The 144,179-nt window shown below is 41.1% G+C and overlaps 1 non-coding gene across 1 annotated transcript; it reads right to left on the minus strand.

The window, feature by feature from the left end:
* Nucleotides 1-79,256: 79,256 nt before the first annotated feature.
* On the minus strand, nt 79,257-79,363 carry LOC130038494 (U6 spliceosomal RNA). Its single transcript, XR_008794719.1, has one exon. It is a non-coding gene; the product is annotated as a U6 spliceosomal RNA (small nuclear RNA).
* Between the last annotated feature and the right edge of the window lie 64,816 nt (nt 79,364-144,179).

The following is a 144,179-nucleotide window of genomic DNA, read 5'->3' on the forward strand; positions in this document are numbered from 1 at the left end:
ATTATGTATCTGTCCCCTTCCTTCTGACTAACTACACTCAGAATGATCTCTCCAGATATATCCAAGTTGCAACAAATCGCATGATTTCATCCTTTCTTATAGCCAAGTAGTGTTCCATTGTGCTTATGCACCATAGTTTCTTTATCCAGTCATTTTTTGTTGAACGCTTAGGTTGTTTCTAGATATAGGCCATTGTGAACGTGCTTCAATGAACATAGTAGACCAAATGTCTTTTCTGAATAGAGTTCTTGTGCCTGTGGGATAGATAGATATAAAGAAGTGGAATTTCTGGGTCATATGTAGACAGCTAGTCTTTGACAAAGGAGCAAAGTGTATGAAGTATATCAAGGAAAGCCTCTTAAATGGTGTTGGGAAACTGGTCAGTCATGAGGCCAGAGAGATAACATCATATCTAATGTGCCTTACACTTGGCTAACTTGGGTTACATCCTCAGTACCCCATCTAGTTCCCTGAGCACTTTCATGACTAAGCCCTGAGCACTGTGAAGTATAGTCCCAAATGAAAATTAAACAAAACACCAGTCAGTCGCATGTAAAAGAAGACCATTACCTCTTAGCATGCACAAAAGTTAATTCAAAATGGATTAAAGACCTCTATATCAGACACGAATCCAGGAAAACAGAGGCAGAATCCTTCAGACCATAAAAGACATCTTCAGTGATTCAGTGCCATTGTCCAACCTTATTCATCATTCATGGATCTAAAAATCTACTACAATTCTGGACCTAACTTCATTAACAAATGCATCCACACATTTTTTTTTGTTATGGGATACCCCAGAAGTCCTCAAGCATTCTCCTGGCTCAGCACTTGGGCTGTTTCTAGTGGTACTCCAGGAACCATTTGGTGCTATGTATTGAGTCTGGCCTCCCACACTCAAAGTAGACACTTCACGCTTTGACCTACCTCCCCATCTTTAGACACACATTAAGTACACAATTGACAGTGCTCTGGGTTCATATGAATTTCAAGACTCTGGATTAAAAAGTGTTGATCTAAAGGAAGAGAATGTTATTCATGCCAGTGCACATGCTTGCAATGTGAAAGTGATTTCTCAGTGGACTTCTCATTCTGGCAGGATACTCAAGTCTTAATGAAATCAGTTTCTATGAACTTGGTTACCTAGGAAAGCATAACAGAAAAAGTAGCTCTGAGAACTAAATCCATTGTCAGTGGCCTACTGATGTTCCAAGATTAGCAGGTGGTACTTGGATCAGACCAAACCCCATGAGAACTCCAATGTGCCTTAAGCACAGTTATTTTTCTTCTCCTCTGAACTTTTAATGAATAAACCATCTTGTTCATATGGCAAGGCAACCTCTATAAAGTATGTATATGTCAAAGACTGCACTGAAGAAAAGAACAGGTATGACCCTCAGGAATTTGAATCCTAATGTGGTAGGAAACAATAAAATACATATCATGGACAAGAGAGCTTGGCAAACTATAGCCCACACACAATGTGCAGTCCAACACTGCTTATTTTTTAAATTAGTTTCACTGTAGCACTGCCGTGTTCATTCTTCTGTGTGCTGCCTGGGATTGCTTTTGTGTTACAATGGTAGATCTGAGTAGTTGCAAAAGAGACTATACTGTCCACAAACTTAATATATTTTTGCAGTGCTGGCTATTAAACCAGGCTATATGTGCCAAATGTAAGCTGTGTCTCTGAGCACATTGCTAGCCATCGAAACTTCAAATATTAACTATCTAGTCCTTTACAGAAAAAGATTACTAACCCCAGCTTTAGAGCATCCTCCTTCTGCGTGCTGTTGAATCACCTCCTGATCTAGTTGAAATATAATTTCTGATTATGTGAGGCTGGGATAGAACCAATATTTTACCGTTCTGACAAGTTCTCTGAATGTGTTGCTGATATATAAGTAATAAGGGTCTAGAATCCCAAACTGTAGGATATATACAGTGTTCCTATGAGTCTAAGGAAGGTCCTTAATGTCGATTTAAATTTAGATTTCAGTATCACGTTAAGCGAAATGAGTCAGAAAGAGCGGGATAGACACAGAAAGATTGCATTCATCTGGGGAACATAAAGCAACAAAATGGGAGACTAACACCCAGGAAGGGCTCAGATTAGTACCAGGAATTTTGCTCCATGACTTGAAGGCCAGCCACATGTGCTAGGTGAGAAGGAAGCTCAGATAGAGAAGAGAGCACCAAATAAAGGGTGTTGTGAAGACCCTCCCAGGGTGGGAGAGACATGCTAAAAGTGGTCTATAGACCAAACATGACTGCCACTCAATGCCTCTCTGGCAAAACACAGTACCCAAAAGAAGAGAGAGAGAACAGGGAGGAATGCCCTGCCACAGCGGCAGGGTGGGACGGGGGGGGGGGGGGATGGGGGGTGGGAGGGATGCTAGGACCCGTGGTGGGGGAGGATGGGCACTGGTGGAGGGATGGGTACTTGATCATTGTATAACTGAAACCCAAGCACAAAAATTTATAAGTCTATAAGTGTACTTCATGGTGTTTCACTAATAAAAAAATGATAAAAAAAATTCCTAGCCATTTTTCTAATTATTGATACTGAATCTTTTTTGTTGTGTCAATCATTTTGCTGTAGAAATATTAACTTCTGTAATTTGCAATAAAATTAACAATATAAAAAAATAAATAAATAAATTTAGATTTCAGATTATTTATCATTTTGTATTAGGGCATTGTATTTATTTTATTCATTTATTATATAGAGATCCATTTATTACTGGATCTCTTTAATAGCCACATCCACTTGCCCACATACCACATACCACATGATGGATATGTCGTTCCCAATGTTCTCCCTTCCGAAATCCAACATGCCATCTCGTCGGTAAAGAAACAAAAAGCACCTGGCCCAGACAAGATCAGACCTGAACACCTGAAGAACTTACCATCAGTACTCGTCAATACATTAGCTCGACTCTTCACACGCTACCTGGCTGAATGCAAGGTTCCATCCCAATGGAAAACCAGCAAGACTGTACTACTATACAAGAAAGGAGACGTCCACGACATTGGCAACTATCGCCCAATCTGCCTATTGTCTGTCATCTACAAACTATTCACTCGAGTCATCCTGAATAGGATTAGCAGAACACTAGATGAAGGACAACCATGTGAACAAGCTGGATTCCGAAAAGGATTCAGTACCATTGACCATATCCACACAATAACCAAGCTCATTGAGGTATCTCGGAAGTTCAAGATGCCGCTCTGTCTAACGTTCATTGATTTAAAGAAGGCCTTTGATTCTGTTGAGACGGAAGCGGTCATGGAAGCCCTAGCCAATCAGGGCGTACAAACTCAATACATCAGGATCCTTCGTGAGCTCTATTGCGGATTCACTACCAAGATCTCACCATTCTACAAAGAAGTAATCATCCATATCAAGAGAGGGGTTCGGCAGGGTGATACCATTTCACCAAAACTCTTCAGTGCCACCCTCGAGAACATCATGCGACGACTAGAATGGGAAAACATGGGAGTGAAGATAGATGGTCGGCAACTACACCACCTCCGCTTTGCTGATGACATCGTTCTAATAACACCAAACATCAGCCAAGCGGCACAAATGCTTGCGGACTTTGACCGTGAGTGTGGAAAGGTCGGACTACAGCTGAATCTTACGAAGACAATGTTTATGAGAAACAGCCTTGTTCCTGATGCTCCATTCGCTCTCAACGGAACCACCATCTCCGAATGCAACAGTTATATATACTTAGGTCGAGAAATCAACATGATGAATGACCTGGCACCTGAGTTACGCAGGAGGAAGAGAGCGGCTTGGAATGCCTTCAAGAGCATTGAAGAAATAACTAAAAGGACAAAGAACCTCCAGCTACGAGCACATCTCTTTGATTCCACTATTCTTCCTGAATTAACATATGCCTCAGAGACCTGGACCCTACGAAAACAGGATGAGAACACTATTCGGGTCTCTCAAAGAGGAATTGAAAGAACTATGCTTGGAATATCACGATTCACTCAAATGAGAGATAGAATCCGGAGTTCTGATCTTCGTCAACGCTCAAGAATCAGGGACGCTGTCTCATTTGCCAAGACATCAAAAATCAGATGGGCTGGACATGTAATGAGGTTTACAGACAACCGCTGGACTAGAGCCATTACTGATTGGATTCCACGAGACATCAAAAGATCACGTGGACGCCCACCTATAAGATGGTCAGACTTCTTCGTCAAGACCCTAAATGATCGGTTTGAGGCTCTACATGTTCCTAAAACGAACAGATACCATTGGGCTACGCTAGCACGCAACCGGGATGAATGGAGACGTTACTGGCACCCGCTCGAATAAATCGATGAATAACGGGGATTAAGTGATTAAGTGATTATTATATAGAGAATATATATGTATATAAGTATACACACATATATGCACTGATATTTGGGGTGCGGGGAATACCTGACTGTGCTTAGGACTTACTCCTGGTTCTATACTCAGGGATCACTCATGGAAGTGATCACTCATGGAAGCAATACTGGGACTATATAGGGTGCCAGGGATTAAACCTGGGTTTGCTCGAGTGGGAGTCAATAATGTCTCCATTCCTTCCTGTCACATGCTAGTGTAGCCCAATGGCATCTGCTCACTCCAGGAACACGAAGAGCATCAAACCATTCATTCAGGGTCTTAACAAAGAAGTCCAACCATCTCGTAGGTGGGTGACCAGATGTTCTTTTGACATCCTGTGGAATCCAGTCAGTAACGGCTTTAATCCAGCAATTGTGTCCAAATAGAATTTTGTGTCCAGCCCATCTGGTTTTTGACACCTTGGCAAACGAGGCAGTGTCCCTGATCTTCGATCATCAATGGAGGTCGAAACTCCGGATTCCTTCTCTCACTTGAGTAAAGCGTGATACTCCAAACATAGCTTTTTCGATACCTCTTTGGGTGACCCGGATAATATAAACTATGTTGTCTCTTCTCCCCACCTTTCCATTCTTTTTTTTAATTAGTAAAACACCATGAGGTACAGTTGTAGACTTACAAACATTTGTGCTTGGGTTTCAGTTATACAGTGATCAAGTACCCATCCTTCCACCAGTGCCCATTCTTCACCACCAATGATCCCAGTAGCCATCCCACTCCCCACCCCATCCCCCACCCCACCCCGCCTCTGTGGCAGAACATTCCCTTTTTCTCACTGTTTGCTTTAGGGTGTTGTAGTTTGCAATAGAGGTATTGAGTGCCATTGTGTTTGGTTTATAGTCTACTTTCAGCACGCATCCCGCATCCCGAGCGAGTCCTCCAAACATCCTTTACTTGGTGTTCCCTTCTCTATCTGAGCTAACTTTCCCCCCAGCATGTGCTGTCAGCTTCCAAGCCATGGAGCAGACCTCCTGGTACTTATCTCATCTACTCTTGGGTGTTCGACTCCCATTCTGTTACTTTATATTCCCCAGATGAGTGCAGTCTTTCTATGTCTGTCCCTCTCTTTCTGGCTCATTTCACTTAGCATGATACTTTCCATGTAGAAACACTTGTATGTAAATTTCATGACTTCATCTTTTCTAACAGCTGCATAGTATTCCATTGTGTAGATGTACCAAAATTTCTTTAACCAGTCATCTGTTCTCAGGCACTCGGGTTTTTCCCAAATTTTGGCTATTGTGAACAGTGCAGCAGTGAACATAGAAGTGCAGATGTCATTTTGATAAAGCACTGGTTGAACTCCACAAGAAGAAAACATCCAACCCCATCAAAAATGGGCAACAAAATGAACAGAAACTTTCTCAAAGAAGAAATCCAAATGGCAAAAAGGCATATGAGAAAATGCTCTACATAACTAATCATCAGGGAGATGCAGATCAAAACAATAATGAGATATCATCTCACACCACAGACACTTGTCCACATCCAAAAGAACAAAAGCAACTGGTGTTGGCACGAATGTGACGAGAAAGGGACCCTCCTTCACTGCTGGTGGGAATGCCGACTAGTTCGGCCCTTTTGGAAAACAGTATGGACAATTCTCAAAAAATTAGAAATTGAGCTCCCATTTGACCCAGCAATACACTCCTGGGAATATATCCTGGAGATACAAAAAAGCACCTTTCCATCCTTAAATAACACATTAAAGAGTCTCTAAAATATTTTTTGGAAACTGATTATCACAGCATTTCTATGTTCTTTGAATGGGGACAAAATCACCTTGAATTGTTAGGTTATTTGCAAGGCATGACCCTTTGAATGGACCTTAAAGGAGAACACCTCCTGAAGATACTGCCCTATCCAGGGAAGATGGGTCTGAAGCTGTCTCAATAAGTATCACTTCCAAAGAAGTCAATAAAAATGTTGGACATACAGAGTCTGAGCACACAGCTAGTGATAGACTTCAAAATAATACTGATTTTATTCCACAGGCTATAGAGAACTGAACTCTCCTGAATTTGATGGATTCTAAAGATAACTATGAACAATTAACCCAGATTTGCAAGCTGTTTCGTGACTATATGTTTATTTCTTGATTTTCTCCCAAATCCAAGCTCACCTTTCTCCACTATGTTCCATGATTCTTGGAATGAGAATCTGCTCAGCACATTTTCCAGACTCCATGCCAGCTGGCTCCCTACTGGTTTTGCTCAAGTGAAGGATTAACAGGGGACAGGAAATTGAGAGGACTTCCTTAATACCGGTTGTTACTATTAGCACGGCTCCAGTAATGGAGATCATTTGGGCTCTAGCATCCTGCTTTTTAAGAACTCCAACACCTGTGTAATCAATTCCCAGTACGAAGTATCTGCTTGCTTTTTTTCTTTAAGACTTAAATAATGTAAGTTAATAACTATAGACACACATGTCAGAGAAGCAAGAGTAGGCAATGTGTAGCTTCTGTTAAATGAGTCATTTCTTTTTACCCCGACTTCATCCATCAGTATACTTTTGTTCAATAAGCACAGTTTATTAATTTTCCATGTATAATTTTGATATTGCATAATAACTTAGGAACTTGGAAAGCTGTTGTAAAAATGAACCCCCCTGTTTTTTTAAGGCCCACCTTCCTTGTACAGGTTTTCCTGAGTAACATTAATCAAAGATTTTATAACAATGGGGGCTGGAGCGATAGCACAGCTGTAGGGCGTTTGCCTTGCACGCAGCCAACTTGGCCGACCCAAGTTCGATTCCTCTGCCCCTCTCGGAGAGCCCGGCAAGCTACCGAGAGGATCTCGCCCGCACGGCAGAGCACGGCAGAGCCTGGCAAGCTCCCCATGACGTATTTGATATGCCAGACAGAGTAAAAACAAAGTCTCCAATGGAGACGTTACTGGGCCCGCTCGAGCAAATCGATGAACAACGGGAGGGCCTTTACCTTTACCTTCATAACAATATCAATAAACCAATAAAGGAAGAATTACTCAGAATAAGATGCCCAGCTTTCTTGATCTCATGCCAACTGTTTAAGAGTGGAAGTCTGTAATTTGATGTTAAGACAGTGGTATAATATTGTGTCTGGATGTATGTTCTAGCATTTTATGCCTCTTGTAAGTCCTACCTGATGCACATAGCTACAAAACTTGAAAGCTTAGGTGTGTTGTTCAGATGTTGATGAGAAGTGAAATGCACTGGGAGTTATTCACTGTGAAAAATTCATTATTTTTCACAGTGCTAGGTCGAGAAACCAAGGTCACTATTTACCATATACATTTAATACCCAAGCACAAAGTTTCTCATAAAAATAATTTCAAGTTGAGGCACATATGCTTCCCAGGCCCATTTGCTTACTGTGTCCATGTGTGACTGGTGACCACATGTGGTGCCCAAGGACATGTGTCGCCCACATCTCCCCTCTTGAGACGTGTAACTTTCATACTTTTGTATCTAATGTTAAGATGTGTACTGGGTCCCCTCTCCACTCTGGAGAAACCCATATTCTTCCTTGAGCACATTTTCTTTCTGGCTTTCTTACTCTCTCTTTCTCTTCATCCCCCCTTCCTAAGAACTTCCAAATAAAACCTGGTTATTCACTTTGGGAAATCCTTCAAGTTGGGGACCAGAGAAATAGCTCAAAGAGGCAGTGTACTTTGCATGCATGAGTCCCAGTTTTATCCCTGAACACTACTGGAGTGATGATTATTGCCGAATGTAGCCTTTAAACAGCAACAACAACAAAATACCTAAAATTTAAATTCCAAATTAAGCAAGGAGAAACCAGTATAATATTCTGAGTATATGACTATGATACTGCTAGGAATGACAACAATATTTACCTCTTATTTCTTGACATATCTGAGCAATCTGTAGGAGCTTATAAGTTTTTTAAAATAAGACAGATACTTTCCACGTAGTACCACTTGTATGTAAATTTCATGACTTTGTCTTTTTTAACAGCTACATAGTACTCCATTGTGTAGATGTACCAAAGTTTCTTTAACCAGTCATCTGTTCTCGGGCACTCAGGTTTTTTCCAGATTCTGGCTATTGTAAAGAGTGTTGCAATGAACAAACAACAAGTGGTACTACATGGAAAGTATCATGTTAAGCGAAATGACTCAGAAAGAAAGGGATAGATATAGAAAGATTGCATTCATCTGGGGAACATAAAATAACAAAATAGGAGACTGGCACTCAAGAATGGCTGAGATTAGTACCAGGAATTTTACTCCATGGCTTGGAGGCCAACCATACATGCTAGGGGAAAAGGGAGCTCAGATAAGAGGGGAACACCAAATAAAGGTGTTGGGAGGATCCTCCCAGGATGGGAGAAGCATGCTGAAAGTAGACTATAGACCAAACATTATTGTCACCCATTGCCTCTTTGGCAAACCACAACACCCAATAAGAGAGAACAAAAGGGAATGCCCTGCCACAGAGGCAGGGTGAGATGGGGGGGATGGGGGGGTGAGAGGGATACTGGGATCCGTGGTGGTGGGAAATGGGCACTGGTGGAGGGAAGAGTATTTGATCATTGTATAATTGAAACCCAAGCACAAAAATGTGTAAGTCTACAACTGTACCTCATATGTCTCACTAATAGAAAAATAAAAATAAAATAAATAAAATAAAAATAAATAAATAAAATAAGATGGAGAAGATTCTGCAAAACTACTAGGTATGCAGAGAAACTTAGAGAGCAAATATAGGAATTCTTTAAGAAACTCCAAGAATGACTTCATGGTGCCTTTCCAGACTAGGGATGTGGGAAAGGAGAGTGAAACTGAGTCCGAGTAGAAATTAGGGCAGGAAGAATGCCTGCAGATTACACGAAAGAACTAGACTTAAGTTAAGAACCAAATAAATTAAACTTCTGGCCCTGATTGACAAAGAGAAGGAAGAAAATCATCTATCATCTAGGCTTAGCTACACTTGGAAAGCCTGGAGAAAATACTGCCTACGCACCAAAGCACTGCTTTGTGTGTGGGAATATTCATTCTGAGGCTTGGATGGAAAACAGAGCTAGGAAGAACTTGGGAAAAATTCTTTTCTTTCCCTTAAGAGAACCTAAAAAGGGAGGTGAATATTTAAACATTCTAAACCTTTGCTTTAGTGATCGGGGTACCAGAAACTCACATTTTTGTATTTCAAAAGAAAGTCTTTCAGAAAATGAAGGCGGAATGGGAAAAACTAGCAAACATGCCCTGCCTTCTTCTGCCCAAACGGGTTAAAAAGCGAATCCCATGAAATTCTTTGGCGATGGTGTAATAGGCTTCTGAAGGAGGAATGCAAGGTGTCACTCAGCTCAAGGAAGGATGGACACTCGAGTGCAGGCGATCCTGAACTATAGACCAAGAATCAAGTGAGGATGTGGTCTGGGGGTAGGAGAAAGAAATATGCTAAGCCTTGAGGAAAAGTTAGTAAGAAAAATCAATCCAATGTCCCAGCCTGGATTACTGTGCACATCCAGCCGTCTGATGATTCTCTACTTCGGGAGTTTTCTGAGAGAAAGCTAAGTTAGTTTACCCAATGCCCAAGATGCATATTATCTCTCGCTTTCTGTGCTTAAGTGATGTTTCCCATTATTTCCCTTAGCTGCTCTGTGTTCTGGGAGTTGCAGCTTACATTTGACTCTCTAGGGAAGAACTGGAGGATTCTAGGCAGCGGGAACAAATTTGTGGACATGTATGTTCGTGCCACCATTTTCACAGTGACCAGTATGACATAGGAGAAAGCCTCTGTGGCTCTTGGAGCTGAGTGCCCAGTATGTTAACCACCAGCCATCTGGAACTCTGCCAATTTTATATAAGGCCTGAGAGATAGAACAGGAGGTAAGTTGCTTGTCTTCCATGCAGCCAACCCCGGATTGCTCATTGGCACTGCATATGGTCCCCTAAGACACCACTGGCTATGGCCCGAACCCCAAGCAAATGAATGTAACTTAAAATATAAAATGCACTTCCTCAGTTGTCCTAGTAACATTTCTACTCTCCAGTAGTAGGGCCACATGTGGCTTGTGACTACTATATAGGACACTGCAGTATGGAGCATTTCTATCACTGCAGGAAGGTCTTCGTTTTTGCTCCTCTAGAAACAGAAATTTTGTCCCTCACACTTTATAACTCTGTCTTTAGGAAAATAAGTTTAGCTTGCTCTTTCTTTCTTTCTTTCTTTCTTTCTTTCTTTCTTTCTTTCTTTCTTTCTCTTTCTTTCTTTCTTTCCTTCCTTCCTTCCTTTCTTCCTTTCCGTCCTCCTCCTTCCTTCCTTCCTTCCTTCCTTCCATTCCTCCCTCCCTCCTTCCCTCCATTCCTCCCTCTCTCTCTCCCTCCCTCCCTTACTCCGTCCCTCCCTTCCTTCCTGTCTGCCTGCCTTTCTTTTTCTTTTTGTTTTGGGGACACACTGGGCTTGGTTCTTGCTCTACATTCAGATATCACTCCTACTGAACTTGGGAGGACCATATGGGATACTAGGGATTGAATCTGGGTCAGCCACGTGCAAGGCAAGCACCCTACCCTCTGTGCTATCTCTCTGGCCCCAAGTTCAGCTTTTTTGAGCCTCTGTTGACCCGTCTACTTAAAGAGTCTACTTCCAGGTAAGGACATAGCAAGATTGTGTGGGAGAAGCACACTGCAGAATGCCTAAAACCACTGTGGTGATTATTTATAGTCAGCCCTCCAAGTGAAAGTCAAGATCTTTGCAAAAAGCTTGAAAGCCACCCGATTATCTTGCAAACTCTCGGGGTCTTGCACAGGGCACACGCTCAGCAAATATTCCCAGCATGCCCTGCTAGACAAAACATTTAGATAAGAGATGTAACTTTGCTTCCTAAACTGTACCCAAGCAGACCAGACTTCCTTGGACACTTCCTGTCTCCCAGACAAATAACTATGGAGACTTCTCGAGAGCAACCATTTGAGAAGTGCAAGATTAGTTCTATTTTGTAAACGTGAGATTCAAAGCAATAAGCCAGTTTGAAATTAACCTCAGGAATTTCTAAGCCACAAATAAATTAACTCAGATACCAACCGATTGAGGGAAGAGGTAACCTCCCAGGAGTATTGAGCTGGAAAGTTTGGGATTCTGGCATTGATATTTCCTCAACTGCTTTTAATTATCATTATTCCCAGTGCATTTGCATGAGATAACCTAAGGCAGTCTGACCTACCTGGCAAGAATTATTATTAACCAACCCCGCAATGGTAGTCAGGATTGAAGCCTGGAGTTGGTCACATTTGATGATCTTGTGATCAGGTTATATATACCTCCACACTGTCTTCATTCTAGGCACCAAGAATTTGTTTTGGTCCTAAAACTAGGGTCTGTATTCAAATTATGTACCCAGAATTCCAACACCACATCCGTCCCTTCAAACACATCCCTGTTTGTCCTTTTCCCTTAACAGGAGAATCTTAATTTCTCAAGCCACTCCATCTGGATTTTTCCCCATCATCCCACCAATATCATTTTGATGGTAAAAGTTTCTTCCACATAGCAGATCAACACCAGTTTGTAATTCTCCTTTTTTGAAAAAAAAAACAGTTCCCACATAGAATCGTTTATGTCAAGTCTCACAGAAGAAAAAACTTAATATCTAATCTAATTGCACTGTCAGTCTCTTCAAAAATGAAAATTTCAGACCAATACAGGTAGAGTTTCTTGGTCAGCACCAGTGAAGTGATCTCATGATCAGATCCCACGTCTTTCTCTAGGGCAAAGCTTTCCTCGAATAACCAGTCTTTTTATTGGCTAGAAATCATGTCCACATCCTCTTTGTAACTATGAGGGCATTACATTTCATCCAAATACTTGCAGCGCCCATTAACTTCCTAGATGGGATTCTGCCAGACTCATAAATCATTTAATGAAACCAATTAGAGTTCTACATTTATTCAGAAGAAGTTTGTTTTTTAACAAACTTTACTTGACCCCTCATTATCTAGCCACATTCTTCTTTAAACAACTATATTTTGGACCAACAGCAACAGAAATTGAAAACTTGCCTTCAGTAGAAAGGACACCACAGGGAGAGGGAGGCGGAGTAACACGAGGACAGTGGTGGAGGGAAGCTGACAGTCTGGTGGAGGGTGTGGTACTGGAATATTCCAGATATGAAATCCTACTATTAACAGGTTTGTAAAACATTGTGTACAAAATGAAGCTAAATTAAAATTTTAAAAGAACTAGGCAAAAATTAAAAATAATAAAAAACTTTGTGGTTTCAGCATATGCCTGGTGCCAATTACATTCCATGGCAAATCCTTTGCATACTGCATGTCATTTTATCCTTACAAACACTCCAAGGTTCCATTTTTTCTTATTAGAATAAGTAATATATTTGCAATGAAATCAGTGAATACAAGGAATTTGAATTTTTTAATTTGGAAGGACTACATAGTGGGCTAAAGAGAACAGTGTAGGACACTTACCTTTGTAAGCAACTGATCTGAGTTCAATCCCTGGCATCCCATCTAGTCCCCAAATCCTTGCCAAGAGTGATCTGAGTGGAGAATCAGGATTTTGCCCTGAACACTCCCTGGCATGAAAAAAATTTAAATAGGGGCTAGGTAAGTGAAAATCAGGAAGTGTATTTTCCTGATATCCAAAAGTACAGAGGTCATGATGCTAAAGTGCTGATATAGTGAGTAAGAATCTTGCTTTGTATGTAGCCATCCGGGCTGGAGCGATAGCACAGCGGTAGGGCGTTTGCCTTGCACGCAGCCAACATGGCCGACCTGAGTTCAATTCCTCCACCCATCTTGGAGAGCCCAGCAAGCTACCGAGAGTATCTCCCCTGCACGGCAGAGCCTGGCAAGCTACCCGTGATGTATTTGATATGCCAAACACAGTAACAACAAAAGTCTCCAATGGAGACGTTACTGGGCCCACTCGAGCAAATCGATGAACAACGGGAGGACAGTGACAGTGACAGTGATGTAGCCATCCCAGATTTGATGCCTAGCCATCCATGTGGTCCCTCAAGTACCACCAAGAGTGATTCCTAAGTGCAGACCCAGGAGTAACTCCTGAGCATCACCAACTATGGCCTCCAAACAAACAAAATCCAGAGATTTCAAGGAGACTACCATGATAGCCTCAGCTACAGTAGCATTTCAAGGGGAATTTAAGGAGTGTGAGTAGAGTTGAGGGAAGCTGCTATCTCAGGCATCTTTTCCTTCCCTTTCCCTTTCGAAGCACACTAGTCATTGGAAAATTATCACCCAGTTGAAAGTGAATTCTGTTCAATGTTGTCATAGGCCTCTCCCCAATGAGCCAGAGAAATTTTAAGATCCATAGAGATGAGGGCTATATGGGTAACCTACCACTCAACCCACTTAAAAGATCTAGATGGTATAGTCTGAACAAGATTGCCACTCAATGTCTCTTTTGTAAACCACAGTACTCAAAAGGAGAGAGATAACAAAAGGGAATGCCCTGCCACAGAGGTAGGGTGGGATGGGGGGGAAGGGAGGTGGGAGAGATACTGGGACTGGTGGTGGTGGAGAATGGGCACTGGTGGAGGGATGGGTACTCGATCATTGTATAACTGAAACCCAAGCACAAAAATTTATAAGTCTACAACTGTACCTCATGGTGTTTCACTAATAAAAATTTAAGAAAAAATAAATAAATAAAAGATCTAGATGCCTATTTCCAGATGAAACTAAGGGAAATTTCTAAGGTCACATAGCTAGAAAGTAGTAGAGATAAGACTAGATTCGTCATACTTTGTCAATCTACTGTTAGCAAAGGAGAGACTACTCAATGATTTGTGTTTACAAAAAAAGAACTGTATATGAAAGGCTATAGGGACCTAAACAAAAACAAATATATTCCTGCTCACAAGAATCTTAGAGTCTTTTGAAGGAAAAAGATTGAAATAGAAACATGGCAAAGTAAAAAGCAAATTTAAAGAATGACAGACTATCTGTTGAGTGTGTGGGCTTTCCTAAATTGAGCCAAACATATGGTAATCATATGTTCCAGTTACCTAGAACAGTCCTGGGATATGCCTGATATATGCCAGAATCGCATTTAGTTGAACATTTGTCCTGTTGATTTCTTAATGAGGCATTATTAATGGCTGTGTTACATAAGCCAGGATATGTTTGGTTTCCTCTCTTTTGTGGATCCAGTTTCTGCTGTGGTTTCTACCAGAAATGTATACTAAGCATGTTCAGTGTACAAAGTGTTCCCTTTAACACATTTTAATATAAAAGAAAGCCAAATAAAAGGATGGTCATCTCTGCTGATCCATAATGCACAATTCATTTTCAAGGACCAAGTGCAGAATAATCACTGGTGAAATAAAGTACACGTTGACACGAGGGACGAATGATAGCTATGTCTCTATGATTTAATAGGATAGAGGAGTTGTTTGTTTCTGATGCCTTAAGCAGACACTTCAAAAGTGCCAGCCATCTGTGCTCTGGTCCAGACTTTAACTTTCAAGAAGTTCAAAATGGGATATATTAGGGCTGGGGATTTGGCTCAGCAGTTAAGTGCAAACTTGCATCCATGAGATTAGCACTGAAAAAAATAAGAATAGGTTCTTAAAGATAGTACAACAGCTAAGGCTCTTTCCTGGCATGCAATCAACCCGGGTTCTATCCCAGGCAGCCCATATGAACCCCTGGGCCTCTTCAGAAGTGAGCTCTGAGTGCAGAGCCAGGAATAAGCCCTGAGCACTATGTGGTGTGGCCCCCAAAATCAAATAAGTAAATTTAAAAAAGCAGGGTATATTAAATTTTAATAAATAGAAAACAGAGATAGCAGCCTTGCCATAAAGAATACTGGAAATAATTCTGATGGCTCTTGCTATGGTGGAGATGTTCTTGACCGTATGCCATAAACATACAACTATTATTGCTTGCCAGCGCTTTTTAAAGAACCCTTTTGGGTAACAATACACTCAAATATTTAAGATTACATAACAAAAATTATGCACCCACATTTTATTTCTCAAGAAATCTGATGACAACTGAGAAATTTACACAAGATATTTCCAGTGTTTACTCTCTACTATGGGAACCAATAAAACAAGACCTCCTTAAAAAGTTAGTAATCATTTGGGCCCCAGAATAATAGCACTGCAGATAAAGTGTTTGCCTTGCACATGGCTGACCAGGGATTGATCCCCAGCATCCCATGTGGTCTCCCGAGGTAGGTAGGTAGGAGTGATTTATGAACACAGAGGCAGGAGTAAACCCTCAGCACCACCAGGTGTGGCCCCCAAACAAACAAAAAAGTAGTTATTTTAAGAAGAATCTTCCTAAAGGAAAGTGCATCTGCAGAAGTCAAACTTCAAGATCACCCTGTGAAATATGATTTTTATTTAGAGCAAATAACTGTTCTTAAATATTTTTTATTAAATTAAAAAATATTTAGGGGGCTAGAGCAATAGCACAGCGGGTAGAGTGTTTGCCTTGCATGTGGCCGACCCAGGTTCAATTCCCAGCATCCCATATGGTCCCCTGAGCACCGCCAGGAGTAACTCCTGAATGCAGAGCCAGGAGTAACCCCTGTGCATCGCCGGGTGTGACCCAAAAAGCAAAAAAAAATTATTTAGTTTCCATAAAATTACAAAGTTATTCAATCAATTTTGTTTCGGGCATACAATGTTTCCACACAGATCCCTTTACTGGGGTCTTCTTCCCTACACCAATACACTCCTCCCCTTTTGCTTCCTATCTGCTCTCACGAGAGGTGCTTTTCTAAAAGCGTGATTTACAGTATTGTTGCTCATAGTGTATTATACACAACACTTCACCACCTTTCAACATTACCTCCTCCTAACTGAACACTTCCCTCCACCATACATATTACCCCCTCACTGTCCTATCCTTAATTAAGTTTTACCTCATTTTCCATTTCAAAACGTTCTTATACTTTGAGGAAAAGTAAAACTGTAGTTATTGATGTATTGTTTCATTATCATAGGAATTTCCAAAAGAGTTAAACGTGCTAGTTTTTTTTTCTTTTGGGGTCATACTAGGCGTTGCATAAGGGTTACTCCTGACTCATACACTCAAGAATTACTCCTGGTGGAACATATGGGATACTGGGAATTGAACCCGGGTCAGCCGCATGCAAGGCTAACGTCCTACCCACTGTGCTATCGCTCCAGTCCAAAGATGCTAGTTATATCTGAGTCAAAACTAATATAGAAAATCCAGTAATTACTTTATTTTCATCTAGTCCTTGGGCTCAAAAGATCGTTTTGAAAATTAATTACGGTAATGTAATTTTGTTGCGCCTTTGATTATGAACTTATAAAAAATTAACAGATGTGTAAAAAATTAAAATATTGAAAAAGATGTGGATCCACAGCTTATTCCTCACACCAAAGATAAATGGAAGTGTGTCAAACACCTTGAGATATTACCGGAAAATATAAAGTATGTTTATAAAAGTATAAGAAGAATGCTCCAAACTTTGAACCACAAAAGCATCTTCAATGATATGATACCACTGGCAAAAGCAACGGAATAAAACACTAAGTTATAGGACTACATCAAATTAAAAGAGCTTGTGCATGGCAAACAAAACACAGGTTGAAAAGACAGCTAATGGAATGGAAAAAATTATTCACATTCAATACATCAGATGAAGGATTGATATCCAAGATATAGAAAGTCTATCACAAAGGTGGACGGAAAAAAATCCAAAAATCCTATCCAAAAACCCTGTCAAAAATGGGGAGAGGAAATGTACAGACTCTTCTCAAAGGGAAACAGGTGGAAAGAGAACAGGCATGTGAAAAAATGCTCAGAACCGTTATCATTAGAGAAACCAAGTTCAAGATGCCAATGAGCTATCATCTCACACCAGTGAGAAAGGCACTGGAAAAAATACTTGGAACAATCTGTGTGGGTGGGGTGTGGTAAAAAAAACAATTCTCATTCAATGCTGGTGAGAATGCTGTCTGGTTCAATCCATGCAGAAAACATTATGGAGAGACCTCAGTAAATTTAGAATTGAGCTGCCATAAGATCCAAAAATTCTGCTTTGTGGCATCTATTTTTGATCCACTTTTGGCATCTACTCCTAGGACAGAAAAACATTCATTCAAAGGACATATGCACACCATTATTCATTTCTACACTCAGTACAATAGCTACAATATGGAATCAACCTAGATGTTCAAGGACAGATGAATAGATTATGAAGATGTGATACACACACACATAAACACACAATGTAATCCTCTGCAGCTGGAAGGAAAAATTAAATCATGCAATTTTCTGCAACCTAGGTAGGTGGAACTTGAAAATATTATGCTGCATGAAGTCAGCCTGAAGAAAGATAAATATAGGATGATTTCTTATCTGTGGTATATAAAATAACTGGAAGAGGAAATTCAGTGTAGCAAAGGGGCAGGCCTCGATCACCCTTGACCCCAGAGTATAAGAAGAAGGACAAAGAAGAGAAATCAAAATGGGGAAAGGGGGCTGGAGCAATAGCACAGCAGGTAGGGCGTTTGCCTTGCACACAGCCAACATGGCCGACACAGGTTCGATTCCCAGCATCCCATATGGTCCCCCGAGCACTGCAAGGAGCAATTCCTGAATGCATGAGCCAGGAGTAACCCCTGGGCATCGCCGGGTGTGACCCAAAAAGCAAAAAAAAAAATGGGGGAAAGGAAGAAGATGAGAAAGGGAGGTAATGGGAAAATAGGGGTTGGGGCTTTTGTTTTCTTGTAATGTGGGAGCATGGTATAGCTACATATTCAAAGAACAGGCACAACCGACAATGCTGAACACATTTGTTCTAAGCTGCAACCACCGGACTTTAAACTATGCCTGTCAAGGTGATAGGTAGTGGAAAAGGGGGGTGTAGTGGGGCAGGAGGAAGGATGGAGACACTGATGAAGAGAAGTTGACACTGGTGGTGGGATTGGTGTTGAAATATTATGTGTCTAAAACTCAACTACTACTAGCTTTGTAAATAAAAGTTCTTTAATTAAATAAACAATTTTTTGGCTTTTTGGGTCACACTCGGCAATGCACAGGGGTTACTCCTGGTTCTGTACTCAGGAATTACTCCTGGCAGTGCTCATGGGACCATATGGGATACTGGAAAACAAACCTGGGTCGGCCGCGTGCAAGGCAAACGCCCTACCTGCTGCTCCAGCCCCCTAAATAAACAACTTTTAAAAGTAAAAATGTTCTGCTTAAAGATCAGAAAAAAGTTTAAACGCTAAAGACAAAAACATTTATTTTTTTGTCATAATACAATAAAGGTCAGACATCATATCACTATATAAAAACATAATTTTCCTTATTTTAAGAAGAAACAAGGCAGAATTGTACTTTAACTTATTTGTGTTGTACACCCAATCAACATCACACCCAAAAGTTGGATTCCTCTCAGACTAAATAGAAATTACTTGTCAAAATGGGCCAATATTTTTATATATAATTTTGCGAATCAACTACAATTTTACATTAAGAATCTAATTCAAATACCAGAACTTACTCTAGTATATATTGGTATGTATTTTCTCACTCTTATGACCACCATCTATAAATTTTATAAATTGTATAGCCCTTAAACATATCCTCTAAAGATGAATGCAAAAAATATTTTATAGGCCAGAGTGATAGTACAGTGAGTAGGGCTCTTCCTTTGCATATGGCTGACCGGGTTTGATTCCTCTTCGTCCCATATGGTCCTCCAAGCACTGCCAGGAGTGATTACTAAGTGTACAACCAGAAGTAAGTCCTCAGCACGGTCAGGTGTGGCCCAGAAAGCAGAAAAATATATATTTTAAAGATTTGATTCTGGCAGGGGTATAGCTCAGCATCAAAACGTTATTCTTCAATCCTCTGAGACATTCTCCAAGATAGACCACGTGTTGTGAGATAAAATACGTCTCCATAAAATCGAGAAGATATAAATCATATCAACTCTCTTCCCAGACCGTGATGGTTAGAAAGTAGAAATTAATCACAGCAGGAAGTGTGGCGGTAGGATGGAAAAGAGAATCATGTACTTGGAAACTAAAAAGAGTTACTACTAAACAACCAGGGTGTCAAAAAAGAAATAAAAAGATTCCTAAAAACAAATAAAGATGAATATTCAAGCTACCAGAACATATAAAACACAGCTAAAGCTATTTTAAGAGGGAACTCTATAGCAATCAGGAAACAAGAACTAAATATTTGATCTTATGTGACCAACAAACGGAGTCCAAGTAAACAAAAGAAGGATAAGTAAAAGTAAGTAAAAGTAAAGGCCCTCCCGTTGATCATCGATTTGCTCAAATCGAGCGGGCCCAGTAACGTCTCCATTGGAGACTTTGTTGTTACTGTGTCTGGCATATCGAATACTCTCGGTAGCTTGCCGGGCTCTCCGAGAGGGGCGGAGGAATCGAACTCAGGTCGGCCATGTTGGCCGCGTGCAAGGCAGACGCCCTACCCGCTGTGCTATCGCTCCAGCAAGGGAGAAGGGAAATAATAAAATTATTAAATAATAAAATTATTATAAAATAATAAAATTAGTGTTGATATCAGTGAAATAGAAACCAAAAAAGAAAAGTAAAAGATCAACAAACCAGGATCTGATTTTATAAAAAAAAAAATCAAGAAAGCATCAGCTAAAAAAAAAGGGAGAAAACTCTAATAAAAAATAAGTGAAAAAAACCAAAAAAACAAAAAAGTGAAAATATATGTTACAATAGATACTTCATAAATTCATATACTTCGATAAATTCAGATACTACAATAGATACTTCATAAATTCAGAACATAAATTCAGAACAATAGATACTTCATAAATTTAGAACATATTATTATTCAATATTACTATGAAAAGCTTTCTGCCACAAAATTGGATAGCCTATAAAATGATAATTTCTTGGATTTCTCTAGCTTCCCAACTGAGAAAGTAGAACTCCTCAAGAGTTTTCTTCAATTAGAACTCTTCAACTCCTCAAATTACAAATTTGGAAATCAAAACAGTAATTAAAAACATTCTCACAAAAATCCTGGGCCCAGATAGGTTCAAAAATTAGTTCTTTGTTTCTTACCAACATCTACTTCCTACCTATCAAAGTTCTTTTGGAAAAGTAAACAGGAATCTTCCTGAACAGTTTCTGTGGAGTCAGTATTACCCTGGTACGAAAAGCAGAGAAATTACTGGAAAAGAAAAGTATGTATCAACACTCCCTATGAGCATAGACATACAAATTTCAGCACTGCAAAAGAAATAATGACAAAAGTAATTTCTTTATTTTTGGAGCTAAAATATTTGCTCACCACACATCTGATAAAGGGCTAATATCCAATATTTGTAAAATATTCACAGAACTAAGCAATAAAAAACCTCATCAAACATAGGGAGAGGAGCTAAATAGACACTTTCTCAAAGAAAACATACAGATGGCCAAAAGGTATATGAAAGTGTTATTTATAATCATAAGAAAAATGCAAATAGATATACCATGAAATACCAACCCACACCAAAAATACTGGCACAGATCAAGAGTATAAACAAGCAGTGTTGGCAGGTTTGTGGAGAAAAAAGAATCTTCATCCACTGTTACTGGTCCAGCCACTAAGGAAAATAGGATGGAGCCTGCTCAAAATATTAAGAACTGAATTTCCATATACCACAGTAATTCTACTTCTTGACATCTACCCTGAGTCCCAAACACTATTTTAAAAGAAATTTTCACTCTTATATTTATGGCAGCTCTATTTATAATGACCAAGATTTAGAAATAACCCAAGTGCCCAAGGACAGATGACCAGATAAAGAAACTGTGGTATATACACACAATGGAATACTACTCAGCTATGAAAGTATGAAAACCTGCAATTATGGATGGAATACAGTACATGGATGGAACTATAAAATACATGGGTGAAACTATTGGACATCATGCTGTGTGTAGTTAGAAGGAGAGAGATAAATAGAGAATGTTGTATATAAAGAAACATAGTAAGGGAATAGCAAATGCCCAATTCTAACAGACTCTGAAGTTAGTCTATAGAACCAAGTTCACCAAGGGGGGTGGGGGAGTTGGAAGGAACCTTGAGAAATGCCTGTGTGGATGCTAACACTGGTGGTGGGTATGGTGTTGGAACACTGCATGTGCCTGAAAATCTATTACTAATATTGTATGGCAAATCACAGAGCCTAAACCTAAAGCAATTAAATAAATGAAGCTTATTTTAAATTAAGTTGCACGGTCTCAATTCACCATTTAAGAGACACAGAGTGGCAAAATGGATACAGAGACAGAACCCAACATTCTGCTGCCTACAAGAAACTCATCTCAACACTCAGAGCAAACACAGACTCAAAGTCAAAGGATGGAAAACAATCCTGCAAGCAAACAGCTCCTGCAAAAAAAGCTGGGGTGGCCATACTAGTATTCGACAACATTAATTTCACCTTGAAAAAGACTAGAAGGGACAGTGAAGGCTATTTTCTCTTCATCAAGGGATACGTACAACAGGAAGAAATCACACTCTTAAATGTATACGCACCTAATGAGGGAACAGCTAAATATTTTTTAAAAAACTGCTAACAGATTTTAAGGAGGACATTACAAGCAACACAATAGTACTTGGAGACTTCAATATTGTCCTATCACCTCTGGACAGATCAAAAAGAACAAAACCCAGCAAGGAATCATTGGCTTTGAAAGAGAGGGCTTATAGACCTAATCAGGGCTTTACACCCCCAAAAGAAAGAATACACATTCTTCTCCAGTGCGTATGGAACATTTTCCAAAATAGACCATGTGCTAGGACACAAAACATACCTCAACAGAATCAGGAAGATAGAGATAGTATCGGCCATCTTTTCAGACCATAAAGCACTGAGGATAGAAATGAGTCACACACAGACACAGAGAATCAAAGCAAACACCTGGAAATTAAACAACTCGATGCTGAACAACGAGTGGGTCAGGAATGAAGTCAAGGACGAAATCAAAAGATACCTGGAAACAAATGAGAATGAAGACACAAACTACCAGAACTTATGGGATGAAGCAAAAGCTGTATTAAGGGGAAAATTTATAGCTCTGCAAGCATATCTTAGGTCTGTAGGAACGATGCACATAAACAACTTGACCTCACAGCTCAAGACCTTAGGAAAGGATCAACAGAAAGAGCCTAAATCAGGCAGAAGGAAAGAGATCATAAAACTTAGAGCAGAAATCAACGGCATGGAAAACAAAGAAACAATCCAAATGACCAATGGGGCGAGGAAATGAACAGAAAGAGATCAATGAAACCAAGAGCTGGTTCTTCGAGAAAATAAATAAGATAGATAAACCACTAGAAACACTCACAAAGAAACAGAGAGAGAGAACCCTAATAAACTGAATCAGAAATGAGAAGGGGGATATCACAACAGAAACCAAAGAAACCCAAAAGATCATCAGAGACTACTTTGAAAGTCTGTATGCCACGAAACAAGAGAACCTAGAAGAAATGGACAAATTCCTGGACTCCTATAATCTCCCGAAGCTGAATCAAGAAGATCTGGAGTATCTGAATAGACCTATTAACATCAACGAAATAGAAACTGCAATCAAAAGTCTTCCCAAAAACAAAAGCCCGGGCCCAGATGGATTCACTAGCGAATTTTTCCAAACATTTAAAAAGGACCTGCTGCCAGTCTTTCTCAAGCTTTTCCAGGAAATTGTAAAAACGGAAACTCTCCCAAACAGTTTCTATGAAGCCCATATCTCTCTAATACCAAAAGGAAACAAAGACACCACGAGAAAAGAAAACTACAGGCCGATATCCCTGATGAACACGGATGCAAAGATTCTCAACAAAATACTAGCAAATAGAATTCAACTACTCATCAAAAAGATCATACACCATGACCAAGCAGGATTCATCCCGGGGATGCAAGGCTGGTTTAACACTCGGAAATCAATCAACATAATCCACCATATCAACAAAAGAAAAGATAAAAATTATATGATCATATCAATAGATGCAGAGAAAGAATTTGACAAGATCCAGCACCCATTTATGATGAAAATCCTAGCCAAAATGGGGATAGAGGGGACTTTCCTCAACATAGTTAAAGCCATCTACCACAAGCCTACAGCAAGCATCATCCTCAATGGAGAAAAACTGAGAGCCTTCCCTCGAAGATCAGGGACAAGACAAGGATGTCCACTCTCTCCACTGCTGTTCAATATAGTACTGGAAGTACTTGCAATAGCGATTAGGCAAGAAAAAGATATTACGGGCATCCAGGTAGGAAAGGAAGAAATCAAGCTCTCACTATTCGCAAATTATATGATACTATACTTAGAAAATCCTAAAACCTCTACCAAGAAACTTCTAGAAACAATAGGCTTGTATAGTAAAGTGGCAGGCTATAAAATCAATACCCAAAAGTCCATGGCTTTCCTATATGCAAATAGTGAAAGAGAAGAAAGTGACATGAAGAAAACAATCCCATTCACAAATGTGCCCCAGAAAATAAAGTACCTAGGAATCAGCTTAATTAAGGAAGTAAAGGACCTGTACAAAGAAAACTACAAAACGCTACTTCAGGAAATAAAAGAGGATACGAGGAAATGGAAAAATATCCCCTGTTCATGGATCGGGAGAACTAACATTGTCAAAATGGCAATACTTCCCAAAGCACTGTACAAATTCAATGCAATCCCTATTAGGATACCCATGACATTCTTCAAAGAAGTGGAGCAAACACTCCTGAAATTTATATGGAACAATAAGCCCCCACGAATAGCTAAAGCAATTCTTAGGAAAAGGAAAATGGGAGGAATCAACCTCCCTAACTTCAAACTCTACTACAAGGCAATAATAATTAAAACAGCATGGTACTGGAACAAAGCAGAGCTGTAGACCAATGGAACAGGGTTGAATATACTGACATCTCCCCCCAAGCATACGAGCATCTAATCTTCGATAAGGGGGCAAGAAAAGTGAAGTGGAGCAGGGAAAGCCTCTTTAACAAATTATGCTGGCAAAACTGGATGGCTACATGCAAAAAATGGGCTCAGATCTCTGCCTTACTCCATGTACAAAAGTAAGATCTAAGTGGGTTAAAGACCTCAACATCAGACCGGAATCTATAAGATACATTGAGGAAAAAGTTGGCAAAAACCTTCATGACATAGAAGTTAATGGTGTCTTCAAAGATGTCACACCACTGGCCAAACACATGAAAACAGAGATAGACAAATGGGACTATCTTAAACTAAGAAGCATCTGCAACTCAAAAGAAACAGTGGCCAAAATACAAAGACAGTCTACAGAATGGGAAAGGATATTCGCCAACTATACATCTGATTAGGGGTTAATTTCAAGGATATACAAAGTACTGGTTCAACTCCACAAAAAGAAAACAGTCAACCCCATCAAAAAATGGGGAGATGAAATGAATAGAAACTTTCACAAAGAAGAAATCTGAATGGCTAAAAGGCACATGAGAAAATGTTCCACATCATTAATCATCAGGGAGATGCAGATCAAAACCACAATGAGATATCACTTCACACCACAGAGACTGGCCCATATCCACAAGAACAAATGCAAGCAGTGCTGGCGCGGATGTGGTGAGAAAGGGACACTCCTTCACTGCTGGTGGGAATGCCAACTGGTTCAGCCCTTTTGGAAAACAGTATGGATGATTCTCAAAAAATTAGAAATTGAGTTCCCATTTGACCCAGCAATACCACTCCTCAGAATATATCCCAGAGAGGCAAAAAAGTATAGTCGAAGTGACATCTGCAATTGTCTGTTCATTGCAGCACTCTTTACAATAGCCAGAATCTGGAAAAAACCTGAGTGCCCGAGAACAGATGACTGGTTAAAGAAACGTTGGTACATTTACACAATGGAGTGCTATGTAGCTGTTAGAAAAGACGAAGTCATGAAATTTACATACAAGTGGTACTACATGGAAAGTATTATGCTAAGCGAAATGACACAGAAAGAAAGGGATAGACATAGAAAGATTGCATTCGTCTGGGGAACATAAAGTAACAGAATAGGAAACTAACACCCAAGAATGGCCGAGATTAGTACCAGGAATTTTACTCCTTGACTTGGAGGCCAACCACACATACTAGGGGAAAAGGGAGCTCAGATAAGAGGGGAACACCAAATAAAGATGTTGGGAGGATCCTCCCAGGATGGGAGAAGCATGCTGAAAATAGACTATAGACCAAACATGATTGCCACTTAGTGTTTCTTTTGCAAACCACAACACCCAAAAGGAGAGAGAGAACCAAAGCGAATGCCCTGCCACAGAGACAGGGTGGGATGGGAGTGACAGGGGGTGGGAGGGATACTGGGATCCATGGTGGTGGGAAATGGGCACTGGTGGAGGGATGAGTGTTTGATCATTGTATAAGTGAAACCCAAGCACAAAAATGTATAAGTCTGCAACTGTACCTCATGATGTCGCACTATTAAAAAATTTTATAATAAAAAAATAAAAAATAAATTAAGTCGCAGATATCATGACCATTTACTTCTCAAGAATTTAGCCTGTATTCCTAAGAAATAAGGAATAAACTTGAGTATTTACAAATCCATACTGTTAGCATGCCTAAAAATAACAATGGTCTGCTAATAGCATGTTTACAGCATATTCAAGTTCACATAATGTTGCAAATAATATCTTTGGCAGGGAGTGTCTTAAACAAGGTCTAATCAAGCATAAATTTATTTTTAGATATGCATTTAAACTGAGCGTTTCTGAATTTGAACTGGAGCAGAACGAAGAGTATGTGTCTGTGTAGGAGTAGAGGGAAGAATTATAGGGACTCTTGTGGAGGGCCATTGGCACAATGGTGGTGGATATGGTGTGGCGACACTGTACCTAAAACATGTAAACATTTACACTCATAATTTAGTGTTGCCTCAATAAATCAACAGACCTTTAGTTCAAAAGGCATTTCCTGATTATAAAGGACATCAGGGGCCAAAGAGATGGCACAGTGACTGGGGAGCACACTCCGCATGTAGGACAGATTGGAACCCTAGCACCACGTAGCTCCCCCAGCACTGCAGAGAGTGACCCTGAAGCACTGTGCTGAAAATAGTCCCTGGATACTGCTGGGTGTTGCTCAAAAGTCAAAAAAGAAGACAGATCGGACATTAGCAAATGACACGTTTCCATAAGAACAGTCTTGAGAAACTGTCAGATGGAATATCATTGAATCAATGGAAGGAAAAGAAGCCGTGAACAGCATCAATCATTGAAAATCAAATGAGAACGATGAAATCTGAGGAAAAACCCTGTGACCTTAAAAGTCAAGTCCCGTGGAAAGCAGTTTTGGTTAACAGAACAAGTGAGAGTACTAGAGGTTAAGTACAAGTGAATTGTGAAGAATGAAAACTACAACTAGAGATCTCGCTCCAAAAGTTGGGAGAAAGGAGATGAGATAGTTCAACCAGAAGTTCCCATTTATTTTCATCTTGAATCAGTTTCAATAGAATTTATACACAGTCACACATATGCAGATACTTAAAAATCACTTACACAGTCTTTCTAACCACTTTTTAATGCAACAAGGAGAAAAGGGTAGAGAGAGGGGCTAGAGCAATAGTACAACAGGTAGAGCATTTGCCTTGCATGCGGCCGACCCGGGTTCGACTCCCAGCATCCCATATGGTACCCCAAACAACGCCAGGAGTAATTTCATAGTGCAAAACCAGGAGTAACCCCTGTGCATCGCTTGGTATGACTCAAAAAGACAAAAAATAGGATGGAGAGAAACTGGAAGAGTCTGACTGGTAGTTTGGGACGTTTTTATCAGGCAGAGTGAATGTGTGTGATTTTTCCAAGGATAGGGCCTCACACAGGTCAGGTATTCACTCTCCCCCTGGGCTGCAGCCCTGGCCCCCTCTCTCTGACTCCTGAAAGGTTTGTGTTGCTTCTGTGTTTGCTTTATTAAAGTTGAATTTAGGCGCTGTGCTTTACAAAATAAGTAATGGCAGGGTTTCGTGCCTAAAATATTCCATCCCCCCACCAGAATGTCCACTTCCCTCCACCAGTTTCTCAGTGTCCTCTCCAGGACTGATCGGTTCTCAGTTTCTGTTGCTTTTGTAAGTTTTTTTTTGTCACCGTACTATGTCTCTTATGAGCAACAGCACAGTAATAACACAGCGGGTAGGGCATTTGCCTTGCATGCAGCCGACCTGGCCGACCCAAGTTCAATTCCTCCACCCCTCTTGGAGATCCCAACAAGCTACTGAGAGTATCTTGCCCGCACGGCAAAGCCTGGCAAGCTACCCATGTTGTATTCAATATGCCAAACACAGTAACAAGTCAAAGGAGATGTTACTGGGCCCGCTCGAACAACAGGAGGACAGTGCGACTGTACTACAGTGCTACTATATCTCTTTATTGTCCACATATGAGAGAGGTCACTCAGTCTGTCCCTCTCCTTCTGACTAAATTCACTCCGCAGGATACTCTCTGGATCCATTCATGTAACAGCACATTACATGATTTCATATTTTCTTATAGCAGAGTCGTGTATATGTGCTATACCTTCTTTTTCCAGTCCCCCGTTCTGGGACACCTAGGGAAGAGATGAGATGCACTGACTAGAAGCTCCTGTTTATTTTAATTCCATTAACCTTTTTCATTGTCGCCACCACTTCCCCAGAGGGAAGGTTTTGAGAGCTACTGTTTGTCAACTGGTGTTCATGTTATTTTGCAGCTTAAGCTCGTTGCCCGTTACCGTACCTCATAATCACAGAGCAGATTTGTGATTGCTTTCCCCGTTAGAGGAAAGATTTGGTAGATAGTGCAGTCATTATCACAAGAAAATAAGGGACATTTCCTCCTAAGAGCAGAAAAAGAAGAGATAAATACATGAGAGACAACAGATGCTCAGAGAGACCCGAGCCGTAAGTATGAGGGACTGGGTTATGAGAACACTTGTCAGAGAACCTCAAGCTAAACTGTGGAATAAGCTTGAGAAAAGGATGGAGCACACTGGACTCAAGATACACGCCAAGGATGGGGACCCTGTGGGACTGAATAACTGGTCCTCTACCTTTCCCCAGCCTCGGCTCCTTTCCAACCTTGTCTCCTCCTGTGGCTCCTGAACTACTGGTTGGCCTCTTAGTCTTGTGCTGTGTCCATCCTTCATTTAAGCAATATTTGCTTTTGCCCCGTTGGACTTTCCTGGAGACCCACAGGAGCATATGTGCCTCGCTTGAGAAATGTTGGACTCTCAGAGCATAGAAGTCAGGTAGAAGCTAGGTTACAAAAACATATAATTGGGTAGTGTGTTTGACTTGCACACGGCCAACCCCAGTTCTATTCCCAGCATCCCATATGGTCCTCTGAACACTGCCAGGAGTGATTCCTGAGTGCAGAGCCAGGAGTAACCCCTGTGCCAGGTGTGACCCAAAGAGAAAAAAACAAAAACACCCAATTCAGATTTTTGTCTCTTGCGTGATAAGTACCAGTACCCTCCTACCTTGGTTTTCCTAATAATTCTCTTTGTTTTATTCCTTTTGCTGCTCTACCTACCTAAATCCTGTTTAAATCTCTCCTTCACTTTTTAAACCGAGTTTCTGCCTGATCACCTCGCTCTTCACTTTATATATTTTTGGGGGTTATCACTTGTATACATATTCCCCAGGCTGTCTCTTGAAGAGTTCTGCTCTAAGTATCAAGCCTTTACCTTCAGTTCCCTCTCAAGGACCATATTCATATAATGGGGCAAACCAATGAATATTTAAAATCAAAATGAACTGTTGTCCATTTCCCTTGTAAAACAATCATTCATTCCAGTGTTAAAATAACTCTCTCTCTCTCTCTCTCTCTCTCTCTCTCTCTCTCTCTCTCTCTCTCTGTGTGTGTGTCTCACATGCACATAAATATGAAAATTATCGGTGGTGGTGGAAAATGGGCACTGGAGGAGGGATGGGTACTTAATCATTTTATAATTGAAACCCAAGCACAAAAATTTGTAAGTCTAATGGACCAAACATGATTGCCACTCGGTGCTTCTTTTGCAAACCATAGCACCCAAAAGGAGAAAGAGAAGGGGAATGCCCTGCCACAGAGGCAGGGTGGGATGGGGGGTATGGGGGTGGGGAGGGATACTGGGATCCATGGTGGTAGAAAATGGGCACTGGTGGAGGGATGGGTATTTGATCATTGTATAATCGAAACCCAAGCACAAAAATTTGTAAGTCTACAACTATACCTCACGGTGTTTCAGCACAGCGGTAGGGCGTTTGCCTTGCACGCAGCCAACATGGCCGACCCGAGTTCGATTCCTCCGCCCCTCTCTGAGAGCCCGATAAGCTACCGAGAGTATCTCGCCCACACGGCAGAGCCTGGCAAGCCACCCGTGATGTATTCGATATGCCAAACACAGTAACAACAAAGTCTCCAATGGAGATGTTACTGGGCCTGCTCGAGCAAAATCACTAGTGAAAATTTTTTTTAAATTGTATGTTTAAGAAAAAATTTTAAGTCTACTACTATACCTCTTGGTTTGTCACTAATAAAACTTTTAAAAATATATGAAAATAAAAGGAGAACAGGTAGAATAAGAGGAAACCCAAAAGATACAGATATAAGTATAGATACAGATACAGGTATTGATTACTGTGGCATAGCACATTTGAGTATTCAAAGATAGCTTAAATAAATGAACTATAAGGAAATGTTGCATAATAAATTGGGATTTTTTTTGTTTTGCTTTGCTTTGCTTTTGTTCTGTTGCTAGGAGACACTAGAAGAGAGAATAAAGAAAGCAATTCAGGAGGAGGTTGAATCCCATCCCAAAACACAACCAGATTATGACTCTCCTGTGCAAAGCCTTTCAATGATCACACTTTGTCCTTGGAACAAAATCGAGTCCAACTTAGGTCTCTTGCAACTGAGTCCCAACAGGTCTCTCTTCAGTCATCATGTTCCCTTCTTTTATTTGATCTGTCAACAGCTTGAAATTCTTTTCTTCCAGGACTCTTTCTCCCTTTTACCTCTTGGTCTTTGCAGATACTGATTTTCTTTATGAAGGACTCTACCCACTTGATTCACTCCTCCACCAGGTGGACTAAATAAACTTCCATGGTTCATCCTAGAAACCACTTCTTCCAGAAAGGCTCTCCTGATTACCTTCTCCAACTAGTCTGGATTCCATGGCTTTCCTAGGTTTTCTTAGCAACTTCTCCTGGTGTGTCCCTTAGAAACTCTTATTGCCTAGCTCATCTGTCTTTATATCTAGCACACAATTATAATCCTACAATCTATCCCAAGCTTTGGCTCAAAAAGAACAGTAAAGGTGGACTGGAAAGATAGTGCACGCTTTGAGGCTTTTGCCTTGCATGCTTTGCTTTTGCCTTCCACCTTAACGAATATCCGGAACCACATGATCCCCTGAGCACTGCTAGGAACAACCTCTGAGCACAGTAACAAGAAGAGCCCCTGAGCACCAGAGGATGTTTCCAAAATCCACCCCCCCACCAAATCCAGTGAAGAAATAATTACCAGAATGGAAGTGTGGCTCAGTATTAGAGAATGTGTTTATTTTTTAAATTTTTTACTGAATCACCATGAGATACAGTTATAAAGCGTTCATGTTTGAGTTTCACTCATACAATGATCGAACATCCATCCCTCCACCAGTACACATTTTCCACCACCAATGTCCCCAGTATTCTCCCCGTCCCAACCCTCTCCCTGCCTCTATGGCAGACAATTTCCTTCTTCCTCGCTCTCTGCTTTTGGGAATTATGGTTTGCAATACAGATACTGAGAGGCTATCAGGTTTGGTCCTTAATCTACTTATGGCACACATCTCCCATCCTGAGCTATCCTTCTAACCACCTTTGACTTAGTGATCCCTTCTCTTTCCCAGCTGCCTTCTTCGCCAGATCATAAGGCAGACTTTCAACCATGGAGTAATATCCCCAGCCCTGTCTCTACTGTCCTTGGGTGTCAGTCTCATATTATGTTATTCCTGGCAAGCTACCCGTGACGTATTCGATATGCCAAACACAGTAACAACAAGTCTCATGATGGAGACATTACTGGGCCCGCTCGAGCAAATCGATGAACAATGGGAGGACCGTGACTGTGACCGTGATTATATTCCACAAATGAGTGCAGTTCTTCTGTGTCTCTCCCTCTCTTTCTGACTCATTTCACTTAACATGATACTCTCCGTGACCATCCACTTACCAGCAAATTTCATGACTTAGAGAATGTGTCTTACATGCACATATGTGAAGTCCCAAGTAAGATCCCTAGCACCAAAACAATAGAAAGGAAATGAAGACAAAAAGAGGATGCCAAAGAGATAGCACAGTAGACAGAATAGACTTGTCTTGTGTGTGGCCTACCCAGATTTGACCTTCAACATCCCATAAGGTCCCGGGAGCCCTGCCATGAGTGATCCCTGAGCACAAAACCAGAGTAAACCTGAGAACCACCTGGTGTGACTCCACAGAAACCAATTTTTAAAAAGAAAAAATAATAACAACTAGCATACCTGAAGCATTTTGTAGCTCATGAAGTACTCTATTTCATTTTAACATCACCGCTCAGTGAGAAAAAATAATATTGTCACCTTGAATCAAGGCCAGGTTATTTTTATTTCAGTTTGACAGACTATATTTGTGAAGTTTTGTTTAATTTGCTGAAGAACTACTTGAAATATTAACCAATGTTATTTTTAGGTAATTTTAGAGGAAACTTAATTTCTATAAATCTTTCAAATATAACACAATCATAACTAAATGCTAACAGTGTCCCAAAGGATGGGTCACCCTGTTTGACACCCTTTAATGAATATAGGACACTCTGCTGCACATAGCATAATATTTTTGCATTCATCAATGCTGTGCTCAAGCCCCACAAAATGCCTGTACAGTTAAGTGGATTAAACATGCCTTCTATGATCTGATTTATATGGTGAATGTGCCAAGCAAAACCTTTCTCCACAGAGAGATCAGACCGTAAACTTCAGTTGAACTCTGATAAAATTATCATAAATTATAAACTAGTGGAGCCCAAATTAATAAGATTTGGCTTTAAGTTCTTCTCGGGTAAGGGCCAGCCAATATTTGTCGAACATTTTAAATGTATCCAAAATGTTCTAAAACCATCATGATTAATATAGTACTCACTAGACACAAGTAGCAGAACACTTTCAATGTAAATGACAAATTGAAATTTTAATATTACGTCACCTTGAGTCATTTAAATGTGAAAAATAAAACTGTTAAACTTTGGGATTTTAGATTTGAACTACATCCAGCAGAGAATAGCTTCTGGTGGTAGAATCTGGGTATCGTAGGGCTGGAACAATGATGCAGTAGATAGAGTACTTGCCTTGCACCTTACGAACCTGGGTTCAATTTCTGGAATCCCATCCAGTTCCTTGGGCCTACCAGGAGTTATTCCTGAGTGCAGATCTAGGAGTGAGCCTTGAGCTCTGCCGGGTGTGGCCCCAAAACATTCTACAAGCAAACTCAGCCCTTTAAACGATCCCTCTTGAACCTGAGACAGTTGAATTTTTATATGTATTATCTGTTAAAATAGAAATGCTTTAGATATGCTGGACAAATAAAATAAATTATTAAGGCTGAAATGATAGTAAAATGGTTAAGTCCTTGCAAGCAGTTAACCCAGTTTAGCCCCCTTTCCTGCATACAGTTCCTCAAAGAGTAGCATGTCTCACCCCAAACTTCCCCAAGGTTAAGGTTATTTAAATTATTTTATCTACGTATTCTATTTTAACTATTACGGTGAGTTTTTTGGGGGGAAGCTTGGGGGGTTTTTTTGCTTTTGGGGTCACACCCAGTGATGGTAAGGGGTTACTCCTGGCTCTGCACTCAGGAATTACTCCTGGCGGTGCTTAGGGGACTATATAGGATGCTGGAGATCAAACCCGGGTCAGCAGCGTGCCAGGCAAAAGCCCTACCCACTGTGCTATCACTCCAGCCCCTATGGTGGGTTTTTTAATGAATCACTGTGAGATACAGTTACAGACTTACAAAATTTTGTGATTACATTTCAGTCATACAATGAACGAGTACCCATCCCTCCATCAGAGCCCATTCTCCACCACCGATGTTCCCAGTATCCTTCCCTCAACCCCCACTCTATTCCCCCCTCCCACCTCTGTTGGCAGGCACATTCTCTTGTAGTCTATCTCTCCTTTCGGGGTTTATGGTTTGCAATACAGGAACCAAGTGCCCATCGTATTTGGTTATCTATGTATTCTTACTTTCTAATATGGGTACTAGAAAATGCTTAATTCTATTAGTGACACATTATATTATGACTGGAATTCAATTCTCTAAAACATGCTCTGCTGTTCAAATCAAGTAGGAAAAACATATATATAATATGTATGATGTCACCTATAATTTTTAAATAACACAGGTAAAATTACAATAGTGAGGAAATCTCAGTGGTTCCCTAACATCTAGAAACTGTTAAGTGCCTTCACAACACATGATAACAGCAGTTTAGAAAGCATGTTCTTGGAGTGAACATTTACTAATTATATTCTCACATTGCTTATTCAGATTTGTCTTTTTTAAATGGAACAGAAGTGCTTTATTTTTGTACTTGTTGCTTTTACTTTGTTTTTACTTTTTTGTTTGTGCATCTGTTAAGAAATCATACCTTCAGTGCATGTAAAAATATAAAGGGGCACTGCTATATTAAGAATAGAGAATAGGATTTCTATCCCCCCTCTGCCATAACCAGGACCCTAACATTGCAATCATCCTCTTCACACCACACACACACACACACACACACACACAGTTGCTGAGGTTGCCTCTGGCATCTCTGCAGAATTGTAAGGCTCTGTAATAACAACCTGATCAACATAAGAACTCAGCTAGCATTAGAAAGTGAAAAAAAGCAACCTAAGCATTCAAATGAGATAAATCAACATTCAGATGTTTCTATAACTCTGGCTTCCTCTTCCTGAGCTCTTTGTGACCCTGTGAAATCTGTTCATTCCCTCTTCTTGCATACACAATTATGTGCTCGTTTGTAGTTTCCTGTGCCCAATATGTCAACAATAGGTAAGGAAAAGGCAGACTTTGTAGAGTTGGGGTCAGTGCAAAACTGTTAGGTTGTGCAGGCAAAGACAAGAGGAAAGAGAGAATAGAGACTACAATTGGTAGCTCTAAGGAATGAAAGGAAGACTGACAAATAATTTTTCCGATCACAAGCAAGAATTCATTTTTGTGAGACAGACTGGGACCAGTGATATTAAAGATGAGTTTCCCCCTTAATAGATGTGGGAAGCAAAGAACGCCATGTTGAGACACTATAAAATCATGAATAGTAATATTCACCCTTAAACTTCAAAGGAAGGATCAGAATAGTCTATCCAAGTCAAAGGAGAAGGCTGAGAAGTACACAACTCTTTTCAGCAATCTAACCATAAAAACAGACTAAATAAACTTAGCTTTGGTACATCTATGTTCCTGAATTGTTCACATATGTGAAATAACCCATTTCCTACACAATTTTGACAAATGAGGTATTACAAGGAAGAAAGGAAGCATCCATGAATTACAACATATAACATCTCCAAACAGTCAACACATGCCTAAGAGTATTCTATGACTATGGACTGTGAACTTGGCAAATGAACAGAAGGTTTGCTCCTGTAATTCATGCATCCCATACGGCTATAAGCAAAGTCTGTTTTCTGACAAGTATTTCCTGAATCAAACCAGCTGTCTGGGAACTGGGTCCAGACTTCTGCATCACTGTATATTTTTATAATATAACAGATACCTTTTAAAATTAGTGGGGAACATGGGCAGAAGGAAACGAGGGAAACCATGGGAAGCCCAAGACGGAGACTATTTGGGGATGGAAAAGAGCATGCTGGGGGGCTGGAGTGATAGCACAGCGGGTGGGGCGTTTGCCTTGCATGCGGCCGACCCGGGTTCGATTCCCAGCATCCCATATGGTCCCCCAAGCATGGCCAGGAGTAATTCCTGAGTGCATGAACCAGGAGTAACCCCTGTGCATCGCTGGGTGTGACCCAAAAAAGCAAAAAAAAAAAAAAAGAGCATGCTGGGAAAGTACTCACAGCTTCTTTTCCAGGAGGAAGCCTTCTGGGTTCTCACCTGGAGTCCTGGAGTTCATCAGACCATTACAAATGGTGGCATACAAAGGTGTTCAAGAAACAATATCAAAGGGTTGGAGAGTGAAAACAGCAGGTAAGGTTCTGGTCTTGAGTAGCGCATCCTGGCTCAATCCTTGGCACCCCATATGGCCCACTGAACCCCACCAGGACTAATCCCTGAGTACAGAGGCAGGAGTAAGCCCTGAGCACTGCAGGGTATGGCCTAAAGAACAAACAAAATAGAGAAACGTGGCAGGCAGATAGTTCTTTTTATTCCTTCTGAGTAGTCCTGTGTTAAGTATGTAGACATTATCTGGCCACATTTGATATGACCTGGATGAGAAGCGTAAGAGTGACCTCTGAGATTACTCCATGGCTTTGAGGACAGCCGCACATGCTAGGGGAAAAGGCAGCTCAGATAGAGAAGGGAGCACCAAGTAAAGGGTGTTGGGAGGATCTTCCCAGAATGGGAGATGCATGCTAAAAGTAGACTATAGACAGAACACGATTGCCACTCAATGCCTCTTTTGAAAACCACAGCACCCAAAAGGAGAGAGAGAACAAAAGGGAATGCCTTGCCACAGAGGCAGGGTGGGATGGGGGGATGGGGGGTGGGAGGGATACTGGGACTGGTGGTGGCGGAAAATGGGCACTGGTGGAGGGATGGGTATTCGATCATTGTATAACTGAAACCCAAGCACAAAAATGTGTAAGTCTACAACTGTACCACATGGTGTTTCACTAATAAAAATTTAAGGAAAAAAAATTAGACCAAAAAAAAAGAGTGACCTCTGAGCACAGAGTCAGAAGGTAGTCTTGAGAAATTCCTGGTATACCTATTCTTAAAACAAATCCAAAACTGCTAAAGTATGAGATATAATACAGGGATTAAGGTCCTTGCTTTGCATGAAACCAACCCTGGTTGAATCCATGGCACCTCCAACGGTGAATCCTGAGCATCACCTCATGTGGTCCAACCCCTTCCTCCATAAAAAAAGAAACAAATAAATGCTGTTGTTTTAATTTTACTAGAGTTGTAATTAAAATTATCTCAGGTGTCATGACACTAAAAGGAAAGAATTCAGGGGCCAGATCAGTAGTACCATGGGTAGGATGTTTACTTGCACAGAGCAGACCCTGAATACCACCAGAAGTGATACCTGAGCAAAGATCCAGCAGTAGTTCCTGTGTACAGACAGGTGTGACTCAGAAACCAAAAAAAGGGAAGAATGCATTTTGTTGAAGGGCATTGGCACCTGAAACCTCACACCAATCTGTTTCCTTAATAAACCGTTGTTGTTGTTGCTATAACCACCACAGCAGCTTAAGAAAAATACTATTTGTGATCACAGTGCTTACAATGTTTTTCCTTATATATATCAATTTTTATTTTGGTTCATTTAGTTAATTTATTTTAATTGACAAAACATTTAGTTCACAATATCATTTTTTCCAGGAATGCAAGATTTAATGTAGAGCCTCTCAGAACAGTTTAAGTGTTAGAATTTCCTCGTTGATGGGATAGGGGAGGTAAATTGGAAGACACTTATCTAGTCTGAAGTCACTTAGCCCAAAAGGACAAGATCAGTGAGCATGTTCGGGAAGGGGATTCTCTAAATTAGATATGCTCATTATCAAGATACAAATGCACTGAAAAGGACAAGCAGAAAGATGATATCAAAGAAACACTTCCAAATGTTGCCTGACAGAAACTGAGAATTGGTCCTTAGTAGGAAGCACCTACTGTCACCACTGTCAGTGGATGGGGTTGAGGGGAGATTGGAGGATGGCAACTGGGACAGTGGTGAACAGAAGCTGACACTCTGATAGAGAGTGGGGTGTTGGAGCGAAACACTGCCATTATCAGTATTGTAAATCACAGAGCCTAAAATGACCTTTTATAATGTTGCCCGAGTTTGACTTCATTAGCTAGAGATTTCTATCACAGTCTCTAGTATTATAAAAATCTCATTTCTTCCAGACACCGGGGGCATTTTTTTTTTGGTACTGACACTACTACTGCACCACGCTTTCCACCAGAGTTGCAGTATCCTTCCACCACCATCCTAGTGTCCCTTCTTTCCAGACCCCTTGGCAGTCTCACTTCTCAGTTCTGTTAATTTTCCCTGGACATAGCACAGCAGTAGGGTGTTTGCCTTACAAGCAGCCAACATGGCTGACCCGAGTTCAATTCCTCCACCCTTTTCGGAGAGCCCGGCAAGCTACCGAGAGTATCTCGCCTGCTCGGCAGAGCCTGGCAAGCTGCCCGTGATGTATTCGATATGCCAAACACAGTAACAACAAGTCTCATGATGGAGACATTACTGGGCCCGCTCGAGCAAATCGATGAACTACGGGAGAACTGTGACTGTGATACTGCACATGCAGTTCAGTTGTTATGTGGCATGTTAAAAGAATACAAGCAAGAGTAAATGTAAACTATTTCTGATTGTAGAGTGATTTTGAGACTAAGAAAGAGGAGAGTTGCTATGCTCTTTAGGTTAGTCACCTCGCCAGTATCCTCTTCCAGGAACAAGGTCCCAGAAGACAGCATAGCAGCTATGGTGTAAGTCTAGCATGCACTCCACCTGGCTTTGCTCCTCAGCAGTTCCTGGTCTCCAGATCATTGCTGACTTTGACGCTTGATGCCTCCAGTAATCTCCAGATATGACTCTGGAGGCTCTCAAGCACTGCATGATGTCCCTGGTGGGTCCCCAAGAACTCACACAGCATAGTCTTCTCAGGCTCTTTCTCTGAACCATTACTCTGGATGGCGACGTATCACCGGGAGTGTTCTATGAGCCCCATAGAAACTTCTTGGAAGATTCAAAATCAAAACTCCACACATAAGGAGATTGGAAACAATGGCCTCTAGTGTTTTCTATTTTGGCTCTTATAAATCGCAGCACATGGCATGCAGAAATTCCCAGATAAATGTATACCCTCAGGAGACTGAAATTCCCTCAGTCACTACTTGTACCACTGGTACATGGTATTGGCTTAGGGTGTTTAGGACAGTATGTCCTTTGTGACTGATAACAGGTACAGTTTTCCTGGATGTCTATATGTGGTTGGTAGCAAGCCAACTTTTAATGGAATCTCCAATTGTTCTAATGGCTTTCATGAAAAGATTAAGTAGACCTTGTTTCATAAATATGTCCATATTCTCTTCCTGAGAGCCCCTTGAGTTTCATCATTTCGGGGACCATCTTAGTTCCTTTGGGACTCGTGTGCATCGCCAATTCATACAAAGAAAGTGCAAGCCACTGCACATGTGTTTTGTCTCCATCCTTAGTTCATACACAAATGTTCACCAAGCACCACTCACATATGGGTAGATCTTATTATGCCATTTATACATTTCAATTCTGTACCCACTCCCAGTAGAGCAATTTCATTGCATATTAGAAAACTACAAGTATTAATAATATGCTATTTCCTAGGCTTTTGCATCATGTAAGTTTATATAAACACTTATTTCTAATTGAAAGTTTATTCTAATGACAGGAAATTGGGTAAATCCTTCCTGGTCTCCCCCTAAGTTGATTAGCACCAGCAATTTCCCAGGTGCTTGGTGATGCTCAAGAGAAATTCAATTTATATAGCCAAAATCCTTCTGAGAGCTTTTTGCTGTCTATGGACTGTTCTTATGATTGTTCTTCAATTCTAAATATAAACCTGTGTATGTGATTTTTTAATATTCAAATATTCTACACATATAGGTATATATATAAAATAGTTGATACTAATCAAATAATCAGTGAGAGTGCTGAATAAATGAAAACCCAGGAGGGAATTAATTATTTAAACAACTGCTTTAACTCCTTTCATCCCACTGTTTCCACTGCATAATTATTAACACTAAATCCATTAATTACCATTAATGTGTTTCTTTTAAATCATCACAATTTATAAAACTTATTGCAATTTTACAGGTGAAGAAATCAAATAACAGGAAAGTGAAGAAGCAATTTCTTCCATTTATTAGTGTTTTTAATATCTTTTCTCCCTGGAACAGTGCTCTCCACTAATGTCAATAACTCACAGCATGAGTGGCATCAGCTCATTTTAGATTAATTTTGTATCCCAAAATAACACTCTGATAGAAGGAGAAAGGAAGAGGTTTTCAATTCCTCATCCCAACTGTCAATTAGGAGGCTGAACTGAAATAAAGCTCTCTTTGTGATATTCTAAATATTAATACATTTTCTACAAAGAAAAGTGATATATTTTCTACAAAGAAAAAAAGCAAGATCATACATTGGTATGGACTGTGCAATTCACTGACAATGTTTCTCCCCTACTGCATTGTCTCGTGTCCTCACACAGTGAAACCTAATCTTCCTACAACTTCTATCCATACTCTGAGGATGTCAAGTCTCTCCAGGATCTCTGAATGATGATACTCCTTCTTTTTAGGTACCCTTTTCCCAGTATTCCTTCCCTCAAGAAGAACATTACCTAATATTTGTCAGTTAGATAAGAAGGTATGGAGAGTCGGGAGATTCTGGAAAGGCCCATCTATCCATTGCCTTATGAGGAAACACTTCCCCAATCCCAGTTAAAACTAGAATGCCAGGGCTACAGGTCAGTTCCAGATATCCAAGAATGTCCCCAGTATCGATATTTCTGTGTAAAGATCTACAGAAAGGGCAAGTAAAAAAATAGCATATCATTGATTTTTTCCTCTTCTCTCTCAGGATTGTACATATTTGGATTCCTCACTGACCCAAATTTTACTTGTCAGTCAATGCTATGCTTCTTTCGGGGCAAAATATAGCCACAAGAATTTTCATAGTAAGAGGTTCGAAGCAAAGATAGAAATCTATAGCTAGAAATTATCTTAAAAATATTCTAGTCCAACCCCTTCATTTTAGAGATGAGAAAATGTGAAACTTCAAGATAAGGAGTAGCTCAACCAGTTGGCTCCCAGTGACTGGCAGAAAGTCAATACAGCATAGAGATAGCATTCAAGGGCCCAAGGTCCTCTAGTTGATGTGCTCTGACTTAGGTAGGACACAAGCCATACTTTCTCTAGGGCTTAACCAGTGGAGGCTCTGCAATTTGGTGTAGATCCATTCAAATACATAATTAGGAAGATACTTAACCAACTGCAGTTTCAACAGTCATTTTGAAATGAATGTGTGTTATTTCTCCGGACCCAGTGACCAAGGATATGAGGGTGAAGGTTGCAGAGCATATAGATTTAGAAGCACATTGTCAATCTCTTTCTTATGAGAGATTCATAGTTCGGTCCAGTTTATGATAATGTCATTTATTTCCTTAAAACTTAATTTTCCGACAACTTGTTTCCGCCACTTCCACCTCCTACTCGCTCACTCTCTGATCTGGGGAGCACACCCATGCCTTAACGCACCTAACACAGAAACTCCACCCATGAGCTGCCTCTCAGGTTCTCAGCTGCTCTCCTGCATCTTTCCTTCCCCAATTTCCCCAAGTAATATTTATGTTCTCCAAAAGCAACCAATGCTGGCATGGATGTGGAGGAAAAGGGACACTCTTTCACTGTTGGTGGAAATACCCAGTAGTCCAGCCTTTCTGGAAAACAATATGGACAGTCATTCAAAAACTAGAAATTCAGCTTCGATATGACCCTGCAATGCTAATTCTGGGAACATATCCATAGGATGCAAAAAATCACAGTAGAAATGACATCTGTACCTATATGTTCATTGCAGCATGTTCACAATAGCCTAAATCTGGAAACAACCCAAGTGCCTTAGAACAGATGACTGGTTAAAGAAACTTTGGTACATCTACACAATGGAATACTATGCAGCTGTCAGGAGAGATGAAGTCATGAACTTTGCTTATAAATGGATAGACATGGAGAGTATCATGCTAAGTGAAATGAGTCAGAAAGAGAGGGACAGACATAGAAGGACTGCACTCATTTGTGGAGTATAAAACAACATAACATGAGGCTGACACCTAAGGATAGTAGATACATGGGACAGATAGATTGCTCCATAGCTGGAAGCCTGCCTCATAGCAAAGGGGAGAAGGCAGCTGGAATAGAGAAGGGATCACTAAGAAAAAGATGGCTGGAAGAATCGGTTGGGATTGGAAATGTGTGCAGAAAGTAGATAAAGGACCAAACATGATAACCTCTCAGGGTCTGTATTGCAAACCATAATGCCCAAAAGTAGAGAGATATTATGGGGAATCATGTCTTCCATGGAGGCAGGTGGAGGGTGGGAAAGGGGGGTATACCGCGGATATTGGTGGTGGTGAATGTGCACTGGTGGAGGGATGGGTGTTTGATCATTGTGTGATTGTAACCCAAACATGAAAGTTTGTAACTATCTCATGGTGATTCAATAAAATTTTTTTTAAAAAGTATGTTTTCAGTACACAGAATTTACCTATGCAATGAATTTTTGGTATAAGTCATCCCCCAAATATACTTTGTCTAATTCCCTTTACTTGTTTTTTTTTTGTATTTTGAAACAAGACTTTTGCTGATTATTAAGCAGGAAAGCAGAAAATACAGAGAAACAAAAATCAAAAATAAGCCCAAACCTCATACCTCTGGAATTTCCACCGTGAACAGTTGCAAAGTCGCTATAGATTCTTTAGATTGTTATAAGACCTTCTTTCAATTATCAGTCACAGGTCCAAAAAGCAATGTGCCTTTAAAAAAAAATATTAAAGAGGTATGCATATGCTGCCCAAGCCCATGTGTTGCTTGTGCCCACATGGCCCAGCACATGTGATGCCTGAGCACATGTGTTGCCTGCATCTCCCCTCTTGAGGTGTGTACTTTCCATGCTTTCGTGACTAATGCTGGGATATGTGTAGGGGCTCTCCACCCTTGGAGAAGCCTGCATTCTCTCGAGTGCATTTCTCATCTCTCTCTCTCTCTCTCTCTCTCTCTCTCTCTCTCTCTCTCTCTCTCTATCTCTATCTCTCTCTCTATCTCTCCATCTCCAAAACCCTCCAAATAAAATCCAAATAAAAAGGCCATGATTTATAAAGTTCCTGAGAATTGAGTTTTAGGCATAAAATAATTCAACACCAATCAATCCCTCTGATTGTCAACTTCCTCCTCCAGTGTCCCCAAATTCCTCCCCACTCCAACCACCACTCCACCCCTACCTGTGAACTTCACTTGCACATTACAATGATTCAGGGGTTACCACTTAGATCTCTTGATTTCAGTTCTATTGAATCTGTGTTTTGGATATATGGCTATACCCCCACTCATATCTCTGATATAACTGAAGCCCATATGCCTATTCACCCATTACTTCTCATTCGCTACTACCTATCAAAATGTGCCACTTATCCAACCATCTGTCTGACTCTTGACATAACCAACTTTATTTCTGCCTCAGGACCTCAAGAAGAGCACTACCTGTTTCTTCTATAGAGATTGACAGAAGAAACTTCCTGACCTTCTCAGACTGTTTACTTCTTGTCATTGCAACTTTGTACTCCTTCAGACACTTCTCTTACCTACTTCTTCACATCTGAATTTGGTACCTAATCAAACATATTTTTCTATTTTATTTTTTGTTTATTGACATATTAATAATTAATATTTTGGGCTTACCATGCTACTGCACCACATCCACTATCAGAGTGTCATTATCTATTCATAAAATTCCCTAGGTCCTTCTCATTTCTATTTTAATTTTTTAAAAACTTGGGAGTGGGTCATACTCAGAGATGCTTAGAGTTACTGCTGGCTCTACACTCAGAAATTACTCCTGGTGGTGCTTGGGGTACCATATGGGGTGTCAGGAATCAGGCCCAGGTAGGTATGTAAAAGGCAAACACCTTATACACGGTACTATCTCTTTGGCCCTGATTTTATTCTGAGCACAATGCTAATCACTACCTATTTACTCCTTTATTTCATTCTTTTCTGTGTCTTTAACTCGACCCTGTGAAACAGAGACTGTGAATGACATCCTGTTCACCACTAGATTGCCTAGCACTTAATACAGTAATGGACAGTGGTTTGAAAGAATAAATGAGCTATAAGAAGACATATTCTTTTTTTAAATTTTTATTAGTGAAACACCATGAGGTACAGTTGTAGACTTACAAATTTTTGTGCTTGGGTTTCAGTTATAAAATGATCGAATACCCATCCCTCAGTGCCCATTCTCCACCACCACCAGTGCCAGTATCCCTCCCACCCCCCTTCCCCCCATCCCACCCTACCACTGTGGCAGGGTAGAGTGGGATGGGGGGAATCCCTTTTGTTATCTCTCTCCTTTTGAATGCTGTGGTTTGCAAAAGAGACATTGAGTGGCAATCTTGTTCGGTCTATAGTCTACTCTCATCACGCATTTCCCATCCTGAGAGGAACGTCCAAACACCCTTTATTTGGTGCTCCCTTCTCTATCTGAGCTGCCTTTTCCCCTAGTGTGTGCGGCTGTCCTCAAAGCCATGTAATAATCCTCCTGGTACTTATCTTGGCTATTCTTGGGTGTTAGTCTCCTATTTTGTTACTTTATGTTCCCCAAATGAATGCGATCTTTCTATGTCTATCCCTCTCTTTCTGACTCATTTCACTTAGCATGATACTTTCCAAGAAGACATATTCTTACAATGAAAGCATTGGTATGTTTATTAGTAGGTTAAGTGGTTAACTCAAGATGTCTAACTTCAAGTAAAAATACCCTACACAGTTCTAATTTTCATTTACTAAGACAGAAAAGGAGCAACACAATGTTTTAAAGAAAATAATTATGTCCAGATCATTTATTTGCTATGATCTTTGAGACTGTATATTTGGAAAACTGAAACCCACTATGTTAAGATAAGCCACTTCCAAGTGGGAAAATTGCAATTTTCTTAAATTATTCTTTATTTCTTAATCATTGTATTATTTTGTGCTGTTGAGAAATCATAGTTTACAACATTATTGAAATCATTATTTTATAGTTGGAAAGTTATCAACCCACTCCACCATGGTCTCAAGATCCCTCCACTGTTGTCTCAAGGTCCCAAATTACTTGTTTTTCTATAATTTCTGCTCTTTTGTAATAGAACTTATTTCTATAAAAATATTTTAAGACATTAAAAAAGAAGACATATTCTTTGGATGGCACTGAATGACACGTTTGCCTAGTTTAGCTCTGCTCTCATAACCAGTGGTACAAAAGTGTCAGTGAAGTCTATGGTGTTGAAAAGTCAATTTGTCTACACAGACTAACTAGTCTGCACAGAGTTTAAGCCTGAAACTTATTAGCACTTCCAATCAAAACTTCATCAGATCCCCTTGTACTTTAAATTACTCATAGCTGAGGACTGAAGAGGACAGAGGGTTAGGGTGTTTGCCTTGCACGGGCTTGACCCAGTTTCAGTAATCAGTACTCCACTTGGTCTAGCAAGCCCCACTATGAGTGGTCCCTAACCTAATCTCAGGGCCATCAGTAAGCCCTGAACACTGCAAGGTGTGGTCTAGAAAAAAAATAATAAAATTAATTACTCATAGCATTAAGTAGCACAGCGGTAGGGCATTTGCCTTGCACGCAGTCAACATGGCCAACCCAAGTTCGATTCCTCCGCCCCTCTCAGAGAGCCCGGCAAGCTACCGAGAGTATCTCGCCCACATGGCAAAGCCTGGCAAGCTACCCATGGCGTATTCGATATGCCAAACACAGTAACAACAAGTCTCACAATGGAGATGTTAATGGGCTCGCTCGAGCAAATCGATGAACAACAGGAGGACAGTGACAGTGACAGCATTAAACACATCGAGGGCCGGAAAAATTCTTCAAGGTACTGGAGTGTGTGCTTTGTATGGGGAAGCTCTGGCTTCAATCCTTGGCATCATAGGCTCCTTCAGCAGTGTCAAGAGTGACTCTTGAGCACTGCTATAGGTATATCTTGAGTTTTGGCCCAAAACAGAAATAAATAGTGAAAAATGAAAGAAGAAACAAAGAAAGAAAAAGAAAGAAAGAGAGAAAGAAAGAAAGAAAGAAAGAAAGAAAGAAAGAAAGAAAGAAAGGGATAGAAAAATAAAGAAAGAAAAATAAAGAAAGCTGTTGAATTAACTTAATGAAACTTGTATAAATGCAAATAGTGAACATTTTGTAGCATTTTCATGTTCAAGTAATATTCAGCTATGGTACTTTGGACAAGGATGTTTCTCATATGCACTTATTTCTGTATCATATAATCAAGAATTACTATCGTGGTATGAGGAAATCATGACACTATACTGCTAAAAATTGACTTCAGCCAAAATATTAGTGATCAAATAACTCCTGATTGCTAGCACATTAGCTACTCAAACAGTTCCTCTTCCTTTAGAAAAAATAATGATTTTATATATAAAGTCCACTATTCTAAATTCAATTTAATTTGAGGTAAAAGAGAGTCTTTTTTACCTTTAAGGTCTATAACCAATCCAGATATAATCATGCAAAGAGTAATGAAAGTTAAACATCAGAATTATGAAGAAAATAAAATTCCCCCATTATGGATGTGTATTGTGGAATTGTTTATAATCTAACTTTTAGTGGGTACAGGGTCAATATTGCTAAGCAAGAGTCCTGGTTTACATCTAAGATTCACCCACTTACTAGGTGACCATAAGCAAACACCTTTAATCTCTTTAAAATTCAGTTCACTGTAATATTGAAAATAATTCTCAAATCGTTGTAAATATTAAATCACATCTTTTGCAATAGAAGGTACCTATTATATATCAAACATTTAACTAAAAGTAGCTAGTATAAACCTACAGATAGAAAGATATTTGCTTAATTTCTTTATCAACTAGGAAGGTTTATTGATATCTACTAAATACAAAACAATTAAGAATCATCTTAGGTGCATCATCTAAGATACAGAACAAATTATCCCTGGGGCTTTTTTCTTTTTGAGTTCTTCTCTAGGGATAAATAATGAGAAGGTTATGGACACTGTGATTAGAAGTTCCAATATGTGAGAAGCAGAATGATAATAAAGCAGATAGGGCACTTACCTGCACATGGTTAAACTGGCTATAATCAATCCCCTGCACCCCTTATGGTTCCCCGACCCCTCCATGAGTGATTTCTGGGTGCAGATCAAAGAGTAAGCACAGAGCACAGCCAAGTGTGACTCAAAAAGCTGAGAAAATCCTCAGGAAAAAAGACTAAAGGACCCTGTGGTGAAATATATAATAATTTTCACAAATTTTCTTCACAGAAGTATTTATGGTAATTCCTTTAGTCACTGGATTATAAGAAGAAATACAAATTACTGTGTCCCTGCTAAAGGGGGCAGACTTGGGGTAGTTGGGAAAATGGGGATAATGGTAAAGGGAAGATCATTCAGGTGGTGTGATTGGTGTTGGAATATTAAAAGCCAATAAAAGCTGTATACTGAACCACTTTGTAAGCATGCTGTTTCAATAAAGTCTAAAAAAGTCAAATTAGGGGGTGGATCTATAGTACAATGGCTAAGGGACTTTTCTCGAGGTGAACAAACTCAGATTGGATAGATTGCATCCCATCTGGTGCTCTGAGCGCAACCAGCAGTAATTCGTGAGTTCAGAAGCAGGAGTAACTCCTGAGCAAAACTAGGTGTGGCCCGAAAACAAAAGACAAAAAAGGAAGGAGAAATAAAATTAAGGTACTGAAAAGACAGTACAGAAATTAAGGTGCTCACTTGCACATGGAAACCCCAGTTTCAAACCCCAGCACTGCATAAAATCTGCCAATATCCATCAGGAGTGATATGAGAGCAACGCTAGATGTGGCCAAGATTCAAAAAAAAATGAAAGATCAAATTCAAAAAATATGAGATAAAATGTAGTTGTGAGGCATGGTAGAGGGCGACTAGAAGTGAGTAAACAAGACTAATAAAGTTCAGTAAAAATGATGAATAAGGAGCTGACTGACAGCACAGAAGGTAGTGCATTTGCTTTGCCCATGACAAAATTGGGTTCAATTCCCAGAACCCCATATGGTACAAAGAGAACAGTCAGGAGTAATTCCTGAAACTAGGAGCCAGGTGAAAACTGTGACACCAAGAGATATGACAAAAAAGCAAATAATAATAATAATAATAAACAAATTTAAAGACCAAAGGAGGGGAAGGGAGGATGAGAAGGAAGAGCAAAAGAAAGGAGAGAAAGGGAGAGGAGAGGAGAGGAGAGGAGAGGAGAGGAGAGGAGAGGAGAGGAGAGGAGAGGAGAGGAGAGGAGAGGAGAGGAGAGGAGAGGAGAGGAGAGGAGAGGAGAGGAGAGGAGAGGAGAGGAGAGGAGAGGAGAGGAGAGGAGAGGAGAGGAGAGGAGAGGAGAGGAGAGGAGAGGAGAGGAGAGGAGAGGAGAGGAGAGGAGAGGAGAGGAGAGGAGAGGAGAGGAGAGGAGAGGAGAGGAGAGGAGAGGAGAGGAGAGGAGATTAGGAGAGATGAGGCTAGAGGAGAGGATGGGGGAGATTTGAGAAGCGAGAATAGGAGTAGAATCATAAGTAACTTTTTTATGTCTTAGTGACTAAAATATAATATATACAACCAATAGCACCCAGGAATGGAGTTATATCAGAGCGAGTCTTGTGTTTACCTTGCACGATGTCAACCCGGGTTCGATTCCTAGCATTCCATATGGCCCCTCGAGCACTGGTAGGAGTAATTTCTGAGTTAATCTTTCAGGAGTAATCCTTGAGCATCGCCCGGTTTGTCCGAAAAAGAAAAATTAAAATAACAAATATCGTACGCTGATTTTTATCTTAAATACAACACTGGAACATATCTAAGAAATATTATATTTTCAAGGCTTTTTTTCGGATTTTAATGCCCATGTTCAAGAGAAGTGGAAATCAGGCATGGTACTCTCAAGAAAAATAATTCAGACACTCTGCTTGTTTGGTCGCTCTTTGCATTTTCATCTGCAATTAATGTGGATTAAACACATGACTGAAGTCATCTTGGTCTTGGAGGGCACATTGTTGGTCTAAACGAAGCCAGGCTAAGCAACAAAATAAGAGAAGTATAACGGAAGTTTGAGATAGAGTCACCCCACAGTTCCTATCCTATCCAGTCCTGAACTGCCCCTTTCCATATTGAAATAAATCTGCATAATGTTTAAGTTGCTAAATTTTATTGTCTTTCTCTTGAGGGCTTTTTTTTTTTGCTTTTTGGGTCACACCCAGTGATGCACAGAGGTTAGTTCTGGATCATGCACTCAGCAATTACACCTGTCGGTGCTTGGGGGACCATATGGGATGCTGGGAATCAATCAAACCTGGTTCAGCTGTGTACAAGTCAAACGCCCTTCCCACTATGCCATAGCTCCAACCCATCTTTTTTTTTTGGATGGGGGACATGCTCAGCTGGGTTCAGGGGATACTACCCCTTCAATACTTGGGTTTTACTTCTGCCAGTGCTTGGGGGACCACGAGGTGCCAATTATCTAACCTGGGCCTCCTGCATGCAAAGTATATACTCCAGGCTATTGAGCTATTTGTAGTCCCCTTATTTACTGATTTTCTCATTTATACTTACAACCAAAACTAATCGTAACTGAGTCAAAAAATGTCCTTAATCAGTGCTTCTTATTTCAATTGTGTTATGAATGCTAAGTGATTTTCTTGGGCTACACAGCCAGATACCATCCTGGAACCAGTAGACAAATTGTTAATAATCTTTGAGATATTACACAACTTTTGTCAGTTTAATGCTGCTGTTACATGAATGACAAAACTAAATTAATATAAATGTTTTTATGAATAATGTTTTCATTTTTCTTTATAGTATTAAAATGCGAAGGTAAGTATAAAAATGAATCTAATCTCGTGTGTCAGCTCTTTATAGATTCATAGCATAGCAGTAGGTTAACACCATTTTAGATGAGTCAGCTCCCAACAAGCTAGCTCAAAGAGGTGAATTAATTGAATTGTTCTGTCAATGCTTATACACTTTATGCTACCATTGGAAGGCTCTTCATGGAAGCATTATAATATGCTGGCAGCCATGCCAAGAAAGTAATAGAGTTTGCTCCAATGATAATGAATGAACAGAAAAGCTGGAGTTTGGGCTTTTTAAGGTATTTTTGAAAAAGTAAACTTAGTCCCATACTAAGTTCCTCCCTCTTGGAGAGTTCCTTTTCCTCTCTCTTTTACTTTCCAGTAAAATTTCTACTTTTTTGACTCTGAAAGAAAAGAGTAAAACTGTTGAGAGCATAACCACATTAAATCTAGAATGTTGTCATTTTTCTCTTTTTAGAAAGTGAACATGTGTAGGACCATTTCCATGAAAGTCACTGTCCACTGTCCTCCCGTTGGTCATTGATTTGCTCGAGTGGGCCCAATAATGTCTCCATTTTGAGACTTGTTGTTACTGTGTTTGGCATATCGAATACGTCACGGGTAGCTTGCCAGGCTTTGCCATTATATATATATATATATATATATATATAGTCAGTTGAAACTGACAAAGCAATGATTAGACTGAATTGAATGTGCATTTCTAGCACACACTAGTAATTAATTTACTCATTCACCACCTATTCAATATACTGTGTATACTTACTATGTGCTAAGGGTATAAGGGTAAATGATAAATGACAGATGAAGAAAAACAAACCAGTGCAGCTGAATGAGTGGATGAGAAGACATTTGGGAATATAAATTAGGAGTGTTTTTCTATTTATTCATTCAGCCCACTACTCAGTAAATCAACAATTAATCACTACTTCTATGAATTGGTCTAGGAGTTAAAGGTACAGAATTAACCAAAAATATAAATTTGTCCTATGACATATATATTAAGGGCTAGGATGATAGCCCACAGGACTGAAGCATATGCAGGAACTATGTTCAAACTCAAGTACTAAATAATCCATTGAACACAACCAGGTATGGAACAATAACAAATTTAGTCTACTAGAATATTACCAGTGTGGTAGCTAAATTACTATCTATATATGAAGAGAATTTCTGTTATCTGGATCTTTAAAAATTATACTAAATCCTTATCACCAATCACCAAAGAAAAAATCTTGCCTAGCTGAAACCAGACAGTCCTTGCTATCAAGTTTCTGGCAACATATCCTATGTATAATAACTTAATGAATCACTATTAATATTATCAATCTATAAATTCATTTCATTTCATTTCATCATCCTGTTATTCGTCGATTGCCTCGAGCAGGCCCCAGTAACGTCTCTTTCATCCTAGCCCTGAGATTATATTCAAGGCTATTTAGGAGAATGAGACCCATCATTGTTACTGGTATTTGGCATATTTGGTACGCCACGGGGAGTTTGCCAGACTCTGCCCTGTGGGCAGGCTACATTCGATAGCCTGCAAGTTTGTCCAAAGTAGGAATAAGACAATAAGATGTCATAAAAAAAAGTTCTGTTAATCTATAAATAAAGCCAAAATATTGCACAATTACTCCTCAGAGCTTTGTTATCAATAATACAGACCATCAGTTCATTCGTTCAATAAATACCGAGTGAGCACCCACTATGCAAGGGAGCACTATACATGGGGTACAATGATGAACGAAATAGACAATTATCTCTTCCCACACAAACTGACGGTCTAGTTCTGAGAAGCAAACGGTAAATAACAAATAAAAAGGATGGCCAGAGAGATGGAGATAGTCATAGAACTGGAGTACCAACATTGCATGTGGGAGGCCCCTAAGCACTGCTAGGTGTGCCCATACACCAATTACCACAAAGAAAGAAACCCAAGTCAGAGAAAGTCTCGCTGAGAAGTCGATGATTAAGCAAGGATTTGACAGCTAAAAGAGAGAAAGTCAGAACAATCAATGGAATGAGCAGGATTTCTAACCAGTGTGTCAGTGTGGCTAAGGCGAGAAAGAGCAATGAAGTATTGAAGGGATGGAGCAATGAAGGAAGGGATAGGGATGGGGCTCAGTGGTAGAGCAGTTGCCTTGCATGCGAGGCTTTGAAACTGCTTCTCAGAGAAGGAAGGAAGGAAGGAAGGAAGGAAGGAAGGAAGGAAGGAAGGAAGGAAGGAAGGAAGGAAGGAAGGAAGGAAGGGAGGGAGGGAGGGAGGGAGGGAGGGAGGGAGGAAGGAAGGGAGGGAGGGAGGGGAGAGGGGAGGGGAGAGGGGAGGGGAGGGGTGAAGGGAAGGAGGGAGGGAAGAAGGAAGAAAAGAAGGGAGGGAGGGAAGGAGGGAAGAAAGGAGGGAAGAAAAGAAGGGAATGAGGGAGGAACGGAGGGGAGGGAGGGAAGAAAAGAGGGGAGGGAGGGAGGAAAGAAGGAGAGGGAGGGAGAAGGAAGGGAGGGACAATGGGAGGGGAGGAGGAGATGAGAGGGAAGGAGAGGGAAAGAGAGGGGAGAAGAGGGGAGGGGAGGGAGGAGAGGAGTGGAGGGGAGAGGAGGAGAGGAGAGGAGGGGAGGGGAGGGGAGGAGAGGAGGGAAGGAGGAGAGGGGAGGGGATGGAAGGGGAGGAGAGGAGAGGGGAAGGGAGGGGAGGGGAGGGGAGGGGAGGGGAGGGGAGGGGAGGGGAGGGGAGGGGAGGGGAGGAGAGGAGAGGGGAGGGGAGGGGAGGAGAGGAGAGGAGAGGAGAGGAGAGGAGAGGAGAGGAGAGGAGAGGAGAGGAGAGGAGAGGAGAGGAGAGGAGAGGAGAGGAGAGGAGAGGAGAGGAGAGGAGAGGAGATAGAGATTACTTGAAGTATTCCAAGTCACTACTTGGATTCTGGGTTTTGCTCTGAGTGAATGAGTGAGCCATCCCATGGTCCTGCATAGAAGAGTGATCTGATAAGATTAGGTTTTCTTGTTTGCTCATTTATTTTTAGACTCACGCCTGGATCTTTTTGGGGGTTGCTTCCAGCAGTGCTCAGAGACAATGTGGTACAGGGAATGAAGCCGAGGCCTTTTACTTACAAATCATATGCTCCATAACTTTTAGTTATCTCTCAGGACCCCAGGCTTGAACTTTAAAAGGATCACACCAGTAATAACATTCAGTATTTAAAAATTGGGAGCAGAGAGATAGTACAGCAGGTAGGGAACTAGCTTTGCACATATCCAATCCCCAGCATATGGTCCCCTGAGTCCCACAGAATTATTGCAGAACACAGAGCCAGGAGTAATCCCTGAGAACTGCCAGATGTTGCCTAAAACACACAGAGGGAGAGAGAGAAGGGGGTGAAGGGCAACCTGGCGACCAGTTGGTAAGCAAAAATAGATCTAGAACACCTTCAATCTTTAAGTTTACAAAGTATTCCACTTAATTAGATTGATCACAGTCCTAGCTTGCCTTTATGGGATGTGGTTCCAATAAAGTTAATTTTTAGAGCCTTTTTAAGTATTCATTTGTTTTTTTTTTTTGGTCCCTGATAGTACTGGAGCAAAGGAAAGAATTATTTTTAGGGCAACAACTTTTTGTAGGGGAGATATTTTTAAATGTGTTTGCTTGTTTTGTTGGATGATTTCAGGGCCCCACCCAGAGGTGCTCAGAGTATTATTTATGGATCTGTCAGAGAGCACTTTGGTGGTACTCAGAGTTCCATATACAGTGCTGAGGGAAAAAATGGGGTCATCTGCATGCAAGGCCAGCTCCTTATCCCTACACTATCTCTCTGGTCCCAAAACTCTCTCTGTATTCAGGTCTAGTGAGGCTCAGATAAATGCCATTGAGAGACAGTCTGGTTTCTGATCTATCCTACTCCTCAGCATTTACACCAAAGGTCCCCAAACCTGACTTGGTTGAAAGGGCATTTTTGCCCCTATGTTAATTTCAGCACAGTTCACAATAGTCAAGATCTTAAAACAAGCCAAGTGTCTGTGAATAGAAGACCGGATAAAGAAACTGTGGTCTAAATACACAATAGAATACTACTCAGCTCTAAAAGAGAAAATCGTACAATTTGCTTTACATGGATGGAACTAGAGGATATGCTGTGTTGAGTTAGAAGGAGGGAGGCAAATACCAGAATGATGTCTCATATGGGGGATATAAAGAAACTTATTAAAAAGCAACAAACAGCTGAAAGCAAGAATACTAGAGATTTGGCCTACAGAATTGAGCTGAAGTGGTGGGAGGGAGAAGGAAGAGAGAGGTTCTTGGGACCATAAGTGGAGGGGAGCAGAACTGGGTTGTGGTGTGGGAAGGGTGTATGCATGAAACTAGCATTAATCGGACAGTAAACCATGGCACATTAAATAAATTTGGGGTGAATTTTTTTTCATTATTTTTATTAGTGAAACACCATGAGGTACTGTCTACAGACTTACAATTCTTTGTGACTGGGTTTCAGTTATACAATGATTGAGTACCCATCCCTCCACCAGTGCCCATTCTCTACCTCCAGTGCTCCCAGTATCCCTCTCATCACCCCATCCCACACCACCCCTGTGACAGGGCATTCCCTTTTGTTCTCTCTCTCCTTTTGGGCACTGTTGTTTGCAAAAGAGGCATTGAGTGGCAATCATGTTCAGTCTATAGTCTACTTTCAGCATGCTTCTCTCATCCTGGGAGGATCCTCCCAACACCCTTTATTTGGTGCTCCCTTCTCTATCTGAGCTGCATTTTCCCCTAGCATGTGTGGCTGGCCTCTGATCTATGAAGTGAACCTCCTGGTACTTAATTGGGCTATTCTTGGGTGTTAGTCTCCTATTCTGTTACTTTATATTCAGTGGGGTAAAATTTTCTTATTTTTCCTTGTCTTCCTTTTTATTGAATCACTGTGAGATACAATTACAAAGCTTTCATGTCTGAGTTTCGGTCACACAATGATGGAACACCCATCCCTTCACCAGTGCACATTTTCTACCACCAATGTCCCCAGAATTCTCCTCCAGCCTCCCCAACCCTCCCACTGACTCTCACGGTCACGGTCCTCCCGTTATTCATCAATTTGTTCGAGCAGACCCAGTAATGTCTCCATTCTGAGACTTATTGTTACTGTGTTTGGCATATTGAATACCTCACAGCTTTTGCCGTGCAGGCGAGATACTCTCGGTAGCTTGCTGGGCTCTCCAAGTGGGGCAGAGGAATCAAACCCGGCTCAGCTGGGCTGGCTGTACGCAAGGCAAACGCCCTACCACTGTGCTATCGCTCCAACCCACTGACTTTATGGCGGCAATTTCCCAATAGGATGAAATTTTCAAATAGAAAACACAGTTTGTTTCTCCTCATTCCTAACAAATTGGGCATATTATAGCACATATAACCATATAGTCATACTAGCAGGTAGCAGGGGTGGACAGAAGCATAAGGAGTAACAGGTGCCTTGGTGCCTTTCATGAGAAAGGATCAACAAGCGAGAGGAGTATCAACTGAGTAGGTTTGGGATTGACTCAGCTGAGTAAATTTACTGAGTTATTCTCTATAGGACCTGTCCCTCATTGACTGGTAATGTCCTTAGGGTAATTTGGTACAGTAGTATCATATCTGTGACTTCGGAAATCTGAAACAAGGAGAGAGGGCTATGGATTCACAGCTGGTTGGTTTGCATACGGGCAGCGTAGTTCTTACTCTAAGAATTCGATAACCCTAGGATGGACTGTCCCTCTCCTGTGTGCAAGTTCCCAATGACATCATCACAAAATACCCCCAACACCCAAAAGAAGAGAGAGAACAAAAGAGAATGCCCTGCCACAGAGGCAGGGTGAGATGGGGGGATGGGGGATGGGAGGGATACTGGGATCAGTGGTGGTGGAAAATGGGCACTGGTGGAGGGATGGGTATAACTCGATCATTGTATAACTGAAACCCAAGCACAAAAATTTGTAAGTCTACAACTGTATCTCATGGTATTTTGCTAATAAAAATTTTAAAAAATAAAATAAATAAAAGTCAAATATCCCCACCAACATGGTCTTTGGGGGTCAAATAATGGAAAAAATACCCCCAAATTTAAAAAACAAAAATCTGTTTGATACAAAGATAAGGTTGGTTCACGTTTTCCATAACAAAGGAACTTTGCTGGATCTCCACGATGGCCACAGATGGAGAAAGTTTCTGGCCTGTGACCTAGAAAGGGCGGGGTGGATCTGGATGAGATGGCTCTCAGTGGAAGAGGGACAAAAAACTTCTGTGGGAAAGGAGCCCATCATTATTAGTATTCAGGGAGGTGCTGAATTCTTGAGTTATGGACTGAATTCATTCCCACCCTCTGTCCCAAATTCATGTGCTGCAGTCTGAATTCCCAGTAGCTTACATTGAAACTATTATTTGGGAAGAGTCCTTGTAAAAGATGATGAGACTGCTGTCTTTATGAGAAGAGATTCCAGATATGTGTAGCACAGATGAAATGCCAGGTGAGAACACAAAGAGAAGGTGACAATCCGCATGCCAAGAACATCAGGCTCGGAGAAATCAACCCTGCCAACACCTTGATCTTAGACTTCCAGTTTACTGGGGGGAAATGTCTTCTGTTTAAAGCCACCCAAGTCTAGGGATCATCAGTGGTGGAGAATTGGCACTGGTGGAGGGATGAGTACTCGATCACTGTATGACTGAAATGTAAGCACGAAAGTTTGTAAGTCTACAACTGTACCTCACGGTGATTCAGTAAATATAAAAAAATTGAAAAATAAAGATACCCAGTCTATTGGTGGAGGAAGACTGACACAGGTGATGGGTTCAGAGTTGGAACATTGTATGTCTGAAATTCTGTTATTAACAGTATTGGAAGCCACTATGCTTAAATAAAAAATTAAAATATCGAATTCCAGGTCAGAACAGCTGCCGGCTCGCGACCCTGGGACCTCCATCTTTCCCTGCAGGACCCCAGGTGTCCCCCGTGATGCCTGAAGAGAAGCAGTTTTGAGCGTCTGCCCTGCCCTCTTCACTCCTGACCTGACGGCGGCGCCCATCTCATCTTAATTCCAGGTCAGAACAGCTGCCGGCTCGCGACCCTGGGACCTCCATCTTTCCCTGCAGGACCCCAGGTGTCCCCCGTGATGCCTGAAGAGAAGCAGTTTTGAGCGTCTGCCCTGCCCTCTTCACTCCTGACCTGACGGCGGCGCCCATCTCATCCCAAACCCAGGGTTCTGTAGAGGCGTGGCCTCCTCAAAGTGGGTGTGGCCTCAAAAGTGGGCGTGGCTTAATTTCCAGCGGCCGCAGGTTGTTTTCCCACACTAAGGAACCTAATCCTCAAGGAATCTAGTAATCCAACCTACTCAGCAATATGAAGAAACAAAGAAAATCTCCAACACAAGGGGAGAACAACGAAAACAATCTAGACCATTCTGTCAATACAGCTCACCTAAGGGACCTCTCTGACATAGAATTCAGGTACGAAGTCATCAAGATGTTCAATCAACTCAATGAAACAGTCAGACAGACAGCCAGTAACACCACAGAAAAAATAGACAAATTACGAGAAGAAATGAGGGCAGAAATGTCACGATTAAAAGATTCCATAGGTGAAATGAGAAACTCAGTTTCTTCTCTTAAAAATAGAATGACCACAGCTGAAGAGAGAATCAGTGACCTGGAAGATCAGCTGCAACAAGCCAACACGCAACAACAAACAGTGGCAAGGGACCTCAAAATGGCTCTACAGAGAATCAGAATCCTAGCAGATGATTCCAAGAGGAACAATATTAGAATCATGGGACTACCTGAACCTCAGGGAAACAATACCAACGAAAAAAACACCGTCAAACAAATCATTGCTGAAAACTTCCCAGAGCTGCACAATGCAGCCATTCAGGTTCAAGGAGCCCGAAGGGTGCCAGCTAAAAGAGACCCCAACAAAAACACTCCAAGACATATCATACTTAGAATGATAGATACTGCCGATAGAGACACAATACTGCAAGCAGCAAGAGCAAAGAAGGAAATCACATACAAAGGAGCATCCCTTAGATTCACAGCAGACCTATCAGAGGAAACCCTACAAGCCCGAAGGCAGTGGCAAGATATAGTCAAAAAACTCACGGAAATGAATGCCTCCCCAAGAATACTCTACCCGGCTAAACTCTCCCTCAAAATCAAAGGAACAGTACATTATTTTATAGATAAACAGCAGCTCAGGAACTTCATAGACTCAAAACCAAACCTAAAGCAAGGCCTAAAGGGGCTACTATAAGAAAAGACAAACCCTACAACCACAACACACCCGCACAGAAACATGACACAAAACCCCATAACCATTCTCTCTCTCAATGTCAATGGTCTAAATTCACCAGTTAAGAGACACAGAGTGGCAAAATGGATACAGAGACAGAACCCAACATTCTGCTGCCTACAAGAAACTCACCTCAACAGCCAGAGCAAACACAGACTCAAAGTCAAAGGATGGAAAACAATCCTGCAAGCAAACAACTCCCTCAAAAAAGCTGGGGTGGCCATACTAGTATCTGACAACATTAATTTTACCTTGAAAAAGATTAGAAGGGACAGTGAAGGCTATTTTCTCTTCATCAAGGGATACGTACAACAGGAAGAAATCACACTCTTAAATGTATATGCACCTAATGAGGGAACAGCTAAATATTTAAAACAACTGCTAACAGATTTTAAGGAGGACATCACTACCAACACAATAGTACTTGGAGACTTCAACATCGCCTTATCACCTCTGGATAGATCAACACGAACAAAACCCAGCAAGGAATTATTGGCTTTGAAAGAAGTAATAGAAGAGAAAGGGCTTATGGACTTATACAGGGCTTTACACCCCAAAAAGAAAGAATACACATTCTTCTCCAGTGCGCACGGAACATTTTCCAAAATAGACCATGTGCTAGGACACAAAACATACCTCAACAGAATCAAGAAGATAGAAATAGTATCAGCCATCTTTTCAGACCATGATGCACTGAGGATAGAAGTGAATCACACACAGACACGGAGAACCAAATCAAACACCTGGAAATTAAACAACTCGATGCTGAACAATGAGTGGGTCAGGAACGAAGTCAAGGATGAAATCAAAAGATACCTGGAAACAAATGAGAATGAAGACACAAACTACCAGAACTTATGGGATGCAGCGAAAGCTGTATTAAGGGGAAAATTTATAGCTCTGCAAGCCTATCTTAAGTCGATAGAAACGATGCACATAAACAATTTGACCTCACAGCTCAAGACCTTAGAAAAGGATCAACAGAAAGAGCCTAAATCAGGCAGAAGGAAAGAGATCATAAAACTTAGAGCAGAAATCAACGACATGGAAAACAAAGAAACAATCCGAAAGATCAATGAAACCAAGAGCTGGTTCTTCGAGAAAATAAATAAGATAGATAAACCACTAGCAACACTCACAAAGAAACAGAGAGAGAGAACCCTAATAAATCGAATCAGAAATAAGAATGGGGATATCACAACAGAAACTAAAGAAATTCAAGAGATCATCAGAGACTACTTTGAAAGTCTCTATGCCACGAAACACGAGAACCTAGAAGAAATGGATAAATTCCTGGATCTCTACCATATCCCAAAGCTGAATCAAGAAGATATAGAGTACCTGAATAGACCCATTCACATCAAGGAAATTGAAACTGTAATCAAAAGTCTTCCCAAAAACAAAAGCCCAGGCCCAGACGGATTTACTAGCGAATTTTTCCAAACATTTAAAGAGGACCTATTGCCAATTCTTCTCAAGCTTTTCCAGGAAATTGAAAAAACAGAAACTCTCCCAAACAGCTTCTATGAAGCCCATATCTCTCTAATACCAAAAGGAAACAAAGACACCACAAGAAAAGAAAACTACAGGCCAATATCCCTGATGAACACGGATGCGAAGATTCTCAACAAAATACTAGCCAATAGAATACAACAACTCATCAAAAAGATCATACATCATGACCAAGTGGGATTCATCCCAGGGATGCAAGGATGGTTCAACATTCGGAAATCAATCAACATAATCCATCATATCAACAAAAGAAAAGATAAAAATCATATGATCATATCAATAGACGCAGAGAAAGCTTTTGACAAGATCCAGCACCCATTCATGATGAAAACCCTTGCCAAAATGGGGATAGAGGGGACTTTCCTCAATATAGTTAAAGCCATCTACCACAAGCCTACAGCAAACATCATCCTCAATGGGGAAAAACTGAGACCCTTCCCCCTAAGGTCAGGGACGAGACAAGGATGCCCACTCTCTCCACTACTGTTCAATATAGTACTGGAAGTACTTGCAATAGCGATTAGGCAAGAAAAAGATATTAAGGGCATCCAGATAGGGAAAGAAGAAATTAAGCTCTCACTATTCGCAGATGACATGATACTATACTTAGAGAACCCTAAAACCTCTACCAAGAAACTCCTAGAAACAATAGGCTTGTATAGTAAAGTGGCAGGCTATAAAATCAATACCCAAAAATCCATGGCATTCCTATACGCAAATAGTGAAAGAGAAGCAAGTGACATCAAGAAAACAATCCCATTCACAACTGTGCCCCAGAAAATCAAGTATCTAGGAATCAGCTTAACTAAGGAAATAAAGGACCTGTACAAGGAAAACTATAAAACGCTACTTCAGGAAATAAAAGAGGACACGAGGAAATGGAAAAATATCCCCTGTTCATGGATGGGGAGAATCAACATCATCAAAATGGCAATACTTCCCAAAGCACTGTACAAATTCAATGCAATCCCTATAAGGATACCCATGACATTCTTCAAAGAAATGGAGCAAACACTCCTGAAATTTATATGGAACAATAAGCCCCCACGAATAGCTAAAGCAATTATTGTGAAAAAGAAAATGGGAGGAATCAACCTCCCTAACTTCAAACTCTACCACAAGGCAGTAATAATTAAAACAGCATGGTACTGGAACAAAAGCAGAGCTGCAGACCAATGGAACAGAGTTGAATATACTGACATTTCCTCCCAAACATATAATCATCTAATTTTTGATAAGGGGGCAAGAAAAGTGAAATGGAGCAGGGAAAGCCTCTTCAACAAACTGTGCTGGCAAAATTGGACGGCTACATGCAAAAAAGTGGGCTCAGATCTCTGCCTAACACCATGCACAAAAGTAAGATCAAAATGGATTTATGACCTCAACATCAGACCAGAATCCATAATGTTTATTGAAGACAAAGTCGGCAAAACTCTCCATGATATTGAAGCTAATGGTATCTTCAAAGATGTCACGCCACTGGCCGAGCAAGTGAAAACAGAGATAGACAAATGGGACTATCTTAAACTAAGAAGCTTCTGCACCTCAAAAGAAACATTGACCAAAATACAAAGACAGCCTACAGAATGGGAAAGGATATTCACCAAGTACACATCCGACAAGGGGTTGATATCAAGGATATACAAGGTACTGGTTAAACTCCACAAGAAGAAATCACCCAACCCCATCAAAAAATGGGGTGAGGAAATGAACAGAAACTTTCGCAAAGAAGAAATTTGAATGGCAAAAAGGCATATGAGAAAATGCTCTACATCACTAATCATCAGAGAGATGCAGATCAAAACCACAATGAGATATCATTTCACACCACAGAGACTGGCCCACATCCACAAGAACAAAAGCAACCGGTGCTGGCGCGGATGTGGCGAGAAAGGGACCCTCCTTCACTGCTGGTGGGAATGCCGGCTGGTCCAACCCTTTTGGAAAACAGTATGGACGACTCTCAAAAAATTAGAATTTGATCTACCATTTGACCCAGCTATAGCACTCCTGGGAATATATCCCAGAGAGGCAAAAAGGTATAGTCGAAGTGACATCTGCAATTGTTTGTTCATTGCAGCACTCTTTACAATAGCCAGAATCTGGAAAAAACCTGAGTGCCCAAGAACAGATGACTGGTTAAAGAAACTTTGGTACATTTACACAATGGAGTACTATGTAGCTGTTAGAAAAGATGAAGTTATGAAATTTACATACAAGTGGTACTACATGGAAAGTATCATGTTAAGCGAAATGAGTCAAAAAGAGCGGGATAGACACAGAAAGATTGCATTCATCTGGGGAACATAAAGCAACAAAAAGGGAGAGTGACACACAGGAATGGCTGAGATTAGTACCAGGAATTTTGCTCCATGAATGCAAGGCCAGCCACAGACTCTAGGTGAAAAGGAAGCTCAGATAGAGAAGAGAGTACCAAATGAAGGGTGTTGTGAGGGCCCTCCCAGGGTGGGAGAAGCATGCTGAAGGTAGTCGATAGACCAAACATGATTGCCACTCAAAGCCTCTCTTGCAAAACACAGTACCCAAAAGAAGAGAGAGAGAACAGGGGGGAATACCCTGCCACAGAGGCAGGATGGGACGGGGGGGGATGAGGGTGGGGGGGATGCTGGGACCCATGGGGATGGATGACGGGCACTGGTGGAGGGATGGGGACTTGATCATTGTATAACTGAAACCCAAGCACAAAATTTGTAAGCCTATAACTGTACCTCATGGTTTTTCACTAATAAAAAAAGAAAAATAAATAAATAAAACAAAAAAAACAAAAAAAAAGAAAAAGAAAAAAAAGAAAAAGACATCCATCTCTGTTTAACATGTAAATTCAGCATATTATATATTAAATTAAAAATGAATTTAAAAAAATTAAAATATCAATAAAGCCACCCAGATGATATTTAGTTACAATCACTCTACCAAACTAATATGGATGGGGGCTACTTCTTTTATCACATTATGTAAGGTACCAGCTTATCATATGTTGTATATGCTACTTCCTTCAGTTGCGACATTAGTGACAGAATGAATTCCCACCATGAAATACCCTCTCTATAGGGCAGCTAAGGAGATCGAAATCCCAGGTTGTTATTCTTCCCAATCCCCCCCCCCAATACTGGAGTTCTAATCGAACATCTAGTGCATTATAGTTGTATTTCATAGGGAATAGTAGATATAATCTGTCCTATCCTGTCCACACTGACCCCCAAGTAAAACAGTTCACTTAGCAAAGGGATGTATTTACAGAAAATTAAAGATGGGGCATATCTCTGATTGTCTACAGTACCTGGCTTACTGTTGGACATCAAACTGGGGTGTGGTAAGTACCGCTTTCTTTAAAATTCATTTGAATGTCAGTAATCCATTCTGATTAGGAAATGGAGTAATTTGCCAATATCTGAATATGAAAACTTCGCTTCTGCTCTAACTTTGATCTTATACTCTGATTGTAGTAGTTAAGATCTCAACATACATTCCCTTTTTTAGCAAAGGGTTCTGTTCATTGGCTTCCTCTGTTCATTCGCAGCATCATTAGGGCTGGATAATGATCCAGGATGTCTACCTACCTGAATGCCTATCTATTGTTTACTGACATACTGTTTACCTGCCATATTATATGTAATGTCAAAATCTCTATCTGAACTGGAACGAGCTTAAAATAAATTTCTTCTAACTGCCTCTTTGTTATTAAGCCTTATATTAAGCACTTGGGCTTTAGTGATAGCACACCAGATGGGGCATTTTCCTTGCACGTGGCCAACCCAGGTTCAATTCCTCCGTCCCTATTGGAGAGCCCAGCAAGCTACCGAGAGTATCCCGCCTGCACGGCAGAACCTGACAAGCTCCCTGTGGCGTATTCACTATGCCAAAAACAGTAACAAGTCTCACAATGGAGATGTTACTGGTGCCCACTCGAGCAAATCGATGAACAATGGGCAGACAGTGCTACAGTGCTATATTAAGCACTTAATCCAAAAGACTAGCACAACTACAGAAGATATATCTGATAATTATGAGATGTCCATTTGAGTTTTAAGAAATATAGTTTTTAGTATGTATTAAAATATTGTATGGAACATACTTACAGTAACAAAAACCTATTCTCATTTGTCACTGACATTCACATTTAACTAGGAATCTTGTACTTTTACTTATTAAAGAGAGCAATGCAAGATGAGGCTATGAAAGTCAGAACTTTCAAGTACTAATCAGTATTTTACTCAAAGAATTCGTTTCTTCAGATTTTAAGGTTATATTTTTATTCTAATCTGTAATGAGAAACTATATCATTATTTTAGCAGATTTAAAATAATTTTTTAAGCGGGAGAGATAATTCAACAGACTGAGCATGTGCGTCATATGTGGGAAGCTCATGGTTAATCCACATCATTCCATCATGGTCACTCAGGGGTGATCTCTAAGCATGCTTATAGTTATTGAGTACCAACTTGTGTGCCTCAAAACAAAAATATAATAATGTATTTCCACTATTTTAGAAAAAAATGAAAAATAGGAAAGTTTCTGTACCCTTTTAGGTAACTGTGAATGAGTTCATTGGTAATAAGCAGGATTGTACATGGTTCCAGACTGAAAATTTATGAAAGACAAGGAATAGAAATTGATACAGCCTTTAGATAAATTAATCATGTTAATTCCATTTCATATAGAAATTTTACTGATTGGAGGATAAGTTGGTTGTGTCAGTGTCACCTCATCGCTGTCATAATAAAAAGCTATTTGGCACAAACTATACTGAGAGCTCAGATTCCAGTTCTGCAATGAGTTCAAATGCTACAGACTTTTCACAAAGACAATGACCCATGAACCCTAACATAATGACCTTCATCAAAAATACTCCATTTAACAATTACTAGAGAGCACTTGGTAGTGGAAACATATTATTTTTATAGTATAGACAACTACCATTGAAAATTTCTCAACTGGTAGGTCTGGAGAGGTAATACAGTGTGTAAGGTGCTTGACTCACATACTGTCAACTGGGTTCAACCACTGTTCCCTGAGCATTTTCAGGAGTAATCCCTGAGCACAGAGTCAGCAGTAAGCGTAGAAAATAGTTGTGGCCCAACACTCCAGTCACCCCCCAAATTCCAAAGAGTAGTAAGCAAGTCACTTGCCTTCCATGCAGCCAGCCATATTTGATTTTCAGCATGGTATATGGACCCTTGAGCACTACCAAGAATTATTCCTGGACATAGATCCAGGAGCAAGTCCTGATCACAGCCATGTGTGGTCCAGTGTGTTAAAAAATGCCAAGCGAACCCAAGAGATGGTACATGGGTTCAAGACCCTGGTTCAATCACCAGCACATTATATGGTTTCCCCCACAACTACCAGGAGTGATATCTGAGCACAGAGCTAGTAGGAAGGACTAAACACTGCTGGGGTTTTTTCCTTAAATTTTTATTAGTGAAACACCATGAGGTACAGTTGTATACTTACAAATTTTTGTGCTTGGGTTTCAGTTATACAATGATCAAATACTCATTCCTCCTCCAACACTGCTGGGTTTGACAAAAAGAAATTGAAAATATCCCCAAAGTTTTTATTTCTAGGAGAACTATTTACTTTTAAAACAAATTTCCTTTTTCTGAAGAAAATGTCTTGTTATATCCCCAATAAAAGTATAAATTTATAGTGAGCTCTCCACCATGGTTCTTAGATAAAGATGTAATTGAATACTGCCTCAGAATGTGGGGACTGGACTTAACAATAAGTTAGGATTTCAACACTCTTATAGAGTGATAGTAGGTCCAGTACCTATTGTCAGGTGTTGCTTGGGCTACATCCTGGCGAAGGCATTCTATGGTAGACTTAGCCACAGAGAAGGATCACTCATGTGAAAGAATGTATACTTGGAGGTATCTTATACCTTATGTGAAGAAATTACAGAATCAGTTAAATTAACACCGGTCTTTTTTTTATTGAATAATCATATTAGAAAGTTATAGTTATTCATGATTGAGTTTCAGGCTTGTTATGGAAGGATGAAACTTGAAAAAATATATATAGCTTTATAATCCAAAAACCATATAGACCGTCCTTCACGCCCGACCGAGGTCACCAGCTGCCCCCCACGAGTGGCTCTCCGGCACGGCCACGGCCCGGAGGCACAAGGACTTAGCACAGAGAGCCACCCGCTTGGAGCAGAAAAGCAAATGGACTATGTGTTAAACCGCGCCACCATGCCTGCCCGGAGGGGAAAGGGTGTTGTCCCACTCGCCCGCTCCTCTCTGGAAAGAAAGATGGCGGCCGCACGGGAGCCTTGTGGACAGCAGGTTTGAGCGGGGGGTGGGGGGCAGCAGGGGCCTCATGGGAAGGGGGGCGTTCTGGGCCGTCCTTCATGCCCGACCGAGGTCACCAGCTGCCCCCCACGAGCGGCTCTCCAGCACGGTCACGACTCCAGAGCACAGAAACCAATCCCTTAACTATCTAACTTTTAATAGAAATACTTCCAGGGTTAATAAGTAAAACAGCAGAAATCCAAAACTGCGTGGCCGCTATTGCGGCCGCGCGACATCATTTTATTCTTAAACCAAGCTCTAGAAAGCAAATCATTTCACAACGCTGTTTCAGCATATCTAATTGGGGGGGGGGGTCATAAACTCTAAACAATAATTGTGCATCTTCTATCGAAACAATGTATCTAGTCAAAGTAGATAGAGTATTAACTCGAACTCATCTGCCACACAGGAATTGGGAGGGGTGGGAGGTGGGGTTCTATTGGGGTTCACAGTTAAAAATAAGTATTGGTAAAGGGAAATGTGTTTGATACTTACATGACTGAGACCTAAACCCAAAAGCTCTGTAACTTTTCCCACAGTGATTCAATAAAGAAATAAATTATTTAAAAAAAACAGATAGAGATCTATGCACTGCCTTGTTATCCCCCGAAAAAATAAAACACTGTAATACGAATAGAATAAATCTAAACTGATTAATAGGTGCCAGAGCGATAGGACAGCAGAGAGGGCATTTGCCTTGCATGCAGTGGACCTGGGTTCAATCCCCAGTATCCCATATGGTCCACTGAGCAGTGCCAGGATTAATACCTCAGAGCCAGGAGTAATCCCTGAGCACTACCCCAAGTGTGACTCAAAAAGCCTAAATCAATAAGTAAATAAATAAATCTAAAAAAAATGAACTGGTGAACAATAATCACAGAATTTCAGAATTATAGGACATTATTGTCTCCCTTTTTCTCCCTCTCCTCCCCACCCACAAAACTTTAAACTTGTCATTTTCAGAAGCAGACTAGCAGGTATCCAGAAGAAAATGAAGACTCTGAGCTGCAGTTGACTTTATCATTTTGTATTTAGGGGATTGAGCTAAACGTATAGTACTCGGGGACTACTCTAAGTTTGGTGTTTGAGGATCATCTGGTGTCAGGAATCATTCCAAGAATGAATTCAGGGGCTGAATCAATAGCACAACAGGTAGGGCATTTGCCTTGCATGCGGCCAACCCTGGCTCAATTCCCAGCATCTCATATGGTCCCCTGAGCACCGCCAGGAGTAATTCCTGATTTCAGAGCCAGGACTAGCCCCTGTGCATCTCCGGGTATGACCCAAAAAAGCAAAAAAAAAGAAGAATGAATGAATTCAGCCTATTGAGCCATCTCTCTGGCCTCGAGTTGTATGTTTTTATTTTTAAAATCACAAATAATGGTAAAACTCTTTTCCAAATCATTCTCTTGGACCAGAGAGACAGTACAGGGGTTAAAGCACTTGCTTTGCTTGTGGCCAATCCTAGGTCAAGCCCAGAACAACATACGATTCCCTGAGAACCAGCAGGAGGATATCCTGAGCACAGAGACAGAAATAAACCTGAGCACCACTGAGTGTGACTCCCGCCCACACTCACACAATAGATTTTCTTAATTGGTAGATTCTTAACCAGCTTACTAATAAAAAATGTGAAAATTAACTAACAATGTCTTCTAGTAGCAGTAATGATATCACTGTTCACCATCCTTGATCAAAACTTTAGGTCAGATTCAGCATAGAATTTTTCAAGTTCTTAGGGAGATGAATAATTTCATGCATATTTGTTTCATACATTGTAACTTTTATATGCACTAAGATTACGTTGACAAAAACTACTGAGAAAAATCAAGATGTTTAATCAAACTGTTTAGCAAAATTTGTCAATTTAGAACAACCTTACAAGGGATTTTCTAAAATGCTCCCAAAAAGACTATTTAAAAAAAAAACTTGGTTTTGATCGATTAAGTTTCTGTGATTTACAATTTTGTTAATGATGGTTTCTCATTTACATAATTCTAATACACAGTCATCACCAGTGTACCCATCTCCCTCTCCCAAGAGCCCCAGTTCTTCTCCTCTTGAAACTACCCAACCCACACAACCTCAGTTCTGAGAATCAATTCTGTTATTACCTTTTGTTGCTACCTTGCTGTGTATCTTTAAGGACTACATCTGAGAGAAATCATTTTTCTTCTGATTGAAATCACTCAACATGATCCATGTCTGTGCAAATTGCATTATTTTGTTCTTTCTTAGAGCTTCACAGTATTTTATTGTTCATATATGTCACAGTGTCTTGATCCCTTCATCCATAGTTCGGTATTTGGGTTGTTTCCATATCTTGACTTAAGTACTGTGCTAAACATATGTGTGTATATATCCTTTCAAATTAATGTCTTTTTTGTTTGGGAAACAGATGCCAAGAAGTGCTATTGCTGGGTCATATGTGAGATTTATTCCTATTTTTGGAGAGATCTCCGTATTGTTTTCCACGAAGTCTGAACCAGATGACATTCACAATAGTGGATCAGGGTAAGGAGAAATTTTTTCAAAAGGAAAAAATAAGATAAGATTTTATGTTTTACACAACAGTGAAAAAAATTCCTGAGGAGTATTCTCATGATCAGGATCATCCTGTTGTTCGTCGATTGCCTCGAGCAGGCACCAGTGACATCTCCTTCACCCTAGCCCTGAGATTTTAAAAAGTGCCATATTCAAGGCTCTTTCAGGGTTAGGAGAATGAGACCCATCATTGTTACTGGTATTTGGCATAATAGGTACACCACGGGGAGTTTGCCAGACTCTACCATGTGGGCAGGTTATATTCGGTAGCCTGCCAGTTTGTCCAAAGTAGGAATGAGATAATAAGATGTCACGCGGCCACAAATGCAGCCGCGCACTTCTGGGAGCTGGGTTTTATAGTCTCTGGGTCTTGGCCATTGATGGGATTACATAGCGCTGGGGGGAAGTTGGTGGGTGTTTTACACAACAGTGAAAAAATTTCCTGAGGAGTATTCTAATGTCCAAAAATAGTAGACATCAGACACTCATGCTGGTCATTCATGTCAATATAGGAGGGAACAGTTGGTCTCTGATAACTTTATATGGTCAGAAATTGACTTTTACACAGAGATTCAGTACAGGATTTGACAAACACAAATCTCTCCAGATCCATGGTCTTTAATCAGCCAGCCTTTATTTTCTAATTAGAACATGTGATAGAAAAAGCTAGAATTAGGTTTGCATCATGTTCAGGAAAATACTGTAGGAATAGATGTTCTTGTGACTTTCCCAAGTGCCCATTTGGTGAGATAACCCTGTCTCTTCTCCATCAATTATAAACAAGGCTGCTTGTGATGAGTATTTTTAGCACAAAATGCTTTCCAGTGAAAAGCGAGAATCATAGCTTTCTCTTTGAAGGCACTGAATTTCAATGTCAGCCTCTCTGTGAATTGATCTGGATGAAGCCTACCTGCATCCAGAACAAGACAAATTAGTGTCTGAATAGCCTGGATTCTAGACACCCATGAGGATATTCTCCATCAACTTCACCACCCCCACCAAAAATGTTGGAGGAACTGACTCAGAGAGATGGGGCTAGAGTACAGAGAGTGTATGCCTGGCATGTGGAGACCCCAATCTCAATCCTTGAAACCACATGGCCCTCCAAACACCCACTAGGTGTGGCTCCCAAGCCATTCACTCCCCCTCAACCCCTAACCTACACACAGCACTGCTGGGTGACCTTGATGGCTGCCAGGACAGCTAGGGAGCACTGAGCTATCCTGCCCACCCCACACAATCAGGTCCAGTGTGAATCATAGTCCCCTTAGAAGTGCTCAGGAGCCTTCCTGCTACAACTAAGTAGATGTCATTTTTACGTTTGGTTCCTAAGAAGTTCCTATACTTTTGAAACAATTTGCATTCCTTTCTGTGTGCCGTTAAGAATAGAGCATGGGGGGCTGGAGTGATAGCACAGTGGGTAGGGCGTTTGCCTTGCATGAGGCCGACCCAAATTCGATTCCCAGTGTCCCAAACGGTCCCCTGAGCACCGCCAGGAGTAATTCCTGAGTGCAGAGCCAGGAGTAACCTCTGAGCATTGCCAGGTATGACCCGAAAAGAAAAAAAAAAAAGAATAGAGCATGGCAGGAGTGATAGCACAGCAGGTAAGGTGTTTGCATTGCACAAGGCCAACCCAGGTCAGGTCGATCCCCGGCATTCCATATGCCCCCCCCCCAGCACATCCAGGAGTAATTCCTGAGTGAAGAGCCAGGAGTAACCCCTGAGCATCACTGGGTGTAAACCAAAAAAATGCAAAAAAAAAGGAAGAAGAAAAATAGAGCATACCCTATCTAGGGAGAGAAACTCTAAAATATAAGGACAAGGTCACATCTCCTGCAGTCAAAACAGGAATCCTAGAATAAGAGAAAAATTGTCTGCCATAGATGCAGGGGAGGGGTGACATGGGGACTGGGAGGGATACTGGGTACATTGGTGGTGGAAAATGTACACTGGTGGAGGGATGGGTGTTCAATTATTGTATTACTGAAACTGAAACATGAAAGTTTTGTAACTGTAGATCACGGTGATTCGATTAAAAATAAATACACAAATAAAAATATAAAAATAAAACAGGAAGTCTAGGAACTATACACAAAGAACAGTTACGATGAGTAGAAAAGAACAAGGAAGAAACCTTGATGCAAGAGGACTGGGGACAAGGTATGACTGATACATGACACCCAAGGATTTGCCCTTTTGTCCCATTTAAAACGATTACACACCTGCGCTCAGCATGCTATGTGATATTTAGTGCTTCATATGGGTCTTACCCACCGCTTTCATATTGTACTTATATAATGGGTTCTGGGTGGACATGTCACACCTGAAGCTTAATTGCATGGCTCAGCTAGGATTTTATGCGTTTCCCCTGCCCATAGATGCATCATATCCTAAATAATGACTGCTTCTTTTCTTTCTTTTGCTTTTTGGGTCAAATCCAGCGATTCACAGGAATTCTTCCTGGTTCTGCACTCAGGAATTACTCTTGGAGGTACTCAGGGGACCATATGGGATGCTGGGAACCGAATCTGGGTTGGCTGCATGCAAGGCAAATGCCCTACCCGCTCTACTATCGCTCCAGCCCCTGACTGTTTCTTTAGGGTGAGAAATGAGAAAAATGAATGAAGTCAACTCATAGTCAAGATCAGACCCAGACCCACCAGTAGGTAACATGAGCAAGAAATGGATCTTTAATATAAGCCATCAAGAGTGGACAGTTGCTCATTGCAGCACTCTTTACAATAGCCAGAATCTGGAAAAAACCTGAGTGCCCGAGAACAGATGACTGGTTAAAGAAACTTTGGTACATTTACACAATGGAGTACTATGTAGCTGTTAGAAAAGATGAAGTTATGAAATTTACATACAAGTGGTACTACATGGAAAGTATCATGTTAAGCGAAATGAGTCAGAAAGAGCGGGATAGACACAGAAAGATTGCATTCATCTGGGGAACATAAAGCAACAAAAAGGGAGAGTAACACCCAGGAATGGCTGAGATTAGTACCAGGAATTTTGCTCCATGAATGGAAGGCCAGCCACAGGCTCTAGGTGAAAAGGAAGCTCAGATAGAGAAGAGAGTACCAAATGAAGGGTGTTGTGAGGGTCCTCCCAGGGTGGGAGAAGCATGCTAAAAGTAGTCGATAGACCAAACATGATTGCCACTCAAAGCCTCTCTTGCAAAACACAGTACCCAAAAGAAGAGAGAGAGAACAAGGGGGAATACCCTGCCACAGAGGCAGGATGGGACGGGGGGTGGGATGAGGGGGGGGATGCTGGGACCCATGGGGATGGATGATGGGCACTGGTGGAGGGATGGGCACTTGATCATTGTATAACTGAAACCCAAGCACAAAATTTGTAAGCCTATAACTGTACCTCATGGTTTTTCACTAATAACAAAAGAAAAAAAAAGAATTAAAAAAAAAGAGTGGACAGTTGCGTATTATGGCAAGAGAAAGGACTAAGGGTTGGCCGAACTCCATCTGTAGACGCAGGGAAGCTGGGAAGAAAGAGAAGGGCTACCATGCATTGCAATAGCTTTCTAATTTCCATGATCCACTGAGAAAAACTCTATATCCTTGTATCGTTGTATCATAAAGAGGCCTAAGATCTTTCACTGCTGCTCTTGTGACTGATCTTTACTAAATCTTCAGGGGATCTAGTATTTGTTCCTAGTAACTGTTTCATATTTTTCAGTCTACTAGATGGAGAAATTCAAGTCAGTAAAGTTCTCCAGGAATGGATTTTTTCTGCTAAAACTACTAACTTCACTAGAGAAAAACAAAATAACAGAACAAAAATTAAAACAGAGCTGTTTTAACTAGTCATGGGGAACGGCTATAGTTACCCAGCATATTTACAGCGTTGTATTTGTTAATTTAAATACTGTTTTGGCTTTTTGGGTCACACCGGGCGATGCACAGGGGTTTGCACTCAGGAATCATTCCAGGTGGTGCTCAGGGGACCATATGGGATGCTGGGAATTGAACCTGGGTTGGCTGGGTGCAAGGAAAATGCCGTACCCGCTCTACTATTGCTCCAGCCCCATTAATTTAAATATTGACTGCCATTCAACACTTCCATTCATCATTTCTCTCTGGGGAAAAAGATGTTTTTTTTAAATTTGTCTGTGGGTTGAAGCAATCAGTCTGATGGCCTTGAGCTGCTACCAACAACCAGTAGTGACTCAGTGTAATACAAGTTAGCTATATTTCACCTCGTGCAAAAAACACAACTTCACAGACGAAGAAAAGCCTTTCTTTCTGTTAACATCTCTCTCTCTTTCCACTTTTCATTCTGGTATTTCCACATATTCCACATCATTATTCATTAAGTACCTAGTATATGCCAGGCAATTTACGTGTGTGATTTCTAATCTTTACAACAATTCTTCAGTCCTATTAAGAAATTGGTTGTCAAATAAAGGGTGTTGGGAGGATCCTCCCAGGATGGGAGATGCATTCTGAAAGTAGACTATAGACCAAACATGATGGCCATTCAATGCCTCTTTTGCAAACCACAGCACCCAAAAGAAGAGAGAGAACAAAAGGGAGTGCCCTGCCACAGAGGCGGAGTGGGGTGGGGGGATGGAGGGTGGGAGGGATACTGAGATTAGTGGTGGTGGAGAATGGGCACTGGTGGAGGGATGGGTACTTTGATCATTGTATAATTGAAACCCAAGCACAAAAATTTGTAAGTCTACAACTGTACCTCATGATGTTTCACTAATAAAAATTTTTATAAAAAATGAAAACATGTAGTTACTATTAGACAGGGGGTTAATTTTCCTAATAGATGAAAATCTCCGATAGCGCAGCAGGTAGGGCGTTCGCCTTACAAGCGGCCAACATGGACGACCCGAGTTCGATTCCTCCGCCCCTCTCAGAGAGCCCGGCAAGCTACCGAGAGTATTCGATATGCCAGACACAGTAACAACAAAGTCTCCAATGGAGACGTTACTGGGCCCGCTCGAGCAAATCGACGATCAACGGGAGGGCAAAAAAAAAAAAAAAAAGATCAAAGAAGCAATAAATTTGACAAAATGTAAGGACAGTATTTATAGAAAATAAAAACAAGTAGCTTTCAAAAAGAGAAGAAACTGATTGAAACAGTCTTGGAAAGACTTTATTATATTTACTTTATTATTTACTTTATTATATATAATATAATAAAGTCTTGGAAAGACTTTATTATATTTACATTATAATAAAACGTTTAAAGACAGTGCTATTTCCAATTTATTTTTTTATGTAGGAGTACTGCTATTTATTCAGTCACTGATTAGCTGACTGAATTGTGCATGAACTCCACCTTACTTTTTTTTCACTTTTTATAATTTTATTTATTGAATCACCATGAGAGCAGTTACAAAGCTTTCGGGTCTAAGCCGCGGTCACACAATGAAACATCCGTGCCTTCACCAGTGCCCATTCTCCACCACCAAAAACCCCAGTATACCCCTATCCCACACCCTCCCCCTACCTGTGGGGTAGATTATTTCCACATTACTCTCTCTCTCTACTTTGATCACATTCAATATTTTGACACCAGACCCACCATTATTATTTGAGATTTTACTCCAACACTCAGATCTGCTGAAAAGACAACAGTAGACAATTTGTGTTCTATTGTTGATTATGAATAACATATGATGTCGCATGGCTGCAGTAGGGCCATGTAATTTTATTTTTTTTCCTTTTTGGGTCACACCTGGTGATGCACAGGGGTTACTCCTGGCTCTGCACTCAGGAGTTACTCCTGGCGTTGCTCAGGGGACCATATGGGATGCTGGGAATCAAACCCGGGTCAGCTGCGTGCAAGGCAAACGCCCTACCCGCTGTGCTATCTCTCCAGCCACGGGTCATGTGATTTTGAAATTCTGAAATTTTAACGCAAATCTGGAGGGATTTCTGCCAAAAGACACTGGGTTTCAAGATTTGCTACTGAGTCTCTGGGATCATGGCCGTTAAGCAGCTTGATCAGGAGTCAGAGAGGCCGTTCGTGGGTGATGACTTGGGGTCTCGTTGGGGTGGGGAGGACAGGACCGGCTCCACCCCCATCCTTTGAGGCCCTGCGTGTCTCATCACTGGGGGCCCAAACCTGACTGTCCAGTGGCTTCTGAAGGATGGTGGCCACTGGGCACCGGGGGGAACAGGCCAAGGCATGAAATCTATTCCCACCTGGGTTGGCCCAGCACCAGTAACCTACTGCAGGGACCGGACACATTCCTGCCAAAAGCCATTGGGTTTCGAGATTTGTTTCTGAGTCTCTGGGATCATGGCCATTAAGCAGTCCAATCAGGAACCAGAGAGACCATGCCTCCAATTATATAGCTGAGCCGGAGGTGGTTTGTGGGTGTGTTTCCCACATACCTAACTTTTGGCCATTAACTTTCTTGGTAAACTTTTCCCCAAGTTTTTGGGGTCTGACCAAAGGCACAGCAGAAATTTTGGGGTATCTGGAAGTCTGAAGGCACCATGAGGCTGCTGATGCACTTGCCTCATAGGTACAGATTGACCTGCTGGCGGCACCATACCCCCAGCTATTTCCAATTTAAGTAAAGTAAGTAAAGTAAAGGCCCTCCCATTGATCATTGATTTGCTCGAGCGGGCCCAGTAACGTCTCCACTGGAGACTTTGTTGTTACTGTGTTTGGCATATCGAATACGTCACGGGGAGCTTGCCAGGCTCTGCCGTGTGGGCGAGATACTCTCGGTAGCTTGCTGGGCTCTCCGAGAGGGGCGGAAGAATCGAACCCGTGTTGGCCGGGTTGGCTGCGTGCAAGGCAAACGCCCTACCCCTGTGCTATCGAAAGGCAGAGAGGACAGAGGGTGGGGCTCATTGGTAAAGCATTTGCTTTGTATGCGTGAGGTCCTGGGTTCAATCCCCAGCACCGCAACACCCCAAGCATTTCCAATTTAAAGTCAGTAATTTCCTGAAACAAAATTCTACGACTCCTAACTACTACCACAAATTTAACAGCTTAACTCTGCATCAATTTACTATCCCAGAGTGTTAGAGACCAAAATCTGGGTATGGCAAGGTTGAATTGGCTCCTGTTCTCACAGACTGAAACCAGCATATTATTAGAGCTTTGCTCCTTGTGGGAAGCACGGGGGGGGGGGGAGGGAGGGGGGAGGGTAGTTGGCTCCCGAATGTCTAAAAGGGGTTGGCAGGATTTGGTTCTTTTTTAATTCTTTTTGGGTTTCGGGCCAGACCGGACTATCAAGTGCCGCACTTGGGATCACTCCTGGCAGACATGGCGGGGGGAGCATATGGGATAACAGGAATCGAACACGGGTCTGCTGCATGCAAGGCAAGCACCCACATCACTGTACTACTGCACTGGCTCCAGATTTGGTTCCTTTAGGTGGGATTTGAGAGTCCCCTTTTCTTGTTGTATGAGAGGGATTCAGGCATCCCTCTCAAATCCTTAAAGCTGCCCCCATTCCTTATTGCATTGTCCTTCCCCCTTCAAACCAACAAAGGGAAGACCACTCCCTCTCACAGTCTTCCTCTTCTGGTCTCTTCTGGCCTCTCACTTCCCTGTGATACTCTGACCTCAGCAGGAGAAGTTTTCTGTTTCCAAGGATGCAAGCGATTAGGTGGCTCCCGTTGCAGAACCCAGGCGACTCTCAAGGTCAGGAACCTTAATCCTATCTTGCCAAGCCATTCGGAAAGAAAATACACAGGAAATGGCAGGATATACACAGGTCCTGGAGACTGATGTGGAGGCATGTGGAAGGGACATTGCTCAGCCTACCACATTGCCCAAGAACACTCATTTAGCAAGTGACAAAGGTTGATGGGACTCAGATCTATTGGATGTTAAGGTTCAAGCTCTCTTTTCTTGAGTCCCTCTGCCTTTCTGATATGTTTTAATTTCTTATCAGTATCACTATCATCCCGTTGTTTATCGATTTACTCAAGCGGGCACCAGTAACGTCTCCATTATGAGACTTGTTGTTACTGTGTTTGGCATATCAAATACGCCACGGGGAGCTTGCCAGGCTCTGCTTTGTGGGCAGGTTACTCTCGGTAGCCTGCCGGGTTCTCCAAGAGCGAGAACTAGACAATAAGAGGTCGCATGGCCGCAAATTTCTTATAGCATATGATAAATGGCCAACCAGGTGACAAAAAAGAGTTAAGCAAAAGTATATTTAGTAAATAACGCCTGATTCCGATTTTTTAATGCGATTTATACCTTTGGAAAAAAGTGCTCAAAATAATCAAAGTTGGAAATAAATCAGTGTTGTTTTGTTGCACATTCTGAGGAACAGTGAGATTCTACATAAAATATGCATATGCTTTTCACTATATACGCAGACTTTTTTGAATTCCAGGATCATTTTAATAATTCACATAAGACTGAGCATACTTACTCCCCGCAGAACTGAAAGCCCTTAAAATACAAAACACAATTTTAGACCCATTATCTCTAGATGGCAATGCTAAGATGCTCCCCAGGCATGCAGTGCACTCAGCCATCATGATGAGTGCCAGTGTCTTTGGTAGGAGGTGGCATTTCACTGCTGTTTTTAATCGTATTCCTTGAAGATTGGTGATACAGAGCTTTCTTTCAATGTGTCTTTTGGCCATTTGAATTTCTTCTTGAGGAAGATACTGTTCACCTCTTTTCCCCATTTTTGATGGGGCTGAATATTTTTTTCTTGTAAGGTTCTACCAGTGCTTCACTTATCTTGGATATTAACCCTTTATCATATCAGTTGTAGGCAAATGATTTCTCCCTGTCCATGGACTGTCTTTGTATTCTGATCTTTGTTTCCGTTCAGGTGCAAAGGCTTCTTAATTTGGGACTGGAGCAATAGTACAGCGGGTAGGGCATTTGCCTTGCACACAGCCAACCCGGGTTTGATTCCCAGCATCCCATATGGTCCCCTAGCACCGCCAGAAGTGATTCCTGAGTGCAATGCCAGGAATAACTCCTGTGCATTTCCGGGTGTAACTCAAAAAGCAAAAAAAAAGAATAAAAATAAAAATAAAGCTTCTTAATTTAATGTAGGTCCATTTGTTTATGTTTACACTTCTTGGGTCAGTGACACTTCATCTTTAAAGATGCCTCTAATTTCTACCTAACTTTAATCTATACTATAAAGTCATAGTAATTAAAACAACATGGTACTGGAATTAAAAAAGACTCTGACAAGTAGGTCAAAACAGAATAAGGATAAACTCATATATATATATATATGTATATATATAGTCAGCTAATTTTGACAAGGGTGATGAGAACATGAAATGTAATAAAGATAGCCATTTGAACAAATGGTATTGGGAGAATTGAATAACTACATGCAAGAAAATTAAAGCTGGATCCACATCTCAACCTTACACAAAAGTCAAATAAAAGTGGATCAAAGATTTTTAGATTATACCTAAATCTATAAAGTACATTGATGAAAATATATGCAGGATGCTCAAAGATCTGAAACCCAAAGTCGTCTTCAATGATACGATGCCATTGGCAAAGACTACATGATCAAAACTAAACAAATGGGACCACATCAAACTTAAAAGTTTCTATATGGCAAAAGACACATGGGCTAAAACTAAGTGACAGATAACTGGAGGAAATATAGTGGAGTGGGAGAAATATTTGCAATCAACTGAATATGAAAGATAGAACGTTGATATCCAGCATCTACAAAGTACTCACAGAAATCAACAAAAAAATCTAAAAGCACCAAAGAAGATGGGAAGAGGAAATTAACAGACACTTCATTCATCAATGGATGAACAGCCAATAGGAACATAAAAATACTAATCATCAGTTATTATTAGGTAAATGCAAATCAAGACGGTAATGAGGTATCATCTTATGCCATGAGAATGGCACATATCAAAAATACTGGCAACAATCTCTGTTAGCAAGGTTATGATGAAAGAAGTACCCTCATCTACTGCTGGTTGGAATATTGTCTGATCCAACTCCTACTGAAAACAGTATGTAGGGTAATCAGTAAACTCAGACTTCAGCTCCCATATGGCTCAGAGATTCCACATTTTGCTAACTACCCCCAGGATGGAAAACCATTCATTCAAAAAAACATACACACTCCATTAGTCATTGTAGCACTCAGTACAAATAGCTAAGTTTTGTAATCAACATCAATGTCCAATGATAGGTCAGTGTATCATGATGATGTAGTATATATACACAATGGTATATACACTACACAACTGTAAAGAATGAGGGAATAATGAAATTAGTGGCAACATGAATGGAACTGGAAGACATCATGTTAATGAAGTAAACCAGAAGAAAGATATCACTCACATGTGTTATTTAGAATAACTCTATGATGAAATGTAATGGATTAAATGGGGAATGCCCAGAACAATCTTGGCCCCAGAGTATAGGGAGTAAAAGGAAAGACAGAGTGAAGGGGAAAGGGACAGATGAGACAGAGGAGAAGCAACGGGATCCAGGTCAGGGAAGTCAGTTATAAAGGCAGTGTTAAGGAATGATAGAGTCAAATATCCAAACCACAAAGTCAACAACACTTAAATCAAGAGATCCAACATTAACAACCAAACTTAGAAAGGTGCCTGTCAAGACGGCAGGCTTGGAGGGGTGGAGGGATATAGGAGTGAACCTGCGAACACTGGCTGAGGGAAGCTGACACTGGTGGTGGGATCAGAGCAGCAATATTGTGTGTCTAAAACACAACTAGGAATAACTTTGTAAATCATAGTGCTTTAGTAAAAAAATGTAAATACAAATACAATTTTTAAAATGCCTCTAGTTTCAATGTCAGGGATGTATCTGTCTATGGTTTCCTCTTTGTATGTTATGGATTCGGGTCTGATACTGACGTCTTTAATCCATTTTGATAAGACTTTTGTATTTGGTGTCATAAGGAAGTCTGGGTTCATTTTTTCACATGTGGTCAACCAGTTTTCCTAGCATTACTTGTTCATTGCTCTACTTTATATATTTTTGTTCCTTTATTGAATATTAATTGTTATTTCACATATTGAGAGTCTATCTCTATAGCTTCAGTTCTATTCCATTGAGTAGAGGGCTTCTTCCTTTTTTCCAGTAGTACCATGCTGTTTTAATTACTACTGCTTTGCTGTACAGTTTGAAGTTGGGAAAATGGATTCCGTCCATCTTTCTGTTTCTTAAGGATTGTTCTGGCTATTAGGGGATGGGGTGTTATTGTTTCATGTGAATTTCAGAAGCGTTTGATCAATTTCTCTGTAAAAATGTCATGGATAACCTTAATGGGACTGCATTGAATTTGTATAATGCTTTGGGAACTGTTAAGATTTTGATGATGTTAATCCTTCCAATCCATAAGCAGATGACACGTTTCTATTTAAAAGTATGGGATGTTTCAAGATTTTGCACAACAGCCAAGCACAGGGGCCATGATAATCTTCTTTGTGTTATTTTAATTTTAATATATGTGCTGCTGAATTAAGCACAAGACTTGTCAAAGTTTTCCAAAACATTTTAATGTAGCACAGAAAATATTATTCAACAAATATCATCTGGAGTTAAATATGCCTGTCACTAAAACCTGGCCACAAACAGCTTATAATAAAACATAGAATTGTTCTTACACCTAGATACACCTAATCTAAAACTTCACCAACGAATTCCTAACCCAAGAATTAATTGCACATTTGTTCAATATTTACACTGGAAATTTGGGTGTGGACATTGTTGAGTAAAGCAATGGAGGTATAACAATGCATGCCATGGTCTTCGCTCCCAAAGAGTCCATCTATTGGGAATTCTAAGCCATATAGGACAAAGTTAAAGGATGAGTATTTTACGGGTAAAATCCTGATGATTATAAGGATGACTTACCCAAAGAAAAAATGGGAAATTAACTGCTGAATAAGTAATAGGAGTTTCAACCTTATTGAAAACACATGAAAAAAAGTTCAACATCGTTTGGCTACTATGATAATGCACTTTAAAAATCACAAAATGAGATATGGATGTAGTTTTTAGCAGTAAATTACTTAACTTTGGATGCATGGAACCTGGGTTTTATCCCTGGTACTACCAAAAAAAGACAAAAGACAACAAAATGCACAATAATGCTCACCATGAGATGGATATGCCTAAAGGGATAAAGTACATTCGTATTATTTGCAATTCTCTGGATTCAACCTCATAACTCACACTAACTCCACTAGATGCAACTCTGGTGATCTCTGAACACTGCTTGGTGTGGCCACAACAATCTTTTATTTGCTTTTTGGACTACACCTGGCAATGTTCAAGGGTTACTACTGGCTCTGCACTCAGACACCACTCCTGGTATTGCTCAAGGGACCATATGGGATCCCAGGGATTGAACCCAGGTTGGTCACGTGCAAGGCAAGTACTCTGCCCACTGTATCACTCTAGCCTCAATAAGAATTTTTGATGCATGCTGAAAGTAGACTATGGATAAAAAAATGATGGCTGCTTTGTGCCTATATTGCAAACCATAACATCCAAAAGGAGAGAAAGATTAATAGGGAATGTGCCTGCCACAGAGGCAGGGGGTGGGAAAAGGTGGGGGTGGCAGGAGGGACACTGGGACATTGGTGGTGGACAGTGGGCACCGGTGAAGGGATGGGTACTTGAACATTGTTTGATTGCAATGTAATCAAGAAAATTTGTAAGTCTGTCAGAGAAAGATTGCATTCATCTGGGGAACATAAAGTAACAAAATAGGAGACCAACACCCAAGAATAGCCGAGATAAGTACCAGGAGGTTTACTCCATGACTTGGAGGCCAGCTGCACATGCTAGGGGAAAAGGCAGCTCAGATAGACAAGGGAGCACCAAATAAAGGGTGTTGGGTGGATCCTCCCAGGATGGGAGAAGTATGCTGAAAGTAGACTATAGACCGAACATGATTGCCTCTCAATGCCTCTTTTGTGAACCACAGCACCCAGAAGGAGAAAGAGAATGGAAGGGAATGCCCTGCCACAGAAGCAGGGTGGGGCGGGAGGGATGGGGGGTGGGAGGGATACTGGGATCCATGGTGGTGGAGGATGGGCAGTGGTGGAGGGATGGGTACATGCTCCTTGTATAATTGAAACCCAAGCACAAAAATTTGTAAGTCTAAAACTGTACCTCATGGTGTTTCACTAAAAAAATTTTTTAAAAAAAGAAAATTTGTAAGTCTGTAACTGTATCTCACAGTGATTCATTAAAATTAAAAAATAGTAATGAAAAATAAAGCACAGTAGAATTCAATTTTGCACCCAACATAATGACTATATATTTTAAAGGAAAATAACAAGTTTTAGCAAGCAAGAATATAATAGAAATCAAGGTTTCAGTCATTGCTAATGGAATTTTAAAATGATAGAGCCCTCATGGGATATAGTTTTCCAATTCCTCAAAAGACAATAGAAAATTTTAAAAATTCTATCAAAAATGGGGAAAGGAAATGAATAGACACTTTTCAGAGGAAGACAGGTGGATTGCCAGTAGGGACATGAAATAAATGCTCAGCATCACTTATCACTAAAGAAATCCAAATCAAGATAACAATAAGATACCATCTCACACCAGTGAGAATGACACATATCAACTGTACCTCATGGTGTTTCACTAATAAAACTTTTTTAAAAATAGTTGGAATAATCTATGTTGACAGGGATGTGGTGAAAAAAGAATTCTCATCCACTGCTAGTGGGAATGTTGTCTGGTACAACTCCCATGGCAAACAGTATGGGACGTTCTCAGTAAACTTAGAACTGAACTTCTATATGACCTCACAATCCACTTTTGGGCATCTAAAACACTTTCTCAAAAGGATATATGCACACCATTATCCATTGTTGCACTCAGTACAATAGCTAAGATATGGAATCAACCTAGGTGTCTAACAGCATAAGCACGGATTATGAAGATGTGGTATATTGGAAGATGTGGTATAATGGAAGGACCAATTCATCTGCAAGGACCAATGAAATCATGCAATTTGCTTCAATGTGGTTGGAACTGGAAGATATCGTGTTGAGTGAAGTAAGCCAGAAGAAGAAATACAAGCACAGGATGATCTCCTATATCTGTGCTATACAGAACCTGTATGAAAAAAATGTAGTAAAGAGGGGTTGCCTAGAATACACTTGGCCCCACTGATTAGAGAGAAGGACAGAGAAGGGAAGGAATCAAGAAGTGAAAAAAAGGACTGGAAGCAACGGGTGAACAGCCTTCAGTCATACCGGTGATATGGGGATAAGTGGTGTAGTTATATGTCAAAAACACAGACCCAACAACACTGAAAAAATGCCATCTTAGCCGAGATCAGTACCAGGAGGATTACTCCATGGCTTAGAGGCCAGCCGGGCATTCTAGGGGAAAGGGCAGCTCAGATAGAGAAGGGAGCACCAAATAAAGGGTGTTTGGAGGATCCTCCCAGGAGGGGAGATGCATGTTGAAAGTAGACTATGGACTGAACATGATTGCCACTCAATGCCTCTTTTGAAAACCACAGCACCCAAAAGGAGAGAGAGAACAGAAGGGAATGCCCTGCCACAGAGGCAGGGTGGGATGGGAGGGATGGGGGTGGGAGGGATACTGGGATCCATGGTGTTGGAAAATGGGCACTGGTGGAGGGATGGGTATTTGATCATTGTATAATTGAAACCCAAGCACAAAAATGTGTAAGTCTACAACTGTACCTCATGGTGTTTCACTAATAAAAATTAATTTAAAAAATGCCATCTAAGCTGCAACCACTGGAACTTTGTGATGTGCCTGTCAAGTTGACAGGTGGGATGGGGTGGGGATAGAGATGGGAAGGCAATCTGGGAACACAGGTGAAGGAAAGTTGACCCTGCGATTGGATTGGTGTTGAAATATTATATGCCTATAACTCAGCTATCAATAACTTTATAAATCTAAAAAAGATGGAAGAAAACAAGATTAGATGCTGAATTTTCACTTAACCTAACAGCAAGAATCTGGGTGGAAATGAATCGAGTTCATCTTTGTTTATTATTGTTAACTCCTTTGGGGGCCACATCTGCTAGAGCTTGGGAACTACTTCCAGCTGTGTGCTCTGGAGACATTACTGGCACCTCTGAGGGGACCACATGGTTCTGGGTATTGAACTTAGGTCTCTAGTATGTGCCCAACCCATTGGGCTATCTCTCTGGCCTTAATGAAATTCATTTAATAGACTATACAAATAAATCACGGATATATGCAGCAATAGAGCATATGTAACACTGTAGCACTGTTCTCCCATTGTTCGTTGATTTGCTCGAGTGGGCACCAGTAATGTTCCCATTGTGAGACTTGTTAATGTTTTTGGCATTTCGAACACACCACGAGTAGCTTGTCAGGCTCTGCCATATGGGTGGGATACTCTCAGTAGCTTGCCAGGCTCTACAAGAGGGACAGAGGAATCGAACCCGGGTTGGCTGTGTGCAAATGCCCTACCTGCTGTGCTATCGCTCCAGCCTAGAGCATATGTACATACATATAATATATATAGTCAAAAGAATTAAAAATGGAAATTCAAATCAAGACTCGTGAGTCAAAACTTGGAACCAGACCAAACCAAATGTCCATCAGTTGAAGAATGGAATTACAAAGCGTGGTACAGTCTATAATGGAATAATATTCTTCAATAAAAGGAATACTGATACATGCCACAATATGGATTAACCTTGAAAATATGCTAAGTGATAGAAGCCAGAAACAAAATGACAAGCACTTTGTAATTCTACATATATGACATTTCCAGAAACAAAAAAATATAGAGAGAGAAACTAAAATAGATTAGATTCTGGGATTTGTGGAGGAGTTGGAGAGTTCTATTTGGGGTTATGAAAATATTCTAAAATTATATTATGGTGATGATTTCACAGCTCTGTAAATACACTAGAAGCTACAAAATTGAATGCTTAAAAAGGATAATGTTTGGGGCCAGAGAGATAGTACAGTGGGTAAAGCACTTGCCTTCCATTCATGCAATTCAGTTTTGATACCTAGGACCACATATGGTCCCCTGAGCACCACTGGGAGGGATTCCTGAGCACAGAGTCAGGAGTAAGCCCTAAACATAGCAAACTGAGTCCCTCCTTCAGTTAAAGGATAAAATCTGTGGTATGTGAACCATATCTCAACAAAGCTATTATCTTTTTTATCTTAAAGATAAAACTTTATTCGTTTTTTTTAATTTTTATTAGTGAAACACCATGAGGTACAGTTAAAGAATTACAAATTTTTGTGCTTGAGTTTCAATTATAAAATGATCAAGTACCCATCCCTCCACCAGTGCCCACTCTCCAAAACCACGGATCCCAGTATCCCTCCCACTCCCCATTCCCCCCCCATCCCACTCTGCCTCTGTGGCAGGGCATTCCCTTCCGTTCTCTCTCTCCTTTTGGGTGCTGTGGTTTTCAAAAGAGGTATTGAGTGGCAATCATGTTCAGTCTATAGTCTACTTTCAGCATGCTTCTCCCATCCTTGGAGGATCCTCCCAACACCCTTTACTTGGTGCAAAGCTAGTATCTAAAGTATCTTTTTGAACCCTTCCTATGAGCAAAAAATTTCAATATATTCTTTGCATCCTTTATCTGACTGTCTAATCTTGTGGTGCTATATTTCATTTTCTGTTTTACAGTTAAGAAAAACAGCTTAGGGGCTGGAGAGATAGCAGAGTTGGTAGGGCGTTTGCCTTGCATGCGGCTGACCCGGGTTCAATTCCCAGCATCCCATATGGTCCCCTGAGCACCGCCAGGAGTAACTCCTGAGTACAGAGCCAGGAGTAAGTCCTGTGCATCGCCAGGTGTGACCCAAAAAGAACAAAAACAGCTTAGAACTTGTCCCATATTATGCCATGAATAGTCAGTGAAATTTATACCTGCTCTTTCTTATCCTCTGTGACACACTGAATAAAGCCTCCTGGTCAGAGAGGTGGGCTGCAAACATAGTGTGAAAGCTGCACCCAGGCTACTGAGAGCTCTACGAGAGATGGTGGAAGGAGTCTTAGAACCTGGGCTGTCTATCTGTGCTTGGCAACTGCTCCTGCTTCTACCCAAGGCCACATAATTTATAAGTGTCAAATACAGACAACCTCGCTGACTTCAGAGTCTGTCTGCCTCCATGAAGATTCTATAAAGAACTGGAACCCCTCCTGCCTTTCTTTCAAAGTCCTTGATAGAAGCAAAAAAGATAAGTCTGGCCACTCTTTAAGCCTGGAAAATACTAAACATATGGATCAAAACCTGCATTTGCGGGGCTGGAGCGATAGCACAGCGGGTAGGGCGTTTGCCTTGCACGCAGCCGACCCGGGTTCGATTCTCAGCATCCCATATGGTCCCCTGAGCACCACCAGGAGTAAATCCTGAGTGCAGAGCCAGGAGTAACCCCTGTGCATTGCCGGGTGTGACCAAAAAAAGCAAAAAAAAACCCCTGCATTTGCTTCTATGGAAGAGTCTGGAACCATGTGCACAAAAATATATATCTGTCACTGAAGCAGCAATCACAAAATAAGTGAAAACACCTAAATGTCTATCAGCAGGTGAATAATTATAGCATATAATTATATAAATATAGTACATAAATATAACTATTTAATTATAGTATAATAATAATAGATTATGATACATCTCTACTATGGAATGCCGCATGCACTGCGCTGACTTTGTATATATTGATATTATAAAATAATCTATAAATTAAAATTTCAAAGCTACATTTAGCTACTATACTATTATAGTTTCCTCAAAACTATAAAAATAATTTCTCTCTTGATCTATATAAGTATACCAAATAGGTAACCACAATAGTAAAAATAAGTATGTTGGGGCTGGAGAAATAGTGCAGTAAGTAGGATAATGGCTTTGCACACAAATAACCCAGGTTCCATCCCTGCATTGCACATGGACCCCTGAGCTGACTAGGAGTGATTCCTGAGCTCAGAGTCAGAAGTAAGCCCGGAGCACCACTGGATGTGGGTCCCTCCCCCACAAAAAATAATATTTGTATCATTTTATTTAGGTATATGCACGATACCTCAATCAGAAATTAATGTAGATTGTATTAATACTTAGTCTGTACACTGACAAATGGCTTTAAATATATATGTACATATGTAAATATGTACATATATATAAACTGTCAATAGATGCTACTCTTAGGAAGTTGGAGTAGAAAGGAGCTGGAGAGAGAAAAGGGATTTTCTTGTAAGCTTATATACTTTTACATAGTTTTAAGTTCCTAAAATTGACAATTTTCTTATACTACTTTAAGAAATGAAGATTTGCAACCATAGAGATAATGCAAAGGGCAAGGTATTGGCCTAGCACACAACCATAGTACAGTCCCTGATGCCACATATGGTTCCCAAGCACCACAAGGAGTGAGCCCTGAGCGCAGAACCAGAAGAAAGACCTGAATGCTCCAGGGAATGGCCCAAAAATAATAAATGAAATGACTAGAATAAATAAAATTGCCAGCGTTCTAAATCCTGAATTTTATTTTGACTTCATTCAGAAAGCACCTTTTGCTCTAATACTTCTGCCAAAGAAAACACCCATTAACTGGAGAAAGCAGATGCACGTGCTTGAAGGAGATAGAGAATCTCCCACCCTGATGGCTATGAGACTATAGACAAATGTGGTGGTCTCTGATTTTTAAGTGTTTTTAATTTTATTAATATTTTTATCATTATGTTGGTTTCTGAGACATACTCAGCTGTGATTACTCCTGGTTCTTCATTTGGGGTTCCTTGAAATGTCATTCAAGGGACCATGAGGCTCTGGGATCAACTCCAGGCCTACCACACGAAAAGTACATACTCAACGCATTGAGCTCTCCAGCCCTATACAGTGCTAGTCTCCAAAAGCCTTGTTGAGATGAGTACCTTGCAGTTCTAAACATTCAAAAGAGAGCATTTGTGTACAGCAAGAGGAAACCACAGTTTATATTCTGAGTTGCCCACTATGTTTATAAAACCTCCTACGAAGCCAGGTGTCTTCCATATTGATACCAACCTGAGGAACAGCATATAGGGCTATAGAACAAACAAGGCAACGGACACATCTATGTTTTGGAAACCACAAAACCGGAACCTTTCCAGGGACCTCTAGGATCCATTTGAGTGCTTGGCAAATAAGACATGGATCTTATTTCACCAAACATTAACATCTCTTGGGATGATGAAGATAAATGACTCCTGAAAAGAGTCATTTGCCCTTAGTGAAAATGTCCTATATGGTCAAATCAACACTGGACTAGCATCAACCATTGGGGTGAGTCTAGGTTCAACCACGCTCCAGCTATACATGTTGGGTAAGTTCTTTATCTGAGTTTTAGCTTCCTCTGGTATTTCACAGAGATGAAGCTATATGGGGCTCACATGCAAATCTGTTTTCTACTCAAAGAACATTAAGCAGAGGCTATTTTGTCACAATGTCATAATTTTTAATTTTATTGTTATGTTTATAGGTCCCATATTTCTATAGGAAGCTGTGAAAATTGTATCATGTTACCATAAAGCACAATGTAAACAATATGAACTGTTTTCTATTCAATAAATGATTTAGGAAAATTAAGTGAAGTCATTTGACGAGGGATGATTTGAGTTTAGTACCTTGGAACAGTAGACAGTGATAGGAAAGGTACACTAGTCATATAGCCTTGACTAAATCACTTGAGTTATGTTCAGCTTTATAATCTATTAAGAAGTGATAATAAATCCTATCTAAAATATCTTGTTATGGTCAAACACATATCAAATCATCTACTGTAAAGTATGACCTACAGTAGGTGTTCTTCATGTATATTTTCTATATGAGAAAGGAAGGTAGGAGGGAAGAATGAAAAGAGGGAGTTCAGCTTTATAAATTTACCCAATCTAACTTAGTATAAGTGCTTTTTAATTAAAAGAGAGTATTCTAATTAAGAAAGAGCAAAGCATTCTAAATCTCTCAAATAAAAATGTGTCATCTATTTCACGTCTCTAACAAAAAGAAAATCAATATTTGGATTAATGGAAAAAATTAAATGGCTGAATAAATAGTTTTTAAATTTAGCAAGTTTCAACAAGAAACTAGTTGGTAAATTATAATATAGAGAGCAGCAGAACATTTGTCTTTAAGATATTCTTCACAATAGCAGTACTCCTACCTTTTTAAAAAAAATAAAAATATAACATTCTTCACAAAAAGTTCACAAAGAAAAACCAATCAATTCATTACCTGGTAGGTACACTGGCAGAATGACAAAGCTAATAAACTCAGAGTAAACCCAAGTGCTAGCACTCACCTAAAAGTCAAGTCATTTAAGAAAACACGATTTGATAATAAAAAGAGTAGCAGCTTAAATCCAGATTTAATAGTGTGGTTGGTTAGCACAATAAAACTCTAGCCTGACATTGAAAAAGACCATGGAGATAGAATCCAGGACCATTTCACTATATTTTGAAGATGTTGAAAGAGACCCAGAGTAGACAAATTGATATATTCAAGACCCTTGAAGTAGTTACAAGAGTTAGGACTGAAGTCCAACACTTTACACTCATCATTTTCTTTTTTCAATTGATACTATGTTTAACCTGTTTGGCATTTAAAGTCCAACCAGTGCAAAGAATGAGCAGAACACATACCTGTAACTACTCTTAAGGTCAGTGGAAAGATGACTTCACTATGGATCGCCTCAACACATCTCTCAAGTTTACTTCCTAGAAGTCCCTCTGTGAGTCTCTCTCATCTGGGCGGTGGTGCCCCAGAACTGATCACTGCCTCCTGATAATGCTCCCTGTATATTCATTCAACATACACTGCCTGAACTACTTATTTCCATTAAGTGCCTACTTGGCAGAGCGTTTCAAGGGCAAAATAAAGGCAGAAATGGGGAAGCAAATTACATGTCAACAATCCAGGAAGATCGGAAGCAGGATAAAATCCAGGGGATTGAGAAAGTGGTTCAGAGCTAATCCTGAGAAAGTGATTGTGGTATAAAACTTCCCTCATCCACCGTGGTTACTTCGTGTCCTAGAACAGATGGTATAGCTTAAAGGTGGCAGGTGGGTCAGAACTAATAACTCCCTTATGAGACACTGTGAAACTGTATATTTCATAGCCATGTGGAGGAGGACGAGTAACCTTGGAAAATAAGAAATTGACACTGGCTTGTTTATACCTTTGTTCTCATTTCAGTAACATTATCCAAGGCACTGCTAAAAATTGTATTCATATTTACTTCTCTCTGATGAGACAAATAAGTTATATGACCCACATCTTGGTTTAACATGGCCTGGTGATTGAAATCAGTATAAATACGTTTCTATCTCTTGCTTAACTATATCAGGTAAAATGGACCAATGAAAAGAAAGAGTGTAGGCCCTGCCAGAAATCTGACCAGTACATTAGGACAGTGATGATGATGATGATGATGATGATGATACTAATAGAGACTGACATCTACTCAGCACTTTGTGTTGCTGAGCACTAAGCTAATGCACTATAGCACCGTCCTCCCATTTTTCATCGATTTGCTCGAGTGGGCCCAGTAACTTCTCCATCGTGAGACTTGTTGCCACTGTGTTTGGTATATTGAATACGTCACGGGAAGCTTGCCAGGCTTTGCCGTGGGGGCGAGATACTCTTGGTAGCTTGCCGGGCTCTCCAAGAGGGGCGGAGGAATCGAACCCGGCTTGGCCGGCCGGCTGTGCACAAGGCAAATGCCCTACCACTGTGCTATTGCTCCAGCCCACTAAGCTAATACCTTTGTCAATATTTCTTGTGGTGCAATGGGCTTTCCTAAACACCAGAATCTAGCTAAAGATAAGGTCAGAAAACTGCTCAGAAAGCCCTGTAAAGAAACCTGTGGGTATGTTTTCTTTATTTCCTTGTTTTTCTTTAATGATTTTGGACCACATTTGTCGGTGCTCCAAGGATAATTCCTCCCAGAGGTATTCGGGGAATACGTAACACCAGGAATCAAACCCAGGCCTCTTGCAAAAATGAGCAAAAAATGTTCTCAGCCCATTGTCTACCTCTCTGCTTCCATTTCTGTTTAAAACTGGTTTTAAGTCTTAAACTTAAAGCCCCAGTCCAGTGAAACTGAGACATCACAATGGTATGTCAAGTTACTGCTTGCTACTCAGGATTACCATTTTACTTCCCAGGTTAGTGCCCTGTCCCCGGCCTGCAAAGCACATGACTTGCATAGCAGACACACATTTCCTTACCTCTTCATATTTCACCATGAATATACAATGACATCCTAACCCTAGTCACCTAGCCAGACAAGAACACACAAGATACACCTCCAGATTGCAAAAGTCACAATGGGAAAGCAACAAAACCCTATCAGGGTTAGTGAGTGAAGATAGTAGTCCAGATGACTCAGCCAGTAGTAATGAGCATATAACTATCTCTTAAGGACTTTAGAAAGGAAATGTCAAGGGTGTTTAAGGAGTTAAAAGAAAAAGTAGAAGGGACCATCAATAAAACCAAGAAGGATCTGAGAGCAGAAATGAGGAAACTACAAGCAGAAATGACAGAACAGAAATACTTGGTGGGCAAAATGAGAAACTCACTGAAAACCCTGAGAAGCAGAGTATCAGATCTTGAGGACAGGATCACTAAACTCCAAAAAAACGGTGCATAAAACTTCTAGACAATAGAATAAGTTGAATTTTAAAAACTCAAAATAAATTAACAGCAGATAAGAGAACTTTGGAATGAATTCAAGAGGAACCACATAAGGATCACTAGGGTCTCAGAGGGTAAGGAAGCCAACCCTGATGAAGAATCAATAGTCAAAGAAATCATTGCTGAAAAAGTCCCAGAGCTAGAGAATGCATACACCCAGATTCAGGAAGCCTGAATGATACCAGCTAAAAGAGATCCAAATAAAAATACTCCAATACATACCATAAGCATAATGACAAAAACCATAGAGTTAGAAAACTGAAAACAGCAAGATCAAAGGATGAAATTACATACACAATATACAAAGAAGAATGAATATACAATATTCATCCCTAAGATGAATACAGATGCAAAGATACACAAAAAATTTTAGCAAATAAAATCCAAAAACTCATCAGAAAGTTCATACCTCATGACCAAGTAGAATTCACTCAAGATGCAAAGATAGTTTAACATAAGCAAGTCAATCAATGTAATAAACATTATGAATAAAATAAAAATTAAAATTATGCCATCATCAATTGATGAGAAAAAGCAAATTACAAGATCCAACATCCATTCATGATTACAAAACCTCAACAAAATTGGAATTGATAATCTTTTCTCAACATAGTCAAAGTCATTTACCACAAATTTACAGCAAACATTATACTCGGTTATAAAAATCTAAAAACCTTCCACCTAAAATCAGCACAAGACAAGATTGCCCCCTCTCGCCGCTTCTGTTCAATATATTACTGAAAGTACTTGCCATAGCAATTAGGCAAGATAAAGATACCAAGGGCATCCAGACAGAAAATGACAAAGTCAAGCTCTCACTCTTTGCAGATGATGTGGTATTATAATTAGAAAATCCTAAAGACTCTAAAATGTTCTAGAAATAATAGGTTTGTATAATAAAGTAGCAGGCTAAAAAGGAAATACACAAAGCTCCATGGCTTTCCCATATGCAAATAATGAAACAGAAGAGAGATTTTTTTATTTTTATTAGTGAAACACCATGAGGTGCAGTTGTAGATTTACAATTTTTTGTGCTTGGGTTTCGATTAGAAGAGAGATATTTTTAAAAAATCCTATTCCCAACTGTGCCTCAGAAAATCAAGGTACCTCATAATTCACTTAATTAAGCAGTGGAAGACCTATACAAAAAAAACTATTAAAGACTACTTCAAAAAATAAAAGAAGACATTAAGAAATGGAAACCCATCCCCCTGCTCATGGATTGGGAAGATTAATATCATCAAAATGGAAGCAATCTCCAAAGCACTGTAAAAGTTCAGTGCAGTCCCCATGATAGCACAGCGGTAGAGCATTTGCCATGCGTGCAGCCAGCCTGGCCGAGCCAGGTTCGATTCCTCAGCCCCTCCTATCCTGGCAAGCTATCGAGAGTATTCAATATGCCAAACACAGTAACAAGAAGTCTCACAATGGAGATGTTACTGGGCCTGCTCGAGCAAATCGATGAACAATGGGAGGACAGTGTTTGTTTTTTGTTTTGATATTTTTCAAAGAATTAGATCAAAGTTTTCTGAAATTTGTATGGATCAATAAACCCCCATAAGTAAGTTATGCAATCCTTGGGAAAAAGAAAATGTGAAGTATCACATTCTCCAACTTCAAACTGTACTACAAAACTGTAGTAATTAAAACAGCATGATATTGGGGGGAAAAGACCAACCTTCAGGTGAATGGAATAGAATTTAATATCCTGAGACAGCCTCTTGGTATATGATCAGTTATTATTTAATAAAGAAGTAAAAAAAAACATATGGTGGAGCAAGGAAATTTTCTTCAACAAGTGGAGCTGGGAAAAACAGTCAGCTACATACAGAAAGAAGAAAGAAAGCAAGAAAGCAGGAAAGCAAGAAAACAAGCAAGAAAAAAAGAAAGAATGAAAGAAAGGAGAAGAAAGGAAAAGAAAGAAAGAAAGAAAGAAAGAAAGAAAGAAAGAAAGAAAGAAGAAATTCAAATCTCCTAACACCAAGAAGAAAAGTCAAATCAAAATGCATTAAATATCTTGATATTAGATCTCAATACATAAGTGCTCAGAGGAAAACATAGGTAGAACTCTCCATGGCATTAGATCTACAGAAATCATCTCAAAGATGAAACACCACTGACCAAGCAGTGGAAGGAAAGATAAACAAATGGGACTACATTAAATTAAGAAGCTTCTGTACCCCAAAGGAAATGATGACCAGGATACAAAGAAAGCCCACAGAATGGGAGAAATTATTTACCCGATCCTCATCTGATTGCACAGTAGCACTGTATGTAGTCCTGTTGTTCATCAATTTGCTTGAGTGGGCACCAGTAATATCTCCATTGTGAGACATGTTGTTACTTTTTTTGGCATATTGAATATGCCACAGGGAGCTTCCCAGGCTCTGCCATGTGGGCGGGATGCTCTCAGTAGATTCCCAGGCTCTCCAAGAGGGATGGAGAAATTGAACCCGGGTTGCCCGCGTGCAAGGCAAATGCCCTACCCACTGTGCTATCATTCCAGTCCACTCATCTGATAAAGGTTTAATATCCAAGATATGGGCTGGAGCAATAGCACAGTGGGTAGGGCATTTGGCTTGCAAGCGGCCAACATGGCTGACCCAAGTTCGATTCCTCTGCCCCTCTCGGAGAGCCCGGCAAGCTACTGAGAGTATCTCGCCTACAGGGCAAAGCCTGGCAAGCTACCCGTGACGTATTTGATATGCCAAACACAGTAACAATTGTCACAATGGAGAGGTTATTGGACCCGCTCAAGCAAATTGATGAACAACGGGAGGACAGTGTTTTTGGTTTTGTAGATGTTTACACGAAAAAAATTCAAGCCCATCAAAAAATGAGAACATATGAACAGAATCTTCCTCAAAGAAGAAATTCAAATAGCCAAGAGGCACATGAAAAAAATATATCACTAATCATCAGGGAGATGCAAATCAAAACAATGAGTTACCATCTCATGCCATAGAGACTGGCATGCATCAAAAAGAACAAGAAGAGCTAGAGATGGTGTGTACATTGGGAGAATGAGACCCTCATTCACTGCTGGTGGTAATGTTGACTGGTCCAGATTTTATGAAAACAATATGGATTTTTTTTAAAATGTATAGGAATTGATTGATCCATCAACCCCATTTCTTGGAATATACTACAAGAGCCCAAAATCAAAAATGAGAAAAAGACATTGGCACCCCTATGTTCTTTACAGCACTATCCACAATAGCCAAAATCTGGAAACAACCCAAATGTTCAAGAATAGATGACTGGATAAAGGTATAATATGTATACACAATGGAATATTATTCGGCCATAAGAAAAGATAAAGTAATAGAATTTGCTGCTATATGTAGGGACCTGAAAAGTATCAAGTTGAGTGAAATTAGTCAGAGGGAAAAAGAGTGACACAAAATGGCATCTCATATGCGGGATATAGAGACATAATGGTGGAATAACAAATAACCAAAGACAATAGAAACAACGAACATGAGAACTGTATTCACTAGGAAACATGACACGAGGGGGATGGGGGATAGGACAGAGAGGGGCAGTGACGCTCGTGGAGAAAAGTGTTCAACCTGGAGAGGAGATGGTGCTGAAGTGTGATAAAATTCACTGTATGAAACCCTATCCGCAATAGGAGGGTAAATCACATTACAAAAACATGTTTTTAAAAAGTGCCGCTCCTCTGACACCTAAGGATAGTAGATACATGGGACAGGTAGATTGCTCCATAACTGGAAGCCTGCCCCATGAGCAAAAGGGAGAAGGCATATGGAATGGAGAAGGGATCACTAAGAAAATGATGGCTTGAGGAACTGGTTGGGATGGGAGATGTGTGCAGAAAGTAGATAAAGGACCAAATATGATGACCTCTCAGTGTCTGCCTTTCAAACCATAATGCCCATAAGTAGAGAGAGAGTCTGGGGAATATTGTCTGCCATGGAGGCAGGGAGAGGGTGGGAAAGGGGGAGTATACCGGGGATATTGGTGGTGGGGAATGCACACTGGTGGAGGGATGGGTGTTTGATCATTGTGTGATTGTAACCCAAACATGAAAGCTTGTAACTATCTCACAGTTATTCAAAAAATGTTTTTAAAAATTTCCTCTCTTAAGAGAACAGAGGGGAATGCCCTGCCACAGAGGCAGGGTGGGATAGGGGGTATGGGGGGTGGGAGGGATACTGAGATCCGTGGTGGTGGAAAATAGGCACTGGTGGAGGGATGGATATTCGAAATAAATAAATAAATAATAAGGATAGAAGACTGAAAAAATTGCCTCTCTTAGAAGCAGACTGGTGGGTGGGAAGCAGATTGGGGATGGGGAGGCATTGGTGGTGGTAACTGAACACTGGTGAAAAGTTCAGAGTTGAAACATTATATGCCTGAAACCCAATCATGAATCACTTGGCAATTTCACCTTGATGAAATAAAAATAAATAACTTTTTTTTAAAAAAAAAGGTATTACCTGGTCCAGACCTGAGGTTACTAGACCTATCTTAAAATTGGCAGATGTGAAAAATTATTTACCCAACACTCATCCGATAAAGGGTAAATATGGAAGATATATAATGCACTGGTCGAACTTTACAATAAAAAAACCAACCCAATCAAAAAATGGGGAGTATAGAGGAACAGAACATTCCTCAAAGAAGAAATACAAATAGCCAAAAGACACATGAAACTACATCACTAATCATCAGAGAGATGCAAATCAAAACAGAAGTGAGATATCATCTTAGCCACAGAACAGCACACATTAAAAAAAAAAAAGAAGAAGAAGAACGAGTTCTAGTGCTAATGCAGGGAGAATGGGACTTTCTTTTACTGCTGGTGGGAATGTCAACTGGTCCAGTCTTTTTAGAAAACAATATGGACCTTCTTCAAAAAACTAGAAATTGAGCTTCTATACAACCCAGCAATACTGATCCTGGGAATGTACCTTAGAGACCCCAAACGACAGTTTAGAAAAGCCATCTGCACTTCTATGTTCATTGCAGCACTATTCGTAAAGTAAAAAGTAAAGTAAAGGCCCTCCCGTTGATCATCGAGTTGCTCGAGCGGGCCCAGTAATGTCTCCATTGGAGACTTTGTTGTTACTGTGTTTGGCATATCGAATACGTCACGGGGAGCTTGCCAGACTCTGCCGTGCGGGCGAGATACTCTTGGTAGCTTGCGGGACTCTCCGAGAGGGGCGGAGGAATCGAACTCGGGTTGGCCATGTTGGCTGCGTGCAAGGCAAACGCCCTACCGCTGTGCTATCTAAGATCAAGTGTGTAGTGCAGCACTATTCGTAGTAGAGAGAATCTAGAAACAACCCAAGTGCCTGAGAACAGACAATGGGATAAAGAAACATGGTACATCTATCGCAACTGAATACCACACAACCATTAGGAAAAAATGAAGTCATAAAATTTGGTTACACATGGATGGACATGAAGAGTATTATGCTGAGTGAGATGAGTAAGAGAGAGAAGACTTAGATAAAATGATTGCAATCATTTGCAGGATACAAAAAATATTATGAGACTAACACCCAAAGACAATAGCACTGTAGCACTGTCCCCCCATTGTTCATGGATTTGCTTGAGCAGGTACCAGTAACGTCTCCATTGTGAGACTTGTTGCTGCTGTTTTTGGCATATCGAATATGTCACAGGGAGCTTGCCAGACTCTGCCATGTGGGTGGGATACTCTTGGTAGCTTGCTGGGCTCTCTGAGAGGGATGGAGGAATCCAACCCAAGTCAGTGGCATGCAAGGCAAACGTCCTACCCGTTGTGCTATAGCTCCAGCCCAAAGACAACAGTACCCAAAAACAATACCCAAAGATGAGGGCAAGGAGGACTGGTCCATGAAAGGCAACTTGCCACAAGTTGTGGGGGAATGAAGGGACCACTATGACAATGATAGTTGGAAATGATCCCACAGGAAAAGAACTGGGGAGCTGAAAGGAGGTAAAGTGATTGCATGATACCCTTTCAGTGTTGCAAACCACAGTGCCTAAAAGGAAAAACCAAAAAGAAGAGAAAAGAGAGAGGGGTGGTGTGTCTTCCATAGAGGCAGGCTAGTGGGGGAAGGGAACTTGGGGACATTGGCAGTGGGAAATATCCACTGGTGAAGGAATGGGTCTCAGGACATTGTATGAACGAAACCCAATCATGAACAACTATAACTATGCAAGTCATATTGATACAATAAAACTAATTTTTTAAGTTTTTTTGTTATCTAAACAATTTTGTTTTATTTTTTTCTTAAATTTTTATTAGTGAAACACCATGAGGTACAGTTGTAGACTTACAAATTTTTGTGCTTGGGTTTCAGTTATACAATGATCGAATACCCATCCCTCCACCAGTACCCATTCTCCACCACCACCAGTCCCAGTATCCCTCCCATCCCCCATCCCCCCATCCCACCCTACCTCTGTGGCATGGCATTCACTTTTGTTATCTTTCTCATTTTGAGTGCTGTGGTCTGCAAAAGAGACATTGAGTGGTAATCTTGTTCGGTCTATAGTCTACTCTCATCACGTATTTCCCAACCTGAGAGGAACCTCCCAACACCCTTTATTTGGTGCTCCCTTCTCTATCTGAGCTGCCTTTTCCCCTAGCGTGTGTGGCTATCCTCAAAGCAATGGAGTAATTTTCCTGGTACTTATCTCAGCTATTCTAGGGTGTTAGTCTCCTATTTTGTTACTTTATGTTCCCCAGATGAATGCAATCTTTCTATGTCTGTCCCTTTCTTTCTGACTCATTTCGCTTAGCATGATACTTTCCATATAGTACCACTTCGATATGAATTTCATGACTTCATCTTTTCTAACAGCTGCATAGTACTCCATTGTGTAGATGTACCAAAGTTTCTTTAACCAGTCATCTGTTCTTGGGCATTCAGGTTTTTTCCAGATTCTAATAAAACTAATTTTTAAAATGGGCAGATGTGATGTGTAGACTATTTGTGACAGTTCTTTGCTAATGATAGCATGAACTTAATATAAAAGAATTAAAACTCACCTTCATGCTGAAGTTGAACGTCTAGTTGATACAATGCAGAAACAGAAGTAAATAGTAGCTATGCAGATCTGAATGGATTCAAAGAGATGGTCCCCATTTTCAAGTGACATGAAAGTCTTTGTAGAAAATCCCAGTGGGGAAAAATTCTTTTAAAACTATCTAACAGGGGCCGGAGTGATAGTACAGAGAGTAGAACATTTGCCTTGCACATGGCTAACCCGGGGTTCAGGCCACGGCATGCCATATGCCCCCCCTGAGCACTGCCAGAAGTTATTCCTGACTGGCAGGAGTAACCCCTGAGCATCGCCTGGTGTGACCCAAAAATCCCCAAAAAAATCCCCAACAAATTCAGCAAATTTTTCAAAATACAACTGTGAAGTAGCAAGAACGATGGCATTTGAGAAATATTACTGACTGGTCTTCATCTTGAATGAGGCCATTGCTCCGGCAGCTGGGCTGGCCAGGAAATAAGGATCTTGGAAAACCAAACGTTCTCCCCAGTTTTTGTGTGGGCGACCGTCCTCCATTTAATATTTTGTATTTCTAGGAAAGTAAACAGAAAGTTCACCTAATCTTTAAATGAGAAGAGGTTATTGTAGGTCTCTTCCCCATATACCACAGCCCTCTTAACAATTTTGCAATATTTTGATTCTCCCAATAACCCTCTGAGATAATAACAGCAGCATTAGCCCAATTTTTTTGAGATGGAAACTGGAGCTCATGAAAGGTGAGCAGGTTGCCTAAGGTTACAAATCCACAAGGTCACTATTCTATCCCTGTTCCAGCATCTGTTCCCTTAACCAGTTGTAGTTTTTGTAACTCTTTCTTGTTTTTCACCAAGATGTTAAAAAAAAAGAAGTGCCTTTAATTAATTAAATAAAATAAGGGTATCTCAGACTCCTGGGTTTTTTCTGAAGCATTAATGGGAAAAGAGAGGGGTAGGAAAAAAGATCTACTTATACACTCGAACTACTTATAAAATGATTGAAACATAAGAATCCTCCTTTCCACACAAAAAAAGCAATTCGCTTTTACCCAAGAATTTAATCTTGCAATATTGGCTTTGGAAAGCCTTCTGGGGTCACTCAGTCCAGCATCTTCCACTTACAAATAGAAAAGAGATGTGGAGAGTGGACCCCGGCCTGATTGCTAACCTCCCACTCCTTGAGCAGTGCTCTCTCTGTGCATCCTATCCCATGTGCATGCCAAAAAGGCTCCACCCTTTCCAAGCGTATGCTTAAACAATTCCAGGAATAGTGTGTCCTAGGAGCCTAAGCTCTTCCATATGTCGAGCTGAATTTCTGCTTCCCTCCTCATCAGTCCTGGTTTGACTCTCTGGAGACATATTCAGACATTCTTCAGACATTCCAATTTTAAAGCCAGGAAAATATCTGAGTTTGAGTTATAAATTTAGCTGTCTTGTGCCTCCCATGTGCTCATTTCCTCATAACTTCTGCAACTTTAATTTATGCCTCATAACGACAGTTTATGCTGTCTGCTTTTTCTATGGCCCAACTGATGCTTCTTAGTCTCCAGTGACAAGTAGAATGCAACCTGATCCAATTGGCCTTTGTGCAAGGCAGACTAGAAAATCAGTTTTTTCCAGTACTTGCAATACACACGCGGGGCCCCCCAAGCAACACTTTTCCCAAACTGCAAAGTGAACGAAGCTCTAGATCACAAAATGCCTGATGCCTCAAAACAAGGGGGTTGCTTGGAGGAAGTCGCTGTTTTTGACAAAAGCACTTTTCGTCGCTTTCCACGCTTGATCTGTGTGCATTAATTGAAGATTAATAGCAAATTGAAGATTCTGAACAATACATATGTGTATATGAAGGTCTACATTCATGATATACATGTGCTTCTCTCACATTCAAGGGAGACTCGCTCCCTCAATTTGGCCATCTGAGTGGAAAGAATCGAAGAATGCGTTATTCACATGAACCTCCCATGCCACACAGAATTTGCACCTACAATATCTTGTTTCCAGTAGCACCTTCTTCCTATATGCCTACTCTTTTTCATTTTACCATATATGGACTCCAAGGCTGACTCTGGTTCGAGCCCCAGCACTACATTTAATCCACTGAGCATTTGATCCCTCAGGAAGGAGCCAGGAGTGTGCTCTGAGAATTTACAGGTGTGGCCATTAACCCCTATCCCATTTTTTTTGCTCAACACATACGAATTTAGGATGACAGCTGATGTTAAGCAAAGGTTGTAGGAAGTCAAGGCATTTTACCCTCAATTTTTTCAGCTCATCCCATTCCTTTATAGCCATCAGTCTATCAGAACAGTTCATTTCTACTTATACTTAATTCTTAATACGTAGGAACCTGAATTCCCTACCAAGTCCACAAATGAACTAAATGCAAGAATTCAACGTTATTATTCCATCTTTCAACATACTAGCCTTTTCTGCAGATCTGATACTACTGACATGACTTTTATTTCTTGAATCTCTTCTTTCAGTTTCTAGAACACTTCATACTTTTGCTTGCTTTTGTTTCATCTTTTTTTAATTTTTATTAGTGAAACACTATGAGGTACAGTTGTAGACTTACAAATTTTTGTGCTTGCGTTTCAGTTACACAATGATGGAGTACCCATCCCTCCACCAGTGCCCATTCCCCACCTCTAATGTTCCCAGCATCCCTTCCACCCTCCACACCCCCATCCAACCCCGACCCCTGTGGCAGGGCTTTCCCTTTTGTTCTCTTTCTCCTTTTGGATGTTGTGGTTTGCAGAAGAGGCATTGAGTGGCAATCAGGTTCGGTCTATAGTCTACTTTCAGCATGCATCTCTCATCCTGGGAGGATCCTCCCAACACCCTTTACTTGGTGCTCCCCTCTCTATCTGAACTGCCTTCTCCCCCAGCATGTGCGGCTGGCCTCCAAGCCATGGAGTAAACCTCCTGGTACTTATCTTGGCTATTTTTGGGTGTTAATCTCCCATTTTGTAATGCAATCTTTCTATGTCTGCCCCTCTCTTTCTGACTCATTTCACTTAGCATGATACTTTCCATGTAGTACCACTTGTATGTAAATTTCATGACTTCATCTTTTCTAACAGTTGCATAGTACTCCATTGTGTAGATGTACCAAAGTTTCTTTAACCAGTCATTTGTTTTCAAGCACTCGGGTTTTTCCCAGATTTTGGCTATTGTAAATAGTGCAGCAATGAACATAGAAGTGCAGATGTCATTTCGACCGTACTTTTTTGCCTCTCTGGGATATATTTCCAGGAGTGGTATTGCTGGATCAATGGGAGCTCAATTTCTAATTTTTTGAGAGTCGTCCATACTGTTTTCCAAAAGGGCTGAACCAGTTGGTATTCCCACCAGCAGTGGAGGAGGATCCCTTTCTCGCCACATCTGCCCCAATGCCCGTTGCTTTTGTTCTTTTGGATGTGGGCCAGTCTCTGTGGTGTGAGATGATATCTTATTGTTGTTCTGATCTGTATCTCCCTGATGATTAGTGATGTAGAGAGTTTTCTCATGTGCCTTTTAGCCATTCTGATTTCTTCTTTAAAGACCATTTCCATGCACTTTCATCATTTCACTATCCCCAATGGGGGGTATTTCCCACCAGTCCTGTTTCTGCCCATGCTCCCCTGGGATTCATGAATCTGTTCCATGTATATCATCTCCCGCACAAATCTGTGATTTGAACTCTAACCTCGGATACTTACTGGACAACACTATCTGAATTTCACACAGTCATATCAAATTCAACATGTAGTAAATCATATTCATCTTTGTCTCTGAAATACGATGGGCCTACGGGTTATTGATATTAGTTCACAGAATCAATATGATCTAGTAACTCAGCAATACCACTCCAATTATCTGACCCAACATTTTCTATCTTTTACAAGTAGTGGCAAGTAGAATTTAATTTTATTATTCATTTCTGTTCTCAAAGGGCTGGAGCAATAGCACAGCGGGTAGGGCGTTCGCCTTACACGCGGCCAACATGGCCGACCCGAGTTCGATTCCTCCGCCCCTCTCGGAGAGCCCGGCAAGCTACCGAGAGTATTCGATATGCCAGACACAGTAACAACAAAGTCTCCAATGGAGACGTTACTGGGCCCGCTCGAGCAAATCGACGATCAACGGGAGGGCCTTTACCTTTACCTTTCCTTCTGTTCTCAAATGTTTTTGTTCAGTTTGTTTGGGGGTCACAAGTGGCAGTGCTCAGAACTTACTCCTGGCTCTGTGCTCAGGGATCATTCCTCGTGGTGCCAGGGAAACTTATGGGGTGCTAGGGATTAAACCCCCCTTGGCCACATACAAGGCAAATGCCCTACCCGCTATACTATCACTCCAGCCCTTCTTCTCAAATGTTTTTAATTCCACAGTACATAACTTTTATAAAGAGACTTATATCAGGTATCTTTTGCCAAGTGGACTACAAGGCTTCTGTTGCAACTACTCAAATATGATATTATAGCATGAAAGCAGCCACAGATCAGTCAAAAATGAATGAGTCCATTGGTATTCTAATACAATTTTATTTGCAAAAAAAGCATTTGATCAGCTAGATTGTACCAAGAGCCATAATTCTCCTACCCCTCGTCTAGACAGAGTAAATTCACTTTCCTGAAGTTTGGCACTAGTGGTCAACCATAAATTTATAACCATTGCTTCCTAACAAATACCATGTTCTCTACTCAGTAAATATGTTGTAGATTTTTGGAATGTTTCTTCAATCCCATGCCCTTTCCATGCTGTTCCTTTCACCTGCAATGTTCTGTCCTGCTGCTGACGCCAACTCAAAAAGATATAGAATGTGGGGTACTTGACATGAACTTTCAAGAGTCAGAAGTCACTAATGCAAAGATACACGTGTGAAGTTTATGCATCTGGATGGGATGTGCGGTAAAAACACAGCATTTATGCATCGGGGTGCTCACTATAAGCAGAAAATCAGCATTATTAATGAACCCAGAATATTTAGCCTAATGAGTTAGTCGACACATCATGAAAAGAAGACAGAAAGTGAGATACCCAGCTTCATTAGAAATTCATTTTGAAACTAGTATAAGTAGAATGAAATAGAAGTGTATGTGTCATTAAAGATATATTAATTCACGGCCTATGGAGCTAAATAATATAGGAGTTAAGTAAGGTGCTTACCTTATAAATAGCCAACCTCAGTTTGACCACCTCAGGCCCTCCCCTGGAACCACCAAGCCAATTTTCAGAGAATTGCCGGGAGAGTTCCCCAGGCCTTCTAAGGACAGCTTGGGAGCTCCCCCCTTTCCCTTTGCAAGATATGCTAGTTCCAAAAGTTTTCCAGTTTGGTAGAATAAATCAGGAGAGCAATTGGGTCATTTTGTGCACATTTTGTCAAATGTGGACACAACTGACTGTAGCACTGTAGCACTGTCCTCCCGCTGTTCATCGATTTGCTCGAGCATGTACAAGTAACGTTTCCATTGTGAGACTTGTTGTTACTGTTTTTCACATATCGAATATACCACAGGGAGCTTGCCAGGCTCTGCCATGCGGGCAGTATACTCTCGGTAGCTTGCCAGGCTCTCTGTGAGGGATGAGGAATTGAACCCGGGTCAGCCACGTGGAAGGCAAACACCCTACCTGCTGTGCTATCACTCCAGGCACAAGCTCAAAATCTTCAAGTGAGCAAGATAAGAAATATTAAAAAATTATAAAATTATAAAATTATAATTAAAATTTATAAAAAATTTATAAAATTTCTTTTAAAAATATAAAAATTATAAAATTATAAAAATATTTAAAAATATAAAAAATTAAAGTCAAAATAAACAGATATTCTTCAAAATGCCCAAGTGGATACATACTGGGTTTCAGATCCATTACAGAATTCCCATTTTAAAATCTATTCATTGCCTGTTGCTTTTTTATGTGAATAGTCATAGAAAAAAATGTTATCACAAATTGCATTTTTGGTTGCCGTTGTGCTTTCTACTTTGAAGAGGGTAACTGTCAGTCTTTAACAAAAACATTTTTCTCTAAGGAAGTGGTAGATAAATAATACAGCGCTTGTGTCTTTGGGGTCTATTTAGTGGGCAAATTCGAAATGGAAAAATAAAAGGCAGGTGTGAAATTTCATTGCCCCTTCCTGCAATGGGATTTATCAGCATCTTTTAAAACTGCTTCTAATAATTCCTTCTTTTCTATCCTCTGCCAAGTTCATGAACTTACAAATAGGAGATTACCAAGTCTTTGAATTGTTGTTGCTTCTTTTTCTGGGAAAGAGACATTTGTGCCATAGCTCACAGTGCTCAGGGACTTCTCCAGGGAGGTCCCAGGAGTTGTTTCTGGTCATGCACAGGGGACCATGCAATCCTAGGCATTAAACCTGGGCATCCAGTGTGTAAAACATGTGCTCAGCCTATTGAACTATTTTTCTGGCTCAAGTCCTGCAATTTTATGAAGAGTACCTTCTCCTTACATACTTGCTGAAAAAGTGAAATATATACTTTTAAAAGTCTCATTTTTAAATTAGCTTTCCCACAATCCTGTTATTAGAAAATAAGGAATACTAATTAGCACTGTAGCACTGCCATTCCATTGTTCATCAATTTGCTCGAGCAGGCATCAGTAACGTCTCCATTGTGCAATTTGTAACTGGTTTTGACATATCAAATATACCACAGTAGCTTGCCAGACTCTGCTGTGGGGGCATGCTACTCTCAGTAGCTTGCTGGGCTCTCCGAGAGGGACAGAGGAATTGAAGCCTGGTCAGCTGCATGCAAGGCCTATCCGCTGTGCTATCACTCCAGTCCAAGGAATACTAATGAAAGCATTTAATAAAGATGAATACCCCATATATAAAAATGAAAGCATCCAGTTGAGAAGCTGCCGTATTCTAGAAAAACAAAGTGTGGATTTCAGAATAATCCATGGCCCTGAAGCAACAATGATACTATTGGCTCATATATAAATCACCTCTACCTGTCAAGGTCTGCCAGAGACATACAGTACTATTTGCCTATGGAAGCACATAACTATACACAAAATTTCCTATTCATTATAGCACCGCGTGAAGTTAATACTTGGATGAAGACTAAGCTGATGGTAGGTCAACAGGATATGGTGCTGGTTGCCAGGAGCATGTGTGTGTTGGTGGGGGGGTTATAGCCTTTAGAGTTTTTTAGAAATAGCACATACTAGGGGTATTTTTCCAAATAAATTATGAAACAGCTTCTTTGGGGACAGATTCTTGATGAAAAGCCTCATGAACTTCCTACCCTAATTTTTAAGCCAGGCCATTCTATTATTCCTCCCTAAAGGTTATTCTTGGAGTATTAATTGGAAAAATTGGATCTGAGAAGCCTCCAGGTAGCAGTGCTGTTCTGCTGCCAGACAGTTTTGTGTTCTCTCCCAGACTTTGTTCATAATGGTCCTGGCACTGACCCCGTCTCTATGTTCCATCCACTTTTGTTTATCCTGAGAAAGAGACTCTTGCTGGTATTTTTCTGAGCTTTATACAATTTGAATCAATTAAGAAGGCTTTTTCCTCTTCCCATTTTCCTTGTTACACCATGTAGATTAGTTCAAGTTAAGAGAATTGTGTCTACGATGGCATTTGCCATGCAGATCTGAAAATAGTCACTGAAATACTTAAAAGTTTATTTTGAATTTTTCAAGATTGTCCCAAGAGATGTATCTTTCTTTGGGGCTACAGGTGATTGCTGAAATCACCTTAATACGGATATTTAACATTCTGTTGAGAAACAGATGTTTGTATATTTTGACTTTAATTCTAATATAGTTCTAAAAAATTGTGAGTTCGGAGGATAAATTCAGCAACTTGGTCAAGGTCTCAGAACAAATAAGTGAATAGTCATCAATAATTTTCTCTGTAATTTCATAATAACCCTTTGCCTTCAGAGTTCTCAGGCAAAATGCACACTTTCTACAGAAAAATCTGGACACAAATTCCAGAGATTATGTGTAATAACAATAGTTTTGAAAGTCAGCAAAATAATTTTTTTAAAATCTCATCTTGTGTCAGTTTTCAAAACTCTAGTTGCTGTGTATAGAGGTTACTGATTTAGCATTGGAGTTATATTGTTACAGCACAGTAAGTGTACTTTGTCCTTTCTTGATTATATCAAAGGTTGATAAAGTGACTCTTTAGTCCAAAGTGGTATAGTACAAGGTAATGGTTTTTCTTACTCTCCACATGACATTCACAGACTCAAGATACCTATAGGAGTCTGAAAACCAGGAGTAGACATTGTAGCTAGGGAAATTTTCACTCCATGCTTTTACCTGGGAGCACATTTGCATTTCTTGTCTGAATATGGAAACCTAGAATGAATCTTTTGTTTCTGCCCCCTAGACTCTTTAAATTCTGTAGTCACTCAGAAACTGGCTTCCCACCATTCCTACCTCAGGCCTGCCTTGGTATCTGTTAGCTCTTCACGATCATGGTCACGGTCCACCCGTTGTTCATCGATTTGCTCGAGCGGGCCCAGTAACGTCTTCATCATGAGACTTCTTGTTACTGTGTTTGGCAGTGCGGGCGAGATACTCTCGGTAGCTTGCCGGGCTCTCCGAGAGGGGCGGAGGAATCGAACTTGGGTTGGCCATGTTGGCCGCTTGTAAGGCAAATGCCCTACCTGCTGTGCTATCACTCCAGCCCCGTGTTAGCTCTTCAAGGCAAGAAATTACCCACCAAAGGTCAGAAATGTTGGGGTGGGGGACATGAACCTTCCATGTCTTCTTTATAGTTTTCAATAATTCTTTGCTTTAGTCTTCCCTGGAAAGTTTCCATCTGACTACTCAGTATCTTTTTTGAAAAATATTGATTGAAGTTCTGTGATTTACAATATTGTTAATTATGGTTCCTCATGGGCATAATTCCAACACCCCACCTATCACCATTGTATTATCTTTTTAAAAAAACAAAAATGTATGTGTACATACTGGAAGAAGCCATAAAATAGAGCTGTGTGCTGAGTCTTGACTTAGATCGAATAATCTTAGCTACTGGCCCTGAACAAGGCACCATGAGTCTCCCAGTCCACTTCAGTACTGGGCCTTGTGTGGCTTCTCTGCTTTAAGTAAAGTTGAGTAGAAAGAAAGTTCTAAGTGGTCAAAACCTCCAAGAGGCCACACTTGGCTTCATTTGCTGTCTGAATTCTGGCCTATGCCACCAAGACCTGCAATTCAACTACATGCTCATGTTGGGAATAAATTTGGGAATTCTTTTTTTTTATCATTTTTTTTATTAGTGAAACACCATGAGGTACAGTTGTAGACTTATAAATTTTTGTGCTTGGGTTTCAGTTATACAATGATCAAGTACCCATCCCTCCACCAGTGCCCATCCTCCCCCGCCACGGGTCCTAGCATCCCTCCCCCCCCCATCCCTCCCCCCCCCCCCCGTCCCACCCTGCCGCTGTGGCAGGGCATTCCCCCTTGTTCTCTCTCTCTTCTTTTGGGTACTGTGTTTTGCCAGAGAGGCATTGAGTGGCAGTCATTTTTGGTCTATAGACTACTTTTAGCATGACTCTCCCACCCTGGGAGGGTCTTCACAACACCCTTTATTTGGTGCTCTCTTCTCTATCTGAGCTTCCTTCTCACCTAGAACGTGTGGCTGGCCTTCAAGTCATGGAGCAAAATTCCTGGTACTAATCTGAGCCATCTCCTGATTATGCCTGAATTGATTAACTGATAGAATTAACTAGTTCGTCATCTTTCTTTCCTTTCTCGCACCAAAAATGTTCACATTTTTCCCACATTCTATTTCCCACGTACAGACATCAGGGCCGTTATGGAAGGTTTCAATTAGTAGGTGATCTGGTTATTGTTTACAAATGATTGGTCAGGGCGTTTCTGGAAACTCCTTGGACCTCACAAGGCTGTTAATGCTGTCCTGGAGACTCTCACTCCACTTCAACGTCCTTAATTGCCTGGCTTCTGCTCTCCTGTTCGCAAGCATAGTTCCTCAATATCAACAGGAAAGAACAGAGGGATTTGAGAAGAAGTTAAAGTTTTGAAACCTCTAGCTCAACGGTGGAGATTCAAAGAGTAAAAGATTACTCATGTCATTTGGCAGAATTAACCCAGTACTGGAAGTTAAGTTCACAAGCACAGCTGATTAAGAGGAAGCCTCCACTACCCTGGTCTTGCCTCCTCTAGCTCCGGAGAAATTACAGAAACTATGTAATATAAGAGAGTTAGAGAGATGATCCCCAAAAGTAGAACGGTTGTAGGGTGGAAGTGTTGAAGAGAAACACAAATGGTGAGTGGGAATTTTACCATTGTGAACAAGAGCTGTACGACATGAATCCCTTCTTCTTAGGCCTGCTGTGAAATCTTCAATCAAATATTTGTTGTGTACTGACACCATGTCTGTGGAAGTACACCCCTTGGGGGAACAGAATGAGAAATTGATTCCTATACAGTTGTTTATTCAGGGCAAAGCAAGTGATGCTGAAGTCAAAAACAAGGGGCAGATTCACTTTTAAGTTACACTGACAAAGACAATGGAAGGAATATAGATGAAGGGGGGGGAATACATCTACGTCCCATGGCACAATATTGGTGGAAAAATTATTTGCATATGCACAGAAATCCCTGGGACAGGTAAACATAGGCATTTAAAGTACCCCCCAATCACCAATCTTAACAGTGAAAATGTAGGTTTAGGCAAATCCCTCTCCTTCCACAGAGGTCAAATCTAAACAGGTAGGAAAAAAAAACTGAGTCTTTACTTTCTACCAGAAAATTCTAGGCTCAACTTTTTGTGGGATCCATCTGTTGGGTGTTATTTGCTAACACTTCTTACTCTGCACTTTGGTTTCCTTGGAAGATAACTCACTTGATTCCCAAAGGTCATACTGTGACAGTTATCTCTGTTAAAGCCAAACATCTGGGAATATCTATATGATGAGGAAATATTCTTGAGATTTGTCTGTGTTTCTGGAATGATTTTGAAATAAGATATGAGTGGAAATATGCCGTCACAGTCATTTCCCCAACCCCCTACAACGGACACATATTAGTCCTACTTCTATAGCAGCTCTTGCTATTCATCCATTTCCTCCAAAATGTAGGTAGAAACATGCCTTTGTTTTAGTGCCAGAACTCTCTCTACCAAGCTCCAAATGAGAGTGTGAAATGCAGATCTTGTCAAACCTGTATCTTTCCAAAGCATACACAGTTGGCCAAATAACGGCCACTCCCAAGAGTTCCATCTTCTCACCCATCAGCTAAGACTATACTAAAAAACTTTCAAAATGGGGTCTTTGCAGATGTGATCAAGGGTCTAGGTATAGGATACTCTCCTAGAGGTTCTGGGTGAGCCCAGTAAAATAGTAAGAATTTTTTTAAACTAAGGAAAGATGCAGGAGACTGAGTTGGGTGATATGAAGGTTAGTGGTCATAAACAAAGGAAATGATGGGAAATAATTCGCCCCTAGAAATCTTTGAAGGAATCATCCCTGTCAGTACCTTGAGTGTAAGCTAGTGAGACCCAATCTGGAAGTCTTATCACCGGAGCTGTAAAAGAATAAATTTATTTTTATTTAAGTCACTAATTTTATGGTAGTTTGTTACATGGCATCATCACATGCTGAGAAAGAAAGGGAGACATGTAATGTACTTGATAACAAGAGGAAACAAGAAAAGAGAACGTGCTCAATATTTACGGGGTGTTTGTTTCCCATCAGCAGTTTTCATGCCTGTACTTTTTTTATAGCAAATGAACAAATTCATCCCATTTCTTGAATTGAAAAATGAAACAGTAGGGGCCAGAGAGATAGTACAGCAAGTAATGTACTTGCCTTGCATGTGGCAAACCCTAATTCAGTTTCTAATACCAAATACGGTTCCCTGAGCACCACCAGAAGTGATCCCTAAGCACTCCTGGGTTTGGCCAAAACAACCAACACTCCCCTACAACACCCCCTACAAAAAAAACAGAACTTTAAAAATGAAGAAATTTGCTCAAATCTGATAGATACAAAATTTCACCACACATGTATCTGACTCTGAAACCAAGACCCACACTATACTCTTTTGCATGTTGAGAAACTTTGATGTAGTCCACAGATACTATTTAGTGCCTGCAAACCCTCATTCATTGCTTGAGAATGCGCTAATGAACAAGACACAATGCAGTTCTTGTCCTCAATGGATTATACAATATGGCATGTGAGGGGCAAAGGAAGGTACCCAATATGTACGCACTAAATAACAGCAATGTTGGAAAGGAACAGGGTACTGTGGGAAAGACTAGGGAATAGATTTCCTCAGGGGAGCAGATCTGAACTCCAATCTGAAGAACGACCTTCTCTAGCTAAAACTGCCTTTTTATGGTATTTGGGCCATAACCAACTGGATCCAGGGGTTACTCCCAGTTAAATGCTCAAGCATCACTCCTAGAAGTGCTCTGAAGAACATGCAGTGTCAGGGATTAGAGCCAGGCCTCCGCATGCAAAACATGTCATGAGCCCTTTGAGCTTGCTCCCAGACCCCCTGGAATTGCTTTATTCAGCCCACATTTCACAGCCTGATTATGGGATCTGGAAGGTGGGAGTGTGATAACACAAAGCTGTTAGTCCCATTTGCTAAGAAAGAGTTCCACAGAAATACATTCCCCATCCAAGAGAGGATGGGACCAGGTGTGAAGCCAGGCTCCAGACTGAAAATATTCTCATTTATGGAAGATGGCCAGTTGGTGGTGGTACATGTCTTGAGACTGTAATGATCCTACAGGATCAATATATTATGTGCAATGCCATTGATTTTTGCTGAAAAAAGGTATGAAGCACTGTATGGGACAATCCTTCCACTAAGGTCCGGGTGGGGACAATAAGCATATTTTGTTCTCAAAAGCAATCATTTTAAATAAAGACTGTGTCAAGAAGGTATGCAAAAGGTAGGAACAAATCAAGAACTGATCGTATGAAAGGTTCATGCATATTAAGCTAATGGCTGGGTTGAGACACTCCTCTTGCTTCCCATAAAACTCAGTTCAAATCTTTGCTACAGGACAGGGTCCCCCGAGCACCACCAGAGGTCACTACTGAGCCAGAAATAGCCCCTGAGCACCTCTGGGTGTGACCCAGTCTCCCTCCTCCCTCTACAAATAAAAAAATTTAACGGATGGTTCTTATACCATCCCTCTGAAATATGGCATGAATTTGAGCATCAGACTGGCCACACTGGAGGCAGGCTCTGGTCTTTGCACCGAAGGCCCTCCAGCATTCTTCCAGTCTGAGAGCTGCAGGGATGCTAGTTTCCACTGCGGGAGCAACACTCCACGACCCCCCTCCCTGTGTCATTAGTCATAGGGTCAGTCTCCTGAGCCACCAGCTAAGGTGGTGCATAAAACTCCTCCCCTCCCCCCTTGCCCTGCTTAGACAGTGTTGTAAGATGGACTTTTTGCTCCGTGAAGTGAAATTGTGATCATCCGCAATTGACTTAAATCAAAAAGTGGAACTTCCGGGGCTGGAGAGATAGCAGAGCGGGTAGGGCGTTTGCCTTGCATGCGGCCGACCTGGGTTCGATTCCCAGCATCCCATATGGTCCCCTGAGCACCGCAGGAGTAACTCCTGAGTGCATAGCCAGGAGTAACCCCTTGTATCGCCAGGTGTGACCCAAAAGAGCAAAAAAAAAAAAAGTGGAACTTCCGTGCTTATAGGCACAGCCATGGCTGAAGCGATAGTACAGTGGGTAAGGTGCTTGCTTTGCATGCAGCCTGCTCGCAGAAGACTGGAGTTCAATCCTTCTCATCCGATATGGTCCTCTGGATGGTTCTTATACCATCCCTCTGGAATACGGCATGAATCACCAGGAGTGATTCCTGGGAGGAGAGCCAGGAGTAACCCCTGAGCATCATCAGGTGTGGCGCTCCCCCCAAAAAAATTTTTAAATAGTGGCATAGCCGTTAGCACTTTTGAAATCTAGAGTTCCATAACTATTACAATTGGCTAACCCCACCCCGTGAAGACAGCTTCTTTTTTTTTTTTTTTTTGCTTTTTGGGTCACACCCGGTGATGCACAGGGGTCACTCCTGGCTCTGCACTCAGGAATTATCCCTGGCGGTGCTCAGGGGACCATATGGGATGCTAGGAATTGAACCTGGGTCGGCCGTGTGCAAGGCAAATGCCCTACCTGCTGTGCTGTCACTCCAGCCCCAAAGACAGCTTCTTAAAAGCATGTTTTTCACCGTCCTTACTTGCTCTGCTGGTATTTACACTTCTTAAGATCCACTTTTCAGGGGCTAGAGCGATAGCACAGATGGTAGGGTGTTTGCCTTGCATGTGGCCAACCCGGGTTCGATTCTCAGCATCCCATATGGTCCCCTGAGCACCACCAGGAGTAACTCCTGAATGCAGAGCCAGGAGTAACCCCTGTGCATCGCCAGGTGTGACCAAAAAAAGCAAAAAAAAAGTAAGATCCACTTTTCAACCTTAAACCTGGCTAAGGTCATGCCTAAGCCATCCACACTACCTTTCCCCGCTCCTCCATCTAGACCAATTCTCGTCTACCCACCCAGTCACCTAGGAGCCAGGAAAAAGTATTATCACCCTCCATAATCCAAATAGTCTCCTGTACCTAGAATAAACATCTGTGTGGATCTATTACCACAGCTTCCAGGAGCCAAAGGGAGTAAAAAAAAGGATAAAGGATGGCATCATGTGTGGCTCTCTCTGCCGCAAGGAGAAGACCTAGACACCTAGTTTAGAGTGCCAAGCCTTCCCACAGAGACAAATGCCTCTAGAGAAAAGAAGTGAATGCTCAGAACCCAAAATTAGTATAGCTAGAGCACAGGGTAGCAGAGAGCCTGGCTCACCTGAGTTCCAGTCCCAGTTCTGCTACTTACATCTCAGCCTTAAAGCTGAGATATAGGACTCTATCTTTTCTCTCCCATCCAGATCTAAAGCGGTCAGATCTGGATGGCTAGATAGCACCAACTTCCACTTCTAATCCAGTTGGAATCTCCACCAATAATGTTAAAAAAAAAAAACAGTTCTCCCAGACAGAAGAGAGTGATTCATCAGTCAAGTGTGGAGAGTACCATCACTTATATCACTTGTCTCACTTGTCATTCTTTTGTTCATCGATTTCCTCAAGCGGGTGCCAGTAATGTCTCCATTCATTCCAGCCCTGAGATTTTAGTAACCTCTCCTTACTCGTCCTTCCCAATGCTGCCGTATTGGAGGCTTTTTTCAGGGTCAGGGGAATGAGGCCCGTTATTGTTACTGTTTTTGGCATATCAAATATGCCACAGGTAGCTTGCCAGGCTCTGCCGTGCGGACAGGATAATCTTGGTAGCTTGCTGGGCTCTCCGAGGAAAAACTGTGTCGCTCTCTTGACCATAGGGTCTCTTAATCTCACTGAACCTTGATTTTCCAGGTATAAGATGAGACTAATCCCAGTAGAACTGGGAAAAGGTTAAAATAACAATTTCTAAAGGGTCTTATATATAGGAGGTTCCCTCAGACCCCAATGTGACATGGACTTTATGAATTTGCAAATCCAGCAAAGCAAACTGGATCCTTTGGATTCTTTTCCACCTCAAACATGCCAGCCGCATAACAAATACTCTTCCCAAATGCATTATGTAAAGTGAACCTGGAGAGTCGTTGCTGCCAGTACATAGAAAGGCAATGGGAGCTTCCGCTTCAGGCACATGGAGTCACATAAGGACAAATCCCACAGTCTGAGTCTGAAGCTTGCACAAATCAGCCTGTGATGTAGGAAATCAGACACAAAGAGAAACATCTTGCTTGCAGCTGGAGATTTCTAAAGTAACCATCAAACGTCCAGACTAGCTCTGGGGTACGAGAATAGAAGGCATGTGAAGGTGCAATTTATTCAAAAGCAGTAGTAACTGCATTTCCGAAAGCACTAATGCAGCAATTCATGAGTGTGGAGCCAAACCAAAGAAACCAAATTGGATGAAACTACGAGTAGGACCGTAATCTGGCCCAAGTGCAGAATTTCTGGTCATTAAAAAAAATTATGGTCTGTCCTAGAATCACTTGCATGCGCCATCCAGTGACACTGTCGACAGAGGCTCCTGGGGCTCCTCTGATCTCTGGATGCAGTTCCCATCCTTCTAGAAGCTTCCCTTCCCCAGTTGCCTCCTAAAGAGTACACAGTGGGGTTGTTTGTCAGTAGAAATTACACCCCAATCTATACGGTCAGGGTCTCTTCACCAAGAATTAGATTACTAGTGGGGATCCAAATGTCATTGGTTTGGCTTTTCTCTTTGGTTTTGGGTTTTATGGCCACACCCAGAGGTACTTGTGGGAGCTGCCAATAATGTTTGTTGTTGACTCTCTCTCGCTCTCTCTCTCTCTCTCTCTCTCTCTCATATAATTCTACTGTAACCTGACCCAAAGCCCATCTAGTCATGGTTAACACTTCTTTCCAATTATTCTTTCAAGTAAATTTCTTTACCTACATACTGCCATTCAGTGACCATCTTTTGTCCTAAAATAGTTTCCCTTCAATTTCCTTGACACACAGGAGTTTTGAGACTCTGGGTATTTTGCTGATTCATTGATGCCAACTAGAGAAGGGTCCAGCACCTAGCAGCAAGGTGACTGAGGAGCCCACATAGGTATAAGGATAGGTAGGACATCAGAAGTTGCCAAAGTATGCTGGGGGAAAAACTTTAAATTATTCAATGCAAGTATTATTTTGGAGTTGTGCAGAAAGCATTCCAACTAGAATTGCCACGGTACTAGAGCTACCATGATATCGCCAGAGCTACTCTGAGGCTGGAACACCAGGCAGGAACTGAGTTTAAGCTTCCACTAGATGCCAGAGTCAAACTAACTGAAGAGATGTAGAGCTCCATCAGTCTTTCGTAAGTTTGGTTCATTGTATCTGTTCCCCAGATTGGTTTTCTCTGGATTCTTTGCTCTATCTATGTCTCTGAACTGCTAAGACTTGTGGAATATAAAAAATAACATAGTATGAGACTAATACCCAAGGACAGTAGAGACAAGAGCTAGAAGAGCTAGGAGGATTGCTCCATTGTTGGAAGCCTGCCTCATGGGCTGGGAGAGAAGGCAGCTGAGATAGAGAAGGGATCACCAAGTCAGTGATGATTAGAGGGATCCCTCGGGATGGGAGATGTGTGCTGAAAATAGACAAAGGACAAAACATTATGGCCTCTCGGTATCTGGATTGCAAACCATAATGTCCAAAAGGAGAGAGAGAGTAAAAAGGAAAGTACCTGCCACACAAGCAGAGGGTGAGGAGTGGGTGGTTGGAGAAATACTGGGGACATTGGTGGTGGGAAATTTACACTGGTGGAGGGATGGATGTTCAATCGCTATATGACTAGAGCTCAGTCATGAAAGCTTTGTAACTGTACTTCATGGTGATTACATTTTTAAAAAGCCTAGGAACCCTTACTAAAGAATGACAACTGGTGAGACCAATCCTCTTTTGAAATTTAAACTTTATTCTCAACTGCTATAGGAGGAATCTTGAAGGCAGTCTAAGAACCCCAATAAAACATTAGGATTTCTGTAGCAGTAACCACAATCGCTAGAAACGTTCTCACTTGCGTAGGCATGGGATCCTCAGACTGGAAACATGATATGACTTTCCCAGAGTGGCAAAGACTGCGGAGCTAGTACTTAAACTCAACTTTCCTGGATTTCCAAAATGCTTTCCACCTCAGCAACCCTAAGTGACCTACCTCTGGACATATTTGAAAAAGAGGAAAGAATGAAGAAACACTGGAAGAAAGGGAACCCTGGGGATTTTATTTTTGGAGGAGGCACTCAGAGGTAGTTCAGGGGCTCCTCTTGACTCTGCTTGGAAGTCACTCCCAGTAGTGCTCAGAGGTCCATGCAGTGCCAAGAACTGAGCCCCAGTCTACTGCATGATTGGGTGAGTTCGCCCTAAGGTCCTAGCCCTGGGGTTTTTTTTTCAAGCACACCACCACCACCACCACCACCGCCGCCACCAGCAAATAGCATATTTAAGCAGTCTTACTAGATGCCAATGTTAGGTGAATGTTTGCTCTTTCATATTGCTTATTCACGTCTTTATTCATCTCCTTATTTTACAAAGGACGACTTCATCTAAGAGTGAGAGGAATAAGCCCTCAGATAGCCCTGGGGTCTTGTGATTTGTTGTTTTTTTATTCTTTTTGGGTCACACCCGGTTATGCTCAGGGGTTACTCCTGGCTTTGCACTCAGGAATTACTCCTGGCAGTGCTCGGGGGACCATATGGGATGCTGGGAATTGAACCCGGGTCGGCCACGTGCAAGGCAAACGCCCTACCCGTTGTGCTATCACTCCAGCCCCTGTGATTTGTTTTTTATCCCTTCATGGATACAACTGCACTCTGCATGGATACAATCACTCTCTCCTTGAACTGGTGGCCTCATCTGGACCTTGGGGTTTCCATCATGATTCCTGAAGTCCGTTTGTTACAACCTCAACTTTCCTCATTAGAAGCACTCTCTGGGCTAACCCCGGGCTTCTCTAGATCATGTTAGTCGGGAACACCTGGAAATTTCTAGATCTGCTGCAGAACATGGACAGGCACAGTCACCCATCAATTCATTTCATTGCATCACCTCTGACCTATCACATCATTTTCCTGGAGGAAGATTTACTTTATTTTCTCTTCTCCTTGGTGAATTATCTCCCAACCGCAGGGTTAGCGCATACAGAGGAGCCTGGGGCTCTTGTATTCTCCTCAGATCTACCTTCTTCCCAGAAGCCATTTGAACAAAATAGGAGCCACTTACAGACTTAGTGATCCCCACATTTTCTTTTAGAGACTTCCCTGCTGTCAGAGCCCAGGGCTTTTTCTGGGCACTAAGGCTAATGACAAGTCTTCATGGCAGAAGGAGGAACCGTCATATAATATAGAAGGAACCCCACCATCTTTATTGGCCAGGCATTATTTTTTGTTCAGAAGTCATGGGGTAACTAGGAACCAGACACTGAGAAGACAGGACATGGATTGCCTTAGTATTCCAAGGCTCTCGTATCTAGTACAAAGCAGATACAATCCAATTGAAATAGGAGAAAGGGCCTAGAGAAAGACCATGCAATACCCCATCCCACTGGTAGTCCCCAAAAGTATGTCCAGGACTCACAAGATTTCCACAGAATGTAGTAGAAAATGACCATGACTATATCTACACAATGGAATACTATGCAGCTATTAGAAAAGATGAAGCCATGAAATTTGCATATAGGTGATCAACATGAAAAGGAACATGTTAAGTGAAATGAGTCAGAAAGAGAAGGACAGACATAGAAAGATTGCACTCATTTGTGGAATATAAAGTAACAGAATGGGAGACTAACACCCAAGAATATTAGGGACCATTCGGACCATTGGTGGTGGAAAATGGGCACTGGTGAAGGGATGGGTACTCGATCATTGTATGACTGAAAAACAAGCATGAAAGTTTGTAAGTATTTAACTGTACCTCACGGTGATTCACTAATAAAAAAAATTTTTTAAAAAGAAAAAATAAAGGACCATGAAGGACCATGACTCCCATGGTCGAGTGGTCGAGGAAGTTCCTCTCCCTTCCTGGAATGGTTTCCTCAACTGCAGATTCAGAAACATGAACAAAGTTATCTGAAATTTTAGCATCTGTCCTGGTTCACCAACATTTTCTAAAAAATGTAGAACCCCCCTCACACACACACATCCCACCCCCACTGCTTAGCACTAAAGATCTGCTAAACCAAACTGTTTCTTTTCTGATATTCTGATGATTCAGAGGTTGCTGAGAATGTTAGTACCTCTGGGTCATCAATAGAACATCATTCCTCACATCGTGAAGTTGTACCAAAATGTGGATTTGTAGGAGTTTCCAAATAATTGAATGCCAAATAAATCAGTTTTGCAGCAATAACCTTCTATTCGCTTCATCCTGAAACTTCATTTTACAAAGAAATGGACAAGATGTGCTTGCAAATCAGTTTACAAACAAAATTCATCTTCCTATCCTGAATATTGTTTATAATTAACATATAGCCTATACCTAGAGTAACAAAATTAATACATAATGGGCTTTTTTTCTCGGAGAACATTACATGTAAAATTCCTCTGTGGAAAAAAAGAAATGCTTGAAATAAACTGTCTTTGATTTGAATGTTCGACAAGTAAAATCTTTTACATTTAAAGATCTTTGTATTTTGAGATTTTATTGGGCAAAGGAAAAATGGAGCTTTAAACTTGATTAAAAGGTGTCTGTGGGCTCTTGTGGGAAACAAATAAAGAAGCTTTTTCTTTGCAGCAAAAGAGTCACGTTTCTTTCCAATCTGTAAAGGTCAGCCCTTGTTGAAAATAACAGTGGACTCTTAACTACAGTGAGATAGCAGCTCCCCCATGAGGCCTCAGCCAGAACTGAGAGAAAACAACAGACTAAGAAAGAAAAAAGCAGATTATTTTTTTCCTGCCTAAATTGTCACTTAAATTTGTCCCTTGAGTCTCAGAATGGGTGTGAGGAGGGTGGGGTGGGTGGGAAAATAGGGCCTTGCATATAATTCTTTGAAAACTATACTGTCTTCTTTTCTTTTTCTTTTTGTTTTTTGGGTCACACCCAGCGATGCTCAGGGGTTACTCCTGACTCTTCTCTCAGGAATGACTCCTGGCGGTGCTCAGGAGACCATATGGGATGCCCGGGATCGAACCCGGGTTGGCCACATGCAGGGCAAACACTACCCGCTGTGCTATCGCTCTGGTCCCTGTCTTCACTTTGAACAACATGGAATTCTCTGTTTGGAAAAAAAAGGTTGAATTCTCATGTAATATTAATTAACTTACCATTTTTATTTTATTAAAAAAATTTTTTATTAGTGAATCACTGGGAGGTGCAGTTACAGACTTACAATTTTTCAATAACTTACAATGTTTAAATGCAGGTGATCCACTGATTTTAGCAGTGATTGATAAAGGGACTTAGAATAGAGAGGCAGGGAAGTGGATGAACAAGGAAGTGAGCTGTAGACCGGACGAGGCAGAAAGGAGAGAAGAGAGATCAGTGAGGGGTGAGTAAGAGAAAATGGGGAAGAGAAGGGAGGAGAAAAGTAGAAAGAGAGAAATGAGGGAGAGAATAAGAGTGAGAGAGGAGGGAAGGGGACAAGAGGGGGAAGTGGGGGGATTTAAGGAAGGGAAAAGGAGAGCCTGAGAGTCAGAGATATAGTACAGTGGATAGGGCGTTTGCCTTGCATGCGGCCGACTGGGGTTCGATCCTCAGCATCCCATAGGGTCCCCCGAGCACCGCCGGGAGTAATTCCTGAGTGCCGAGCCAGGAGTAACCTCTGAGCATCGCAGGGTGTGGCCAAAAAAAGCAAAAAAAAAAAACATACATTAAAAAAAGATGAGGGGCTGGAGCAATAGCACAGCGGGTAGGGCGTTTGCCTTGCACGCGGCCAACCCGGGTTCGATTCCCGGCATCCCATATGGTCCCCTGAGCACCGACAGGAGTAACTCCTGAGTGCAGAGCCAGGAGTAACCCCTGTGCATCATGGGGGTATGACCCAAAAAAGCAAATAAATAAATAAATCAAAGAACCTCTCCCTGAAGTCCTCCGGGATTCCTAACCCAGGGAGCAGTCCCAGCTAGTGAACTCTCAGGGCTGAGTTTCCCCCCCTCCCCTTTATAAAAAAAAAAAGATGAGAGCAAGCAAGACAAGAGTGAAAGGATGAAGGAGGGGGAGAGATGGAAGTGAGAGAAGAGGAGGAAAGGGAAGGAGAAAACTTGAGAAGTGGAGAGAGATGCGGAAGAGGCTTCACTCTTAGGAACTCTGTTTTCTGCAAGTCGGCCATGAGCTGGAAGCCCTGGGTAGGCCCCCGAGCTTAGATTGCTAAAGCAGAAACCCGTGGCTTGGCCGGGTAGGGAAAACGCTCTGTGCTATGTGGCTGGGATGTAGGGCCCCTCTCCCAACAAGCTGGCCAGCAAACGATTCCAAGTCTCCGAAGCTGCTTTCCCAGCCTGGAACGCACGCACAGGGCTGGGCCAGGCTGGGCTTGGAGCTGCAGAATGAATCACCCCGTTGCCTTCTCAGCACACCTTGGAGCGGAGCACAAAGTTTGCAAGGCGTCTGCTGGCCACGCTGACAAACGCTTTCTGCTCTGTGCTATCTCTTCTCCCAGCTGCGCTTGGGCCCCGCGTTTCTGTTATGGCAACATAACCTTACCTGGGCAGGGTTCCAGAGGGTCTGCGTGGATGAAGCCAGAGAATGTTCCAGTCTCCTGTGAAGACGGAGACCCTGGAGACATCCCGTGATCCTCTCGCCGCTGCCTAGGGCCTAGCACGCTTCGTGCCGGCCTCTCAGCTGCTTCTCAGCACGGCTGACCGCTAGCAGACCCTGCCACGACTCATCAGTGCTTGCTGGAACTGCGTTCGCTTTCCTCACCAGAGGATAACACACACGTCCCTGTTCCCCGCCTAGTCCCATGTCCGTGTTCCATTGAAACGCACTGGCCTTAAACCATCGCAGAAGGAAAGCCCAGTATCTCACAGTTACACCATGGCAAACCCTGACCGGGTTTTCCCAATGCCTGGCCCATGATGCAACCTGGATTTACACAATCAGTTCTCCACCCCGCAGGCTGGGCCCCTTCCCAATGGGACGAATCAGTCACAGAGCTACGAAGATGCACCTGGAGGCCAAGTTCAGCTCCTCTCCATAGCCCTTTGGGCACTGAGATCCAAAGGGTCACTCAGATGGCCTCTTTCTGCACCCAAGCTTTGCTGAGGCTATTTCTGGAGGTATGTCTTCCTTGAGTTAAATACACTAATGTGTGGGCAGGGCTGGAGCAATAGTACAGAGTAGGGCGTTTGCCTTGCACGCGCTGTCCAGGGTTTGATTCTTGCTGGTCTTGGAAAGACCAGCAAGCTACCAAGAGTATCCCGCCCACACAGCAGAGCCTGGCAAGCTCCCCATGGTGCATTTGATATGCCAAAAACAGTAACAACAAGTTTCACAATGGAGACGTTACTGGCGCCCGCTTAAGCAAATTGATGAACAACAGGAGGACAATCCTACAGTGCAATGTGCCGGCACCCCTAGACCAGACAGGTCGCCAAGGCATTGCCATTTAGAAGGAACCTGAATATGTCAAGATTGTTATGGAAGTAGATTTGTCAAGGCAGAAGGATAGAGCATATTTCATTTAAACAGTCTGTGAGTATGATTCATAACATTCAAATATTTAGTCAAAATGATGTGTTGGCCTCCATTCATACTCATATCCCAGACCACAAATGTGAGGAGGCTGCCTTTCCATGGAGAGTAGAGGTGACCTTCCAAAAATTATGGATTAGTACGATTTTACTTCCAGATGCAATTCTTTCCTTCAATGTTTAATAGGTGAAAGATATTAAAGATATAATATATAAACATATTAAATTATTCAAATCTATAGGGGCTCCATCATGAGCTGAACATTTGGGTTACTTTGTTATTTACTCCTAATAAGCTAATATGCACTTTTAAAAAAATACTTAAAGACTCATGATTTACAAAGTTATTGACAGATGTGTCTTAGGCATATAATATTCCAACACCAACCCCACCACCAGTATCAAATTCCCTCCATCAGAGTTCCCATGCTCCTTCCCACCCCCAGTACCCCATATCCCTGCCTGACACCTTGATAGGCATACTTAGTACAATATCTAAGAAATAAAATCAACCTAGGTGTCCAACACAGGTGAATGGATTATGAAGACTTGGTATATATGCATGTGGTATGTATATATATCACTGTATCACTGTCATCCATTCATTGATTTCCTCAAGCAGGCACCAGTAACGTCTCCATTAGTCCTAGCCCTGAGATTTTAGCAAGAGCCACATTAGAGGCTCTTTCAGGGTAAGGGGAATGAGACCCATCATTGTTACTGGGTTTTGGCATATTGAATATGGGGAGCTTGCCAGACACTGCCATGCATGCAGGATACTCTTGGTAGTCTGCCAGGTTCTCTGAGAGTGAGAACCAGACAATAAGAAGTGAGCTTGGTTTTATAGTCTCTGGATCATGACCATTCATGGGATTACACGGCACCGGGGGCAGTTGGTGGGTGTAACTGCCTAGCTACTGGAAGATGGGGGATGATGTGGGTGGAGGAGGCCCAGTCCAGATCCGAGCAGGCTTGGAGAAATATATATATATATATATATATATATATATATATATGTGTGTGTGTGTGTGTGTATAATGGAATACTATACAGCAGCAAAAAGGATGAAATCACATGATTTTTTGCTACCCAAATGGAAATAGAAGATATCATGTTGCGTGAAGTAAGCCAAAAGAAGAAAGACAAACAGGATGATTTCACTTCTCTGGTACATAGAATAACTGGATGAGGGTATATTATGTAGTAAATAATAGGGATCCCTAGATCATCTGTGACACAGAGTCAGGAAGAAAGAAGAGGAAAACAACAATCAAGGGAGCAAGAAAAGGAGAAAGAGAAGTAATGGAGAGCAAGGGTCAGAGGCCTTAACACGCCAGTGATGTGGGAGAGTAGCATTGCTTTACATCCCAAACACATACTCAACAGCACTAGAATCATGAGACTAAAATTACAATCACCAAACTTTCAAACTAATACATGCTCTTCTTTAGGAGGCATTCTAAATGGAACTCTCTAGTATCTTAACATGTTTATACCCCTCATGGAGAAAATCCATTTCATTCAAACATAACCAAATGTTATTACCCAACATGATGTGATTTAATTTAGCCATTTTTCTTCCATTCCTCTCCCTTGGAATTCCCTCATGTGGACAGACAACAGTCTACCTTTAGGGCATGCATTTAATTCCCTATAAGCACTGTATTGGAAGCAACTAGTTATGTGTATGGTTGATCAACTTCTCGAATTTGTCCAATTGACCTAATCGAAAGTGCTTCCCAGAAGAAGCCTTGTGGCTTTTCTGTTCAGGAAGCCATTCGCTACTGTATTTGTGCAATTTGGGTCAAGGGGAACCCTTCTGTCAGCTTTTTTTTATCCTTCCCACTCTTTTGACACAGTTAGAGTTTCAAAACATGCCATTCAATGCAAGAAACAAGCTGCTGACCTCACTGGATTCAGTTCTGAGTTTGTGGGAAGAAATTATCCAAGAAAATTTCCTAAGTTCTTTCGTCACTTAGTTGGTGTCTAGATTGAAAGCAGATTTCATGGCAGGGTTAAACTCTTCACATGCCACCCACCCTTATTTGACAGAACAACTCTTAATTGATTATGTAGCGATCACCACTTGTCCTCATCTTTAATTACTTTCCTAATCAGGTGATCCTGGGTTTTTTCTTCATTTTTGCGGTTTTTTTGTCATATCTGGCAGTGCTCACAGGTTACTCCTTCCAGGACTCAGGAGACCATTAGGGGTGCCATGAATTGAACTGATATCAGCAGTGTACACGTCAAGCTTCTTAACTACTATATATCTCTCCAGTCTGATCCTGTTTTCCTGTACATGTGTGCACGTGTACACACACAAACACACAGGCAAATGTGTACAGAAATAGATATGCAGATAGAGGTTGCCAGGTATCATTCACATAAGACCACCACATAAATTGTGCTCTTTAGTGTTTTACAGTGTCCAAACTGCTATCCATATGAAGTGACTCTGGAGGAAAGAAAGGGAGAGAGAAAGGGGAAAAGTGTCCAAGAGCTTAAGTTCATGAATTCTGAGCTACAGAGATCCTGACACTCTGGATCCAAACACCCAACGATGATGTAAATTATACTTTAAGACAAGATGAAAACTAAACCAGTGGCATGAAATATGTTACCCGGGAAAACAAAGATTACTGTGAAACTATCTTCTAAGTGTGTACGTGTATGTGTGTGTGACATCCAGCAGGCTTATATCACATTGAACAATTATCTAGTGAATCTAACCATTAAAATCATATTTGGTGATTTAATGTTAAAACACATTAGTTAGAAACATCATTCATTCATGAACAAATGATGTCATGAAAAATACTGATGTTAAGGGACCAAACAGTACAGGGGTAAGGCACTAACCTTGATTGCTGTCAACCCTGGTTCGATCTTGAACACCACATGGCTACCAAGCCCCCACAATCACTGCTAGGAGTGCTGGCTAAGCCAGGATCTGGGTATATCCCCTAAGAACTACCAAGTATGGTTCAACCATCTCCCTCCAACAACTGCTGCCTTTGGAGGAAGAGAGAGTTAACTAGGCTGAGCATATGCTCTGAATGCTCGATTCCCACATCCAATGATGCTCACACCACATGGTCCCCGGAGCACCTCCAAGAGTGATCTCTGAGCACAGAGCTTGGAGTAGCCCCCAGCACTGCCAGGTGTGTCCCCAAACCAAGTCACAGTCAGTCACGGTCCTCCCATTGTTCATCGATTTGTTCGAGCGGGCCCAGTAATGTCACCATCGTGAGACTTGTTGTTACTGTGTTTGGCATATCGAATATGTCATGGGTAGCTTGCCAGGCTTTGCTGTGTGGGCGAGATACTCTCGGTAGCTTGCCGGGCTCTCCGAGAGGGGTGGAGGAATCAAACTCGGGTTGGCCGTGTTGGCTGCGTGCAAGGCAAACACCCTACCTGCTGTGCTATCACTCCAGCCCACCCACCCCCCCAAACCAAACAAAGTAGAAAAGACTGACTTTAAGGAATGCAGATCATGAGTGAAATTTAAAAGTCACCTACTGTGGGGCTGGAGCAATAGCACAGTGGGTAGGGCATTTGTCTTGCACGCAGCTGACCTGGGTTCGATTCCCAGCATCCCATGTGGTCCCCCGAGCACTGCCAGGAATAATTCCTGAGTGCGTGAGCCAGGTGTGACACAAAATGCAAAAAACAAATCTCCTACTGAAAATTGGTGTGGTCTCAGGCACGTCACTTAACCAGATCATCAGTTTACTCACCTATAGTGTGGCCATAATGACACCTGCTTTGCACAGCCAGTATGAGGAGAACTTTTAGTGAGGGCGCTGTGCCAAAGCTACTCAGCAAACAGTGCTGAGTGCTACAGCAAGAATCAAAAAGTCAGAGCTCACTCGAGAGTAAAAGGTATGAGGACTGGAGACTAGACTTAACCAGGCAGCTTTGCAGAATTCAGGAAGAAGACTGTGCCAACGCTAACAGAAACACTGCATTAGAGAAGCCCAGTATACTGACTGGATGAGACACAGGTGACCAGATTTTCTCTGCAGGCCTTCCTCTATATTTTCTCCAGATCTACAGGTAAAGATCGTGACTTTGAAACAAATTGTGTTCTGAGCTCGGGCTAGAGGGAGACATTGAGGTTGGAGGATGGCAAGCGTCCAGTTTCGACCTTCTCACCACCTTACCTCAGGCAGGTGTGTAATTTATATTGCTCTCATCACTGTTCTCATCACCGGGCACCTAGCAGACAACAGGCTTTTCTGGAAGTCAGTTTGCATTGGTAAAACTATCCAGTAGAATTGACAAAACAGGCTTCTCATGAAACAATAAATCTCTGAAGGGCCTCAAGAGAACAGCCAGTTTTATGCTCCACTGGAAAATATATATAGCTTCCTGACAGTAACTCTTCTTCTGTAAAGAAAAGAACACCCTAATCAGTCCAGAGTGTCTGGCTATTGATGAAGAGATAGAATCCTAACTTGCTGGTAGAAAACAAATGAAGTTCATAAATTCCTTGTTCATCTTCATTCTCATTCCCCTCCCTCTACCTCTCCATCTCTCTCCCTCTTCCTTCCCTCTCTCTTTCTGTCTCTCTCCCTCCCTCCCTTCGTCCCACTCTCACTCCCTTTCTCCCTGCTTTAGTAGTGACCGTTAGATGCCTTCTTATAACATAAAGACCCTTGCATATGACAGAGTTGTCAAAATCTAAAACCATTTCTCCAGTGGCAACAGATTTCAAACAGCCTAAACTGTGAATGGCAAGACTGGAAACACAATTGGCCTTAAACTGGGAAATGGTATTATTTGGACACACAGTTGCATCATCTAATTCAACTTTTACATGATTCCTAGATTCCAACAAGCTTGTTCCAAGCAAGGAGTCAGCTAATTTCTACATGAACCCCTCTCCAGTTATGGGGAAATCAGTACATTTTGGTGCAATCCTATCTGTTAACAGCCAATATATATTGTCATAAATTCTTCAAGAAACACAAAATAATGAAAGTTTTACGAATTGAAAATACTGCAGAATGGAACATTGAAGGTAGTTATTATCACTTTATATAAATCCATTCACAAGTCTTCTTTGAACAATGATGATTCTTTTACCAAAAGGAGAGTTTTGCAGTCGGTATATTTCTAGAAAAAAAAAAGCCAGGGGATTAAATGTTATGGCATCTCTGACATTAATTCAAGGGAAACAATGTTAATTCTCTAGTTTTAAATGCCCTTCGAATTTGCTGCCTTGAACCCAACCCATTCTACAGCTTCTAGAAAGTTCTCAAGTATCTACAATTATTCATGTATATTATAGAGAGAGAGAGCATTGTGTTTGTGTAAAAAGAGAAAGAATATGTACATATGTCAAATAACTGGAGTCACTGATAACGCATCAGTGAATAAAACACTTTATCTTCACCTACTTATCAGTTGACTTCACATCTTAACCTAACAACTAACTGACCCTGTACTTCTTTTCTCACCAATAGTCAACTCAAAACATATGTACACGTATTGTGTCTACTTCCTAACTTTACATTCATTCCCCACCCCTTACGATATGCATACAAACCCATCATTCCACTTACACTCTTCTTCCTTTGGTCAACAATGGTTTCGTAACTTCCAAACTCAACAGGCGTGACCTTGCAACTGCATTTGATAATGCTCATAGCATTATTTAAAATCTTATTTAAACTCCCCATTATTTCAAAACTTAAACTCTATTTATTCAATAACATGCATCTCCTTTTCTCCTTTTCCTCTACCTGCTTTTTAATTGTTGACAGACCTCGGGATTGACTTCTCATTCCAAAAGCTTTTCTCACTTGATAAATATTTCCAGTGTGATCTCATCCCGTCTTTGAGATTTACTACCAAAAACCCAAGCTTTAAATCCAGAAACCCAATGGCATATTGGGACACTCCACATAGATACCTCACAGGCACTTTTACTATAAATATTCAGATCTTTCTCTCTAGAAGTTTTCCTGTCTGTATTCCACACATACATGAACAGCACCATTAATAGACTAGATCATCCACATTTTTTTGCTTTTTGGCTCACACCTGGTGATGCACAGGGGTTACTCCTGACTCTGCACTCAGGAGTTACTCCTGGCGGTACTCAGGGGACCATGTAGGATGCTGGGAATCGAACCTGGGTTGGCTGAGTGCAAGGCAAACGCCCTACCTGCTGTGCTATCTCTCCAGCTCCTAGATAATCCACTTTTAAACTTCAACTTTCTCCTGGAGTTTTCCCTTCACTCAGTCTCCAGATTGAATCAATCAAGTATCACTGATACTGTCTTCTAAATATTTCTAGAGTCTGCAAACTCATCTTCATTCCTGGTGCTACTGCTTTATCCATGCCCTTGCCTTTCTTTTTATAGAGTGCTATAAATATCCTCTCCTAGTATCAGTGTCCTCTAGCCAAAGGCCATCGTAAATACACCTGTAGTTTAATAGATTTTGGTTTATTATTCATTGCAGTGAGGACAAACACGGACAATGAAGAACTGCTGGTGATCACAGTAAAGAGAAGTACAGGGTTTGGGATTAGTTAGATTGAGAAAGGAGGGCTGTGCTCTGGATTGAATGCTGTCAGATAATAGGGATGATTTTAGGATTAGGTATTTCAATAACTCTTATCTATATGGAAGACAGATGAGAGAATAAATTTGCAAGTGATAAAGAAGCAACAACCACTCATTGTAGCAGAAAAGGAAGAATGTTGGCTACTTTGTGGATAGCAAGGCAAACTTTGTTATGTTTGTGGTTAGAAAAATTATTAAGATTCTCCTTTTGACTTTACTTTATCATGGACACAGAGTAATTACCTGATGTTGGTGTTCTTTGAAGTTCCTTATGCTTAATAGGAGAATAGGATGGACTTAATAGAATGCCAAGCCAACTTCCAGTTAGCAGCAATTGTTATTTCATTTTTTTCTCATGAACATTCCCATTTATCTTATCTTCTAATTCATCTTCCATATTGCAGCCAAAATAGTCCCATCTAGAATACCCTGCCACAGAGTCAGGGTGGGATGGGGGGCATGGGGGGTGGGAGGGACACTGGGACCCGTGGTGGTGGAAAATGGGCACTGGTGGAGGGATGGGTGTTTGACCATTGTACAATTGAAACCCAAGCACAAAAATTTGTAAATCTACAACTGTACCTCATGGTGTTTCACTAAGAAAAATTTTTAAAAAATGTAAATGATAGAGAATGGGCACTGGTGGAGGGATGGGTACTGGATCATGTATAACTGAAACCCAAGCACAAAAATTTGTAAGTCTACAACTGTACCTCATGGTGTTTCACTAATAAAAAATTTTTAAAAAGTAATCCCATCTAAGCCACAATCTATTTTAGGTGCAATATACATACAGATTTTGGATTCCCATCTGACTGTAGCACTGCTCTGTAGCACTGTCCTGTTGTTCATCAATTTGCTTGAGCGGGCACCAGTAACGTCTCCATGGTGAGACTTGTTGTTACTGCTTTTGTCATATCAATACACCATGGGGAGCTTGCCAGGCTCTGCCTTGTGAGCGGGATACTCTCAGTAGCTTGCTGGACTCTCTGAGAAGGACGGAGGAATCAAACCTGGGTTGGCTGTGTGCAAGGCAAACACCCTACCCGCTGTGCTATCACTCCAGTTCCCTATCTGACTGTAACACATCTAAACTTCACAGTGTTGTCTTCAACCTCTACCAGATGCAACTCCTGCTTCCTTTTTATCACTGCCAAGAAACACGTGTTTGACCTTGATTCTATTTACATCTGACTTGGTGACCCCTTCACACCATATTCTAAGGTTTTCAATATAAATAAATTATATTCGCCAGTTATTGTTTCAAATTTATATGAATTTGACTATTTATATGAATTTAACTATGACTAGGGGTCAGGTGTTATTGTACTGTTTAGGAATCACAATAGATCCTGAAGACCAATGTATTTGAATCAAAGACCAGATGATGACGCTAAATTATTATAAAGGCATTTTTCCTTACTGAGCACACATTTCAAAAGATACTAGGGTGAAAGTTCCTCATACTGCCCCAGGCATATGTATCCCTATCCTTTAGAAATTGATAGCACAACAGAATTAATCTAGGTCAAGACATACATATTATGAGAGGACATTAAGAAAATGAAAATGAAAATGAAATATGTAAAGTTCATATCTCCATCACTCTCAGTAAGCCCTGCAGGCTACCGAGAGTATCACGCCTGATATGCCAAGAACAGTAACAACAAGTCTCACAATGGAGATGTTACTGGTGCCCGCTCGAGCAAATGGATGAACAACGGGAGGGCAGTGCTACAGTGCCTCTAAGTTCACACCAGAGAAATAATGGGTAAAGAGAAGTTACAAATCAAGAATTATAAGACTTTTGTTTGGGAGGACCGGTAACAATGAGGAATATGGAATGCTCCAGTACGAGTACCACCTCTACTACCTATAACTAGAGCGATGGCTTGGACCTAGTGTGTAGCATTTGGAAAATTGCTGTGCCTGTTCATCTATATACACACTGTCAGGGGGGTTGTGGAGCCACTTTCCCTAATCAAGGAAGAGTGGGTGTTCCAGGACACCTTTTGCAGAGTAAAAAATTTTCACTGCATTACTAGTCTCTGTCACTGTCACTGTCCTCCCATTGTTCATCGATTTGCTCGAGTGGGCCCAATAACGTCTCCATTGGAGACTTTTTGTTGTTACTGTGTTTGGCATATCGAATACATCACGGGTATACTAGTCTAGGTTCAGAAAATTCTAGAATGGTTATTCAGAGCTTATCTGAGAATAATTTTAATAAACATTGACCCACCCGGAATGCACTGGAACATATTCAATTCTAAAGAAAGTTCAGTGATAAAAAGCCAAACTATTCACAGAGTTTAAAATCTACCAGGAGGAAGAAGACTAGTATTGAAACAGCCAACTAGCAAAGATTGTAAGCCCTCAGCAGCTAAGACATGAGGGAACTACCTTGGAGTTTGAAAATGAATAACAATGTACATCTAACTGGAGAAGTCAGAACATTTAACAAATGAGGATTCTATTCTAAACTAGACTTTAGAAAATTCTAATTGCCAGTATAATTCTGAATGTTATCTAGGAATTCTGGTTCAGGTTTTGGAAGTCCATACAATACAATACACTCATCTTAGGAGAAAAGGGGCTAAAACCCTGAGAAAAATTTACATGTAAAAAATGCATACAGAAAAATGACCCACTAAAGAGGGATGTTAAAAAAGCAGAACAAAGAAACTTTGGTACATTTATGCAATGGAGTACTATGTAGCTGTTAGAAAAGATGAAGTCATGAAATTTACATACAAGTGGTACTACATGGAAAGTATCATGTTAAGCGAAATGACTCAGAAAGAAAGGGATAAACATAGAAATATTGCATTCATCTGGGGAACATAAAGTAACAAAATAGGAGACTAACACCCAAGAATGGCCTAGATTAGTACCAGGAGGTTTGCTCCATGGCTTGGAGGCCAGCCACACATGCTAGGGGAAAAGGGCGCTCAGATAGAGAAGGGAGCACCAAATAAAGGGTGTTGGGAGGATCCTCCCAGGATGGGAGAAACATGCTGAAAGTAGACTATAGACCAAACATGACTGTCACCCATTGCCTCTTTTGCAAACCACAACACCCAATAAGAGAGAGAGAGAACAAAAGGGAATGCTCTGCCACAGAGGCAGGGTGGGATGGGAGGGATGGAGGGTGGGAGGGAGACTGGGATCCGTGGTGGTAGAAAATGGGCACTGGTGGAGGGATGGGTATTTGATCATTGTATAATTGAAACCCAAGCACAAAAAATTTGTACCTCATGATGTCTCACTAATAAAAATTTAAAAAAACATATTTAATAGAAAAATATGAAAGACAATTAATATTTTTTTTAAAAAAGCTGAACAAGAGACTGGTGTCATGGATGACCACGAAGAATTAAAAAAAAAACATGCATTAAGCTGAGTAGTGCCAAAAGCTGCAAAATGCATCAGAGAAACAGAGGTTGGAAATGGATGATTCATTGGACCTGGTGGTGAGAAGGACCGTGATAAACCTGAGTTAAAACTTCGTTGGTGTGAACTGGCAAGTGTCTAGAACATGAATAGAGTGAATAAACTTCTCTGTGAAGAAGAAAAAGTGGTTTGAAAGAAGAAAGGTTTGAGTGATGGAGTTATTTTAAAGAGTTCTTTTTTTGCGTCCACAATTGTAAGGAAAGAAGTAAGATACTTTCTATAGGAAGGTCCAAAGGGATGGGGTGGGTGGGAAGGAAGACATGGAGTCCAAATGCTACTTGGATAAGATAATCTAGAGGGGGGAGGAAGTAAATAAGTCAGAAGAAGGTAAGGATAGAAGAAACGTGGGAAAGGCAAGAGAGAGGAATTGGAGAAACCCATCCCTAAACACCTCTCTCATCTCTATTTCTATGATGTCCAAAGGGAGACGCATGACTTTGGACTTTGAAATCCTGAATCCTCATCCCAATTTAGCTCCTGTTGCTCCATGACCTTGAGTATTTTATTGACTCTCTGATTCCCCCACTTTTTCCTTGCAAAATGGGTGAAAAGTTATGCTTGACCGTGATGCACGCAAAGGAAATTGCAATGTGCTCGGCATCTAGTTAGTATGCAATATATGATAGTGACTAGTATTGTCCTTATTTACAGGATAAAACTAGAGAGTGATTATTTTCTAATACACGACATGGGGAGAATAGTCCCTAGCGTACCACTTTCCTAGGAAAAATTGGCTGCACGATTCCAAAGTTGATCTCCTTCTCAAGGACCACCTTCTTCTAGGACACACTGCGAGAAGGATTCTATCACATCTGCTCCTGAATCTCCCACCTCGCAGCTGTTCCTCCTTGCTATTCTCAGCTCGGCCACGAGCCACCCTTTCTTGGGTGCTGGTTGCCTCCGGAAACACTTGAACAGAGTCGCCCACTGTAGAGCATGTTGCATCCAGCATGCAAGCATCAGCAGAGAGGCCAGTGCGAGGCATCTCACATCTCCTCGCTCTGCTTTGTCTCTGGACTCCTCACACTTCTCCCCCAAAATGCTGGCAAGTCTTTACTGAGGAGTGAAGAGCAGCCAAAGGGGATTACAACTGAAGCGGGAAGGATTTAAAACTGGATTCTGTCATATGACTGTTCCAATGGCCCAAGGGAAAAATACCCAACTCCTAAAAGTCTTTTTTTTTCTGGTGATAATATTTAAGTTCATTGTTTCTGTTTATTGTTTTAAACAACTGAAGTCTTAGGTATACACTCATCTGTTTTCAGCAAAACTGTGCCATTAAGTATACATGTATATTTACATCCTAAGAGGTAGATTATTAAAATAGACTGTAAATTTGTGTTTCTGCATATGTCCTGGATATATTTTGGGCCAACTCCTAGAAGTCTTAACAGAGTCACCATTGCAGATTTTTCCCATCACCAAATCTTTAGTTCCTTCTTCCTGGTCTGTCACCAAGAGACTCGGAAGCTTTTTGTGTGTGTGTGTGTGTGTCTTTTGTCTTTGTAACTTAATCCCTTTCTGCCCTGTGACCTGCCTGCCTAAAGAAAGAATGGAAGGAGTCATACCAGCCCTCCAGAGGTCAACAGAGAACCAAATATACCAGTACCTCCTCCGCCCTTCCCCCCAAATTCCCACACATAATACTTGCAAGTCATTGAAATTTTTTGAAGCTCTTAAAGAATTTTCCACTTTTTGAAACACAAATTAAAATTTGGAAAAATAGTTTAGGTGATTTTCTAAAAAGTATTTCAAACGACAGGCATTATTATGGTGCTCACGACGGATACGCTTTTAAAAACTGAAGTTCAAATCATACTGATTATTTGAAGTTTATTTCTATGTGTGCTAATGTTTATAGAACTCGTCTGCCTGATTTCTTGTCTTTACCTCCATCACTTTATATCTGTATTTATAGCATCTCCCCACCATACTATACTACAACCATATTTAACTGGCTGAATATTTAATATGCTGTGTTTTCTATCATCCCTCAGACTTCTTGAATGCTGTTTTTTTGCACCAAGTTGTGTTTTGAAAGAGATCAAGGGATTATGAGATGAAAGGGTGTAAAGAAGTACTGTAGTCATCAATCATTGTACTGGGATGCACAACCAAACAACCTCCGTAAATGGCTGCCCCACCAAATTTTAGCTGATTCTAGCAACTTATTTATCCCATATGTGGATATAAAACAACACATGTACTATATATAGTATATATATGTACCACTGTAGCACTGTCCTCCCATTGTTCATCGATTTGCTCGAGCGGGCACCAGTAACATCTTCATTGCAAGACTTTTGTTACTGTTTTTGGCATATTGAATACGCCACGGGGAGCTTGCCAGGCTCTGCCATGCGGGTGGGATATTCTCAGTAGCTTGCCGGGCTCTCCAAGAGGGATGGAGGAATCCAACCCAGGTCAGCCACATGCAAGGCAAATGCCCTACCCACTACGGTATATAATAAATAAGTAAACTTAGGATCATCTGAATTCACTATGAATTAAGGTGAAAATTCCCTAAAGTAAACATGGCCTGCACATATTTCTACCCACAACAGGACTAGGCAGTCTGGACCAGAATACGGTGAATGGGGAGCTCTTATCTACCTGTCAATGGCTCCACAAACTTTGAAACCTGCAAAATTTTTGAGAAGACCTCCTTCCTGTACCTTCCTGTCCCATTCCTAGGAGTCATCAGGCTATTTTCTCTAAGATGGATATAAATAAAATGATGATTTATGATCCCCCTGACAAAATACAATTCCTCGATCAGATGCATGAAGTAGCTACTCTACTGCCAAGTACAAAATAGACATCCAGTAAAAAAGAGTTCAATAGTGACATCCTTACCGTGCCACCCATACCTAGGGAAATGAACTTCATTTCTCAGTCAATACCCCATATACTTTCTGAAGTCTCATTCTTTATTTTATTTTATTTTGCTGTTTGGGTCACACCCGGCGATGCAAAGGGGTTACTCCTGGCTCTGCACTCAGGAGTTACTCCTGGCGGTGCTTAGGGGACCATATGGGATGCTGGGAATCGAACCCGGGTCGGCCGCGTGCAAGGCAAACACCCTACCCACTGTGCTACCTCTCCAGGCCATGAAGTCTCATTCTTTAAACAAAAACATAAGTTGTGCAGTTGCAACCATCAAGGTATTTTTTTTCCTTTATAAAATTTGTTTTACTCAAGATTGTTTGGAGCTGATGGATTCAAACTACACTGATCACAAACTGTCAAACTGTCCCCTCTGTATCTGTCTCTTTACAATAAAATAGCTTAAAGTGATTTGTGAAATATTGCTCACACTCAGACCCTTTTAGGGCAGTGTCAAGGCAAAAGAAATCAAAGCCCTGACATTCAACCTCTTGGGTGAAAGCGTTACTGCACTGAAGTTGGTTGCTTGTGTTTTCCTATATTATTTAAATATCTTCAAATGATGCAGTTTATGTCTAAATATACATCAGTTTCTTCCAAATTGATTTCAAATGGTTGAGAGTAGAATGAGAACTATCAGAAATAACAGAAAAGCAGAAGCAAGCTAAAAGTTATGTTCAAAGACATTACTTTGGGTTTCAATTTCAGTTTAGTATGGAGCCTTTATTGCTAGTACTTATGTCATTATTGAATAGTTTTAGTTTGATCTTCTAGAAACCAAAATACTCCCATCTATTTCACATAGAGGAAGAGATGAAAAACGTAACTATAGTGTACTGAGTGATTACTCCATGTGGGTACCTTATATAATAATTCTTACGTTTAATCCCAACAAGCAAGCAATTTAGAAATCATTATATCAACTCCCAGGCTGAAGAAATGAGCTCAAGCTTTTAGATAATCTATTAGATTTCACACTCTGTAATTGATGGACTTCACAACCAACCCCAAGTTACTGCAGGTAATGGAAAATTCTGATGCCTCATTAATTCAAACAAGTCTGTTCCCAATTAATCCAAGTGTGTGATACTGGACTATAGGTCACAAGCAATTGAATTTGCATATGATCATTTACAACACTGAAAAAAAAGTATTATTCCACTTGTTCCTAAAAGATTTATGTAGTATGTGCATACGTACCTCTTGGGTTTCCTTCTCAAAAATGTGTGCTCATCTCTCTTACCTGGACAAGTAGACTCTTAATATTAATTGATACTCGACCATACTCATGACTACATGAATCTCAGTCCACAGAGTCAAATGTACAAGAAATCTCTCTTTTCCTACAATGCAATTTCATTTCTAGTTTGAGTTTTATTTCACCGGATGGAAAAATATATGTATAATCTCAGACAAGTCAAAGTTCCCATATTTCACCCCAGGGTCATGTCTAAATTCCAGGAGCCTTATAAAATGCAAAGGCAAACGAAGGTATGTGCCCTGAGTGAAACACAGACATTTTGTTATCTTCACATCTGGAGTCTTTCTGCAGCTTCTGCTTTGCACAATAATCTTTCGACTACATCTGGGCTACCAGGAGAAAAAACTTGGTGAGGTTGTGTGGGCGGTGGGTACAGACACTTCTCACAGTCAACCCTTTGTTGCATGGGAGCAGGAAACAGGTTGCTGTATCCCTCTCTCCAGGGAGTGCCAATTATTTTCACTCTAATCAGAAATTTCTCTATTGTTTCTTCCCTCCCGCCTGTAGATGTCTCTTTCTGGCTCAGTGTGAGAAAAGCCATTTTCTTGCTTCGATCTTTCACCCTCAAAATATCTTCTAAGTAACCCTAAGGGTTTAACCTTTTGAAGCTCAAACTAGAGATTGCACTTGCATATTTTTCTGCTTTCTGTACTGTGTGTTCCTCTTTTCTGAAATTCCTCCCTAAGGAACACAGAAACAGCTGTGTGCTAAGAGAAATCAGGAAGAGATATATACCCAGAGGAGATAAGAAACAGCTTAATATCACAAAAAATTATCCTACTAGCCTATCATTATACTGCATATCCTTTTTTATTCTTGTTGTTTGTCCTTTTTTATTATTTGTTGTTGCTGTAGGGGGGTCATACCCCCACTGGCTCTCCACTCAGGAATCCCTCCTGGCAATACTTGGGTGATCCTATGGGATGCTGGGGATTGAATCAGATCAGCCAGTTGCAAGTTAAGTGTCTTGTCATTGTACTATCTCTGGCCCCTGGCACACCCTTTTAACAATTCTTTCACACTGAGCCCTGCTTCCTTTAGGAAGTATTCAGTGAATGGTTCCCAGAAGTCTTCAAACAAGTGGGCATAATTTTAACTCTTTCTTTATCTGAGGTGGTGTGGGCCCTACTCAGTGGTATTCAGGGGCTCTTCCAAGCTCTGTGCTCAGAGACCACTTCCATTAGTACTTAGGGGACCACGTGGTACTGAGATCAAATCAGGGTGAGTCACATGCAAGTTAAGACCTACACCATCCATCTTTTCTCTCTGATCTCATTTTAAAGGTAGAACATGGGCCTGGAGAGCTAGGACATGGGGTAAGGCTCTCATTTTGTATGCAGTCGACCCTGATTTGATCCCTCGCATAGCCATGAATGATCCCTGAACAAGGAATCAGAAGTAATCCCTGAGCACCACCAGATGCAGTGCGAAAACAAAGAAAATTCTTGGAATGGAATAATTCTCAGAAGCCAAGAAGGTTGGGGAGATTTTTTTTTTTTGTAAAAATGCCCAACTCTGTGACAAATCTGGAACGTCCTGTGGCTTTAGAAAACTAAGGAAGAGGAAGGATGCTACAAAGAAGAATAAAGTAAATTGCTCATCTCTCCCACTTCCTATTGGGAAACAATTCCATCATCAATTTCCAGTGCTCTCAATTAACTGCTTGGCCTGACTCACAAGACACGGGTATGAAGTGGTTTAAGAATGCAGGGCTTGAGGCTGGAGCAATAGCACAGCAAGTAGGGCGTTTGCCTTGCACGCAGCCGATCTAGGTTCAATTCCCAGCATCCCATATGGTACCCCGAGCACCGCCAGGAGTAATTCCTGAGTGCATGAACCAGGAGTTACTCCTGTGCATCCCCGGGTGTGACCCAAAAAGCAAAAAAAAAAAAAGAATGCAGGGCTTGGGGCTGGAGCAATAGTACAGCGGGTAGGGCATTTGCCTTGCACGTGGGTTCGATCCCCAACATCCCATATGGTCCCCCAGCACTGTAATTCTTGAGTGCAGAGCCCCTGAGCATTCATAAGGAGAGAGGGAGAGAGAGAGAGAGAGAGAGAGAGAGAGGACAATTGTCTACCATAGAGGCAGCGGGAGGGGTAAGATGGGTTGGGGAGGGGTACTGGGGACACTGGTGGAGAGATGGGTGTTCTATCATTGTATGAATGAAACTCAAACATGAAAGTTTTGTAGCTGTATCGTATGGTGATCCAATTTAAAAACAGAATGTGGGGGTTTGGAACTAGAGAGATGTTCCCATAGGTTAAGTATAAGCTTTGCAGGCAGGAGGCTTGGGATCTATCCCCAAACCCACGTGGTCTTCTAAACACCATTAGGAGCAACCCCTGAGCAATGAGCTCTGTGGGAATAGTCTCCTGAGCAGTCTCAAATATGCCCCCAAAGCACTGTAGCACTGAACTCCCATTGTGCATCGATTTGCTCTAGTGGACCCAGTAACGTCTCCATTGTCAGACTTGTTGTTACTGTGTTTGGCATATCGAATACGCCACGGGTAGCTTGCCTGGCTTTGCTGTGCAGGCGAGATACTCTTGGTAGCTTGCTGGGCTCTCCAAGAGGGGTGGAGGAATCGAACCCGGGTTGGCCGGGCCAGCCGTGTGCAAGGCAAACACCCTACCCGCTGTGATATTGCTCTACTCTGGTTTCTCTTCAGATCTTCAGATTATATAAATTTTTCGCCCCCAAAGCAAGCACACAAAAATTAATGTGAGCTGAGGAAGAAGGCAGTTCAGATAGATAGGGGAGCACTAAGTAAAGGGTGTTGGGAGGACCCTCCCAGAATGAGAGATGCATGCTGAAAATAGACTATAGACCGAACATGATAGCCACTCAATGCCTCTTATGCAAACCACAGCACCCAAAAGGAGAGAGAGAACAAAAGGAAATGCCCTGCCACAGGGGTGGGGTGGGATGGGGGGATTGTGGGGATGGGAGGGATGTTGGGAGCATTGGAGTTGGGGAATGGGCACCGGTGGAAGGATGGGTACTCAATCATTGTATAACTGACACCCAAGCACAAAAAATTGTAAGCAAAAAAAAACTGTAAGGTCAACAACTGTACCACATGGAGTTTCAATAATAAAAATTTTTTAAAAAATTACATGAGGCTTGAAAACAGTGAACTGAAGCCTCTGCTACTCCATAAAACATCACAAAAAAAACACAGAATAAAAGATGCAAACAAACACAGAGAGAAGAAACAATAGACTCAGCATTGTAGGACTTCGATAGCAAAAGAACAGATCATAAATGCCTTAGCATACTCAAAAAACCCAAATAAGGCCAGAGAGATAGGATGGCAGGTAGGACACTTGCCCTTGCAAGCCATTTTCCCAGGTTCAATCCTCACTGCATATGGTACCCCAGTCCCACCAGAGTGATCCCTGAGCACAGAGCCAGGAGTAAGCCCTGAGCACAGCTGGGAGTGGTCCAAATATCTCTCCCCGCAAAGAGTCCTGAATCTGAAGTAGGGAATAGGAGAAGCCCAAGAAACACTCTGAGTCATACCGAAGAGTGACAGGATGAAGTGGACTAGAAGTGACCTTAGTTGAGTGGTGGAGGGCTTTGGTACTTTGGTAGAGAAGGGATATTGCAACAACGTTGTATGCCTAAAGCATGATATTAGCACCATCGTGAACCATGTTGCCTTGATAACCATAAAATAAAAGTTTAAATTCCCAAAGAGGACTAAAACTCTGAAAACTGAAAACATGGGGACTGCTAGAAAGTCTGTCCATGAAGTCATCAAACCCCAACCCTCACCTCCATACTCCAGGGTTCTGTGACAGATTTCCATCACCCACGCTCTGCAGAAGGCCAAAGGTAGAATCCACGGTGGAGATAGGAAGACCCAGTGTTGGGTCTAAGGCACCAAGTCCGCATGTGAATAAAGGTGGGACGCCACACTGAAAATCGGGATGAAATAAAAACCTCAGCATTGAATTTATGTACTCAGAGCCTTCTTTAGCACCCGGGTTCCTACAACGCTAGCAGATGGTTTGCAATCACTTCACAGGAGATTAGAAAGATTCCTCCCTATGGAACACAGTTAGCCCAAGAGAAAAGATCTAAAGGTTGAAAGCACAGTCAGACACTCCCTAATGACAGGTCAGGAACACCAAGAACAGTCCAAATGCCTGTCCAGATAGTCTCTAGTCATCTCTGTGCCTCCCTTTAGATACAGATGATTACCCAAATGTGACAAATATCTGAGGTGACTAAGCTTAGAGAGCCAGCCAGTAAAAGGGGAACAGAGAAACCCAATGAAACCGATGAGGCAAGAAGAAAAATTTAACTAACCCAGACACATTAATCTCTCCAGCATCATAACAAGAACAATACCAACCCTTGTTAGTCTAACCAGTGTAGAAGAAAAACAGAAAATAGAAATTAGGAAGGTGGTGGTACAAGCAGTGTTTGGATAGAATAAATCTGAACGGTTTTACTTGTGTTATATAAGAATTTGTGTGACATTTTTATTACATCATTTAAACTTTTGCGGGAACTCGGTTGTAAAATCATCTGAGTCAGGTTCAATGTGAGAATAAATATACTGGATAAATTTTTGGATTCATATATTGCTATTTTAACTTTTTCTATTACTTATTAGACTAATAATGCTAGTAGCCATTCGTATTTTAGGCTTTATATGTAGAGCATAAAACTGTACATTATATTCTTATTACAAGCTTCTTTAAATTGAATCATCACGACTTACAAAGTTACAAAGAGATTTATGACTGAGATTCAGGTGTATAATGTTCCAACTCCAATCCCTTTACCAGTGCCCGCTACCCTCCACCAAAAACCCCAGTATACTCTAGTCTCTTCAGATCATATAAATCTTTTACCTCATTATAAATGTTTAAAGGTCCTTTATTTTGTAGTAACTTCACATTCTCAATGTTTCTTAATTGAGGTATGTTTGGTTTACAGCAGTGTATATGTTTTCAGTATAGTTTCACACCTTCTCATTGTTAGCAGTTTGTGTGCATTTTATTTGTGCAATAATTAAATCACAGTGCTTCAAAATAAAGTTTTAAAAACACAGTTATCTAAGATGTTTTCACATTTATTAAAAAAATCAGGGAGCAATTTCTTTGATTTAATTTAGCTGTATTATTGACTTATTTCAAGTCTACTTTTTCTTTTTTTTTTTTGCTTTTTTGGGTCACACCAGAGATGCACAGAGGTTACTCCTGGCTCATGAACTCAAGAATTATTCCTGGCAGTGCACGGGGGACCATATGGAATGCTGGGAATCGAAACCGTGTTGGCCGCATACAAGGCAAACACCCTACTCGCTATGCTATCATTCCAGCCCCTTCAAGATTTACTATTATATGCATATCTTCCTTCTGAGTTATCTGGATTTTCTACTAAGTATTTACCTTATTGACTTGAACAATTAATGCCTTTCTTTCAATATTTTTTGCTTTCTAATACATATATACAGGGCTACACCTTGTCTTCTGGATACAACTTTAGAGCAACCCAAAGGTTTGTGTATAAAACATACTATGTAACATTGCTTTTCATGAACTTGACAATATCTGAGATACCCAGATTCACACCCTAGTATCACATGGTCCCACAAATACCACCAGAAATTATCCCAAGCAGCTCAGGGAATAACCTCTGATCACCACATGGTGTGATCCAAAAGGCAACAACAATAATACTCTTTTACTTGTAATTGTATTTCAATTTCAGATTCCTTATTTTTATTCAAAGGTGGCTTCTCATGTCCTGATCTGTAGGATAACACTTTTTGTCCTTCCTGCATAGGCTCAGGTAGTTTAGGGTTATTCAGTTGCTCCCATCACAGTGTTCCCATTCCTCTGTGTTTATTTGTAACTTCTTTCTTTGTGCTCTATTGACTTGTAAATATTGTTTTTCTCTTCTCCAGTCCTTTGCATAAGTTTATTCAGAGCAATGTCCTTTTTGTATGGACACAAGAAGACAGTATATGCTATGCTTTTGTAATGTGACTCTCAGTGACATTTTCCTCCCTGGCATCTATCTGTTCTCTAACCTAAGCTTCAGCTGCCTTTACTTCCTAGTGCCCCCAAAAGCAGGGTCCCAATGAGGGACTGGATGGACCCAAGGCAAGCAGGTAAGCTATGTGCTACCCTGGCATCGAGATGGACCTGGCCAAAGTGACATAATGTTTAACTATAAGTTAAGAGCTTGGTCATGGACAAATGCTGTCATGATCCAAAAAGTAATAACTAGATTTGGACCCTGCTAGGGTTAGGAATGATTAACCTGGCCTGAGTGCTGTAGTCTGAGTCTGTGGTAAGATGTTCCCAGGAGAGCTGCCCTATAAGCCTCAGTGTATCTCTTACTGTGTCCATATAAAAATAACTAGTATTAAGATGTTGATAGAGTTATTGGACTGAGGAAAGGAGAAAAACACCTTAGGAGGTATTTTGCCCTTGGGCAGTCAGGAAGGGCTTTGGAATACCCTTTAGGTGGTGTTTCCCTTTCAACTTGGTGGGCCCTCAGGAAAGACTTTCTTATGTTGATTTGGCTACCAGACTGGGTGCAGTGTCAGCCCAGAGTGCTGGGGAGTTGGAGAGACAAAGGAGTTGGAGAGGTAGAGAGCTGGAGTTGCTGGGGAGAGAGAGGAGAGAGCACAGGGAAGCATGATGGAGTGCAGAGAGACTAGCAAGGGGAACAGAGAGACATGAATGTAGAAGAAGACAGGAGCATGCACACACGTGGAGAGGGAGAGCCCAGGCTCTGGGATGGAACATGGAGAGATGAGCGGGAGAGACAAGAGGAGATGGGAATGAGGGGAGTGTGAGACTAGAATGGGGGGGGGGGGGGCTCAGAGAGACTGGGGCAGGTGCATGGGGAGAATGGAAAAAATGGCAACTGATCAATCAACCTGCTTGGCCCTCGTTTCATCCACCATTTGCCCCATGGCCCGGGCTGCCCTGGCTGTGGGAGTGCCCCGAGGCCCCCCCGAATCCTGGGTGGCTAGGGGGAGAGCCTCCCGGACCTCTTCCTGGCCACCTCTTGAAGAGTCTATACACTTATCGTGGTAGTCAGAATAATGATGTATCCCTGAAGATTATACAAGCACATTTTGATTCAAGAAAAAGGGATTTTGTGGATATGCCTGTTGTCTTTTCACTTTTGCTTTTCTTTTTTATTTTCTGGTTCAGAGGTCACAACCAGCAGTGCTCAGGGGCAACTCCAAGTTCTGTGTTCAGGAGCTCATTTCCAATGGTGGCCAGGACTTCAGCATTTAACGCATGTGCACACGCCCTTTTCTCTCTCCCAGACACCGGAGGGGGTTTCCTTGTTGTTAGTTTTTGTCTTTCTCACACACACACACACACACACACACACACACACACACACACACACTTCCTTGGAGCGGTTGTGTTTATTTTAAGACCCCTCTCATTTTTATGGAGGTAACTTGATTTACAATACTGTTAATGACAGTTTCATGCATGCTCCCTTCCCTCCACCCCTCACCCAGAGACTCATCCTCACTAGTAGTCCCATCTTGCGTCAGATGACAGTTCTGTTTGGAACAGTTGTATTAAACTCATCTTTTTTGCTTTTTGGGTTAAACCTGGCAATGCTCAGGGTTTACTCCTGGCTTGCACTCGGGAATTAATCCTGGTGGTGCTCGGGGGATCATATGGGATGCTGGAAATAGAACCCGGGTCAGCCACGTGCAAGGCAAACGCCCTACCCGCTGTGCTATTGTTCCAGCCCCAAAATCACTTTAAATGTCAGTCTTTTGTCTAAATTTTGGGTTTCAATATTTAGAGATTGGCTTTTGATACTTTTTTGGCAGTGTCAGGAGTCAAACCTAGAGACTCGCGTATGTAAGACTAGGGCTCTATTGCTGAGTCATATTCCCAGTCTAATTTTGACAACTTCTTTCCTAATTATCATACTCTTTTTTCATATCCACGATATTTTATTTGCTTGCATTTTTCAGTTTGGGGACTACACCTAACAGTGTTCAGAGAAACTCCCAGTTTGGTGCTTAGAAGCCATCCAAGCATTGCTTGAAGGACCAAGTGTTGTTGAATTAAAACTCGGGCTTCCTGTATGCAAAGAATGCCCCACCAGTCTGTGGAGAAATCTCTTGGGCCCACCAAGAACAATTTGTTCTCTAACATTATAATATAACCTATTCATTACCAGTAAAAAAAAGTAAAAGTAAAGGCCCTCCCGTTGTTCATCAATTTGCTCGAGCGGGCCCAGTAACGTCTCCATTGGAGATTTTGTTGTTACTGTGTTTGGCATATCGAATACATCACGGGTGGCTTGCCAGGCTCTGCCGAAATTCTCTGAAGAAAATTTACTGTTACTTTTTATCCTTAGCTTTTGCATGAATTATTTCCATTTTTTGCAATCTGTTGTTTGTTTTCATCATAGTGGTCTTTTTTTTTTCCAGTGATACTCGTGTGTTGGTTCATGTTTATAAACTAAGGACTAGATTGCAAATATAGGTAGTTGGAATTGATGGGTTTGTTGTCTGCAGTGTTTATCCTAAGGGCCTCTCTTAACTAGAAAGAGTATACTTCTATGAACTCAGCTCAGTTCCCAGAAGTTGTAAATAGATAAAGTATGAAGTCTAGGGCTGGAGCAATAGCACAGTGGGTAGGGCCTTTGCCTTGCATGTGGCTGACCCGGATTTGATTCCCAGCATCCCATATGGTCCCCCAAGCACCACCAGGAGCAATTCCTGAGTGCATGAGCCAGGAGTAACCCCGGTGCATTGCCAGGTGTGACCCCAAAAAAAGTATGAAGTCTATCTTCAGATACCTGTGCTTAAAGATGTATCGACATAAAGTAAACCTTATTGCTATAATATTCAACACATTGAAGCATCTTTCATCTGCTGAATAGATCTTTCCTTCTCACTCCATCTTCTTCTGTTTTTATTTTTTTTTGTATTTTATAAGGTAGTTCACAATATCTCATGACATTTAATATTCAAACTCCAATCCCACCACCATTACACCTTCTCACCACCATATTTCAGATGTTTCCATCCCAGACCCCAATCCCTGTCTCAAAGCAGAACAGAAATAATGTATTTTGTATTGTTTGTTATGAGAAATCACTGAAGATGCTACAAAAAAGTATCCTTAGAGGAAATAGTGTAAAGATCATTCTATTTCAACAGGGGCCATTAAGACCTTCCATAAGATATCATTAATATGTTGTTAAAGGTTGAGCCTGGTGTGCTTGTGTGTGTGTGTGTGTATATATATATATTTTTTTTCTTATAT

This window comes from Sorex fumeus, unplaced genomic scaffold (genome assembly GCF_029834395.1).
Source record: "Sorex fumeus unplaced genomic scaffold, SorFum_2.1 ptg000075l, whole genome shotgun sequence".
NCBI classification, from domain to species: Eukaryota; Metazoa; Chordata; class Mammalia; order Eulipotyphla; family Soricidae; genus Sorex; species Sorex fumeus.